Here is a 144,179-nt window from a genome sequence, read left to right as displayed (position 1 = left end):
TCTCTTTATGAATATACTTGAGGGTGTACTCCAGCAAAATAAGAGAGTAAAACAAGAAACAGGAAGACTCAGGGTCCAGGAAATAACAAGTTCAACCCAGGAGGTTAAAATTCCAGAGTAAAAGCTGTTCAGCACAGTGATAGAGGAATCACTCCAGCCTGGAGCAAGACAACAGAGGCCTCCAGAGAATAAAAATCAAGGAAAAGGGTGGATTCTATAGATATGACACTATTATTGGTTAGTTAGAAGAACTTAAGCTTGTAATTCAGGCAGACAATGCAAGAAGAAAAGAAAGGCAGTTAAAAACTCCAGTAAAAACTAAAATCTGAACAAAAAATAAAATGTAATCAGAATTCTCTAGTTAGATATGCAATGAAAATATTTACATATTCATAATATTAAAAATTTTATTATTGATTTTTAACTTTTGGATCAACATATAGGCAAAGCATGAAAATTAATTATGGTTATAGCTATGAATGTATTAGCCTTAAAAATGCAAAGGAAAAACTACAGATGACAAGCTGAGAGGTGTAAGTGAAGAAGAAATGTAAATAAAAAAGAATATATTCAAAAGAATATATATAGTGTTACAAGATGCTAGCCATAGTTGATAGAACAAGAAATAAAGAGGTGATCAAAGTATTTAAAATTACAAAGATAGTTAAGGAAGGAACTAAAAATAGTGCTGTAACTATAGTGGGAGAGTGTCACTGAATTCCATCTTCATCTGTTATAGCAAGAAGCCATTAGATAAGGTCTAAATTTAATAAATCAAGAAGTGATTAAAAGGTATCAAGTAGATGTGCTGGTAAAATATGACAGATTGAATACATGTGTTAGCTTCTACTACCTCCTGAAATCCCACTACAAATACACTAAAGGAAGCTTTTTTTTTTTTAATCATGGAATTTTTTATATTTAGTATTTTTCAGTTAATTGCAATCATTGTTTTTTGGGTTTTTTTTTTTTTTTGAGGAAAATTGGCCCTGTGCTAACATCTGTTGTCAATCTTCCTCTTTTTCTTTTTTCTCCCCAAAGCCCCAGTTCATAGTTGTGTACCATAGTTGTAGAGTTGTAGCTCTTCTATGTGGGACACCACCTCAGCATGGCTCGATGAGCAGTGAGTAGGTCTGCGCCCAGGATCCGAGCCAGCAATCCCCGGGCCACTGAAGCAGAAAGCGCAAACTTAACTACTACATCACCAGGCCAGCCCCTAAAGGAAGCTTTAAGGCATCAACTCACGAAGAAAAAGAAATTTTAATGTTCTAAAATCAATTGTGGTGATGAATGTTCAATTCTGTGACTATGCTAAAGCCATTGAATTATACACTTTAAATGGATGAATTGTGTGGCATATGAATTATATCTCAATAAATTTGATTTTTTTTTTGTGAGGAAGATTAGCCCTGAACTAACATCCCATGCCAATCCTCCTCTTTTTGCTGAGGAAGATTGGCCATGGGCTAACATCTGTGCCCATTTTCCTCTGCTTTATATGGGACACTGCCACAGCATGGCTCCACAAGCAGTGAGTAGGGTCCGCACCTGGGATCCGAACCTGCAAACCCCAGGCCGCTGAAGCAGAGTGTGCGAACTTAACTGCTACACCACTGGGCTGGCCCCAATAAATTTGATTTTAAAACAAGAGAATGGGAGATGAGAAAATAAAATTTGAGAAATCAGACAGCAGATGGATGAGTGATAAATAATCTAGGGATCTCTCTCAAAAAAAAAAATGTATTCAAAGAACATAGTGGAGAAAGCCTCAATAAAACAATTTACACTATGGATGGCTCAAAAGATTTGGGAATCAGCCATACCAGGTACCTCTGGAAGTGGGAGTGAGAGGGGGAAAAAAAAATAGAAAATTGACAAAGAATCAGTTAAACCCTCGGATGCACTCCTCCGTGCTGTACAATGGAGTTTTCGTCCTCATACTAATGTAAACACAGAATACTGAGCTACCCAAAATATGTATAACTCTGTATTGGAAGGATAGGGGATGGGACGCGTGCATTTGGTGTGGTGGGAGCCAGGGTAAGTGATACGACAGAAAGTTAAAGCCTCATCTTTTTTTAATAGGAAGTCAATAGTGAATGCCTAAAACTGAGTAATCAAGAATAGTTAGAGATATGGAGGAAAATATCACACTAATTGAAAGTGGTTGCCTCTGGGAAGTGAGAAAGTGGTGGGGGATGGGGAAAGAGGATAGCCAAGAGACCGCTTTTCTTGGAAGTATTTATCGTCCTCCTCTTTTTATGCAGCTTTATTGAGATATAATTTATATAACTTAAAGTTCTTCCGTTTAAAGTGCACAATTCAATGGATTTTAGTATATTTACAGAGTTATGCAACCATTATCACAATCTAATTTTAGATTATTTTCATCATCCCAAAAAGAAACTTACACTGTTGTTTTAGTAACAAGCCTTGTAGAACTATTTCACTCATTAAACCATGATAAAATAAAATAAAATAAAAACCAAATTTAAAAAGGAAAGAAAGCAACAATAAGGAGTGGTTTCCTCTAGAAATCAGGACTTGTGGGTGGCCATGGCATGAGAGATGGGAGCTTTCCATTGTCAGCCTTTCTGTAACACTGTCTGCTTTTTTATTTTAACTATGTACAGATGTTGGTTTTATATCATTTTCTTTAAAAATTATAGCAATTTCTTAAGCACGAACTTAATGGAAAGTGAAAGATTAAATTTGAGGCAGCGATTGTAAAAGCCTGCAGAAGCCCTTTAAAGTTAGAATTGTTGTCCTTCCACCGTCACAGCCAGAAGGGAGGAACAGCAGGAAGGGACAGCACCATGTGAGTGATTTGGGGACTGCGGCTGGGCAGCGTAACCCCTGCGGGAGGGGTGGCTGCGAATGGGAAGATGGGGCTGTCCCCACAAGAGATGTGCTTCTCGGAGATCCCTGGGGCACCCGGGCCAGGATGAGCGAGTCTTTGGTGAGGAGCAGGCGAGGACCACGCCTCAGACCACATGAATGTGCACGTGTCCAACATCAGAGACCGAGGCCAGGCTGTGATGGGGATAGGCAAGCATCAATGACCGAGGAGGAAAGGAAACATGGCATCTGTCATCTCAGCTACAATCTCCTCTCCCCAAAGAGCAGTTTTCATTCCTCTTGGGACTGGGTCCTTTTTAAGTTTTGCATTTTCCTTCACTTGTAAAAAAAAAAAAAAATGACCCCAAGTTGGACTGACTTTTTAAATGCCAAGGAATGGTGCTGGCCGCATAAGCATTGTTCTCGCCTCTGCCTTAAGCTCTGTTTCTCATCTGGCTGCGGAGAGAAGTGGCCATTACTCTGCCAGCAAACTGTCTCTGGGAAGAAAGGAATGGAAAATGTGAAGAAATTTCCTTCCAAACTCCCAAAGAATCCTCGTTTCAGCTTAACCAATGAGAACTAGCTGCACAACGAACCACATTGGAAAAAAAGAAAAATAGGGTCATAATTCCTCAGGGCCTGATGGCATCTTGAGTTTATAGCAAGATCTCTCTTCCTGGACCCCAAAAATGTTGCCATGTGGAGGGAAGGCTTCCCAAATGGGACTGGAGAGGTGAATCTCCTGGGTGAGGACCCATGTTGCAGGGCCTTGATGGGAATATGGGACTAGCCACCCTGAAAACTGAGAAATTTCAAGACTTGGACTTGAGGCTGGAGGGGGTAAACTGTTCTCAACCTTCAAAATGTGACCAAGCCTGCCTAGTCATGACCATCTCTCACTTGTCCCTGAGTGTAAAGCCCACTACCCACTGTTCCCAGGCTGTCAGAGGGGCAGCCTTTGGGAACTCTGTGGGCCTACAACACATATGCCCCAGCAAAGCTTATTTCACTGATTTTTTTTTTTAACCAGGACACCTGGGTGAGAGCCCTGGTATGAGAATGGGACATAGGACAGGTAAGTTTTGATGGGGAGGAAAGGAAAACAGCCAATAGGAGACCTTACTAGGAGGGCAGCCCTGATAAGGAGATGTGGGTGCTGGCTTTGGGCAATACTAAGTGGAACAAAGAGCAAGAAGGAAAATGGAGCATAAGTGATACAATGCAATAAATAAATGATAGGAAAAATAAGAGGAAAGTAAAATGATGCAATGATTTAGAGTTTATTTTTCCTTTAAATTTCATTTCGATTGACAGCCATTTTATCTTAAATATGTTACTTGAAAATAAGAAAATTTATATGCAATGCAAGTATGCAACTGAAGTACTGAACACAAGTTTCAGAACATTCTTTGTATATAATTGTACCCAGCTGAGCCTCTTCTTCTAAATGGAGCCTGAAATATGAATTTCTCTCTTCTTTCCTCTTTAGGTGGTAAAGACACATAGTGCAGAAGTTTTGGGATCAGCCATGCCTGGGCTGAAGTCCTGATTCTGCCATTCATTGGCTATGTGACCTTAGGAAAGTCACTCCACCTCTCTGAGCACCAGCGTCTCCATCTGACTCATGGTAGTAGTAATAAGACCTAAAACTTTATCATTTTCTATGTACCCATGTTTTACACTCTCTACATATATCAACTCTTTTCATCTTCATAACAAACTTTCATGTATATTGTTATAAGGTGAATTGTGTCCCCCAAAAATTCGTATGTTGGAGTCCTACTCCCAGTACCTCAAAATGTGACCTTATTTGGAAATAGAGTCATTGTCAATGTAATTAGTTAAAATGAAGTCATACTGGAGTAGGATAGGCCCCTAATCCAATATGGCTGATGTCCTTATAAAAAGGGGAAGTTTGGACACAGTGACATGCACACAGGGAGGATGCCGTGTAAAGATTGGCCTTACACTGCCACGAGCAGAGGAGCTACTGAAAGCTAGAAAAGATGCCTGGAACAGATCCTTCCCTAGTACTTTCAGAGGGAGCATGGCCCTGCTGACACCTTGATCTCAGACTTCTAGTTTACAGAATTGTGAGACAAAAATTTCTGTTTAAGCCACTCAGTTTGTGGTACTTTGTTACAGCAGCCCTAATACTCTAACAAATATGTACTATAATTACATTTCTACTTTACAGACGAGAAAACCAAAATGCAAGAGCTGAAGTTCACACATTAAGTAGCTGAGCTGGGATTTGAACTCAATCAAAACCTTTACCCTAACCTCTACATTATCACAGAAGTGGTATTTAACTCCAGAGGATTGTCATAAAGACCAAGTGAGATAATTCATATAAAACATTTAGCTCTGTGACTAGCACATATTAAGTGCTCAACAAATTTAGTTATCATTGTTTACTATGATTGCTCTGTGTCCAGAATTTACATTTAATACTCATCACAAATTCCTCACTTTAGATATCATTCTCCCCATATTATAGATAAAGAAACTAAGACTCAGAATTAGTGACTTGACTGAGATTTCAAAACCAGTTGTCTTGCCCCAACAACCATACTAAACCACTTCTATTTTCTAATTATCAATCTCCATCTAACTCTATTCCAGAAAAGAATTTCAATAAGCCTTTGTTGGAAAAATTCCAGCCAAGCTCACTGATCGGATCATGGTGATTCTTTTGGAGAATTATGATGAGACAGGTCAAGATAGCTCCACCCTTAAGCTGAAATGGGTCTGGCAGGCCTTGAAGCTGCTTGAGTCTCTGCAGGCCTAAGTAATAGTTTACATGGATTAGACAAGAACCAGGGATGGCGAGAGGACCCTACCACAGGATATAAACTAAAACCCATTATACCACTAAAAATAAACTGCTAGACTTGAGCAAGAGATAAATCCCTTCATTACAGGCCTTGATGAAAAAGTTCTTAAATGAGACCCAAAAGGCATAAACCATAAAGGAAAAGATTAATAAATGTGACAATTAGAATTAAGCAGAGTAAACAGTAACAAACAGAAAAGCCTAGGAGATACATTTGCAATGAGTATAACCAACAGAGAACGGGTAGCCAGAAAATAATTTTAAAAATCCTGATTTTTAGGAGTTTTAAAATAAGATAAACAGGATAAACAGCCTATCAGGAAAAACTGGGCCGAGACTCTGAGGTATCTGCCAGAACTATAAGATACAGGAAGGTTTGCATTTCACATTATGTGACCCAAGAAATGAGGCAAGTGTGCCTGCTCTTCAATCCAGCTACAGAAGCTCCTGTGTGCTCCAGGAGACATGAACCAGAATGTTCTCTGCAGTATTATCTGTAATAGTAAAAAATAAAAACAACATAGATGAATAAATAAATGGTATCATTCATAAAAATGAACTAGAGCTAGTGGTAGCATTGTGGGTAAATCTCATAACACATAATATTGAGTGAAAAAAACAAGTTGTAGAAGGATACATGTAGGACTATGCCATTTCTATAAAGTTTATAAACATGCAAAATAATGCTATGTATGGTTTAGAGCTAAAATTGTATGTAATAAATCTGTGAACATATGCAGGAGCATGATAAACACCAACCTTAGAACCAGAGAGAGGGGCAGGTAATGGGATGCAAAGGGAACAGAGGAAGTTTCTTTTTTTTTCTTTTTTTTTTTTTAATTTTTTATTTATTTATTTTTCCCCCAAAGCCCCAGTAGATAGTTGTATGCCATAGCTGCACATCCTTCTAGTTGCTGTATGTGGGACGCAGCCTCAGCATGGCCGGAGAAGCAGCGCATCGGTGCGCTCCTGGGATCTGGATCCAGGCCGCCAGTAGCGGAGCACGCGCATTTAACTGCTAAGCCATGGGGCTGGCCCCAGAGGAAGTTTCCAATGCATTTTTTTTTACTTCTTAAGCTAGATTATGCACACATGGGTGTCGGTTAAATTATTCTCTAAACTTTTAGTAAGTCTGATATATTTCACAATAAAAAAATAATGGGAAAACCTTTCTAGTAAGAGTCCTACAGCAGTAACATCAGCAAGGTGGCCAAATAAGAAGTCCCTTGCTCTTATCTCCCCTCAATAACAACAATTTGGCATCCATCCATAGATAAAAGACATATGGGATCCAGCACCATATGCCAATGGACCCAAGAGGAGTCTTGTCCACTCATGTGTCAGGTAGTAGAAATACAGACCTTGGTCCTGGCTTTGAACCCTACAGTGGCCTGTGAACTGGCTCTAGCCCTTCTCAGCTGGGGTCCAGAAGTCTCTGGAGAATACTGTCTTAGACAATCACCCACAAACAAGAGCCCTCCAGGAAGTCCAGGAGTCCAGCAGAGAAGTTCCAGTACACTTGTGGAGCAAGAAAAATAGAAGTTTGGACATACTGGAAAGATCTATCAGTAAAGACTGGCGGAGGTGACTGCTACTTTAAATGCAAAGACAGCAACACAAGACTTCAAAGAACATTAAAAAACAAGGATACATGACACCACCAAAGGATCACAATAATCTTCAAGTAAACAACCCCAAAGACATGGAGCTCTCCAATTTACCCAAAAAAGATTCCAAAATGGCTGTTTTAAGAAAACTCAATGACCTAGAAGAAAACACAGAAAGACAATTCAACAAAATCAGGCAAACAATACACAAACAAAATGAGAAGTTTAACAAAGAGATAGAAATAATTTGAAAGAACCAAACAGAAATTCTAGAGCTGAAGAATAACAATAAATGAAACGAAAAATACAATAGAGAGCATCAACATCAGAATGGATCAAATAGAAGAAAATATCTGTGAATTAGAAGACAAGAACTTTGAAATTATCCAGAAGAGAACAAAGAAAAAAGAGTGAAAAAAACCATATGTGATCTATGGGCCACCATCAAAAGAAACAATGTGCAAATTATTGGAGTCCCAGAAGAAGAGAGGGAGAGAAGGGTGGAAAGCTTATTCAAAGAAATAATGGCCAAGAACTTCCCAAATCTGGTGAGAGATTTGGACATCCAAGTTCATAAAGCTAACAGGTCCCCAAACAAATTCAACATAAAGATATATTTTCCAAGATCTATTATAATAAAACTGTCAAAATCAAAGACAAAGAGAGAATCTTAAAAGCAGCAAGAGAAAAGAAGCTTGTAACTTACAAAGGAATCCTCATAAGTTTATCAGCAAATTTCTCATCAGAAACCTTACAGGCCAAGAGAGAGTGGGACAATATATTCAAAGTGCTGAAAGAAATAAACTGCCAACCAGGAATACTCTATCTGGCAAAGTTGTCCTTCAGAAACGAAGGAGAGATAAAGACTTTCCCAGACAAACAAAAGCTGAGGGAGTTCATCACCACAAGAACTGCCTTAGAGAAATGCTGGAAAGAGTTCTTCAAGCTGAAATGAAAGGATGCTAATTGGCAACATGAAAACATTCTCCAGGATAGATCATATGATAGGTCATGAAACAAGTCTTAGCAAATTTAAGAAGACTGAAATCATTCCAAGTGGTATGTGGATAGAAAAGTCGGGCCACAACACTATGAAACTTGAAATCAATAACAGAAAAAAACTGAGAAACTCACAAATATTTGGAAATTAAACAACACACTCCTGAACAACTAAAGGGTCAAAGATGTGATAAAAAAAATATCTTGAAACAAACAGAAATATAACATAGCAAAACTAATGGGATGCAGTGAAAGTAGCTCTAGAGGAAGTTTATAGTGATAAATACCTACATTAAGAAAAGAGAAAGATCTCAAATAAACAATCTAACTTGACACCTCAAGGAACTAGAAAAAGAACAAACTAAGCCCAAAGAGCAGAAGAAAGGAAATAACAAAGATCAGAGCAGAAATAAATGAACTAGAGGCCAGAAAAACAATAGAAAAGATTAGTGGAAAGAAGGGCTGGCTTTTTGAGAAGATAAACAAAACTGACAAACCATTAGCTAGACTAACTAAGAAAAAAGAGAGAAGACTCAAATAAATAAAATCATCAATGAAAGAGGAGACATTACAACCAATACCTCAGAAATACAAAGATCATAAGAAACTACTATGAACAATTATATGCCAACAAATTGGGTAACCTAGAAGAAATGGATAAATTCCTAAATACCAAGACTGAATCGTGAAGAAATAGGAAATATGAACAGGCCAATAATGACTAAGGAGATTGAATCAGTAATCAAAAACCTCACAACAAAGAAAAGCCAAGGACCAGATGGTTTCTCTGTGAATCCTACTAAACATTTAAAAAAGAATTAATGCCAATCTTTCTCAAATTCTTCCAAAAAATTCAAGAGAGAGAAATACTCTTGAGCTCATTTTATGAGGTCAGCATTACTCTGATATCAAAGCCAGATAAGGACACTACAAGAAAAGAAAACTACAGGCCATAAGCCTTGATGAATATAGATGCAAAAATTCTTAACAAAATACTAGCAAACCAAATCCAACAGCACATTAAAAGGACTAAACACATGATCAAGTGGGATTTATCCTGAGATGCAAGGATGGTTCAACATGCACAAATCAATAAATGTGCTACACCACATTAAAAGAATGAAGGATAAAAAGCATATGATCATCTCAATACATGCATAAAAAGCATTTGTCAAAATATAACATACTTTCATGATAAAAACTCAACAAATTGGGTATAGAAGGAATATATCTCAACATAGTAAAGGTCAAATATGACAACCCCACAGCCTACATCATACTCAACAGTGAAAGGTTGAAAGCTTTTCCTCTAAGATCAGGAACAAGACAAGGATGCCAACTCTCATCACTCGCATTCAACATAGAACTGGAAGTCCTAGCCAGAGCAATTAGTCAAGAAAAAGAAATAAATCAGAAAGGAATAAGTAAAATTGTCTCTGCAGATGATATGATCTTATACATAGAAAATCCTAAAAATTCCACCAAAAAACGATTAGAACTAATCAATAAATTCGGTAAAGTTACGGGACACAAAATCAAAACACAGAAGTCAATTGCATTTCTATATACTAACAATGAAATATATGAAAAGGAAATTTTTTTTAAAAATCCCATTCACAATAGCATAAACAACAATAAAATACTGAGGAATAAATTTAACCAAAGAGGTGAACGATCTGTAAAATGAAAACTATAAGACTTTGATGAAAGAAATTGATGAAGTCACAAATACATGAAAAGATATTTTATGTTCGTGTATCAGAAGAATTGATATCGTTAAAATGTTCTTACTATCCAAAGCCAGATATAGATTAAGTGCAATCCCTATGGCATTTTTCACAGAAATAGAAAAAATAATCCTAAAATTTGTGTGGAACCACAAAAGACTCTGAAGAGTACAAGCAATCTTGAGAAAGAAGAACAAAGCTGGAGGCATCACACTCCCTGATTTCAAACTACATTACAATACTATAGTAATCAAAACAGTGTGGTACTGGCATAAAAAGAGACACATAGAACAATGGAAGAGAATCAAGATCCCAGAAATAAACCCTCACATATATGGTCAAATAATATTTGACAATGGAGCCAAGAATACTCAATGGGAGAAGGATAGTCTTTTCAAGGAATGGTGCTGGGAAAAGTGAATAATCACATGCAGAAAAATAAAATTGGACCCCTATCTTATACCACTCACAAAAATTAACTCAAAATGGATCAAAGACTTAAACACAAGACCTGAAACCATAAAACTCCTACATAAAACATAGGGAAAAGCTCCTTGACACTGGTCTTAGCAACAATTTTTGGATATGACATCAAAAGCACAAGCAACAACAGCAGAAATAAATAAGTGGAACTACATCAAACTAAAAAGCTTCTGCACAGGATAAGAAACAATCAACAAAATGAAAAAGCAACCTACAGAATGGAGGAAAATATTTGAAAATAATATACCTGATGAGGAGTTAATATCCAAAATATATATGTAACTCATACAACTCATAGCAACAAACAAACAAACAATCCCATTAAAAAATGGGCTGAGGAACTGAATAGACATTTTTCCAAAGAAGACAGATGGCCAACATGTACATGAAAAGATGCTCAAGCAATAATTCCTGACTTCCAACAAACCTCAGCCCCCTGCCCTGGCTGAGGCTCCCTCCCCGATGCCCCCCTCACCCAGGGTCCGCAGCCCCACCCCACAGCTGAGCTGGCCCAAGCTGAGGAGTTGCTGGAGCTGTACCAGGCCCTGGTGGAAGGGCAGGAAGGCACCGGGGCCCTGGTGCTCAAGATCCAGAAGCTGAAGGAACAGATGAGACACCAAGAGAGCCCAAGAGGAGACACCTAAGCTTTCCCACCACTTCCCACTTCACCCTCCAACACCGGAAATACTGTGCACCAGCCCCCCTGAGCCGTTCCATCAGAAACATCCCAGCGTCTCCCAGGCCACAAAATAAAACGGAAGACACCTCAAAGGGCCAGAAATTGGAAAGGAGTGGGGAGCCAGAGCCTTTGCAGTCTTTTTAGTCACATCCTCCACTTTGACCCCTCCCACTGACCTCTACCCCCACTAGTAGGGCACACAGTCCTTACAGGAATATACCCTGGATCATGCCCTAAAATAATCTCACCCCAAATCCAGTAAGGGGATGGAGAGCTTGCAGGCACCAAAAAAAAAAAAAAAAAAAAAAAATGATGCTCAATATCGCTAATCATCAGGGAAATGCAAATCAAAACCACAACAAGATATCACCTCACACCTGTTAGAATGGCTGTCACCAAAAGACAAGAGACAACACGCGTTGGTGAGGATGTGGAGTAAAGGGAACCCTTGTGCACTGTTGGTGGGAATGTAAACCAGTACAGCCACTATGGAAAACAGTGTGGAGGTTCCTCAAAAAATTAAAAATAGAACTATCATATGATCCAGCAATTCCACTTCTGGGTATATACCTAAATGAAATGAAATCAGAATCTTGAAGAGATATCTGCACTCCCACGTTCATTGTAGCACGATTCACAATAGCCAAGACATGGAAACAACCTAAGCATCAGTCTACAAATGAATGCATAAAGAAGATGTGGTTCATATATACATAGACTATTATTCAAGAGAGAACAAGAAAGAAGGAAATCCTGCCATTTGCTAAACATGGATGGACCCTGAGGGCATTATGCTAAGTGAAATAATTGAGACAGAGAAAGATAAATCCTGCATGATATCACTTACATGTGGCATCTAAAAAAGCCAAACTCATAAGAACAGAGAGTAGAAAGGTGCCAGGGGCTGGAGGGTGAGGGAAATGGGGAGATGTCGGTCAAAAGGTACAAACTTCCAGTTATAAGACGAAGAAGTTCTGAGGATCTAATGTATAGCATGTGACCATAGTTAACAGTACTGTATTATATACTTGAAAGTTGCTGAGAGAGTAGATCTTAATGTGCTCACCACAGAAAAGAAATAATAATGTGTGGTGATGGAGATGTTAACTAACCATACCTACTGTGGTAATCATTTCACAATATGTAAGTATATTAAACCATCATGTTTGCACTGTAAACTTACACAATTTTATTGTCCATTATATCTCAATAAAGGTAGGAAAAAAAGAACTCCCAGGTCAGAGGCCCAGTGGGATCCTGGGGAAAGAATGTTAAGTAAACAGCAAGTGGGAACCTTTTCCTGTAGCAGGGCTATAGGCCCTGCCCTGTGCAGAAAGCTGAAGAGGGTGATGAAAAGTATAAGACCCAAATGGCTTGTGAGCTAATGGAGAAGAATAAAATCAGTGGCAACACCAGGCAGGAGTGAAGTGACGGCCGTGAGGCCACATCAATACATGGCAGTTGGCTGCCCAGACCACCAGCCCGCTGGCCCAGCGCCAAGGGGGACTTTTGGCCCCAGAGAAGTGAACACAACTTGTCCCTTTGCTACAAGACTCTTGCAGCCATCTGAGCCATCCCTCTTCCCTCATCACCCACCTCCGCATACCTTTTCTTGTTGGTTAAATTTTAAGCTTTTTTTATTTTTAACTATGAAACATTTCAAACATACAGAAAAGTACAGATAATACTACAGTGGACATCCATGCCTACCCTAGACCTTCCAGATATTAGCACTATTTGCATTTTTGTTTGAGATATACTTCGTAATATACCAACATAGATGGAGCGAAATCTTCAGACTCTGACCCCATGTATTCCTCTTCCGTCCCACTCCAGTGGCAGCCACTATCCTAACACTGGTATTTATCACTCCCATGCATACTGCGGGGTCTGTAAACATGTAATATTGTTTTGCATTTTTAATGTATATAAAACAGTGATTTTCAGACTTTTCTACCACACTCAATGTAAGAAATGCATTTTACATTTGGACCCTGTAAACATGCATATGCACACCCATGTGTGTATGTATAGACAGATACCTGTGTGTGTATGTAATCTAAAATAAAACTTTTATGAAAATACTTACTGTTTAACTATTTCCAGAACATTCTGATATGTTCTTTCTATTCTAATTTTATTTTGTAATGCTGGCAGCAATCCACTAAACTGATTTCACGACTTACACATGGGTCTTAACCAACAGTTTGAAAAAAAATTAGTATTCCATTGTAATATCATCTTACAGCTTATTTTTACACCTCTAATATTTCTTGAGAGTTAATCATTTTGACACAATGAGATCTAGTTCATTCATTTGTACCTAGGCATGTTATTCAAAACTTCATCTATTCTCCTATTCATAGACAATTAGATTGATTCTCTATTTTCACCATTCCAAAGTGTCCTGCAGTGAATCTTATACATAAATACAAAAGTTTCTCTAGGATACATAGTTGGGGGTGAAATTGCTTAAGTCAAAGCTTGAACCTCTTTAACTGTAATAGATACTGTTAAATTTTCCCAGAAATTGGTATATGAATTTACATTGCCACCAGCACAATTAAAGAGTTTCCATTTCCCCACATTCTAACCACCACCTAGTGTTATCAGATTTTGCATTATTTTTGTCAATCTGATGGTGTGAAATGATTTCTTATTTTATTTTGCATTCCCCTCATTAATAACAAAGTATGCTTCTTTTCATGTCATCACCCCCCACTCAATCTTCTTTTCTATGAATTACCAATTTTATTGCCTGTACTTTTGTTAGTAATTTTCAAGAGTTTTTGTATATTCTGCACACTATTCTTTATTAGCTATATATGCGGCAAATATCTTCTCATTTTCATGTAGTCGAATCTATCAAACTTTCCTCTTTAACTTCTTTGCCTATTTTCCCTTATTTAAAAATATTTTCTATACTTGAAGTTATAAAGATATTTTTCTATACTTTCTTCTTAAAATCTTAAAGTTTTCTATTCTACATTTATATCTTAATCCAGCTGTGTGTTGTGTGTGTGTGTATCACAAGGCAGGGATCCTATTTTATCTTTTTCCATACTTTATTGTCCAAGACCAATTTATTAAACACTCTGTTCTTTCCCTGCTGCTTTGTAATGCTACTTCTGTCATGAGCCAAATTCCTAATACAGTCATGCATCACTTAACGACAGGGAGACAGTCAGAGAAATGTATTGTTATGCAATTTCATCATTGTGTGAACATCATAGGGTGTACTTACACAAACCTAGATGGTATAGCCTACTACACATCTAGGCTGTACGGTACTAATCTTATGGGAGCACTGTCATATATATGGTCCGTTGTTGACCTATATGTCATCATGCAGCACATAACTGTATACATAAGTCTGTTTCTACTGTCTCTATTCCATCCCATTGGTAGATTTCTCTATCCCTATGCCAATATCACATTGTTTAAATTATTGCAGCTTTGTATAAATTTTTGAAATCTGGTAGGGCAAATTTCTCATCATCATCATCATAATTATGATGCTGATTAAGATTCTTGGGATATTTTTGGCCTTCTTTTTTTGGTTTGAATTTTTGGACCTATTTTGTCAAGTTTTGTGAAAAACTCTCTTGGAAATTTTTATTGGAATTGAATTAACTTAAATTAATATGGACAAAAATTGACATCTTTTATGATATCAAGTCTTTCTATATGTGAACATGATATTTTTATCTCCAACTTCTTAGGTTTTATTTTATGTATTTCAATAAATTGTTTTGATTTTTTTCCAGAATAGTCTTGCACTCTTTTATAATATTTATTTCTAAGAGTTCATAGTTTTTTGTTGTTGTTGTTGTTATTGTAAGAAGTATTTTTAATTAAATTTTCTAAATTTTGCTACTGATGATTTTGTATGTTGATCTTGTTTCCAGTAACCTTTCTAAACTGTTGTTGTTTCTTATATTTTGCCTATAGATTCTCTTAGATGTTCCATCTTGGCCATCATATAATCTCAAATAATGAATGTTTTCTTTTCCCCTTTCCAATCTCTTTCTTTTTTCTATGACCACAACAATCCCAACCCAGTTCCAAGTACTAACAACAGAGTAGACTCTACTATGTCTATAGCAATACTTGGTGGAGAATGAGCAGTCAAAGGAAGCAAACTTAACATTGATTCATTACGTTGATGGTGGCTGATCATCAGATATGTCCAGTATCCAAGTTCTCTACCATGTGTTTTTGAACTGTACAATTATACAATTTAGAAAAAAAAACGTCTATCTTCTATCTCATGACTCCTTTCAGATTCCCCATTCATTCTCTCCCACTGTATGATCTTATGGGGCTGCTCACAGGAATCCTACTGGTCAAGTATTTCCATTTCTTTTCAATATTGTGTCATTATAATAGAAAGATTATTTTGGTGTCCTAGACAGCCAAGTTTAGTGTCTGCATTCTTATCCTCATGATAATCCTAATGCTAGCTGGTGTGTTTTACAGGAGTGTATAAACCATGCTAAGCTTCAGTGAGTTGAAATATGCAAGGACAAAATGTGGGCCTCTCATTTTCTCTTTCCAACATCTGGCTTTTGGAGTGTTTTTTGTACCTTGGAGCTTTTTGGGGGAAAAGTGAGGATGCTATTGGGTTTTGTTATTTTGTTGGTTGGTTGGTTGGCTGATGCCAACCTGTTTTCCTTAGTTTAAATAAGTTTCCTCTTATTAAATAAGTTTCCTCGGTTTAACATGTAAGTCTACTTATTTTTAAATCTGAACATGAACACAAACATGTTTTATTATCAGTGTTACTCCCATTCTTTTTCATAATATGTTATTCTTTCATTGTGGCTTCTATTTTTTCTTTTTATCTATGTAATCATTTAAACATTCCATATTTATGGTTTCTTTTAGATTGTTTTTCTATGATCTCAAGTTTGGGGTTGCTGACCCTCTTGCTTCTTGTGTCTGCAAATTCTTGTTCATGGGGATCTTTCCATGGGGTGTTTTGTAATTTTTTACTGAGAACTCATCTTCAACTGAGCTTAATTTTTCAATGGAAATTTCCTATGACCAGAGTAATTTTCCGTCTGCTTCTGTACATGTCCTAGCAGTAACATAACCAGGACCACTCTTTATGTGCATTTCTTAATTTGGGAAGTCCATAACTCATGGACAGTATACATTCTGTGTCTAAAACCTCTCAAAGTGTAAGCTTGGAGATTCATTTTTCACAAAAGGCTTTGATTTTTTTCATCCAGAACCCAGGCAGAGGCAAACTTTCTTGGCATCTTCCTGATTCAATGGCTAGATTTTTTTTCTAGTCCTCCTTTCACGGAGAGTTCAGCCCTGCAATCGCCCTGCTTTTTTACTTTCTTGTTTAGGCCCCTGCATGGCACTGGCCCATGGCCTTAACGCTCATCTCTGCATGGCCCTACCCCAGCCTAATAAGAACACAGACAGACACACCCACACCCTGCTTGCTTCGGCGCCACTCACCACTTCCGGCTATGTTTTTCCATTCCCTCTTTAGTTTCAGCAACTGGACTACTTTGGTTTTTGTTTTATCCTGTGTTTCTATGTGTTTGTAATAGGAAGGGTTCCACATTAGTCCACTCTTCCTGAGTCCCCTTTTTCTTCACAGAGGCCCTCGAAACCAACCAGGCCTTAAAACCTCTTGCAGAAGCCAGAAGCAGATGCCTGTGGGGTCTGGGGTAAATCCTGCCTGCAGAAAGCATCTCTTGAATTTGGCCAGAATCTATTTGGGAAGAAGAGACTGGGCTTGTCTGATTACTGACTGGACAATTTCTGCTTAACAACCACCTTTCTGTTCTTGTGCTGGAACGAAATCGGAATGCTTCTTCCCTGCCAATTTCAGAGAGTGAGATCATCCTTACAAAGTCCTTGGGGAGACATTAAGTCAGAAATCTTTTACAAAAGAAATGCATGTGGCATGTGAGACTTGATGAAGGATTCTCTCCTTGAGAAACAGACCCAATGAGGTCTCTTTGTTGTTGTTGTTGTTGTTATTGTTGCTTTGTGAAGGAGGCTTCCCAGATTTTTGTTTTTATTTTTTAAAGAAAAATAGCAATAAGCCAGGGAGCTTGGCCCTTTATGGAGGGAACACATACCTTCTTGGGTCAGCAGCCTGAAGGATCACAGCTGAGCACTCTGACAGTGTTCAAAATTGTCTCTTTCAAACAGGATTGGTGTGGTAAGTCAAGAGAAAAGTCAACAAGTATCTCAGGAAAGGAGAGTCATGGAAAACAGAGCCCAGATTTTAAAGTCCATGAGAAGACAAACTCCTTACAAACATTCCAAGTGACGAGTTTCTTCTACATAGACACAAATGTTTATAGCCCAGTGGGCAGCATGCCTATACACCCAGGCTTGAGAATAATCAACCCAAGACTAAATGTGTAGAAATCTCCTTAATAGAATTCCTGGCCTTAGACTTACTGACGTCTTCCTTCCATGGTATTTCCTCACTCCTGTTCTTTAAAGCTCAATACCCTTCTTAGACTCAGAACTGGTTTCAAGGAAAAGTTTGAGCAACCCATCAACCGCACATTAGTGTAAATTTAACGCAATGTATTATCCATCCAGAGATGTTGTCTCTTGAGAATTACAATCTTAGTGAGATAAAGATTTGCCTGAAATTATATGGCACAGAGTTGGGACTCAAACAAGACCCTCCAACTCCAAATCCCAAGCTCTTTCCAAAGCTCACGCCTGTGCCTTAGGAAGAGCAGGCTGGGGCCTCTTCTCTGGGCCATGAGGCCCGGCCAGGCCTGTGATCTTGACCTTTCTCTACCTAAGTGCTCAGCAGCTCTGGGCAGGCATTGGGGATGAACATGCCCAGGTTCTATTCCTACCATTTCAGCCTCAGAATACACATCCCCACCAGTCAGATCTGTCTGCTGGGGTCATTAAGAAAATAGGAATGATGAGAAAACTCACTTATTTTCTCTTAGGGAGTTCTACCTCATGGTGAAGTATCTTTGGGGAGCCATTAGCTAATTCCTTGCTACCCTTTAGGGAGATTTCAGCATCTCAGAGAAATAACCAAAGGAATTTTCCTGAAACAATTTCATTCACATCAATCCAGAGCCTAATGTACTAAAATCTTTTGAGAGTGTCAATCTTATTAAGAGCCTCTTATAAAAAGTTGCTGGAACACCATCCACAATTTCTGCTGAAGGGTGTGTCTGTGGGCCCATGTTCATAACACATGGCCCCACACCCTGGCCAGAGATGACTGAAACATGAGTAGAGACCTAGCCCAGAAGAAACCAACACATTGGTTAGGCTGAGCCAGTCAGATTCTCCCTTACGACAGAGAGGCCCAGAGGGTAAGGTGGAGGTAGGCACTGGATCTGTAATTCGAGACCAGGCCACAGTTGTGCCATGGTGAGCTAAATCAAATGCAAAATGCAGTCAGATGCCTGTAGACCTTAGAAGGGGGAGCTGCACCCTCAACCTGAAGTCAGCCAGAGCCAGCAAGCAAACCTTATGAAGATTCATGTGCTTTGCACTGCACCCAGATACCACGTTGGAACAGAGGAGGGAGGGAGGATAAATCCTGAAAGACAAGTAAGTACCCCACAAAGGCAAGAGACCTCATAACGACGATGCATTTAGTGTTGAATTCTGTGGCAGAAGCACTTGTGAAGGGAGAGAGAGTGGACAAATGCATAAAGAGTGGCCCTCATGGTGAGAGAAATAGGGATCATAAAACATGAAAAAGTCCTCCTAGCTGCTACCTCTCCTCTTATTTTTCTCTACGTGTTTCTGATTTCCCTCCTTACAGCAGCTTTTTCTAAACTTCTTACCCTACCCTTCACTTCTTCACTTTCGGGTGGAGATCTCCCTGCTCTGTCAGTAAAAAGATCAAAACACTCAAGAGGAGGTCTGCTGATGCCCCTCCTCACTCCTCCACAAACTCCCTGTTTCATCACCCACCCATCCCTTCTTCCTTATCTGTTACAAAGGAAACTCCTCCTTTACAAAGCTGAGTCTTCCAGTCTTGTGTTGATCCTGAGGCCTGGGACCCCTCCATCCATCAACCACTCTCTCTTTTGCATCTTCAATCTCTCCCACTCTCATAGAACCTTCCTGTCTGCCCATGAATGTGCCCCAGGGTCTCCAACCCTTAAATCTCTTTCCTCAACCCCAGTATTCCCTCCAGCTACTGCCCTACTTCCCTCATTCTCTTCATAGCCAAATTTTTTGAAGGAGTAGTCTATACTTCCTCAAGTCTCATTCCCACTCAACTCACTATGGCCATCATTTTTGGGAAATGGCTCTGGGGAAACGGAGAGTTCTCAATTGCAAAATTTTATGTGCTGGTTCCAGTCTTCCTCTTGCAACATCTAGCGCTGCCGACCATCCCCTCTCTATTGGTCACGGTCCAAACAGGATACAGAAGGCACACACAAGCTTGGTTGCTTTTCCCAAACCATCCTCTATACATCTCTATAAACAATCCCTTTATTCACAAGGAATGGTGCGGTATACCACGGCCAGTAACAGAGAAAAGAGCTATCAGAACAAGAGTGAGCGAGCTGTGGAGACGGCCTCCCAACAGGAGCAGGGGCCTGTGGTGGAGGCTGAGATCTGGAATATACACTCCAATTCACTCTCCTCCTTCCCTCCAACCTCCTGCCACTGCTCCCCAACAGCTTGAACCCAACCAGAGTCCAGAAGGCAAGAGAATCCATGGCTGCAGTGTGACAGGCGCTCCTCCCAGGGCTCAGGGCACAGTCAAAAGATGGGAGTGGAGGATCTGGGGAGGGGGACAGAAGGACCCAGTACTCCCTCTTCCTCCTCCTGACTCTCTTCTCTCTTGGTTTCTGTCTTCTAATGATCTAACCATGTTTTGTCAGTCTCTTGACTGGTCTCTCTTCATCCATCAACCTCTTAAATGTCTTATCCTAGACCCTATGCCCTATTCTTTTTTCTCTTCATCTCTCTTGCTCCTTTAGCAATTTCATTTCCCCTAAGGCATCCATTATGACCTCCAAGGTGGCAATGACCCAGGTCTGCGTCTTCAACTCTGACCTCTCACTGACCTCTCATTGAACTCTAACCCCACTAGTCATCACCATACAATTTCCCACAGAAAAATTTACGTTCCTCAAACACAACACACCCAAAACAAAACTCACTCTCTTCTCCCTCTGACTCTTGTCCATGTTCCCCCCTTCATTAACCGCAGGCACCTTTGGCTTCTTCCTTTCCTTTACAGTCTTGCTACTCAAAGGAGGTCCAAACCCTGCAGTATGGACGTCCCCTGGGAGCCCATTAGAAACGCAGCATCTCAGGCCCCATCCAGACCTCCTGAATCAGAATCTGCCTTTCAACAAGATTCCCAGGTGGCCCATATACACAGTAAAATTTAGAAGTGCTCGTTTAGCATACATCACAACCATTCCCCTTTCCGTTTAACATGGTGTTAACATGCACCAGACTTAGAGGCTTAACATTAAAACAGAAAGAAGTAAACTCTGCAGCAAACAGGAATTCTGTAGAATTCCCCTCTACCTCCCATTCACTGCTTTGGACCTTGTCTTAGAGGAGGTTGCCTTAAGGAGGCTGGTGTGCTTAAAGAAGTGAACAAACATGCACTTCTACACGCATGCACACACCCACATCCACATGCACACACATAGGCAGGCACATGCACTCGCACACATACATGCATACACATAGGTACTCACATACACTCATACACGCACATGAGTGTATGAGTTTTAAGAAATCCTTACCTGTCCCCTCAATCCTTCTTGCCTACATCTCTGGATAACTCTGAAAGGCACCCAGATTACCCTCTTTGTAAGGAAATGAGAGAGAAAGACAATTTTGAGTATTCAAAATGAGAAGCCGATCTGTCTGAAAAAGTCCCGGCTGACATTTGCCACAGGCACCATGTAGGATACATAACACCCAGTTCAATCTTGTCGGGATTTTTATCTCTCTGAGCTTCAGTTTCCTCATCTATAAAATGGGGAGATAATAGTAACTCCCTTATAATGTTTCTGTAAGGATTAAAAGAGGCAAAATATATAAAATATGCCCTCCAAATGGACGGTGATCAAATATTTATTGAATGAAGAAAAGAAGTTATTTAACATATTGGAGCCTTAGTTTACTCAAATGTAAAATGAAGAACATGATACCAAGGTCACTAAATGTAGGTTCCCCAGCTCCTCTCCATCATACCCTCCCACAGTCCCCACACACGCTCACACACATGCACGAACATGCACTTCTGCATGCATGCACACACCCACAGCCACGTGCACACGCATAGGCAGGCACATGCACTCACACACATACATGCATACATATGTGTACTCTCATACACGCACGTATATATGTGTGTACACATAAAACAGCCAGGAGGAACTCTGGCCACTTTCCCCTGATGTCTCCTCTGTGGCCTCCTGCTCTCTGGATTCATTCACGTGGACGACTGCAGAGCCTCTACCGGCCTACCCACCACTCTCCCGGCCTCCTCCAGCCCTCCTCCCACAGCAGGCACAGTGATCATTCTAAAATACGAGCCTTATGGTTTCACTCCTGCTAAAAACCCTCACACTGTAACCAGGCCAAACTCACTCCACATTCCTGAACACACTGTGCAGTTTCATCCCTCTTGGCCTTCATACACATTGTGTCTCTCTATCAAAACTCCTCTTCTCCAAGAAACTAATTCCTATTTGTCAAGATTCAGCTCAAGCATGGCCTCCTCTGGTTTTCCCTGATGCCTCTCGCCGGAGGTGGCCCCTCCTTGAGGCTCTGAGCACCTACAGCAGGGGATGCAAACCTCTGATGTCACCCTGTCCTTCTCCCCTTAGCTGTGTGGGCTCCTCCAGGCGAGGACCTGCCATAATCTGACTGTGTTTTCAGTGTCCACCACCCCAAAGCCTGGAGCACAGTGGGTGGTTATAAAAGCTGGTTATAAATGCTGGTTAGGGGAGAATGTGAGGAACACTGCTCCCCCATCCCAGCCCACCTGTCAGAACCACCTACAGTCACAGGATCCCCACCACTCACAGGAGACACAAGTTCCACCAGAAAGACCACAGTGCCTCCTATTCCCAGTGGCAACCAAGGCACTGGGATACTTTAGGCCTTCTCCTGTGAGTTGGAACTGCAGAACTGAGGACAAAGCCTTGCAAGAGGCTCACTCCTCTGTCTGCGCCACCCCCAGCAGACTGCCTTATCCAGCACCTGGGCAGAGCCCGGGCAGTGGAGGCTCCCCAGCAATGGCCAAGCTCCTCCCTGCAGTCCTCACACACATTTCCCTTCGATTTCCTTCAACACAGAAAAACAACTGCCCTTTCCAAAAGGCAGAAATGTTGGGAAGGAGGAGCTTGCTTGCCCAGAAATAAAGATCCAGATTCCCTTTCTGCGGTTGCAGAGATTTCTCTAGACTGGGCATCACACCCCAGGCCAACCCAGGAGAGCGAGTCAGACCAGATGCCCTGCAAGTGCCAGCACTACAGGGACCCATGAGTGAAACGGACAAGGAAGTGTGAAATGAGCAGAGAGGGAATGTGAGTGAAAGCAAGGTCGACCCACATCACCGTGGCCTGCAGGAAGAGGCTGCAGTCCTATCCATCACCCTCCTCTAGAACAGGTTCTGTCTATGCAAATGCCATAGATATCAACATCAAATTTATATTTCCTTAGGGAAAGCCTGCCATGGACAGCACTGTGCAAGGAGCTTGGGGAGGCTCAAAATATAAGACCCGACCGGGCCTCTGCCCTCAAATATCGGTGAGCTCTACCCTGGCCTGGGTATCAGGTGGGTCTGAAGGAATTGGATAAGAGTTTGCCCCCCGGAGAAGCTTACATCTCATCAGAGGCTGGGCATAAGGCCCACACGAGGGAATTAAAGAACTCCACGACGCCAGATGTAACCAGGAGCTAAACCGCGTGGCAGAGACATTAGCTGCTGTAAAACTTCAAAGAAGAAAGGGAAAGAGCTGAGTGCCCCGGGAACCTCTGTTCTGTGCTACCGAGGTTGCAATTTAGGACGGAACACAGCAGGTGTCGGACCTTGACAGGCGGAGACTGGAGCCAATGAAAAAGGCAAGATGTGGATGCTGCAGCGGAAGGAAGTGACGTCAGCGGAAATGCAAGGGAGGGTCTGGGAAGTTGTGTAAACGCCACTTGAAACCGGTTGTCCTGTGTTTGTGAGAAGAGGAGGCGGCAAAGATGTCAGAGCGATAAGTTTTGAACAAACACTATCCACCCATCTTTGACCTGTCAAGGATTCTCAGGCTCCAACTCCCCGAAGACCAGCACCACGTGGTGCGGTGATGGCCCGCCTTCCACCTGAGGTATGAGACCTGCGGAGAATACAGCTACAAGGGCAAGAAATTCAACGTGTGCAAAGAGACGGTGCAGGACGAGGCCTCCTTGACCCTGCCCATCTTCCGCTTCTACATCAAGTGCACACACTGCCTGGCTGAGATCACCATCAAGACAGACGCGGAAAACACGGACTACGCCGTGGAGGACGGAGCTACAGGGAACTTCCACGCCGAGAAGCTCCTGGAGGAGGAGAAGAGGGTGCGGGAGGACGAGGAGCTGAACCTCCCCATGAAGGTGCTGGAGAACCAAACCTAGGACTCCAAGTGAGAGATGGAGATTCTGGAGAACCTGCAGGAGCTCAAAGACCTGAACCAGCGGCAGGCCCACGGGGACTTGGAGGCCAGGCTGCGGCTGCGCCGCCTGTGAGGAGGAACGGCGGGGAGGAGGAGGACGAGAGGGAGACGGCGGCCTTGGAGGAAGAAGCTAGGAAGCGAAGACTGCTGGAGACTCCGAATCAGAGGAGGATGCTGCTGCTTCCAGCGGCCTCCAGCCCAACTCCACCGCATCCTGGACGAGGCCCCAAAGGCCAGGAGGAAGATGGAGAGCTGGGAGCGGAGCGTGGGCACCCTTGGCGGCAGGCCCCAGTCGTCAGGTCTGGTCTGGTGAAGAAAACGGACCCGGATCGCAGCACCTGGCAGGGCCAGGCTGCACCCACCCCAGGCGCTGTGAAGAACAGGAAGGCAGCTGACCCTGCACCCCTGGACACCGGGCACTCCCTCCCTCAGCCAGCTGGGTGCATAGTTGGACAGCGAGGACAACAGCAGCAGCAGCTGCTGAGGTCCCCGCCCCTGCCCAAGCCCTTCCCCAGGTCAAAGGTTACACGTTCAGCTCCAGCTGGTGGTCCGGAGGCCTTGGCACCAACCAGAGCCAGGACCAGACAAGCATGAACATCCTCCAAGGCTGGTGGAGCCAGTGAGGGTTTTGGCTGAGGGACTTGGTTTCTCTCCTGTCCCCACACCCACCAGCCCTCTGGGACCTCGGGCTACTCAGCTCAGGCTGTCCTCTGCCTGGCACCAAGTTCAAGGCTGTGACATCCCTGGAGCAGCTCTCAGCTTCTGGCAAGGCTTTGCGGTTCCCTCTTGCACAGTCGTTGAGATATCAGCCATGTTGTGGGCATGTCGGTGAGCCCACCCACCCCCAGTTGGCTCCGTCCCTTCCTACCACAAAAGCGTCTGGAACCAGTAAAAGGAACCCACCAAAAAAAAAAAAAGGAGAGCTGTGTGGACAGGAATTCTAGTCAGGAAGATTCATAAAGGGGCGCCTGGAAGGATGGATAGGTGAGGTAGGGAGGGCATTTCAGAGGGGGAACAGCACATGCAAAGGCACAGAGTATGATTTGTCATGGTGCATCTGTAGCAAAGACATGGATTTCTGCTTGTTACGTTGGGACAGCTTATTTCTACTGATGATTCAATTTGAAATCAGCCCTGCCAGGACTCCATGTGGCATAGGAGCCTGGATGGGTTAAGTCATCTTCCTTGCCCGGACGTGTAAACAAACCACAGAGCAAAGCCAAACCACGGGGAGCTAGTCAGACAAGGAGAGGTGAGGCAGCCTTGAGAACCAGCGCTCTCTCCTTCTTAAAAGTCCAAGGAGAAAACCTGGTCCTTCCAGTCTGTCTGCAGCTTCACCATCTGTGCTTAGAAACACGGAAATCGATGCTAGTGGGAAAGATAGCTACAGAGAAGAGGGGGAAAACTGCTCAGAGTTGTCAGCTTATTTATCCACCTCCTAGCCTTTGATGGATTTGACTGATTGATCAAAGTTCCCTGAAAGATGAAATATCCTGAACCAAAAGAGAACTCTGTGGTGGGCAGCTTCGAAAATGGCTCCCAGTGACCCCCACCTCCTGGTGTTTGTGCCCCTCCCCTTGAGTGTGGGCTGGACCTAGTGACATACTTCTAATTAGGAGAATATAGTCAAAAAGTGATGGGATTTCACTTCTGAGATCAGATTGTAAGGCTGACTTCAGTCTTGCTCACACTTTTTCTCTCTCTGGCTCCTCTAGCTTGCTCACTGTGGTGAAGCCAGCCACCATATTGTGAGGTGCCGTCTGGAGAGGCCCACCTGGCAAAGAACTGAGGGTGACCTCTGGCCAACAACAGCCATCGACCAGCTGAATCCTGCCAACAACCACTGAGTTCACTTGGAAGAGGGTCCTACCCAGTTGAGCTTAGAGATGACCGTGGCCCCAGCTGAGACCTTGACTGCAGCTCATGAGACCCTGAGCCCGAGGACCCAGTCAGCCATTCCCGACCCACAGAAACTGTGAGTCAATAAATCTTGTTTGTTTTGAGCCACTAAGTTTTGGGGTTATTTGATACACAACAATAGATAACAAATACACTCTCCAATCAGGCTTTCGAGGGTAATAAATGAGATCATGTGTGTGCCTGAGCAGATGCCCATGGCTGATACAACCAGAAATGTCCCCCAAATCTTTTCACCCATCCTCACTGTGAATTAGCATGTCTCCCAGTTTAATACACCGTTTTCAGATTGTTCAACTTGAGAATTGCTTTGTGTGTGTAGAAATGCTGAGTGAAGCAGAAATTTTACATTATGCCAGACTTTCCTATGTAGGCAGACACTGCAAGTCCCTTCAGAGAAAATCTTTCTTCTCATAGGAGTCAGCGGACCATCTTTTTGCAGAGAGTAGGCACCCACAGTCAGGTTCAGGTAATATTCAACATAGCTAACAACAGGCGTGGGCGTGAGAGCTGACCATCATACCCCGGGTAAGCCCCTGGTCCTGAGGAAGGGGTCTGCCAGAACTCCAGGAGGCATGACAAGGCTTTCCTCTCTCTGACATCAGGTGGTAGGCAGCTTTCTGGAAAAAGGCAGCACTGTGTGCCAAAGGAGAGCCCAGCTGCTTGGCTCAAACCTGGCAATATGGACAGGATGGTCTTCGAAGAGCGAATCAGGAAAGGACACCAAGGGCTCCAAGGAGGAGCTACCAGGAGGAAAAGAGGAAGGAGTTGTTTGTTTGCTTGTTGGTTGGTTGGTTGATTGGTTGGAGGTGGGGGTAGTGGGCTGGCCTGAAGGAGCCAAAGGTCATAGACGGGCCTGGGGCTGAGGCTGAAACCTGTTCAGACCCTCCTATCCCCATGTGGTGTGGAGCTGTGGACCCTCCCGTCCTGGGGCCATGTAAAGCTTTGCGGCCGGGGACGGCTTTTGAATATGATCTCAGAGGACTAAAACTTCAAGCCCAGTATGGGACTCCCTGCATTCGGTTCTCAGTACACACTGTCGAGGTGAGATGACCAAATTAAAATGTCCAGCGTCTGAATCAACGGGTCTTGAAATCATGAGAGTTCAAAACTGAAGATATAGATTTTGTTTGTTTGTTTGTTTGCTGAGGGAGATTCACCCTGAGTTTACATCTGTGCCAATGTTCCTCTGTTTTGTATGTGGGTCACCACCACAGCGTGGCCATTGATGAGTGGTGTAGGTCCGTGCCCGGGAACTGAACCCGGGCTCGGGTGGAGTGCAATGAACTTAACCACTAGGCCACAGGGCTGGCCCTGATACAGATTTTTTTATTGTGGTAGGATATATGTAACACAAAAGTTACCACTTTAACCATTTTTAAGTGATCAGTTCAGTGTCATTAAGTACATTCACATTGTTGTGCAACCATTACCACCATCCATCTCCAGAACTCTTTTCATCTTGCAAAATGGAAACTTTGTACGCCTTAAGCAATAACTCCCCATTTCTCCTCCCCACAGCCCTTGGTAACCTCTATTCTACTTTCTGTCTGTATGAATTTGCTTGTTCTAGGATCCTCATGTAAGTGGAATCATACAATGTTTGTCCTTTCGTGTCTGGCTTATTTCACTTAGCATAATGCCTTCAAGGTTCATCCATGTTGTAGCATGTATTAGAACTTCATTTCTTTCTAAGATATACTACTATACCATTGTACATATACCTCACATTCTGTTTATCCATTTATCTGTTGATGGACATTTGGGTTGTTTCCACCTTTTGGCTATCCTGAATAATGCTGCTGTGAACATGGGTGTACAAATATCTGTTTGAGTCCCTGCTTTTAATTCTTTTGGATATATACTTAGACATAGAATTGCTGGATCATATGGTAATACTATATTTAACTTTTTAAGGAACTGCCACACTGTTTTCCACAACAGCTGCACCATTTTGCATTCCCATCAGCAATGCACAAGGGTTCCAATTTCTGCACATCCTCACCAACAATTGTTTTCTGCATTTGTTTTTCATTGCAGCCGTCCTAATGGGTGTGAGGTAGGATCTCATTGTGTATTTGCATTGCCTGATGATTAGTGATGTTTAGGATGGTTTCATGAGCTTGTTGGCCATTCATAAAGAAGATATGGATTTTTGAATTGTCAGCAGATAGGTGCTAAAGTCATGGGTAGCACCCGCTGCTGCTTTTCCATCCAGTGTTCATCTTGTCCTTCTTTCTTATTAATACTCCCAGTTCTGTTCGGGGCTGCATGGTGCCCAGCTAGATTATTCACTTCCCATGCCACTCGTATAGCGAGGGGAGGCTGTGGGACCTGGTTTTGAAATAGCAGTGCTGGGGAGACTCCTGAGACAGCTTTGGTGAATGTAGCAGACTCAGTCAGCATCCTCCTTTTGCTTTTTGCCCCTTTCACTTCCCCTTCCTGGGATGTAGATGTGATGCCTAAAGATGTGGCAGCCATCTTGCACCCTAGGGAAAAGAGCCACATACTAAGGCTGGCAAAGCAAGTCTATAAAGGGAGCCCAGGAAGCCCTGGACTGACAGCCTGCCCCCAAACTCCCTGTTACACGGGAGAGATGAGCCTCTCACTTATATCAGCCACCATTTGTTGGGTTTCTGTTATAGGCAGCCAAACATAATGCTAACTGACGTATCATAGGAGTGGATTTGCTCAGGTAAGTATATGGAGTGGGAAGAGAAAAGAATAAAAGAGAGTAGCACCCTGGGAAATGTTGAGCGATAACAGGAGGCAGCAGAGGAGTCATTCAGTGCATAAGTGAGTAAATGAGTGTGGGAAACATGAAGTTATGATAGCAAATCAATGAAGGAAAGACAGCATTCAAGAGACAACGTCAACGTGCTAGAAGCTGAAGAAACATCCAGGGAGGGAAGCACTGGAAAACACAAGTTCAACAAAAATGAGGCCCCAGGTCTCAGAGGAGTGTTGGGGGAGAGCCATATTGCCTGCACTGAGGCGTGAATTGATGGGAGGAGGGAGGCAGAGAGTGTGAGGAACGGGGAGGAGATGGGGGCTAACAAGGAGTGTATGGCAAAGTGGGGTCTGAGGAGGTATTTTTACAGATGAGAAACACTTGAAATGCTGAGGGCCGGAGCCAGAAGAGAGGCAGAGGTTGACAATTTAGAAGAGAAGGCATGAGGCTGTCTCCTTCTCTCGGTCAGTAATAGAATCCTCTAGCTTTTAACTGCGCAGGTGGCCACCCGAATACAGTCCATGTTTTCCAGCCCCTCATACAGTTAGATTTGGTCATCTGTATTTGGACAAATGCTATATCAGAAAATCTAGGTGTGAATTTTCTCGGTTATTTCCTTAAAGACACTTGCTATGGACACATTCTTTCCCTTCCTGCTGGGAAACTGCAGCAGCTACTCTGGACCCAGAGAGGGATGCCACCTGCAGAGGTTGGCAGAGTTGGCTCACTGGCCTGGGTTCATGGAGGACCTTGTAGAGTGGAGCCCTCCACCTGCCCAAACTGCCCACCTACCTTTTGACCAGATGTGAGGGAGCAAAAACTCTTCTATCTTATTCAAGCTGCAACGTGTCAGGAATTCTTTGTCATAGCAGCCCAGCTTATCTGATACATATGGGAGTCAGAACAGCAGTGCTGAAAACCCCCAGTCCATGAGTAAATAAGGCAATGTATAAACAGATTAAAATTTTGTTTATAAATTTAAATGTATTCAATTTAAAGATTTCCTTTTATTTTGAGATTACACCCTTCCTAAATTGTATTTATATTCAAATATACTTCCTCTTAAGCAGATCGAAGGTTGCGTGGGGCCCAGGCTGGGAGGAACGGATTGACTGCAAAGGAGCCTGAGGAAACTTTTTAGAATGAGGAAGCCATTCCATATCTTGATTATAGAAATGAGTATACGATTGTTTAGAATTATCAAAATTCCTCAATTTTAAAATGGATGAATTGTGTGTAAATAACATTGTGATAAAAAAATAATTAAATTGAAAAAGTGCTCCTTCTTTTATAAAAATTATAAGGAGAGTAAAAATTGGTTGTCATTTTTCAAGGCCTATTTTGTAAAGTAAAAGTAGCAACTTATGTGGATCCACAAATTTTTCCAAAATTCTCAGAGCTGAGAAACTGACAAGTCTGAGAGCTATTGTATTCATTATCTATAGCTGTGTAATAAATTACTCCAAAATCTATCAGTTTAAAATAATAAACATGTATAATATCACAGTTCCTGTGAGTCAGGAATCTGTTCAGGCTTTGCTGGGTCCTCTGGCTCAAGGTCTCTCCAGAGGCTGCAATCAAGGAGTTGGCTGCATTCTCATCTGAAGGCTCAACAGGGAGGGTTCACTTCCAAGCTAACTCACATGATTCTTGGCAGGATTCATTTCCTCACAGGCTGTTGGACTGAGGAAATCAGTTCCTTGCAGGCTGTTGGCCCAAGGCCTCCTTCAGTTCCTTGCTTCATGGGCCTCTCCATAAGAAAGCTCACAACGTGGCAACCAGCTTCCAGCACAGTAAGCAAGTGAAGGAGCAAGAGAGGGCAAGCAGGAAGGAACCAGACTCTTTTTAGAAGCTGCCTTCTGCAGCCATCAATGTGAATAGGAGAGAGCCGGGTTTGGCCAGGCGGGGAGCCTTCTCCAGTGTGACGGGAGAGAAGGAGAGGCCGGGAGCCGCCACTCCTACCTGCATAATGTCGATGGGAAGCTGAGGGGGGTGGACTGCTGGTTCTGTTTTCTCCCCACCTTAGGGCAGCTGCCAAGAATGGGGTGCAGGTGGTAGGGTAGGAGGTTTGAGGAGAATGGAGAACTTTAAAATAGCTGGTGTGGGGAACAGGGGCAGACATGAGCACAGAAACACACGGGGTGCTCTAGCTGGGACCTGAGCCTGGAGAGTTTTTAAGCTCTGAATAAGCCTTACTCCAAGGCTCCAAGTAGTTCACATCCGTAAGGAGGAGTCAATACCTAAATCCACCCCAAGGCAAACTTGCCCTTTTCTGAGAAAACCACCTTAAGTGCAACGAATGCCCACACGTGTTCCCCGAGGAGAACTGTGCGGCCACCAGGAACTGGAATGTAGATGCCCTGGGCAGATGTGAGCTTCCCCTGATGCTGAGGGACTGACTCTCGACATCCTCCATGCATGGGTAAGGCTCATGTGTGCCGCTGGTGCGCTGCAGCTCTGTGACGCCCATCCTGTGGTGGCAGGGCTGCCCCTGAGGGTGGGGCTGCTGTCTCTCTCTGGAACTGGACAAACAACCCTGCAGTCAGACATCCTAGGAAAGGCAGATCCCAACACGGGAAATAAGAGGACCAGAGCCCCGGGCTGCGGTGAAAAGGCATTTCCTCTCCTCTCTGGGCCTGGGGACAAAGTAAAGTTTGTCCCAAAGGTGAATTCAAGTCCCCACCCTCTCTCCAGCTTGAAGGCCTGGGTGTAGGGAGGGTAAATAGGGCCCTCTCTTTTGGGGAGAGGTGATGGCAGTTAGAACTCTGCAGGGGGACCCATGCTCACCAAGGATGGGCCTGTGGCCCCAAGAGCCATCACATCCGGGAAGTGGACACTCAGGACACTCCACATCTCACTGCCCTCTTTGTCTGAGCCTGAGTGTTGTGCCTGTTTGTCCAAGCCTCCAGCACGGTCCTGTTCCAAATGTCAGCCTGATCTCAGCCGCATTGTGGGGCATGAAGAGAAAAGTTTACCTGCCCCTTTGGGTGCAATAGCAGAAAGGAGAGCAGTGTCCCTTTTTCCAGGCCAGGGCAGCCACGTGCTGACATGACGCAGAAGCCAAAGCCAGGACCACACATGACCCTCCCTTATAAGACAGCGTGTTGGGTGAGGGTCGGGGAGCTGAGGCATGCAGGGGTTGGGGTGGAGGTGAGGGCCCTGCCTGGACAGTGGCTGTGAAATGGACTGAAACATGGGTTTATACTCGCAGGGACCTGCTGAGAGTCACACGAACTGGTCACACAATAGCCAGCCGGTCAGGCATTTTGGGGGTCAAGGCTGAGGCACGGTCCACTCTTTTGCACCTGCAGTTGGGTGGCTGGGACTCCCGGCCCCCATCTCCTAGCCCAGGGCCTTTCAGATCAGCTCTCAGCCAGACCTCAGATAAGCTGCTCCCTCCAAACCCAACGAGCTGACCACCTGAGAAGCTGCACATTTCCCTTCTCTCCCCCAGGGCTGTTACTCATGGAGCAAGAAGCAGGCATTAAATGAGACCTAGAGTTCCAAAGCTATCTTGACACCCAGGAATTCAGAATTGTTTTGAATAACCAGATCCAACTTCCAAATCAAGGCAAAATCCCACTCACCTTTGACCCTCGTTTTAGCTACAGCCAGAGACAAAGTTGCCCTGATCACCCCCCAGCCCAGACCCTGAGGCAGACAGCATGCTTACCTTGGGGACATCAACACTCTTTCCTGTGCTATGGACTGAGAAACCTCCGAGCCTCGCTGACCTCAGTTCTAGTCCTTGTGCCAAAAAGGGGTTGCAGCCAAAAAGAAGAGAGGCATGAGAGAACGAATTTTAAGGAGAAAGATATTTACAGATACATTCATTTTCTTGCTTTCAACACCTGAGCTATAAAACCCTGGAAAGTTGCAATTTGCAAGCAAATGTCAGACACGCAAACTTCTGGCTGAGGAGCGCAGTTGTGTCAGCTTCCTGAATTCTCTTCTCAAAACCAGCTCTGTGGGGATTTAAAATGGTTTGCACGAGAGGGGCTTTAGCCACCAAAAAGTAGGAAAGAGAGAGGGCATGAGGCTTTGCACAACTGTAGGAGAGCTTTTTGTGTGCAAATCCAGCACCTTATTTAACACACCCACCTAGGGTGCTCATCCCTCAGCCAGGAAGCCCACTTCCCGGCTGCTCCTTCTTACACAAGAAGCCAGGACTCCAGGCCCAGCTCTCCCAGGCAACAGCCGTTTCCTGGATCCCGTTAAGGAGGCACAAAGAAACCACAGAAATCTAGAGGACAGGGGAAAACACAGTTTTCAGTCTAGGGGCTGATGCCCTCCAGACACGGGCTCCTTTACTCTTGCCCTGACCCTGGGTGGGAGGCAGGATGGCCGCATCTTGCAGGTGAATATTTATCTCTGTGTGCAGAGCACTGTTGGGAATTTTCCCAGCAAGTGAGAAAAGGGAGCTGGTCCAAAGCAATGCCGTGCTTGCCCTGTCACTGTGACGTATTGTGACCCCCCAAAAATAGTTTGGTCCCTGCCATCACCGCCCCTTAGGTGTCTCCAAACGCCCCCTTGTGGTCACTGCCCGCCCCTGCAGCTTTTGTTGCTCGGTCACCATTCCGGGTCATGCCAGCCACACCCAGGAGTGCAGGAGACAAAAAGATATGGCAAGGCTGAAGGCCCTTGTCACCCGTTGCAAAGGCAGGTCTGAGTCAACTGCAGTATCTTGCTCTTGGCCGGGTGTGTCTGGGGCTCCAGGAACAGGTGGAGGTGGTGGCCAGGTGGGAGGAGCTGCGAGGAGACCTCTGCCCCTCCTCTCCATAACCTAAGTTCCAGAACAGCTGTGCCTGCAAAGCCCAGAAAAGTGCCTGAAGCACAGTGGCTGCTCACCAAGTATTTCTGGAAGCGGGAGGGAGGGGACGCCGAGGTGGGTGAGATCAGGGAGCTGAGCAAAGTCTCCGGGGCTACCCGCTCAGTGCCCCCGAGTCAGCGGCGCGAGATGCTCCCCAGAGTGGCTATTCGGTTCTGCTCCAAATGGGCTCTGGACACATCACACCCTCAGCCTCCCAGAGCAACCACGCCCCGTTATTACAGGCGCGGTGCGCCCCTCAGAGAAAGAAAGAAAAATAAAGAGGGATAAAGGGCCTTGCCGTGTGGCCACATTTCTTTTCTTCCTCCCGACTCCCGCGGGATTTTGCCCGTTTGGACTTAAACAGACTAAGGAGGCACTGCCCCCTTGTGGTCTCTGCCCGTCACAGCAGCTGTTTTAATTCTGGGCACCATTCCGTTTTCCCTAAGAGATTTTTATTCTGTACAACTTTGCCGCTCTGTCCATTTGAAGTGACCCTCTGCTTCCTCCCGGTCACCCCCACCTGGGGGTAGGCACAAGAGGGTCACCATATCGGCATAAAATAGCATTTTTCTGGTTCAGCCCCACTTGCAGAATTGTGAGTACTGTGGATCGCCACAAGTTCCAACCGATTAGTTCAAAAAATCCCAGGGAGTCTGGGCCACTTTGTGGCATTCGCCATTTTCTCTTGCCACCGTAACCCTTTCTCTGCCCCTTGCTCTCCCTCTCTTCCCAGTACTCTCAGTTCTGAGCTCCAGTATGGCCCCTGGCCCTGGCCCTCACAGATAAAGCTGTGCTGCCCTGATGCCTCCAGCTCCGCCTTACTCGAAGCTGCCCTCTCCCTCTGACGGTAAGAGACTGTCCTTAGAGCAAGCTGGCGCCATCCTCAGACGCCCTCCTTCCTTAGGGCTCCCTTGCAGTAGCCTGGTCAGTATTATTCCATGGCCCTCCCCCAAGGTTCTCAAATTAGACTCTCAAAACTAAAAACCCTGCTGTATTTGCAAAGTGCCTTTTTTTCTCACGTTTTAAACCAACAGTTCTCTCAGATATTATTATTGATAGAGAAAGTGTTAATTGGTTATAAAGGAAAAAAAGCAGAGAATGGGGACATCTGGATCCCAGCCCTAATGGTCATCGGGCAGCTCTGTGACCCTGGAGGTCTCTGTGCCTGTTAAGAGCAGGTGGTGAGCATAGAAGCCTAGAAGGTAGGACTTGTGGTGTTCGTGGGGGAAGAAGAAACTAGAAAAGGAGACCGTGGAGCAAAGGATGAGAGAGTGGACATCGTGGCGTGTTGTCTCGGCCTCCCCCACTCCAGGAACTGAGCCCTGTAGGATCTCAAGGGTCTTGGAGATACTTTGGGGTGACCAGAGAAGAGCTCATGGAGGCCAGGCATGGCCCCGAGGAGAGTGCACAACAGGTGTAGTGAATAGCCAACCCAGACCTGGCAGAAGACATGAATGGATTTGTTCCCAAACTCATAAGCAAAACTCCTAAGGACTTTCAGAAATGCCTGCGTCATTGGGGTGATGGGGACACCGAGGTCTTGTCATTGTGAGGGGCCCTGAAGTTTGGGGTAATGAAGCTAACAGGTGGACCCCAGATTGGCTGCTCCTGGGGATACCCAGGGCACATAATTGGGGTTCGTGTGGATCACTGGAGTCCTGGTGCTATGCATGCGTACATCAGGCACTTTTGGCACCTTTGGAATAGAACCGGTTTATTCATTAGGGAAACCCTGGAAGGGGCGTCCGTAGAAACGTCTGCTGCATGTGGTTGAATACAGACCCTCAGTGCTCCTGCTGGCTTTGGAGACCCCAGAGGGCAGTGATGAGGCAACAACTGAAGAGACCCTCATGCGCTGCTCGGAGCCTCTGGGCAGGTCTAGAGATGTGTTCAGATGTTCATGAGGGAGAAAAATGCAAACAGCTTCACCCAAGCTTGCACAGCTTCCTGATCACTCCATGTTCCTAGGAAAAGGATGCCTGAAAGCACTCTTTCGGTTCCTTACCTCAGACCCTTAGTTTCTAGGACTGAGGCTTCCTGGAGACGGCAGGGGACAGACAGTGTCAGGTGTGCCAGAACCTGGGGCTCTCTGGAGATGTGGGCATGTAAGCTGGATCCAGCGATTCCTGAGGCCAGATCTACCCCTGCCTTTCCGGTTACATGATCCAATAAATCCCCTTTTGTGTTTCAGTTCAAGAGAATAGGGCTCTTGTTACACATTACCACATGAGTCCTCTTACAATATGGGAGCTTGTTAAGACTTCGCAAATGATTGGATATGGGCTAACAAGAGGGCAACATCTCAGGGAATGGCCATCTGAAGCGTGGTGATTGGGAGGGCTGCAGTGCTGTTAAGAGGGAGAAGTTAGCTGGTGGAGTACAAGTTTCATCAGGCACGTGAGCTGAATTAATACGGCAGCCTATACTTCTGAACCCTCAGTGTAGGCTGGTCCGATAGACTTTGGATCCATGAAAAGCCTGTTTTACGTTTTCATAGCAGCCTAATCTCTCTTCCCATCACTAACCACCTCTCACCCCTGTACTTCAAGATATCAGTACTTAACACTTAATTTTGAAGTGTATTGGGTGCCTGAAAACAACCCCACACAATAATAAAATGCTACCCAAGTCCAAATGGCATGAACTAACGACACACAAAGAGAAGAGGCCCTGTGGATTGAGGATTATTAAATATGAAGTATGTTTGTCAGGAAAAACCTCTGTTTATAAAAACAGTAGAAGGGCCGCCATGGTAACCCTGCTTGGTTTGCTCTGCAGCCCAGGAAGGCCTCCCAGCCCAATTCCCACCTCCTTTTTCACTGCTAGGCTACATTTTTAAAAAACATCTCCAGCCAAAATTCCATGATCTGCCTGCTTGGTTTCCAGGCTCAGAAAATATCATTTAAAAAGTGCTGGGGAGCCAGTTGAAACCACTGCCAAAGCTTCTAAATGAAAGCTCATTTCTCACACACACACTCTCACACACAAAGACACATCTTGTTTGCCAACTACAGTATGCTTTTCCTTTTCTATGTAACCCAAGTTTCCTTGGGCCCTTCAGGCCTGCAGAGCCAATGAAATAGCTCACATATGACCAGCAGTAACCCACATTTGCTCGGGGGTTTTTTCCCACCTGTTCACAGAGGCCTTCAGCCTCCTAAGAAGTGCTTCCTAGTATTTTCGGGGGTGGACTTAGATGTGTCCCTGAACGAATCCACCGTGCTCTCCCTGGAAGTCGGGGTTCTTGGTGGCATGCAGTGGAGCTGCGGGGAACCCTCACTTTCCTTTGTGTTGTGCTCAATAAATGCACCCCAAACCAGGCTGCCGGGCCCACTGTCTTCTTGTCTTATTGACATATTTAGTGGAAGATGCCCCTGCCATCCAAAGACCCCAGCCACATGTCCAAGGGCTTGTCTGAGTGGTGGCACCTGGCTCTTCTCAGGATTACCCTCCCCTCCTGGGGCCAAGGTCAAAGTCGTCCTGTCCAATCCACAGGAGGCCGCTCAGGCCCTCACCCAGATAGGCTTCTGGGGGGCCCAGCCCACCCATTCAGACATGTCCCAACATGTCTGACCCCACTTATACCCAAGCCGGGACCCCTGATCCATCAGACAAGAGACCATCAGAGACTGCAGCAGTGACGCATCCCCTCCCTCTCGATCCGCCGGGCTGAGGCGGGTGATCCGGGCCCAAGCACTGGGGGAAAGGATTGCTCTACTCCAAGAGAGAAGTAAATTGACATCAGATTATTTTCCGACAGCTTTTCCCACTTCTTAACATTTGCCACATTGCATTCTACATTCCAATTTTCAAAAGGACAGGAGAATTAAAAATATAAAAGAAAGATGTGAAATTAACTGAAATCAAGAACTTTATTATTTTCAAGGGTATAAAGCATGAGAATTATGGCAAGCATCAATATGGCTTTTACCTGAAATATTCTCCTTGAGATACCAGAGAAACCAGACTTGCAGAGATACAATGATGTTGCAACAAATCAAGTTAAAGTTATCTATTAAGTTTGGTCAAGTTTTGGATTTCTCTCTCTTTTTTTTTAGCTTGGCTTGCTATAGTCTTGCTTACTTTTTAAAGTTTTTAAATAATGCAGGATAAACAATACCATCTCTCTCAATTACCTACTTCCCATTCACATTCCTGACAAGTTTTACCTTCCATATGTTACATATATTACGTATGTTACATATATTACAGGATTAAAAGTCCTTTTATATACATTCTCTCAGGTAGTATGTTTAAGAGCTTCAAGGCCCCAATTCATATATTTTTTTCAGTCTCAACTCAGGCTCCAATTCACACATTTCCAACTCAAGCCAGGGTAGGTGGGAGCCAAAAGTGACTTTTGGAGAAGGGCAAATTGGCTTATCCTGGTGTGTTTCAGTCCAAGTATCACACCAAGAAAATGGTGCCTCTGCTTAGCTCTAGAACCACCTGAGGAGTAGGAAGAGAGAAACTAAACAACTTTTTGTATAACTCAGGCCTTTTATATCATTGCTTTCTTCGAAGTGTTGTAAATATTTGAACAACTATATTAACAATTTGATACCAATTCCAATGTGGGGGGGGGTTTCCCCAGACTACCAAGCAACTAACTCAATTCTGACACCATCTACCCAGAGATAGCATCAGATCCCACAGGCGAAGGGCTCAGTCCTACAAGACTGCCCCCACTTCAGATGCCAATCATAAGCCCAGCTCGTTACCTGTGCATCTGACCGACTGGCTATAAATCAGAGGTTCCCATGACCCCTCTTTGGGTTCGATTAATTTGCTACAATGGCTCACAGAACTCAGGAAACCCATTTACTCACTAGATCACCAGTTTATTACAAAGGTTATTAAAGGATATCAGTCAACAGCCAGATGAAGAGACACATAAGGCAAGGTATGTGGGAAGGGGCGCGGAGCTTCCATGCCCTCTCCAGGAGCGCCACTGCACCTCTACGTGTTCACCAACCCAGAAGCTCTCTGAACCCTGTCTTTCTGGATTTTTATAAAGGCTTCATCACATAGCCATGATTGATTAAATCATTAGCCATTGGTGATTGATTCAACCTCCAGCCCCTCTCCACTTTCTGGAAATGAGGGGGTGGGACTGAGAGTTCCAACCCTCTAATCACAAGGTTGGTTCCCCTGGCAACCAGCCCCCATCCTTAGGTGACCAAGGGGCTTTCCAAAAATTCTCTTCATTAACAGAACAAACACACCTTTTTGATGCTCATCGCTTAGGAAATTCTAAAGCTTTAAGGAGCATTGTGCCAGAAACTGGAGAAAGACCAAATATATATTTCTTGTTATAAATCACAAGCTACTTTTGCTCTTATTATTTCACTCAGATTCAAATCTGCAGGGGCACACAGTGCTCCCTCCCATACCATGATCCAAACGATAGACTTAGGTAGGTCAGCCCATGAATATAAAGAGATCAATGGTTACTGAACACTGCAATGAACGTCTTCCCCTGCAGGAACACAGAGCCATGGTTCACACATGCTCGTGCCTGAGGGTGTACAATTGATACTGGCTCAACACAAGGTTGACATAAGGGAAGCCATATTGTAGAGAAGAAACAATGTTGTAACTTTGAATGACCTCTGACTAACTAACCCAGCTGGGTCTGCACCCTCCAGGAGATCTACCTGCTCTGTAGATTTTATGATCCCTGCTTGTGCATGTACCTTCCAGCTGTGATAAGATGATAACTTTGTTCTATTGAGTTCCTTGTTTCCTTAGGAATGTGATGACCCCTGGACAGAGAGTCTACCTGGTGTGGCCACTCCTAGTCTGTAACACCAGAAGGTCAACATTCCTAACCGCCTCCCCTGTAACCCATGGGCCTTTATAACTGCTGTAAGATTCTGTGCCCCCCTTAAGATGGTTCTTTTGGACATTAGTCAGCCATCTTCCCTCTTGCTAGCAAGCTGTAATAAAATGCCCTTTCTCTGCCACCATCTTGCCTCTTGACGATTGGCTTTTGTCTCATAGCGAGCAGATCATGCCCTTTTGTGTGGTAACACAATGGACCCTATGAAGCTATGACACGTAAAGACGATGTTTTTCAAAATGTGGACCTCTGCCACCTATATCCAGATCATCTTTGGTAATTGTTAAAAATACAAATTCCTGGGCCACAACTCCACCCACTGAATCATAGTCTCTGCTATTGACCTGAGAATCTGCACTTTTTAATAGGCTCTTCAGGCACATTAAAATTTGAGAGCTGCTTCCCCAAGGCCTAAAAGGAGACATGTCTCTAAGGGAGACATGCTCGTCTCTTTTTGTAAAATTGTACTCTGCAAGAAAACAGTAATGACCAGTATACCAATGAGGTCCTTTAGGAGTTAGAGTTGTGTAGATTTAAGCCTCAAATTCACATCACCTGATGGCACAAAACCTCAAGCCATGAATGCAGAAACCAATTCTGGACTGGCAGAGTCTTAGGCATCTCACAGAAATAAATGCAAATCCTCCCTGAAGGAAGGCATCTTCAACTTGGGCCTCAAAGAATTCCAAAAAATGATTCTCCAAGGAGCTCACAGTCTAAACGACCAAAGTACACAAAGAGAAAAGGCACCAGGAGTGAACGTCAGCAGAAATGACAGACAATCCAGATGTTGGAAATATCAAGTACAGACTTAAAAATAACTCTGCATATCATGTTTAAAGAAGTAAAAGACAAGGTTGAAAATAGCTTCAAGGAAGAAAAAATAAATAGTGACCAAAGTTGAAAAATAACCAAAAAGAACTTCTAAGCAAAATATGTATATATAATAATTGAAATTTAAAAGCCAGTGGATTGACTGCAATCAGGCACAAAGGAACTTTCTGGGGAGACGGAAATCTTCTACAACTGGATCGTGGTGATTGTTGCACAACTCTTGTGATATTGTGATTTATAATAAGAAATATATATTTGGTCTCCGTCCCTGTTTCTGGCTCACAGCTCCTAAAACCCTTGGAATTTCCTAAGTGATGAGAGCAACAAAGATGTCTTTTGTTATGTTATGTAATGACTTTCGGAAAGCACCTAAAGATGGGGCTGGTTGCCAGAAGATTCAACCATGTGATTAGAGGGCTGGAACTTTCAGTCCACCCCACTGACCTCTGGGGAGGGGAAAGGGCTTCAGGTTGAATCAATTGCCAATGGCCAATGATTTAATCAATCATGCCTATGTAATGAAGCTCCATAAAAACCCAAAAGGGGGGCCAGCCCAGTGGCATAGTGGTTAAGTTCGAACGCTCCACTTCGGCAGCCTGGGGTTTCCAGGTTTGGATCCTGGGCGCGGACCTATGCACCACTCATCAAGCCATGCTGTGGTGGCATCCCACATATAAAATAGAGGAAGATGGGCACAGATGTTAGCTCAGGGCCAATCTTCCTCAGCAAAAAAAAAAAAAAAAGAGAGAGAGAGAGAGAAGGATTGGCAACAGATGTTAGCTCAGGGCTAAACTTCCTCACCAAAAAAAAAACCCAAAAGGACTGGGTTAGGAGAGCCAAAAAGACTGGGTTGGTGAATATGTGGAGACTTGGGGGGAGTGGTATACCTGGAGAGGGCATGGAAGCTCCGCACCCTTGCCCACACCTTGCCCTATGCATCTCTTCCATCTAGCTGTTCCTGAGTTGTATCCTTTTATAATAAATTGGCAAGCCGGTAAGAAAAATGTTTTCTGAGTTCTGTGGGCCACTCTAGTAAATTAACCAAACCCAAGAAGGAGGCCATGGGAATCTGTGATTTATGGCCAGTCAGAAGTACAGGCAACAGCCTGTACTTCAGACTAGTGTCTGAAGGGTGGGAGGAGGGCAGTCTTGTAGGACTGAACCCCTAACCTCTGGAATCTGATGCTTTCTCTGGATAGATAGTGTCAGAATTGAGTTGAAATCTCAGATACTCTGCTGGTGTCCTGAGAATTGCTTGTTGGTGGTGTGGGGGAACCCCCCCACACACATTGTAATTGGTACCAGAACTAATTTAACTCTTTAATGAAGACAAACAGAGAGATGTGCTCAAACCATGTACATAGACTGGAAGATTCAATATTGTAAAACTGTCAATTCTCCCCATATCCATCTATAAAATTAATGTAATCCCAATAAAAATCTCAGCAGTTGTGTTTCTGCAATTTGACAAGTTGTTTCTAAAATTTCTGTATAAATGCAAAAGGGAAAGAAAAACCAAGCCATTCTTCGGGGGAAGAGGAGAGGAGAGTTGCCCTATCAGATATCAAGACTTTCTATAAAGCTAAATAATGTAGATAATGTTGAATTGGTACAGAGACCAATGGGTATAGCCCATGGAAACAGGTCCACGCATATGAACTCTTGATATAAGAGGTGGCACTGCAGAGAAATTGGGAAAGAATGAGTTTTTTGATAAATAGTGCAGGGAAATAGGGCAGCCACATAAAAAGAAAAAGGTAAAATGAATCCCTATCTCACACCAAGCTCAAAATCAATTCCAGGTAGACTAAAAGTCCAAGGATGAAAGGCAAAGCTATAAGGGTCTTAGAAGATAATATAGGAGACTATGTTTATGACCTAGGAAGAAAGATTTATTGAGCAATTCACACAAAAGCACTAATCATAAATGGAAAAAATTGATAAATTTGAGTATGTTAAAGTTAAGAATTTCTATATTATACCAAAAAGAAAATGAAAAGACAAGTCACAAAGGGGGGAAGATATTTGCAATACACATAACAAAGAACCAGAATCCAGAATATGTAAAGAATTCCAACAACTTAAACAGTAAAAAATAGATCATTTTCAAAATAGATCAGTTTCAAAAACTGATTTTAAAAAGACTTGTTCGGACATTTCACAAAAAGAAGGGGGTCTATAAGCATAGGAAAAAATGCTCAACTCATTAATGATCACATAAATACAAATTAAAATCATAATGAGATACAAAGGCATATCCACTATTTGGCAAAAATTAAAAAGCCTTACAATACCTGTTGAATTGAAACTCTCATCATTACATGGTAGAGTCTTTGTCTCTAGCAATGCTTTTTTTCTTTCTTTCTTTTATTGTGGTAAAATATATATAATATAAAGTTTGCCATTTTAACCATTTTTAAGTGTATAATTCAGTGGCATTAATTACATTCACAATGTTGTGCAGCCATCATCACTATTTTTTAAAATTTTCATCACCCCAAATGGAAACTCTGTACCCATTAAGCAATAACTACCCATTCCTCCTTCCCCCAGTCCCAGTTAACCTCTAATCTACTTTCTGTCTCTATGTTTGAAATTATTCCATTGTCTTCTGGTTTCCATTATTGCCGTTGGGAAATTGGCTGTAAGTCTAAATGTTGACTCTATGCGTACTCTTATCTCTCTCACTGCTTTTAAGATCTCTTTGACTTTTATGTTCTTCAGTTTCAAAACAATGTGTCTAAGAAAGGAATTTCTTTAAATCTGCTTGAGTTTTATTGGGCACCATAAATTCCAAGATTTGCCTATAATCTAGTTGGGAAAATTCTCTGAAAAGAAGGCTTGACTTTTAGCTTCTGATTTTCTATCACTCTCTATAGCAAATGCTGCATTCTGGGTTAACTCTTCAGACCTATTTTTCAGTTCACCAATTCTCTCTTCAATTGGGTCAAATCTGTTTATCCATTCTAATTTCAATTATTGTATTTCATTTTTATTTATTTAATATTTTATTTTATACTTCTGAAATCTGTCTTGTCATTCTTTATTTCATTCTTATTCCTTTGTCATACATTTGATTCCCCCATTGCTTCTGATACTTCCAATTTCTGCAGTCTTTACAAATTTGATTCTGTCATTTGTTATTTTTTCTCTCACTTATGATGGCATGTTTCTGATTTTGGATTTTGAGCTTGTTTCTTGGAATTCTTGTGGGATTGCTTTGAGGCTTGTTTTTAAAGTACATACCTCCAGAAAAGATTTGGGTTTGCTTCTGCCAGGTGCCTGGAGGCTCCATCAACTCAGGATTACTGTAAAATAAACTCTCAGATTGAGGCTTTTTAGAACATATAGGTAGGGCAAACATCTACACAAAACCTGCAGGGGGACTAGCTGTGGTAAGGAATTCCCATGGAGTTCTCATGGGAGACTTATCCCTTATCCACCACAGCCAAGGTTGAGCACTGCATTTTTCCTCACCATAACCCTCTCTGACATGCTTTATTTCCTGGTTTACTCTTTTTGCCAAGAACATTACTTTCCATTTTGCTGACTTCCCACCTTTCTCCAGCCCATGGCTTTGTCTGCTGTCCCCCATATGCAGCCAATTAAAACGGAAAGATCTAGCCTGTGAGAGATTAACAGAGGTCCCCCTCCAGTGTAGCCATCAGCTTCAGTACTTGTTACTTCTCTAACTAGTGTGTTCTTTCTTGCTTCTCAGAGTTCCTTTTTTTCTTGACAACTCACCTACATAAAGAATTCTTTTCTTTCGCATTTTTATCCAGCATTAAATTTTCTGTCCCGGAAAGTTCCTCAGGTTATCTAGTCTACTATATTGCCAGAAATTCCTGCTGCCACCTTTTTAACACATGTGGGTCCCTAGTTTATGTACAAGAATGGAGAAGGTAGGGAGGGGTCTCAACTGTGCTAAAAGGGAGAGAAACAAAAAGTTCTGGCAAAGAATCACAACTACCTGGGTGCAGACTGAGGGCAAAGGGAACACCAAATGGGTAATAGAAGAGAAAATGTATGTATTTGTATATGTGTATGTGCATGTATATATTTATATAAACTATGGGCTCTTGACTGGTTGTACAAATGAGGGCTTAGTAGCAATGCATATTGTCTTTCCTTGATATGTACACATTAATATAATCAATCAACTTTTTGATCATTAAATTCACTGTTCATGAGTTCATGAGTTTTGTCATCTCTAAGAAGGTACAAGAATAGTACTGATCCGAGTTATTCTGAGGATGAAATGGTATGTGTGCCAGCTGCCCTTCCAGTTATTCCACTTAAGACTACATCAGACTTTTATATCCAGGGGAATTGTGATTAAGGAAGAGGAATGATCACTCCAGATGTTCAGATGGAGTAATTTGTGAAACTTATCTGCTCTTCTTTGGAAGAGGGCGAATGCCTCTATTTCAACAGGGATAGCTGCTGCATGTCAGGTAGAATCATGATATTCTTTTTGTTCTTCTTTGAAAATTTAAATATGGATACAAGGGTGAGTATAGATGCTGTGTATTCCAAAGGGTGAACTGTGCCAGACAATGTCTGTTGAATATTCTGTACTATCCCCACCCTTCTGAGTTCTCCCTTCTACTGGATACTTATCCAGAGAGATCCAATTAGATTTCACCAATGAGAGCCATTTGTACACAATTTGGAAAACAGAAGTAGAAATAAGTATTCTCCAGTGCTAACTGCAAAGAGGCTAATGGGCATTAGACAGCTAACATAGGATTTGCCAATAGCTTCCAAGTGTCTTTCTGACAATCACGCACCCAGGTTCTGTAGGCAGCTGAGATCACCAACAGGAGCTCCCTACAATTCCTACACTGGCAGGTTTCACAGTGGCCTCCCTGACCTGCATTTCCCAGGCCTTCTTATGGCCATGTAAGCCCAACTCCCCATATTAAATCCTTTCCTACTGGAAATACCAGTAGTGATGTATGATTTGTTGACCAAACTCTAACTCAGCAAGTAAAGGCACTGAAAGAAAAAATAAGGAAAAAAATGCTATTCAATGTATAACTTAGGTCAGCAAGTATTTTATTAAGCAACTATTACGGCAAAGTCATTGTGCTTAGGCACCGAGAAATACGTGTGTTGTTTAAGCAGAGTCCATTTGTCCATAGGTCCTTCTCATATGATCTATGTACCTAGTGTACCCAGTACACTGAACAGCACAAGGTAAGACTGGAAAAGCAAGAGATAGCTGTTCAATTTTGTGAAGGGATTATCCATTTAAATAACGATCCAAGTTTTGAAGCATCCTATTTGGGCACAAGCCAAGCCATGGGAGATTCTTTAATTTAAAAATAATAACATTAAAAATCAGCCCTATCTTCTGATAGGGTGATTGGCAACACTCGCAGAGCTGTCTTTACTTAGTTTCAGCATTTTGAGTCCAAAGGAGTTGAGGATCACTAATTTAGGAACATCACACTTTTGGGAAGGTCAAGTGAGGAGACCCAATGTGTGTACATGTCACCTAGTGTTTCTCTCTTCTAGGGAACTCCAGTCCCTGTCCTTTATTCCTGTGTAGTCACACGGGAAGAACCAGGAATTTGCAAATAAATTTATACAAATCTGTCTCTGCGGAGAAAACAACTCAAAGCACTTAAGTTACTACTGCTGTGTTGGTAAAGTCAATTCTGCCTTCAGAGGCCAGAATATTTTCCCACTTCACTTAAAGCATCAAAAAAAAAGAAAAAGACTACATATACGAAGAAGTTTCAAAATTAACTTGTTTCTTTCAAACAAAGAAATGCGTTGAACTTTAGTAACAACACACGAGTCCAAGTTAATAACCAAGAACATAAGATAGAAATCCTACAAAGATTTCCCATAGTTCCTAAGTTTCTACAGAGCAGCAGTAAAAGTAAATTCAACATTGGGTTTACATTTTATTCAAAGGATAAATACAAAATTAAGAAAGCAAGAAATAAAATTCAAAGCAAATGTGCTTGATAATTCAAAACAATTCTACATACAAAGTAAATACAAAAAAACTACAAAAGCCCCCATAAATCAAACTGGCTAGAAACATTCAAGTCTAAGAGAAAGTTGAATTTAATGCAATTTCGCTTGCCTAGCAACTGAAAGCCTTCATTGTCTCAGATATTTTGCATCCCATTAGGAGCATTAATTGAAGACAAAGTTTTCTAATGAGTCCATCTCACACTGAACTTGCCATAGCAAAACAGCCATGACTGATGACGCCACACTGGCTTTCCCACTGAGGACAACAGTGTCACCTAAAAGTGGCTGTCGGTAGAAACAAATTGTAGTGATCCTGACACATCTAGAACTTTGCAGCCTGGATGTTGTATGACCATCTAAAATTAATGAGTATAAACCTTTGGGTCTCACAAATCTAAGAATGTATTAGTTAAGAACCAAGGGATCATTTGCCCTTTAGGTATAATTGATCTCGAATTCTCAGTGAGTATTATACGACACGCTTTGGGAATTCTGGCAGTTTTCCTTCTGAGACCTCACATATTTATCTTCATTTTAAAACCTACAAAGGCAAAAATTAACCCCCAAAGATGCCCAGGGTGTGCAACAGCTGTGAGGTCCATAATATATCTTATTTGGTGGCTCTGGTTTTTGGATTGTTGGATGCTTCTAAATCACTTGTTACACTGCATAAATTAAAGGCATATGAAAACATGCTAATTGCCTTCATCCTAACAGGCGTAAAGTCTTTGTAAAATTTTATATAAACACATAGAGAGCCAGACCGATAAATGAATGGGGAGGAAATATCTATAATTCTATCCAGAGAGCATTTCTCCAATTGTTTACAAGCTCCATTTTTGATTCCATATTTTCAATTATTCATTCATACTTCATATTCAAAAATCTCTTGAAATATGAAAAGAAAAATATGGTTACATAACAGCATTCTCTATGAGAAAATACATAAGTGAACCTTGAAACTTGAAGCAATGAATCATGTTAATATGAAGTTCACAAATATGCCTTTTCAACCTTGGAAATAATCTCTTGTATACATGCTAACCAAAAAGAGAATAATGAATTTACCTTATTACATATATACTTCCTGGGAAGGGGTTAGCTTGTTAAATGACCTATAACCTGGCAACTTCTCTATATATTATTATGATTAGTTTATAGCTCCAGGATGCTTGTTAAGCTAATAAAGTTCCTACAACATTTTTGAAAATGAGGGAGAACTATTTACCTGCAGATTAATGAGAGAAACTTAATAAAGATTTCTTTCCCTTGTCCAAAAAAATTAAAGAAGTTATTTTTCCTTAAATGCCATTCCAATGAAAAGTACCCTCTTAATTTTGGGGGAAATTATTTCTTGGCCTTTAATAAGCACTCAGTAAATACTTACTGATAGCCAACTGAAGAGAATTTAAAGAAAACTGTTCACTAGGAGTAAAGCTGAATTTTATGTCAAAAACGCAGCCTGTAGGAAAAATGATCACACTAGGCTTTGCTGCAGAGCAACAGAGAGAGAAAAAGAGAGATGAGAGGCTGGGCTCAATTATACAGGTAGGCAAAACAGCACGTCTATTCATTCAAACCTCCCTCGCATAACTCTGCACTTGCTCACAGCAAGTGCTGTGAGCAGCAGGGATAGATTTCAGCTTGCTGTTTATAAAAGGATCCTATAAAAGGAATCTTTGTTCTATAATTAACAGATTGCTAGATACTACAGAAACTTTAGATTTGGAGTACATGCTGTCTTGCTACTCACCTATCTTAACATCTTTCTTCTGCAACTATCAGTTCACTTAAAGTTGTTGATCACCGTATACCCTGGAAATTGGCTAGAAACAACACATTCTCACAAAAAATTTTAAAAGACTTGAGAAAGTATAATATCTATGAATATGACATCAGAAAAAAGAGAGCCTTTGTTGTATCTAATGATCCTTCCTAAAATAACTGGGAAGTTGGAGACGTGGCTTTTGATTATATTTATACAATCATTCCTTCTTTTTAAAAGCATCAGTAATGAATAAACTTTTAGCATCAGAAATGTTTACTTAACAACTAAAGTAAACACTGGCTACATTCTTAGTACAATACAATCTTCAACACAACTACAAACATGTATACACTTCAAATATTGGCAAATTGCTTCAAAATGCAATTCTCAGCAAGTTTTTGGTAATTTATTCACAGTTCAGGATTAGAGTCACTGGACTTACAAGACATGAGGAAGAAATGACCAATTGGCTCAGTAAACTAAACATTCATTTTAAAGAACAGAAAACAAACAAAGCAAGGATGATTCTAAAATTTCCAGTTCACAAGAAATATAATTTAAACAAATACCAAAAGTTTTATTTAAGCAAAAAAAAAATTCAACTGTAGAACATTTAAAAAGCTAACAGGATCAAGTGTGCATGTTCCGCTGCGGCGGCCCGGGGTTCGCCGGTTCGGATCCCGGGTGCGCACCGATGCACCGCTTGTTAGGCCATGCTGTGGCGGCATCCCATATAAAGTGGAGGAAGATGGGCATGGATGTTAGCCCAGGGCCAGTCTTCCTCAGCAAAAAAGAGGAGGATTGGCATTGGATGTTAGCTCAGGGCTGGTCCTCCTCACAAAAAAAAAGCTAACAGGATCATTTCTATATTCATTCTGAAAACTAGTAAGAAAAGTAATTCAAGAATTCCCTAAAATGTTCTCATTAGTCATTATTTATGGTATCTTCCATAACATTGATATCAAGCTATTACAGCCTTAAAAGTTAATATGGTATAACTTTATAGTCTTGCTAGTTAATTATGATTTTTATTTTAATCCTGGATATTATTGGTTCAAAACTAATGTTATCCAGTCCTATCGGTTGTCATGTCAGAGATCTGAAGATATGGTTAAATTCATCAAGCTAGGGAAATACTGATGTATTAACAATCTTTAAGTATTGTGGAGAAAAAAACTGATTTAAGTGTTACCACTTCTAAACTTGAGACTCTAACACTAAAAACAAAGAAAGCAATCTGAAATATGTTTTCATGGGTAAAACACTCTATCTGGAATTCTGGTATACAAAATCTACTAATACGTGGATATAAGACTAAAATATCTTTACCATTCCCTTCAATTTCTTTGGCCTTCACAAATTCAATGTGAGCTATGAATTTTTTTCAATAAATACTTTTCAATGACATTGTGCTTTTTAGAAAAATCACTAAGTTATAGCACACAATAAATAGTTAACATTAGTCTTTCCCTTTTATTGCTATAGTATATCCTAATTTTTAAAAAAGATATGAGAAAAAACTCGCCCCAAAGGACTTCTTAAAATGTATGTTAAAGCAAACATTTCAGCTGATTTTCCTTCTTTGACGAGTTAATAGAAATAAGCGTCAAAGGAATATCACCAAGGAGCTAAAAAAAGGCTTCTTTCCTCCTGTCCTCAAAATTAACTCAGGCCAAGAGACCTGTATTTAAAAGGATAAGACAATACCATCTCAGCAACAACTTTCCAAGAAAGCTAAGAGAGAAAATCTGTATCAGCTCTCTTAACCAACAACCCATCTGCACATCACCCTGTGTCAGTTCCCTCTGAGGAGTACTGACGCTTGACTGTTTCTCACCTTTGCATTTAATGACTGCTCTTCCTTAGAGGACCACAGATATATGGATGTATAGCCTGTGATAACAGCTTACTCTACAAAATGAATTTCACCTCTTATAAACATGTTAGACCATTACTTAAGTGAACAAGTCCACTCACAATACTTAACCACTCAGCTGAACTCCATTTTCCACTCTCTCACTCTGTGCCTTCCAATGATCCTAGTCTTCACTAGTGCTGAGTCCACCTGGGCACAAGTACACTTTGCTGTAAACGAGATGTATTTTTCAGTTCCTCGCACAGTTACTTGCCCATAACTGGTTGTTGACATAGTTATAACAAACTAAAAACAGTTAACATTAGTTCTCCTCCTATCATTTATTCCTATGGCACAGGTGATTAAAAAAAGATAGAAAAGCTGGCTGACTCCAAAGTAACAATCATTTACTAGGCCATGTGTTAGATGTTACACATGACTCCCGGCCTAAAAAGGGCTCATGGCCTGGGGTAAGGAACTCCAAGTTACATACAAGGGAATTTAAACTTTAAATGCTCTACAAGAAATAACTTTTTATATAAAGGACTCCTTTTGTAGAATATCTTTCTTGAAAAATCAGATTTTCTTATCCTATATTATATTGGTTTTAACTGGGCATGCACGCTCATTAGTGATTTGCCTCATTACAGTATCTTTTTTGTGTTCATAATTACTTATAAAAGCATTTAAAAACCACTACATTAAATAGGGTAGGGAGCAAGAAGAAGGGAAAGGGAGGAGAAACCATGTTTGTTTGGAAAATATCACTTCTTTGTTCTTAATTTCAACTCTTGATATTCAGTTTAGAACTTACCCTAGCTTGAAGAATGTGTGTGTGTATGTATGTGTGTGTGTGTCTGAGAGAGAAAAACAGAGAGTTTGTGAAAACTAATGATTGATTTCACATATTAGTTTTCACTTAGAATGCTGACTCAAACTTTAGACCACTGAGAAATGCTACAAACCCATGTAAATCATGTGCATAAAATGCTAATACAAAAAACATAAGAACTGACACTATTCACATACTAAAACTAGCAGGCCTACACAAAATAATCTTAGAAACAATTCAAATAGATATATATAGCTCTAGTAGCTATATGTACATGATGTAATTACTAACCCTATTTCATTTTTAAAAACAATCAGGTTTCTAGTCTCTATCTATGCGAGTCCTTCCAAATTACCTCAAAATATGCCAATTCTTTCTCTAACCCTAATATACAAGCAGACTTCTATGTTTCTCTTGCAGCAATAGCTATTAGAAAATCTTAACCTCAACAAGTTCAAACACAGAAAAAGGAAAAGACTAAGCTTTCTTAAATAATTATGCTAAATTTCGTACCTTCACAATTTAAAAGTGAAAACTCTTGAAAGAAAAGGAGTTAACCAAAACATAAACACGCTGTCCTATAACCCCAAAGATTTGGCCAAAAGAGCTCCAAGAAGAAATTACTACTCACAATTTTTTGCATGTCAAACGAATACTCTACTCTAAATATTTTAATCTAAATTGTGAATTTCCCTTTCTCACACTAACCAGCTGAAGGCACCTCAATATCACTTTATTTATTTATATCTTCTTCCTTCCTAAACATGTTTCAGGGGTAGAACACAGAAAATACAGAGAGAAAAATACCTAGGAAATAACTCTAAATTTGATGCAATCCTTCACTAGTATCAGTGAAAGCATGTAGCTTTTCCTAAGTCTAGCCCACCATACACATTTAGAGTCAAATGATTAGTCAAAAGACTTGTAAATCTTCCAAACAACCGCAAAGAGCTTCCAAACTGGCTGTACTACCAGTACGGAAGGTACTGGTTTTATATAACAAGGCAGTGAAGGAAAGTTAAAATTAACTTCAGGAAATTCCTCTTTGGGACAAAGTTGAAGAGAATTCTGAATATATCAGTACTGACTTAATCTGAGACACTTGATAGCAACTCTGTGGTGATTTCAAAGAACAAGATAAAATACGTCATTCAGCAGCCATTAAAAAAAACCACAGATACAAGGAAATAAAAACCAATTTTAGGAGAAAAAAACAAGGAGTAGGATATCCAACATGTATGTATCTCATCTTCAAAGTTAAAGTCATATTGTCAGTTGTCCAAAGCAGCTCAAATTTAAAGTTTGTGCTATGAAACTGTGCAAATATTTTCTTTTAAGGGCTGGAGAGAACCAATGCACTACTAGACTTCTTAGCCTCCTAAGTTACCTCGACCTACAGATAAGAGGCAACAAGTTTGAGAGACTAACTTAGATAGAAATCCCACCAAGAAAAGTTTTCAGTTTTTAAGTTTTACAGTTTGATTTAAAAACAAATTTCAAAATAAATCACAGCATCTTCTCTTTATGTATAACTTAGCAAAACCTTAATTAAACGTCCAAATATTAGCATATATTACCGCTGTCATTGGGGTGAAGGAATAGAAGCGTGGTAAAACAAACGCCAATTATTTTAAAAACAACATACAACCCTCTCGGATTGAAGTAGAGGGCCCAGAAATCCAACACTCAGCATCCTTTAAAGAAAATGAGAGCTAAATCTCTTTCTAATACCGATTCCAATATAGATTCCATTATTCAAACTCCTCCACAAATTACTGGAAAAACATGAGTAATTTCACAAAAATCACAAATTGAGTAGAATAATTATAACTGATATATAAATAAGGATTTACTAAAAAAGGCTTAAAGGGGTGATATTTTAAATCAAGGTTTTAAATATAAAAGGTGTCTTGTGTTGCTTCATCGCCCAGAGTTTCAGATGCTCCTTATTCTACAGTTACAGATTTGGCAAGGTTCCGGGGGAAATCAACCTGCAAAAAAAGAGCAAGATTTGAGAGATTATACAGACTGGGGAGAAAAGAAGAGCTGCTATAAGCAAATTATTTTTGTTTATAAAAACAGAAAACAACATGTTCATTAAACATCTTTATTATAGACTACAAAGAATTAACATTAGAAAATATAGTCAAATAACATATTTTGAAAAGACTTGAAATCACGAAAAAGAATTCTGAAGGAGCCAGTTCAGCACAGGAAGAGCTCCTGTGGTCCTCCATAGAGGTGGCAGCCCTCTCAGAGGACAGTAGAAATCTATAAGAGCAGGATGTTTTGGTTGTCACAATGACTAGGGGACCGGCGATGCTAAAAGTCCTGCAGTGTGTGGGACAGACAATCCTAAACAAAGAACTGCCAACAGCTACTCCATTAAGAAACATAGAAAACAAGTGGAAATTCTCCAAGGAGGTAATCTCAACCATGGAGGTAACCTCCAAGGTGCCTTTAAGTTCTATGGATAAGAAAATGTTATGGTGTAACTTACAAGTTGAGCCATGCAAATATAACAGTGACAGATACAGGTATCTAATGGATGTCTCAAATGCTTTTGCTAAAAACAGGAGGAAAACTATCAGAATGAACCTGGGTAAAAAGCCAGCCCAAGATATCTGCAGTGGTCCATCACTTACATCGTAGCCTCTCAGCACAGCAAGGTGGAAAGCCAGCAACTGTAAGGGGATCACACTGAGAATGCCCTGCAAGCAGTCCACTGAGTGGGGCACCTTGATTGTTCTTTTTGTGTTCTTAATGGTCTCGGTATCTTCCTTATCACAAATCACTACTGGCCGTCCCTGGGGAAGAAAATCACACACACAATCACTGGTGAACAAAGGCAGGGCTGTAGCCTGTGAAATGTGCAAATTTTGCACTGCACTATTCGCATGCGGCCTCAATGACAGACTTATTTAAACTCACAGTCCTATGGGGTATGGATCTTACCTACAGTTGAGGAAACTGAAGCTTCGTGGGATCCAGTAATTTGTTTAAACTCACACAACTGAGAAATACCAGGGTTAGTACTTGAGTCCAGATCTGCCTGCCTTCAAAGCCCAAGTTCATAAGCACCATGTTGTGACTAGGGATTAATAATGTCTTTGGGGATTTATATATAAAGCCAAATGACCTGAAGAAAACTCAGTTAAGCAGAGCACCCATAATATTAAGGTAAAATCTAGTTCCTCCTGAAATATTCATCTCAGAATATTAAATTAAAAGGGAGCAGCATACACTAGTTGAAGAGGACAGGATTTGGAGAATAAGACCTCAGTTTTGGTCTTGGTTCTGCCTATTATGAGATCTACGAGCTGGGTCCTGTCAATACTCTTGAATATCTCAGATTCATCACATGTAAACCTAAACATGTTTTGTAAGCCACCTACTGGGCACTGGTCTATCACTTTAAATGTCATAAAATTCAAATAAGCTTTAGTGACCCAACTCTTAGATTGCCAACGTGTGTCCTCCCAGCAGCCCAACTTACCTGTCTAGCAACCACCTGCTGAAGAGCATTCTGACACTTCGCATAAGTGTGATCTCTCATGATGATCATGATGACAGGCATCAACTTATCTACCAAAGCCAGAGGGCCGTGTTTCAACTCACCAGCGAGGATGCCTTCAGAGTGCATGTAAGTGATTTCTTTGATTTTCTAATAGGAAAGTACTAGATTAGTCTTCAGTCTGTTTTTCAAAGACTCATTCTTAAGTAAATATCACACAAAACATCTGATATCTGAAGTCACTATCGATTTATCCAAAAGTATTCAAGGATCACTGATCTGTAAATATAGCTAACACATTAATAGATCATTATTTCCATAATATCAACAAGTAATTGGAAGTTTTAAAACTCCACAAAGACATTTTAAAGATTTTGGATTATCAGGAATGTACACGTGTTTCTTTGTAACTGTTCTATTTGCTTCATTTTTACCCTCAATTAAATCTCACACCTAGAGAACTTAATCTTTATTTTATTCATATTTGGACAACAAATTAACCCAAGTTACTTGCTAACCCCGAGTTATGCTAAAATGTACTCTTCTTAATTTCACTTTTGAATTAAGTATTTTGTTACACTTTCTCAAGGTAAACAAATCAGAATGCATAAATGCAAAGGCACTTTCAAAAGTTCCACCTATTTCTTTCACTCAGTCTCAAAGTATGACTATGTGCCAGGTCTGTAAGTCAACAGACTGAAATTATAAGTGAGAAGACTTACCAGTGCCCCTTCAAGACAAGTAGCATAATGATAGCCACGTCCCATTATCAAGACCGACTTCTGATGATAAAGTTCAGTTGCCAGTTTCTGAATTTCATCATCCATGCTCAGTACTTCCTTAATCAAATCTGTTAAAAAGTAACATTAGCAAAATCTATGAAAAAAGGACAATAAACTGAACTGATATAATAATAATAATATATTGGTAGCAACCAACAAAAGATCAGTGTTTCTATTCTTCCGTGATGTCACTGAGGGATTTTTAAATACACAAGTGCAAAAATAGGAAGATTTTATTGACTAAATAGCTACAACTTTAAGGATAAGAGAATTTTACCCATTACCCAGTCCCTTAGACAACAAAAGAATAATAATCTGAGTATCTTCATACCAGGCAGCCGCTTCAATCCAAGCATGATCTCTTTGCGTCTCTCTTGCATGGAGATCCTGTCATCACACATCATAAGGGCGAACATCACAAGGGATACAAACTGGCTGGTGTAAGCCTGAAATACCACAAAAAAGCAGAATTAGTTACAGTTGCATTTTAAGTACTTGGAATTTTTAATTTTAAAAAAAGATGAAAATAAAAAATTCCCATTGGTTTTATAAGTATATATTGTCCATTTTTAAAAAACAGCGTTAGTAACAGCAAACTGAACCAGTTTTTAGGAAATCTATCACGATTCTCCTTTTCTGAATTTGAACAAATGGCTTAACCTTTATTTCCAGGTACAAAATAAAAGTTCCTTATAAGACATGGATGCTTATGAAGTCCCTAATACCACAGAGAAAGGAAGAGAAACATGCCAAAGGAAGGCGAGAAGAGAGTGAATGCGCAGGCGCATAACCAAAATAAGTTTTTGAGGTAAGTCAAAAGCGAGAGTTTGAAGGACTCTTTGAGGTATTTTCCCTGGTTTTCTTGGATTTTTTTTAAAATTACTTTTTGATTTTTCACCTTCACCTACTGCCTGTTCCTCACTTCTACCTCTTTTTCTTAAGTTTGGCTAAAAATTTTTTAAAAGTTCAACTGCAGAAAAGTAAATTAAAATAAGAACAATCCTCAGTCTTACTAAAAGGAATAATTACACTAATAACATTTGTGAATACTGCCTTCTGGTCTATACTATGTTTTTCTTTCTTTATATTGTTAAGAAAACTAATTATTAGTAGGTACAATTTTATAACTTGCTTTTATTCTTAATTAACATTACAAGCACTTTCCCAAGACAGAATGCTTTCTCTGTTTACTACTGTGTAATAACCTTGAGCAGTTTTTTTCATCTCCTTAGGCCTCAGGTAGCCCGTCTGTTAAAGGGACACAATAGTTACAAGATTATCATAAGAATTAAATGAGACAAATATAAAGCATTCAGCATAATGCTTGACATACAGGCTCAAAACAAACTTTTTTACTGATGATAGCTTGAACCAAAAGACATTTATTTCCCTAGGCTACAGAATTGTGAATATTTTAAAACTTGCAGTCACACTGCCAAGACTGTTTTCATTCCCATTAGCTGTAGGTGAATGTGAGATATGCCTGTTTTGCCACATTCTTTGCAATACTGAGAATTATCCTTTTAACAAATTTTTACCATTTGGCCACTGGACAATAGACTCTCACTACGACTTTACCACACATATCTTGAATCTGAAAAATTACAATTTTTTTTCACATTTGTTCGCCATTTATGTTTTCTCTTTTGAGAATTAACTTCATTGCTCTTCACTTGGCTTTGACTTGGGTTTTTTTTTTTTAGTTGGTCTTAAGAAGGTCTGTGTTGTTATGGTTCCAATACTTTTTACCAGTTTGGGTTAACCTTTTATGATGGTGTTTATTGACTTCTTTTTAACTTTTATGTAGTACTTTTAAGCTTACATAGTCGTGCCATCCTAACAGTTAAGTATTATTAAATTTTCCTAACTTTATTCTTTTCATTGTCCTTTTTTGATTTTTTTCTTTATATTTTCCTTCTTAGTCTATGTGAAATTAATTTCAGTGCAAGGTGTTAACTTCTGTTTTTATAAACAGCCGATTTTCCCTCCATTTCACCCCATCCTTTCTCTCTTGATTTGTGATATTCCCTGTAGTCTTAAGTTCTGTGATGTACCAAAGTTACATCATAGGACTATTGATTCTGTCCTACAGATCTGTCATTTCTTTACAAAACAATCTTCTCATCCAGAAATATGGTATTTCCATCAATTTGTGCTAGGAATTTAAAACTCTATAAAGTTATATAGTTTTCATCTATTAAACAAATATTTATGGAACATCTTACATATTTCTTGGTAAAGTTATTTTTCAGTATTTTTTATAGCTATTGAAAAAGACTCCTCCCTCAAACACACACTCCCATATCTTTTCTAAGTAGCCATCAACAGTTTATAGAAAAAATTTTTTTGTATATGTTTTATATGAAGCACCTTATATGAATTCTTATTCATTCTATGAAGTCTTTTACTTGATATTCTTAAGCTCTGTAAGTAGTCAGTCATATAAGTTGCAAAGAAGGAGAATTTTGTTTCCTCCTTTCCTGCTGTTTTACTTATTTTTTTTTATTAAACTAGATAGAACTTCTAGGATAGGGAGAGCAAATATGTCTTATACAGAGCCAATTCTAACCGACTGATAGTCACATGTTGAGAAAGATTCTAAGGCCACATTTTTTTCTTCTCAGTAATACAGATAAAATCCTAGAAAGGTTCCAGAAAGAACAGCTAAGGCCCACCAAGATGAAGGTCCTAAAACTTCCTGTTTTGCAGTTCATTCATTCATTTTTCTCTATTATTTGCCTCCTTCTGCTTTATTGTGTTTCCTTTTTCTAACTTTTTGAATTAAATACTTAGTTCATTTTCTTTTTGAAGATAAAGCATTTAATGCTATTAATTTACCTCTAATTACCACGTTGGCCACACTCTCTAAACTTTTACCCATATTGCTCATTATTTTTTCTAGTAAAAATCTTTTTTTAATGGTAGTTCTGATGTCTTTTTAACTCAACAGTTATTTAGAGTAACGTTTTCATGTTTCAGGCATTTGAGGTTTTTATTTATATTTCTATTAGTAAACCACTAGGATTATTGTGGTGTCATTACCTACAATGTTATGTATAATTTTAACTTTAGGAAATTTATTCTGTTTTTTTTGTGTGTGTGGATAATATGCTGAATTTCTATTACTCTTCTCTGGATAAGCGATCACTTCATTAGTGAATATTTTCCTGTCATAATGTGGATAATGAGCCTCCTGCATAATAAAATCACAGTCTGCTAATGCTCCTCACCTTCCCAGTAGTTAAATGAGACTCTCTATTTATTCTTGCTAGACCTCCCAGCTACCAGCTGCTCTTACATTCCTCCACAGTGACTTGTCCTGTGCGCCTATGTCTTCCACTGTCAGACTGGGGTTTTTTTTCCCATAGCACTAAAGTGGATTTGCAAGTCCCCTGCCTCCAGTCTAATGAGCACATCTGCATTCTAAATTCTAGATCCTCCCAGTCTACCTCTTTTTACTTTTCAATAAACCAATTAGTCACAAAATATACTATCAGGATGGAGGGAGAGATCGAATATCTTGGACCCCTAGGATACCTAAACTGTTTCTAATCAGACAGAATATCTGATCAGAATATTCCAGAATAATCAGACTGAACTGAATATTCCAGTTCCTCCAGCCCAGAACTAAAAATGTTAGTCTACAGAGTAATGTTTCTTTGTTTGGACTTAAAACATCTCAACACTGGCTTTTAAGTACAAATATTAAACAGAGTAACTTTAATGTATGCATTTTACCACTGCATTCCTACTATAGCTTAATTTCCAATTTAATGTTTTTCATTTCAACAACACAGACCAGGAAACCAATTATAAGAAAAACAAGCTATACCTCACATTTAGAATTTACTGAGGTTTGAAAGAATTTACCAGGAAAATGTTGGCTCTGAACTTTTAAACTTGGTTTTACTTTTCATTCAGCCAAAAATAAAGTTATATTGGTTTATTTTTAAAAATCAACAAAAGTCTGTACTGTGGTGAAATTCTAAACACTTGCAATAACATACAAAAATTGCTGAGCCTGCGCAGTTATAACCATCAATTCCTAGAGAAATATCAAATTGTCTATGGTCTGATGAGAAAGTTAGTAACTTTTCTCTAACCTTGACAGTTTTTCAGGCAAAGTTGGGAATTCATAATTAAGATTATAGAATGACTGTGCTAGCTCCATCACAGGGCCCAGGGATCAAGGATGAACTTCTTTCATCACCCATTAATATATTAACTTATATTTGCCATTCAGAAATAACCTATGACTAAACATCCCAAAACTTTTAAATAACTCCAAGCCCAGAAGGTCTAAGGCAGTTGAACAAAACAAAATTACTTTAGAATCTAAGAAAAATTAAAATAAGACTAAATTGCCACACTTACTAAAATTTTTAAGGGAATCATCTTTTAAACAAATTAAAGTATGTACTATATAAAAAGATGCTTATTTTCTTATGCAAGATGTAACCATTGGGGGAAACTGGGTGAAGAGTGCATGGACTTCTCTGTACTATCTTTGCAACATCCTATAAATCTACAGTTATTTCAAAATAAAATGCCAAAAAACTGAGGGAGGGGCGGGGGGAGGGGCTTGCAAAAAAAAAAGAACTACCAATACAAATAACAACATGAATAAGTGTCAAAAACCTCATGTTAAATGGAAGAAGCTAGACACAAAAGACGTGCATTATACAATTTCATTTATAAGAAATTTCTAGAAAATGACATAACATAGAAAGAGAAAACAATAGTAGCTGCCTGAGGCTGAGGCTGAGGGGTAGGAGTGGAGATTGACTGTAAAAGAGCACAAAGGAACTTTTTCAGGTGATTAAGTCTTCTAAAACTGGATTGTGGTGATAGTCACACAGCCAAATTTACTAAAACTATACACTTAGAACTGGTGACTGTTATGGTATGAAAATTACACCTCAATAAAGCTGTAGAAAAAAGGTTAATGGTAGAATCCAGGTGATGGATATATGGTTAACGTAAAATTCTTTTAACTCAGCTGTATGTTTGAAAATTATCATAACAAAATGTTGAGGAAAATTAAACTTTTCATGAACAACAGAATTAGAAATCAAAAAAATTGTATCTCCCCTGGCAGCTCATGGTTCAAGAAAGATTTAATAAAAATGCAAGTCAATAGCATCCATTCAGTGGTACAATCCCATATCCCACATATGCCACGTTGAAGCCCTTGTTTCACAATGTGCTGTGAATAAAGGGACCCTGGGATTCCAATCCCCAATCAAAGCTGTCTGTCTGGACACTGTTCCAAAAATCCACAAGCTGCTGCTGAGGGCGGCTGGTTATTTCTTCAGGCATAGAATGAAGACTCAAGCCCAAACATCTTACATGTTTTAATCACCACATGGAGGAAATTCAGGTTTCAGCTTTCTGTAAATTATAGCGTTAGCAATATCAAAGTAACCAAGAAATAAAAACCTCCCTCAGAGTTATGTTTACATAAGAATCACAAATTTTCCACAAAAAAAATTCTCCATGAGGTTCTTTAAAAGGAAAAAAAATTCAAATGTGGTTATGTACATGTTAACATCATCTCCCACACACTTTTAAACTCAAACCCACCAATACCTAAGCATCTTCTTAGACAATCAGCAAGAAATATTAGATTTAAGCAGAAGAATAGACAAGAAACAAAATTTTGAAGTCATAAAGAGTAATATATTCATGGAGAGAGAATACCTTTTACTTCCATACAACTTTCTAAGATTCCTATTTTTATTAGTAGTGCTAAACTTATGCATACTCTGATTTCAAAGAGGAACGTACAATCATGCGCCATATAATGACGTTTCAGTCAACAACAGACCACATATAGGTGGTCCCATAAGATTAGCACCATAGAGCCTAGGTGTGTAGTGGGCTATACCATCTAGGTTTGTATAAGTACACTCTATGATGTTTGCACATTGATGAAATTGCCTAATGACACATTTCTCAGAACGTATCCCTGTCGTTACGCAATGCACGAATATAGTCTCACTAGGCATTAAAAAAAAAAAACGAAGTTGCTTTTAAATCTCCACAGATGTAGTATCCAAAGAGAAACAGATATTGTCACATAATACTCATTTTTATTTTTTTAAATCATCAGATTTTATACCAAAGGTATACTCCTCCTTACAAACTTTCAAAGGTAGTATGTATATTTTGACATATTTATTAGAAAATATGAATATGTAAATAAAAGTGTAAAAAATTGTTAGAATTATACTGGATGTTTCTGATTTGTTATTTTCTTAATTCCCTACCATACTTAATAAAGAAGGGGACTTTATACTTACCATGTATCCCACTGCACCTGGCAGGAGGACTATAAGTGATGAAGGAGGGTAGCCAGCAGAGGCCTTTTCAAAATGGACTTATGTTATATACATTTGTCCCTTTTAAACTCTTAAGCAGGCGTGAGAAAGGGGAGGACAAGTGTTTTACCTGTTATTGACCCTTAAGTCTTATAATAATTATAATGATCAGTAAACCATATGAGTTCTATAAGTGCTAACAAATGAAACATAAGATACGAATTAGTCTGTTTCACCAACACTATGATTAAATAATCACATGAGAACTAAGTCAAGAATTTACCTTTGTACTGGCCACGCCAACCTCAGGCCCAGCATTAATGTGAACGCCACAATCTGTCTCCCTTGATATGGAACTGCCGACCGTGTTTGTGATTCCCACTGTTAAAGCTCCTCTCTCTTTACAGTACCGAAGACCCATCAGGGTATCTGCTGTCTCACCTGTATAAAAAGGAAGCAAAAGTAACACAGAGAGCAGTCAACATATGCTGTTTCTTAGATGCGAAAACAAAAAACTGACTACACTTTCAACAACATCTGACTTTCAAAACTGACTACACTTTCAACAAAATTTTAAATAAAATTTAAAACATGCACTTAAAATAATAAATTTGTAAAACTTTTAATAATAGGATCCTACGTTACTTTCTCTTTGAAAATTCAGCTGAGTGTAAAACGTTAATTTTACTAATTCATAAAGAATTATGTAATATCAAAATAAATCTGTATTTGTCAAGTCATCTGAAATACCAGTTTATCTTTAAATATCAAGTTTTGCCAACACATGCTATAATTATTAGAAAGAAGGACTTTCCTTTCCTTCAATTCTTTTAAATTAGCATACCTGACTGACTAATGAAAAAGCAAACATCATCTCGAAAAACCGGCGTGTTTCTATCCAGGAAATCACTGGCCAGCTCCACCATAACAGGCAACTCAGTCAGCTCTTCGAGAACTTGACGCGTCTGCAGAGAAAAGATGACTTGGTCATACAACTTTACTTCAAATACTCTTTCTCACTAGACTTCTTTGGACTCAATGTATAGTTTTCATTTTTTCAGATTATAAAAACAATACATGCGCATTGTTAGAAAATACAAACATTACAGATTAAAGCACAAAAAATAAAATGATCAAAATCCTACCACCTAGGAGATAAGCACTGTTAACATTTTAGTACAAGTCTCTTTAGACACTTATCAATGCATGTATTCTTATAAGCAAATACACACACACAAATGTTTTGAGAAGTGGAAAAAGCACTGTTCTGAGTTAGCTTGTGTGTTATCTCCATCTTCTCAATTCCTAATCTTTGTATGACAATTCATATAATACCAAGTCCCTCAGAGATTTCAAATGAGACAAAAACATATGTATAAACACGCAGTGAAATTCAACACTTCAAAAATACTATGTATTCATAAATAGTACCATTTCCAAAGAAAAAGTCAATACGCTCTAGAAATCTTGTTTTTAAGAAAGCTCACGGGCCGGCCCGGTGGCTTAGCGGTTAAGTGCACGCACTCCGCTGCTGGCAGCCCGGGTTCGGATCCCGGGCGTGCACCGACGCACCGCTTCTCCGGCCATGCTGAGGCCGCGTCCCACATACAGCAACTAGAAGGATGTGCAGCTATGACATACAACTATCTGCTGGGGCTTTGGGGGAAATAATAAATAAATAAAATCTTTAAAAAAAAAAAAAGAAAGCTCACTATTTTCAAACTTTGTAGTATGGAAGGTGGAGTAGGGGGTACTTTGCTTCTGTTCAAAGGGCATCTTAACATTCATTTTACTAAATTTCCATTCTAATTAAATTTCTTTTACTCTAAACATCAGAAAATTAAAAACAACAGAAAAATTAACTTTTAGGCAGCAAAAATTTTAGGCCCTGCAGATGCGTATATTTAGTTGTTTTAATAATTACTGTGGAGACCACCTACTTCTTTAGGCAAGTAGCCCCACCCATCTCTTACCCCTTCTCTGCATTCCTCCTTCACAGCAGTGAAGAATTGTAAAGGTTTCCTTACTTCACGTCCCTTTAACTTTCTCGCCTACAAATGTAAACTGAATAGTTTTGTTCTATAACTTTGATTTTAGGACTTTTTAACAATGGTATATAACGTCACGTACAGAAAGTCTTCAAAGATAAAACATCTGTATTTTTGACTAACCTTGTCCAATGATGTATTTTATTTAGTAATTATACATAAATAAGTTACTGACGCTAAAATGCTAAATGTTTTCCCTCAAATAAATGTAAATCAAACTTCCTCTCCAGTTTACAATATAAATGTTACGCTAGAATTACATTCTCCAAAATAAAAAGAGAAAGATACAAATCTGGCAACTTACCAGATATTTAAAAATAATATGCCCCAAAAAAGAAATCTCAAGATATATATGTGCTAATGAATGGATTGTTCTTTCAGTAGAAGCAGCTCTTTATAAATAGACAGAATGACATTTTTTCATCATAAGAGACTAATTCAATGTTATAAATTCCATTGCATGCCACTGTAAAAACCTGGAGACAGCTAACATTTTGAAAAGCAAGCTATACTTAGAATGTTTTGGTTGACTGTTATTATTCAGGATACAGAGCATGTACTAAAAAAAACAGTTATGCAAAGGTATTGTTGTGTTTTTGACCTCACCAAAAAAAAACAAAAACAAAAACCTAGATAGAATAAAATTGATGACACTACTTCGTATGATAAACTGCAAAGAGATTTCTAACATTTGTCAACTATAGCCATCTCAGCATCCACCAAAAAAAAAAAAAAAAAAAAACCCTTACATCTTCTCAAATTTTAGAATTAGAGAATTCTAACACAGCATATAATTTCTGCTCCAAAATTCAGGCTTAGCATTAGATGAAACATTTAATAATAGATGGCTCATTCAACAATAGATCTAAGACACCACTACCTTAGCCACTCCCTTAATTTACACTAATGTCATTAATGCATTCTTTTTTCTTCCATGCTCAAAACAATCACTTTCTTACAACCCTTCCTTTCAATCCTACATAGACTTTCCTTTTTAGGACTATGTAAGGGAGAGAGGAGAAGTAGAGTGCTTTAGAGAAGAGCAAAGCCTGTTGAGATGAAAGGGCTGGGTTACCAAGTTAGTTTCACTCACTAAATGACCAGCTCCCACAAGTATAGATAATAAATATTTATGCCCCAGCAAATAAAAAATTACTATGTCATGAACTTTGGGAATCAATCCTAAAAGTAGAAACTGAGCATATAAGGGTCTTCTGTACTTATGGGAGTCAATATCAACAGCACATAAATTGTCTTTTTATAAGGAAACTACACGTGGATCTGATTTATTGGACTAAAAGACCATTATATTCCTATGCTTCTGCACTGACAACCAACAAGAGTCTTGGATAAAGAATTTCAGCTTCCAAAATAACAATTTAAAGAACAAAGTCTGACAAAAAGCAGACTTCCTTTCTTTGCAGAAATGTGCCTACTAAGTAAAATCCTGTACAGATTCACACGGCACCAGCCCTCTGTCTGGGGCATGTGAACTGATAAGCGAAACCCAATGACTGCTCTTACACAAGTAGGCATGCACTCCAGACTACAAGGCCAGGATGGTGTAAACCTTTTCCCACTCTTTGCCTCTCATGAAGTCAGTTGAAGATGGCCCACCTATATAACGAAGGACCTTTCTAAAGCAGATCTATTATTGCTAAATAATTCCAAGCAGCTACGAAAGTTTCTTCCCCCAACTTTCTTGATTTTTGTCATCGCAACATGCAAAGATAATGTGATGTTTTAACAAGAGATAGTTTCACATGTGTGTTACGGGAGGTACTATTTGTCTGCAGATATCTTCTAATACTTAACACAATTAAAATTTTAAGAAGCCACTTACTGCTACACCAGCATGATAACTTGTTCCACAAGCAATAAGAATCAAACGCCGACACCTCTGGATCTCCTTAATGTGATCCTTCAAACCTCCCAAATTCACTGAAATAAAAATTTGTGTAAATAATTATCTTGGAAAGAACCATATGAAATAGGCAATCGCTTTTCATGAGTGTCCACTGCCAATCAGGGAAACAACACTGTTTTAAAGAATTCATATTCCTCTCAGGAAGCAGAGTTCTCTATAGTTTTGAAAAGTAAATTAAGTCAACTTAACGGGCCCCCCAAACTTGTAACTAACCTTACTTGCCTCCCTACATACCCACACAACTACAGTATTTATCACACTCTACCTTGTTTGGTCATTTTTACATTCCTCTCTTTAGATCAAAAGTTATCTTAAAGGCAAAACTATAGGAACACAGACAACAGATCAGTAGATGCTCATGGCTGGAGGCGGGGAAGTGGCTGACTAGAAAGGGGCACAAGGAGATTTTTAAGGTGATAGAACCGTGCTATATCTTGATTGTTGTAGAGTTTAGGATTATGACCATGTTGTGGAAGTTTGTCAAAACTCACTGAATTATACATTAACAATGATGAATTTTATTATATCTAATTATAACTCAATAAGCCTGCTTGGAAAAAAGAATCATTTAGTTATGTTCATTTCCCCTACGGCACCTAGAACAGTGCTCTGAACACAACATAAACCTACTCTCCTCTCAGTCTTTCCCATCTCAGTAAATGCCATCCCCATTCATCTAACATTGGAGTCACCCTTGATTGCTCCTATCCCTCCTCCACATCCACTCCACAAGCAAGTCCTGTGAGCTCCACCTTCAAATTGTACCTCTAATGCCATCACCTAGCCCAACATCTCTCCCCTGGACAAGAGCAATGTTCTCCTAACTCTTCTCTCTTCTATTCTCCACCTCCTGGAGCCTGTTCTACACACACATTCAGAATGATCTTTTAGAGTGATTCTTTAAAAACATAAATCTGAGGCCAGCCCAGTGGCACAGCAGTTAAGTGCGCACGGTCTGCTTCGGCGGCCCAGGGTTTGAAGGTTCGGATCCTGGGCGCGCACCAATGCACTGCTTGTCAAGCTATGCTGTGGCCGCGTCCCATATAAAGTAGAGGAAGATGGGCACAGATGTTAGCCCAGGGCCGGTCTTCCTCAGCAAAAAAGAGGAGGATTAGCATTGGATGTTAGCTCAGGGCTGATCTTCCTCACAAATAAATAAATAAATAAATAAAAACATAAATCTGATCTCAAAATGAGCCTGTCCTCTTTCTTTTTCTGTCTCTATAACTATGTATATGTTCTACTAAGGGTACCTTGTCTATGGATCCTTCTTCACAAGGCTAGTTTTCTACCTGTGAGAAATTTTCATTCAATATTCATTCAATTATTCAACTAATATTTCTTGAGTACTCACACAAGTGAAGATACTGTCCAAGGTACTGTGTGGCTACCAGGAGTCTCTACTCAGTTCGAAATCTGGCTGAGGAGAGAGATGTGCACACCCTTGGGCAGCATCCTCCTGCATCTGTGCCACCATCCAGTCCGTCTACTCTGCCCCTGCTCTTTGTCTCGCCAACTTTTTTCCACCTCAACTGGTTACAACACGGAACCAAGGTATATGTTTTGCTTTTATCTTTTTCAATAATTTTATGTTCTTTTTAAATTTCAATACTGAGAGGGCATATTATATTTCTCTATTTTAAAAAATTAGTAAAGTAGACAATAAAACAACAAAAAAAATCTTGACTGGCTTCCCCAATAACTTAGAAAAACATCTAAACCCCTTATTATGGCCTTCCAGTCCCCACCTGCCCTGTCTCCTGCTGAACTCTGACCTATCTCCCAGCACTTCTCCTCTCACCCGAGCCACTCCAGCCACACCGGCCTTCTCGCAGTTCCTGCGCTAGACCAAGCCTGTTCACGTGCCTCTGCCTATAGTGTTTTCCCACAGACCTCAGCACATACTGAAAAGGTTTGGGAAGAAAGGAAACAAGAGTATGAGGTTGGGTTAGGGTCATGCAAAGGCAAATCAGTTTGGAGATGACTCAGTACAAAATCAGACTATCAGAGAGACTTGTATTTCAGAGGATGACCAAAAATGACAGGGAAGTAAGATGGTGAGATTAGCTGGTCACAAGGATTTCCCTAAAACTGTCCTAGAAAATTCCCTGCTGCCTGCTTGGGGTAGTTCTGGAAGGAGTGGCCCAAGGTCTGAACTGATGATGCTTTCAGGAGCAGCCTACTTCTGATAAGGTAGGCCACAGCCATGGAAGCAGCAAGAGAGCCTGGAGGATGGAGGCGGAGATGGAGCATACTCGGGACACCACTGAACAAAGGAGGTTAGACCGGCTCCCTAAATGACAAGTGATGTGACCTTTGGCAAGATACACAAACCGACAGAGCTTCAATTTCCTTATCTTAACAACAAAAAATGTTAATAGCTATCCTGTTTATAACATAGAACTTTTATGAGGAACACATAGATAAAACTGCTTTTTAAAAATCATGACTTTTCAAAGTTTGTCTCATTCTGTTCTCTTATAAATCAAATCTTTTTCCTGATCTTATTTCTATAAATACCATAAACGGTATTTACTGCTACTCTCCTAGTTCTTTCAGCTCTACCATCTTCAAGAACACCCTCCCCTAAAACAGGCAGATGCAGGTCCTGGCTTAGACGGCTCTGTTTCTCTCCTGGTCCCCACTTCCCTCCCCTTCCCCACTGCTCTACCCGAGATGGGACAACATCCTTACTGGCAACTGCATCCCAGCCTCTCGCTACTCCGATGCAGTAAAGCTTTGATCATCCCTGGCTCCTAAGTCTCTCGTAAGTCTCCTAATAGCTCTGCAATTTCTTACAAAAGGAGGGACCCCTCAACCAACCCCCCATTATAATCTAATCAAGGCACTCCTTGGCAGTTCCACTCACCTTCTTTCCTAGACTTACTGCTCTTTACTCATCTTCAAGTACTAAAAGTGGCAGACAAATGGACTACATTATTATTCCACAAATAGCTTTCTGATGGTTTTTCCACTATCTCCCCTTAGCTAATGTGTTCTATCCAACTGCAATGCTCCCAGCTCATCTTCACCTATTTAAATCTTCCAATTCCTTTAAAGCCACACCTGCCTACTTCATGAAGCCTTCCCTGGCCCCAAAGCCCCTGCCCACAAACAGATTCATTCTCTCCTTTCTCTAAATTCAACATTAAACTTTAAACATTTCAACATAAAATGTGTTTCTAATGCCATTTATCATATTCTATCTTTCGTTAAGTAGTTAATTATATATTCATCCCCCCTTCTAGATTATAAGAACCTCAAGGAGGAGAATAAATCAGATATAACTTTCCTGTGGTCCCCGATATGTTCAGTATGGTGCTCTATGCATAGATGTTCAATTCATAATTCAGCCTTCAACAAGAGAGAAAGAGTCTGATGCTGCTCAGAAAAGAAAAATCTATAAAGACAGCATTTATTCAGAGAAATCGTTCTCTGTCAATTAGCAGGACATGGCATGAAGGAGAAGACATTTAATAATGTGCATATGACACACAGATTCAGGAAAAGATTTTTGCACACCTGCTATTATTTCTCAAAAACCAGTTCCTAATGCTAAGAAGCTTAGCCCAAAGCTTGTTCGTTAAACTGTTTATTAAACTGGTCATGATGAATGAGTAGTGCTCTGAAAATCTGATTTGCAATAAACAGTTTAGGGACAGCTTATGACCACAGACCATCGATCTCAAACTCATCTCAACAAGGTACACAATCTCCTGCCTCACAAAGTCTAGAGAGAAGTTCCAGAAATAAGACCAAGTTGCACTCTCAACTCTACCTTAAACACACAGGAACGGTACACGTTATCCCATAAGGCATCAGGCAAACACCTGGAACACCTCTGGGGAAGATCAGACCTTTACTCATTTATAAACTGAGAGGGAAAACGGAGGCTGAGTAGATACATGTAAGCTTCCCAATAAGGGGACCAGTCTCATTCTTCTTAGAAAGTACAGTGTGGGGCTGGCCCCGTGGCTTAGCGGTTAAGTGCGCGCGCTCTGCTGCTGGCGGCCCGGGTTCGGATCCCGGGCGCGCACCGATGCACCGCTTCTCCGGCCATGCTGAGGCCACGTCCCACATACAGCAACTAGAACGATGTGCGGCTATGACATACAACTATCTACTGGGGCTTTGGGGGAAAAATAAATAAATAAAATTATTAAAAAAAAAAAAGAAAGTACAGTGTCTAGGACAGTCCCTGGTACACAGCAGGTACCCAACAAAGGTTTGTTGAACTAAAAAGAAGTTAAACATGTGTTTAATGGTACACTGAAGGACTTCTTCTCCCCAGGAAAATCCCCCTAATACTCCCATAACTGACAATAATTTTCAAATGTGACTTTCTAGTCATTTTTTATATTTTTTATAACCATTATATTGAGATACGTCACATATCATAATATTCACCCTTTTTAAAGTGTATGATTCAGTGGTTTTTAGTATATTCAAAGTTGTGCAGCCATCACCACTATCTAATTTTAGAACATTGTCATCACCCCAAAAAGAAACCCCAGGGGCCGGCCTGGTGGCATAATGGTTAAGTTCACACACTCCGCTTCAGCAGCCCGGGATTCACGGGTTCAGATCCCGAGTGCGGACCTACACGCCGCTCATCAAGCCATGCTGTGGCAGGTGTCCCACATATAAAATGGAGGAAGACGAGCACGGATGTTACCCCAGGGCCAATCTTCCTCAGAAAAAAGAGGAGGATTGGCAACAGACATTAGCTCAGGGCTAATCTTCCTCACCAAAAAGAAGAAACCGCATATCCTTTAGCAGTCACTCTCCCATTCCCCTCTCCCCTCAGCTCCTGGCAACCATTAGTTGTTATTCCCTTTTTTTTATTGTGATAAAATCAATTTAAAATTTTAACTATGTTTAAGTGTACAATTCAGTGGCATTAAGCATATTCATATTGTTGTGCAACCATCACCACCATACATCTCCAGAACTTTTCCATCACCCCAAACTGAAACTCTGTACCTATTAAATAACAACTCTCCATTCCCCCAACTCTCCCCAGTCCCTGGTAACCACTAATCTACCTACTGTCTCTATGAATCTGACTATTCTACATACAGCTCACATGAGTGGAATCATACACTGAAGGACCTTTAAAAGATGACTGGGCTCCACTGACGGCTGGCAGCTATCGTTGTTCTACAAGGCTACAAAGAACAATGAACTTTCAGGCTGTCAATGCCAGCTCCCACAGGAGACTCTGAAATAACAGAGTAATTAATATGTAATTACCAGTATAGTCATCAAAGTTGACTCTTCCTCTCATGGTGTTCACAACTGACTCTGGCTGCTCAAAAATTTCCTTCTGCATAAATGAACTGAAGTTGCCTAAAGTAACATAAATTATATCATTAGAACAAAAATTAACAAACCAAAGAATAAGAAATTTGTACACAACTAAAGATCTATCTTCTTGAACATAACCTTAGTAATTTAAACGAAAACAAAAGGTCATGTGATAGAGAACAATATTCATATATGACATTTTAGCCTATGTGAAGAAAATGAGCAAGTAAAGAGGAAAAAATCACTTTTATTAACTTCATACCTAAAATATGCAATTACAGCAAAACAGGGGAGTGTGACAAGCTTAAGTTTTGGAGTCAGAACAGACCTAGGTTCAACTCATGGCTCTATCCTTTATTAGCTAAGGGGTTCTGAGGAAATTCCTTAGTCTGTAAAATAAGAACAGCAGCTATTTCACAGCATTGTAGGGTAGATTAGTATAGTAAAGACTTGACATATAGCAGGTACGCAATAAATGTTAGCTTGTATTCCCACTACAACCCCATCAGAAAGGAGGAGAATAAAAACCATAATCACAGTAATCATAATAGTTAATAGCAGCAAACATTATGTAGGGCTCACTAAGTGTGTCAGGCACTGTTCTAAGGACTTTAGATATTTTAGCTCTCTTAAGCCTCAAAACAACCTTAATGAGATAGGTCCTATTATCCTCATTTTATACATGAGAAAACTGAAGCACGGAGAGAATAAGAGAGGAATAAATAACAGAACACAAACTATGTTCATAAAGTATCTTAAAAATATCGAGTACTATTTAAATAATCTCTTAATGTTAGAAACAACAAACCATGAATTAGTTTGAAGGAGAACTACTGTAAAACCACCAGATACTTTCTCCAAAGACTCATCCCTTTTCCTGGGGTTATCCCTTCACTAATCATGTGGAAGATTTCACTCAGCTTTGTTATCAGGTTCCTACACTAAGAGAGGAAGTACAATGTATCCTTTCCATTAAGGACACCAAGCTAAGATGACAAAAACTTTCACCCTTCATGATCTGCTGGAGTTCCATCTGGAGGGTTTGCACAGCTCGTCCAGGGTGATCTCCGGCAGTTCGTTTAATTCGATGGATAGAAAGACGGCCATCCACCACCGCTGCGACATCATCATCTTCAAGAAAGATGACGCGATTGGTGTGTTCTATGACAGCACTATAAAACATTCAAGGAGATATTACAACCAATAATCAAGGATGATTATTACAAATAAAATATCATTAGGACACAAGGACCAAACGTAAATACAAACTCTATCACCCTGCAATATCTCTGATAACTTTCTGGTTATCAATGCCATTCCCTACAACGGTGTGAGGGGGCATGGCACACTGTAGATAATGAACAAAAGGATCTCTGTGCAGCAACCTAAACCGAATTAGATTAGATCAGAAAGTATGGCTATTTCCTTCTCGTTCTATCTATCACCAAGTCCTCCAATTTTAACATCTAAATGTTTCTCAAAGCTTCTCTCTGTCTGCCACCACAAACCAGTTCAAGCTACCATCAGCTCTCGGCTGGACTACTGCAGCAACCTCCTAACTTATCCAACTACATTCCCTCTAATCTCCCTCCATCCATTCTCCATTTCTGCCAAAATGGATATCAAAAGGCAACTCTAATCAGGATTCCTCCTCTACCCAACAAACCACTTGATGGCTTCCCTTTGGCTCTCAGGAAAACAACAAAATGCCTTATCGTGACCCCTACCTCCTTCTCTAGCCTCACCTCCCACTAAACTTCCTCTCTCTATTCCAGCCACACTCACACCCATCCCAAGCTCTCACAGGCTGATCCATCTGCAGAGAATGAAGGTTCTTCCCTCTACCTCTTTACCTAATTAACTCCTACTATTCCTTAATTTTCAGTTCAAGTATTATTCTCTTAAAGAAATTTACCCATAGGAGGGCAAGTCACTCTGTTACAGGCATTCTGTAGCTCTTGTCACAGCTGGAATTCTACACTTTGTGACTAATTAAAATCTGTCTCCTCCATTAAGGAAGAGCTCCTTAAGGACACATAATATTTTTATTTTTACTCACCATTATCTCCTGAGCCCAGCACATAGCTTTGCTAGAGTGTTCAATATGAACGTATGAGTGAATGACAATTTCCAGTTTATTTAAGCCATAACTGTCAACTCTATAACAAACCTACTTAATGACAGCAATGATACATCTCAGCACTAACTACACACCTACCAAAACTAGAAAACAGTGATGCTTATTTTCCCACTGAGATAATACACTCCCTACAGTCCTAAACTGCATCATTTTTCATTTTTAGATCTCCTTCCTCTCAGGCACAAGGAATGACTCAAATACTTCTTGGCAATTTGAGTGATTCCATTTTATCCTCATTACTATTAGTATTTCATTTATAAATGCATCTATGCATCCCACTGTATTTTTCTCTCAAAATGTCTTAGTCTAGGGTCGGCCCAGTGGCATAGTGGTTAAGTTCACGTGCTCCGCTTTGGCGGCCTGGGGTTCGCAGGTTCAGATCCGGGTGTGGACCTACACACCATTCATCAAACCATGCTGTGGCAGCGTCCCACAATCAAAATAGAGGAAGACTGGCACAGATGCTAGCTCAGAGGCAATCTTCCTCTAGCAAAAAGAGGAAGATTGGCAACAGATGTTAGCTCAGGAACAACAGATATTAGCTCAGGGCCAATCTTCCTGACCGAAAAAAAGGGGCCAGCCCGGTAGCACAAGTGGTTAAGTGCACGTGCTCCGCTGCGGCGGCCCGGGGTTCGCCAGTTCGGATCCCGGGCGTGCACCGACGCACTGCTTGGGCAAGCCATGCTGTGGCGGCATCCCATATAAAGTGGAGGAAGATGGGCATGGATGTTAGCCCAGGGCCGGTCTTCCTCAGCAAAAAAAGACGAGGATTGGCAGATGTTAGCTCGGGGCCGATCTTCCTCCCAAAAAAAAAGTCTTAGTCTAGTACTATTTCCTTTATAAAAGTGTTTATGCTGCAAATTACTTCTGAATTACAAAGATAAGTGTCCACACTGAACTAAAATTACAATGGTTTAGCAACTATAATAGGTGGAATACTACGCTATTCCACTCTCCAATCTAAAATATCTCCTCCCTACAAAACCTGGATAAGCCTCCAAAAAGAAGAAGAAAAATAATAGAAGAGCTCAGAATAAATAGACTGGAACAAGTCTCAAGGACGAGTATCTGTTCTTGGTAAACTGACATATGTGCTTTGAATTGAGAGAAGAAGTGTTCTTAGAACCACATCTCCAGAAAGGTCACCTACACTTCCCTAATTAACAAAGTCGCCTACACAGCATGACTAGATTTATACAAAATGACTTCTTGGTTTCCTGTAGCATGAGAAGTTTTACTAAAAATTCCCTTTTCATCAACTAAAGGAAGCTCACCTTGCATCAGAAGCAAAGTAATACTCCACTGCTTTTTCTTCAACAGGGAAAAGGCAAGTTGTGCTGTCCACACGAGAGAGATTGCAGCTTCCTTTCTTGTCTTTCCCTAGAGAACAGCACTAACACCAATCAGCAAACATGTAGGAAACCACGGCCGATATATAAATATACATAATTTTCTACAAAATCAACAAAAAACCATAGCAACTCAAAATAATGTCAGCAATTTTAAAATGCCAGGTAGATCACCTTATTTCCATGCATTAAGCCAACAAGAACAACAGACAAAAGGTGTGGAATGAAATAGCAACTATCAAAGAAAGCGTGGCAGGTAACAGTGCTGTTATAAATTTTTAATGTAATATTTCTTTTCCAGGTAAAAGGCAAATAATTCATTAATATCACTAACTCTTTTTTTGAATCAAAAGTATGTATAGCTTAATCTTAATTTAACTTTATACAAAACTTGATGGAATTAATACATGAGTTCGTATACCTAAACTTATCATAAAAATTACATTAAAAATATCAAAATTACACAATGAAAAACAAAATGAAGGCTAGTGGTGTAGTAATTATTATTATCTCATAAACAATACTTCTCTAGATTTTAACAGTAAGTCAGCATAACAAATCAAGTTGTAGTCCACACTAATTCTGATTTAAAAACCAAACAAAGTACTTATAACTTTCTAACCATGATATATCATATGTGGCACCTACTGCTAAGGACTGGAAATATAAACTCAGAACCTCTCCTTTCTTAAAATTGGGTTTTCTTACATTTCTTTTAAGTCAGGAAAAAGTATGATCCTTTTGCAATGATAATATCTTTTTAATTCTAGCACTTTAGAATTCTGGCATCTCTACTTAATTTGTCAAGTCATTGATGAAGAATTTTTTTTTCTTTTTGCTCATTCACAACTAAAGTCAAAACCGGAGAGTATACTGAAGTTTGACAAATTAGCCAAATATAGAAAAAAATCTATTAATTGAAGACTTCATAGAGACAAAAAAGCACCTTTCTCCAGGATCGGAAAATAGTAGACCTTATAACCTATGGACACAATGGCCACAGAATACCATAAATATATTTGTAAAAACTCATGTCTATCCTCTAAAATGCATGTCTATAAAGACTTGGTAATAATTATTCTCAGAAACATACAAAGTTCTTGACAATCCATGATTATTTGGTGTGTGTTAGGCATGAAAACAAAACAGCTCTTCCCATCCAAATTCAACAGCAGAAAAGATACCACACTTTAAGAAATAAGTATAAGATGACATCCTAGAAAAGATAACACTATACAGAGATAAAACAGATCAGTGTTTGCCAGGGGCTAAGAATGGCGACAAGGGTTGACTACAAAGGGGCACTAGAGGGAAATTTCTAGGGGATGGAATTGTCCTGTGTCTTGATTGTGGTGGTGGTTACACAACTGTGTGCATTTGACAGAACTCATGAAACCGTACATCAAAAGGAGTGAACTTTACTCTACGTAAAAACGTGAATTTCAAAACAAGTAAAAGGAGAGCCCAGCACCTACACTTTTTAAATAAATACAACTAGCTTTGGTTATAAAATATTCTAATGGAGTTGAGTTTTACTATATTCTTTCTCCTAATATTGGTTATTTCATTCTTCAAGTAACAGGTATATTTAATTACACTATTTAGAAGAATCTGAGGTATCATTGCCTATTTAAATGAAGAAAACATTACTATGCACTTGACATCTATATGATTCTTACAATCTATAAGATGTCTTCCCATATATTGATTATCTCATCTGATTTAAGTGGAATACAATTACTATCATTCCACTTTATTTGGTCAGTGGTTATACCTGGAGAAAATAGCAAAAGTCTGAAAGCCAGGCCAGTGTTCTCCCCTTTACACAGCCTCTTCAATAAGAGGCTATAGTATTCAAACTAAACTCTGCTGAGCCACACTTTATCTACCTACTAGGGGCTAAGAAACAAGGGTTCCTAAAACACAACCCCTGATCTCAAAAAGATCCGTCTCCTGATAAATTTTTCTTCCTGCATCTTAAGACCTTAGCCAGTGTTTTTCCACTGTTTCTAAAAGCAGCCTAAGACAATGTACAAGGTAACATACAGATAACGTACACACGAGCAGAATTATTAACAGAAATATGGAACTCTGGATCCAAAATCTGTACTCTCCCTAGTAGACTAGTTTTCCTTCTGAAAAGGGAGGGAGGGGAGGAGGAAGATAAGAAATTCCAACATCTCAGGATTGAAAGTTAATTTGAAGAAATAACTTTCTGCTCTAGATAAAATAGTGAAAGCAGCCACTATCTAACAATGAACAGGTTCAGAGTACTTTGCTAAATTTTTTTCAAGAAACCAAGAATTAATTATACATTAATAATATGGGTTTCAATTTCCTGAATTTATCACTCCCTGTCTTTTACATGGAAAGTTTTTGGTAATAAGTAAATGGAAAGAGCACACTGGGGTTTTTTTCCTAATTATATCAGTAAAATGATTTAGAGTTTATATAGCTGAAAGTCTTATAAAAAAATAAACTTAGAGCATAAATTTAAAAAGCACAATAATTCCTAATTCAAAGCCAATCAAGATATTGAATGTAAATCTAAAAGTAAAATGTCATGCATAAAATAAAAACCATTTAAACACATTTCAGTTAAAAGTTAGGCTAAATTATTCAAATAACTACCACTGAGTTCAATCTATAATAGCCTAGCACAAAATGCTCTTTTCCTAATCTTAGCATCTTATTGATAACAATGTATCCTACATGATTTTAATTTAAAACAAAGAAAAAAAATTTTACAATTTCAACCATTTTCTCAAATTTCAGAGATTTTAAAGAAACAAATTATTAAAAGCAGTTTTCTAAATGCCAAAAGCAGACAGACAAAATACACTCTGCAAATTAGAAAAATATCAAAATATATTTCCCCATAAAATAAGCACATTTTTAGAGGCCCAGCACATTCATTCACTCCAAGAACAAAGAATTAGTAAAGAATGAACAAAAGAGGAAAAGATTCCTCCCCATCCATGCAGAGTGCATTTCCCACCTCTTTCTCCCTGTGATCCCCACCGTGTGAATTTTGATCCAAAATGAGTCCTAGCTAAGGATATACAACAGAAAAAAATTCTACTCGTCAGAGAAATCACAAAAACAAATCCTTTTCACGTCTAGACAGAACTATACACATGAGTGGATCTGACCAAAGGGGCATTTATTTCAATTTAAGGAAAACAATTCTTTACATCTACCGCACACAATTGACACACTTCCCCATGGCCTGATGCAGGAATAGTTTTTACCTGTTCTGTAGAGTATTGGAATGTGATCAGTAGAGAGTTTATGCTCACTTCGAACACCAATCAACAGAGGGCTGCCTCGTCTGTTAGTATAAAATTAAACAGAATTAAACCATTTTTATAAATAACGCACTAATGATATAAAACTTAAATTTGATGAAGGAACACTCTTCAACCAATGTTTAAATATCCCTCCAAGCTCAACTTCAGATATAACAAAAGAATGACATAAACAGAATTTTTAAAAAATATTCAGTAACAGAGGTCGGCAAACTATGACCTAGAGGCCAGGTTTGTCTGTTTTTACTGGAACTCAGCCACGCCCATTCTTTTACATGCTTCCTTACGGCTGCTTTCACACTACAACAGCAAAACTGAGAAGCTGCCACAAAGGCCACATGGCCCAGAAAGCCTAAGATATTTACTATCTGGCCCATTACAGAAAAAGTTTGCCAACTCCTGTTCTATAACAATGCATTTGAAATTTCTCTCCATTTAAATGGCATCTTTCTTTCAATATATGAACAATATATAAACATTTATCACCTTCTCTTTAGTAACTTTGCCTTCATATTAAAAATAGCTCTCTCTTACCAAATCTTAGGGCTTCTCACTACTCTAAAAAGGACTTCATGATTAGGCTTAAATATCCTAGCAAAAGTAGTGATGGTACAATTATCTAGGACTCTGTCTAGAATACATAATTCCAAAAAATATGGATGAAGTGGAATGCTTTGAGCCTGAAATTAGGGAATATTCATTATCCAAATTCATAAAGTAACAACGGTGCCCCACTATAGACAAAAGGCCAAGTATAAATGCCAAAATGTATAAGCTTTATTAAGAGATTCTGTTAAATGGAAGAGTGGTAAAACAACAGACAATAAGGAGCATATGAAAATAAATATACTCACACGAATATTTCTAAGAAAGGGCAGAGGAGCCTTTACAGTGAAGGGTCATTTAGAGTGTACAGTGAATAAACTTATAATTCAAAAGTTTCAAAATACATATAATTATTAGTCATTATTAAATTTGTATAAATATATACCTTGTACCAACTGCTTGGCCAGGAAAATGAACACTTTTAAAGACAAGTGCAAAAGCACCTTCCTATGGAGAAAAAAAACTCATTAGCAATATATATTATAATCAATTATCAAATGTGAAATGTCTAAAACATACTGGCTTCAGCACAGAAATTTTCTGTTCACACAACTGCTCTTTTGCACTAGTTTATAAACAAGTCTAAATTTTAGGTAGACAATCCTGAGCTTTGGGGTATCCAAGACCTACTTTTTAACCAAGCCCACTCTTAAAATAGGCTCAATAGATAATAGCTCCAAAACAGACCATTTTAAAAGTCACCTTTGGACACGCTACCAACATTCCTCGATAGACACATCATATTTCCCATACTATGCATTAGTAAGGGAAGGACAGAATTAGAAAAGATCCCAAGCTCAATATCCAAAACTGGCCCAGTAATTTTACAACACTGTTAACTTCCATTCTTTTTGACCTTGATATTGGAGATATGAATACATACACAATCACAATTATTAACAGGCACACCATACCACCCCCTCAACCCAACCTCCTCAGGGACAGGACCTAAGGAAATCAAGAATGAATGAAGATGGAACAGGAGGTAGGAGAGGGAAGGAATCACCATAGAACACAAACTGGGTTATACAATAAGTAGAAACAGGAAAAGGCTGGAAAGGCACACTACTCTGCCTTGAGTATAAGGAAGGAACAGGCCTCTATTTTCTCCATCTTCCTGACTCCTCCTTTTGCTGCGGATGGCATAAGATTTGGGTGGAAGTGGGAGGTGAGGGTTGGACCTTCACGGGAAAGTAGAGGGCTTTTAAACGAGAAAGCTCGAGTTATGAGTAGGGAATGGGGATGGAAATCACCACGCATTTGGACTTTTGTGGATCTTTGATATCTTTAGTCTTTAATTAGGGCAATTGGGATGCGATCAAAAAGAATACCACTTTTCTCTTGGGCTGGGAAATACTTTTCTACAGAGGTACAAGGCCAAGGAAAAGTCCCCATAATGAAAAATAAGGAGTTGACTATATTGGCCCAGACACATACAGACATTATCCTAGAATAAAGAGTGTGCATTTCACTGAAGCTACCCTTATGCTATGTTATCGACTGGGAAGAACACTTGAGTGAGCAGGAAGCAAGAAAGTGATGAATCCTCGACTCTGTGTATTGTGTACAGGTTTGTGTGTGATAAGTACAGGTTTGTGTGTGTGTGTGTGCATAGTTTTTGGACAAACTGTTTGATTTTGGATTATTTTTAAATCCCATGACACTAAACTATAGTGAAAGAAGTAGAATTTTAAGTGTGCATGGGAAGGAAGGGGTCAATTAGCCAAACAAGAGTCTCTGAAAATGATTCAAGTTGAATAGTTATATATACTATAAATAAAAGCCAGAAGTACTTAAGAAATTAGCATAGGCCTTATCAAACTTAATTTAAAGAGATTATGGTGATTAATGTTGGCAATAATTATCTTTAAAAGTGTGGTTTAATACCAGTTGTTGGATAACTCTCTCCACCAAGGTAGTAAAACTGGTATCTTGACTTTCCCGATTGTCATACATGTACTTAACAAGCTTGGCAATTGTCTCTGTGTCTGTTTCAGATTCAAAGTCATAGCCTTTGCTTTCCTGTAATTAGAAAGAAAAAAAAATTGACACATTTAAGGACATATTTATAATATCCAAATCTTTTCTACAGAATTTTTTCCTCGAAAATCTCACTAACCAACTTCTAATCTTTTTTGCACCATTATAGCCCATTACCCACTGTTCAAAACTAAGGTCACCATCTAATTATAGTGAACCCAAAATACTGAGGTATTCTGTGTAATTGAACACGCACTTATAATTATATAAATCTATACATGCCACATGTGAATAAATTTTAAATAATTAAAATATAAAGAAATATTAATTCCATAATGAATATAACAATTCTCTCTTTAATGATGATATTGCACTGTCCAATACAATAGCCATTAGCTATATGTGGCTATTTAAATTTAAATTGATTAAAGTGACATAAAATTTCAAATTTAGTTCCTCGGTCATACTAGCTCAACAGCCACATGTGGATAGTGGCTATTATATTGGACAGCACAGATAGAGCAGGTTTCCATCACTGCAGAAAGTTCAACTGGACAGCCCTGAGAAGGCACTCATGAAGGTAATCATCACAACCACTACTATATAGCTATTTAGGGAATACAACCTTCACTTAATCTGCCCTGATTCTTCTTATAGATTCTAGAATCTTTTAAAAATGACAAACAAGGACTTTCACAATTAAAAAACATTCCCCCAAAATTCCAAATTTTATTTGAGCTTTTGGATCACTTATAATAAAGCCAAATAATTATTTCCTTTTCATATAGGAAACAAAAATGTTCCACTATCAACAAAGTGAAGTCCAATAAACCACATACCCTTGTAACTGTCTTAAGAATTACCTGATCATACCCAGGTAGTATTTATTGCACACCCCAACAAACAACCTCACTGCTCTCGTTAGAAGTATTCTCAATTTTTTTTTTTTTTGGTGAGGAAGATTGGCCCTGAGCTAACATCCATTGCCAATCTTCCTCTTTTTGTTGAGGAAGATTAGCCCTGAGCTAACATCCGTGCCCATCTTCCTCTATTTTTTGTATATGGGACACTGCCACAGCGTGGCTTGACGAGTGGTGCGTAGGTCCGCGCCTGAGACCCGAACCCACAAACCCCGGGCTGCTTAAGCAAAGCATGCAAACTTAACCACTATGCTACCGGGCCGGCCCCAAGACTAGTGTCTTTTTACTTACCAAAAACTTTTTCAAGTCTTTGTAGTTGGTGATGATTCCATTGTGAATAACAATAAATTCTAAAAGAGATAAAAGTATTGACGACAAAAAATTATAGGTCTAGTAAACACTTTAAATGGCCATTACTGTTAGCAGATTTTTCTCAAGCCAAAAAATTTGTCATATGTTATATTTCCAGGTGTAATCTACTTTTCATTACCAAATTATCCTCAGGTAGATCAGCAGCACAGGCAATGTGGCTTAACGGAAGCATAAAATGCTACGGAGGTGGATATAGTGGGGAACTACGATAAACTGGGGTCAATTTCAGTTCTGGCTAAACTACTAACCCAATGTCACCACGTGAAAGAGCAAGTTTACGGGGCCTGTTTCCTTATTTGCAAAATGAGAGGGCTGAACTAAATACTATTATTCTCACTTCTTTGTTCATTCATTCTTATGCATAAAACATTCCTAAATTTAAAAAGAAAATCTTTCAAACTAAAACAATTATGTGATTTACACTAAATGAGTTTAAGAACTAAAGTTAAAGAAGTTAATAAGAAAAACCAGACAGTTATTCAGTTCTATAGTTAAATTTATTTATCTGAGGTCCAGACAATTACTAAAATGTCAGATAAATGAATGTTAAAATAACATTCCAAGATCAAATACATATGATAGTGGGATAAATTTCATCTTTTTTAATTAAATAACTTTGAAAAATGTAAGACTGGATAATCAAGAGTTGACAATACTATTTTAGCCACCAACAGTGTATGTAAAGACTATTAATGTAGATCTATTATTTAAATTTCATGTAAGTCAGGAAAGAAATTACCACTAAATTCAATTTTATATTATCAAAAATGTTTTTAATATATTTAAAGATCTGACATTTTGGTCTGACATTAAATGAGCCTGAATTGAATGCACTACAAACCAAATAAAAAAATAAACATTTTTATTAGATTTTTAAGAAAGAAAAGATGATATCACAAAATAATACTACAAAAATAAATCTAAAAAAAAATGTTTAATGTGAGAACACAGAGAATCATAAATAGCTGATAGCTGATATAAAGTCTTAAATTAAAGCCAAATTCTCAAAATGTAATCTAGATATAAGTTTTCAGGAATCTTTTATAAAGGCCTTGTGAGTATTAAAAGTTTGGGTGGTTGTTAGCATTCTAATCTGATTCAACAATAATTATGTGAAGCACAATAAATCTAAAAAGGTAGCTTCTGAATTAAATTATAAAATCTGATCTCAAAAGGAATATATATATACACACATACATATATACATACATATGTATTTCCTTGTTTTTAAAAATGGAAAAGACTCTAAAAAAATCTGTTAAATGGTTATCTGCAGAAAGAGAATAAGGAAGAGGAAATAAGATACAAACTGGACTTATTGTAATATGCTTTTTTTAGAGGTGTGACCTCAGACCTATGCCAATATTTTAAACAGTTAAATAAAATTAATGTTTAAAGAAAATCAATCCCTAAAACTCAAGATAAAATAAAACATTAACATAATGCTGTATCCAGCTGGTAGCACAAGCACACAGAAAAGGATTATTCCAAGAGACTCTAAAACACAGTAATTTGATTATACATCCCTAGAGAGATATACCTTAAGGACAAAAAAAAAAATTAACAAAAAATAGTAAACATCCTTGTTATGGTAGTGTTGGTATTACAATTCTGTTTTATATATATCATGTGATAAATTAAATAAGTATGCTGCTGGTGTTAAGAATTTAAGTTTTTAGGTGTGATTAAAAGTAAATACATAGATCAATGAGGTTAAGTAAAAACCTTACAGCCTTGGATTTGAATTGGAAGTGTTAGTGTGAAATTATGCTGTGTTTTATCTTTAAATGTATACGTGTGTGCACGCATACACACAGAGGTACACATATTTCCTAACTCTGCCCACTGAAAATGCCTAGGTGCAATGAGCATTTCTAGGACCTGGTTTATAATCTTTAAATATCATTTCTACCAAAAGGAACTAGGGCTCCTTAGAGAAACAGCTGATTTTGATTCCAGGTCTGGGGCAGGATTAGATGAACCTGGAACATCTTGGTCTACCAGAAAATTAACAAAGACTATTGAGCCTATTGGGGTCACATCAAAAGCACTCAGAAGCTAACATGAAAAAGCTCCCAATGACCAAAGACAGGAAAATTTGTGCATTAATATAGAAAATTACTTCAGTGTTTTTAAACAAATAAGATATTTTAAATCCATGACTTTATAATAAAAATTAAAAAAAGGAACTCGTTGTTCTTAGAACATTAGAACCACTTCATTTTAGAAAAATGGTAAATAAAGGGGGGGAAAAAATCAAACATTTATCCTGCCTTTCCTATATAATCTGTACCTCGAGGTAACCAAGCAGTTGATGTGGGGAAGTTTCTCTTTATAAAAGTATTTGAGATAATAAATGAAGAAGGAATGGTAGTATTAGACTATCACCATTCTACAACCCCTAAAGAAATAACTAATCTTGGCAATGATCATCAATGGCCGCTAAAAGTACAAAAAGAAAACTATCCAAATATTATACACCTCTAGACGTTAACAAACATCATAGCAATTTATAATAAACAGAAGGGACAGAGAAACATGTTAAATGACACCCGGGATGCAAGCAATTAGCCAGATCTAGACTGTAGGAAACTCCGTAGGACAAACAAGAGTAAACTGCAAAGTAAAAGGAGAGAAAGGGGGAAGTCTCTTAAGAGACTTAAGAGACACATCAATCTACTAAGTCCTTATCTTTTAGAGATACACACTTATATAGCCACAAATTAAACGCTTTGATATCTAACTAGATATCATATGTCTGTGATATATCTATCTATACGATATCTACTGGCTTCCAAAATAATCTTCGTGGGGGAGTAGAGATAAACACAACTGATCGTGTACTGATAAACATTAAAGTTGGGTGATGGATATATCAGGTTCTGTATTCTCTCTACTTCTGAATATATATGAAATTTTACAGGTTAAAATAATGAAAACATAAGAGCCTTCATTCTTCTCCCATTACTGGCCCTCTACAATCATTCCAAAGCACGGAAAATCTGTCCATACCATTATTTTTATCAGAGCGCTGGGGATGGCTATTGACAGGACTGGGTTCGCCATGTGTTGCCCAACGAGTATGAGCTATTCCAAGGTGTACGTCAAATTCTATATCCAAATCTATATCCTGTTGTTCTGAAGAAGATATAACGAAAAATTCCAATATTAAATCATGTGGTAAAGGTAATGCTATAAGCTATATTTAAATATAATTATTACAGTGCTGCTCACCTGGAATACACAATTATCAAAACTGAAGATCAGGCATATTCAAAATAGTAATTAAAAGACTTAGAGAAGTTAACGCAGCCGAAATATTTAGGGCAAATGGTTCCAATAACAAACAACTAAAAAAATGTATACAAAGAGATAAAGCAAATGTAAAAAATGTTAACATTTGATAAAGCTAGATGACATATTATAGGTGATTAATATACTATTCTTTCAACTTTTCTGGAGGCTTAAAAATTTTCAAACTCAAAAGTTAAGGACAAAAAGAGTTAATGTGATTTTTAAAAATCTATATTTAATCCTTGCCTTGAAAAACATCAGTATCATTTTAATTAGACATGTAAAAATAAATTCATTTTCTCAAAGTCACACAATCTTATGATTGCAATTTCTTTGGTCCCCAGTAAATGTAAACATATCTCACAATATAAACTGCAATTATGGAGAGCTTCCAAAATCAAAGACTAGGTCTTTCAGAGCAACACTATGAAAGTGTGGGGTTATAGGCTGATGGTCCCTTATCTTGAAAAGCAGCTTTCTAATTCCTTTTCCCTATGAGCTATCTCTTCTTGCTTCTTTCAGGAAAAAAATGGACGGTTCTAGTTACATACTAGTAATGTCCCCCCTTCTAATTTCCTAAATATAAAATTCCTTTGGCTAAGAAACCAGCTAACAAAGCTTGTCAGAATTAGGTCTAAATTAAGAACAAACCGCTCGGAAATCTGAATAGGAAAGTCCATGCACTTTAGCACACGGTCTTTGTGGGTTTTATACTGGCTAATCAGAGGTCATTCTAAAACACAAATCTGATTAGGAAACAAGGTTAAAATCCTTGAATAGACTTACATTGCTTAAAAAAGTGGCTTGTATCCCTACCTGCACATATGAATCATCCTAAACCCACTCACAGGGATCCGCAAGAAGACCCTGAAATTCTAACATACAACAAGAGAACCATTTTCTCAAGATAAAGCTCCCACACCTTTTTATGGCATACAAGGTCCTTCACCATCTGGCCCCCACCTACCTTTCCATCTGCATCTCCCACCCCACTCCAATTACTCCTCAAAGCTCTCAACCCACCTTTTAACAGCTAACATTTACTGAGAACTCACTTCATGCTAGGTTGTAAAGACTTCTCACCACACTATCCCCACCACTGTGACCCACATGACCATCATCTCTCACCTGGACTACTTCAACAGAATCCTAACTGCTCCCCCTGTGTCCAATCTTCCCTCTGTACAATCTAGTCTTTGCACACCAACCAAAGGGATCCTTTCAAAACAGAAGTTTTATCATGTCACTCCCCTAAACAAGATTTTTCAATGGTTTCCCAGGACATGCATAGTAAAATCCATCATCCTTAAGACCCTACATGACCTAGCCCTCAGCCACCTCTCTAGCTTCATCTCCTGCCACTCTCCCCCTCACTTCCTGTGCTCTGGCCCCAGTGACTTTCAGCTGAAAGCAGGCCAAGCCCACGTGGGGTCTTTGTACTTGGTGTTCCCTCTGCCTAGAATTCCCTTTTTTAGACAATCACATGGTCTCTGCTCAAAGGTCACCTCTCCCATACTTTTCCTTCGCTAATCACTACCTAACATTATATATTTGTTTGTTATCTGGCCATCTCACTAAACACTAAGTTCCATCAGGGCAGAGGGTTTGCCTATCTTGTTCTCTGTTTTGTCCTCAGGGCCTAGAATAATGGCTGGTATATAATAGGTACTCAATAAGTACTCATTTTGTTATTGAATCCTCACAGTACTCTGTGAGGTGGGTACTAACGTCTCCCATTTTACAGATAAAGAAATTGAGGCTCAAAGAAGTCACAGAACTTGTAGGTTTAATAGCTAATAGGAAGTAGAGCTAGGATTTAAACCCAAATCTGTGACTCCAGAGCCTAAGATTAAAACCACAATGGATACTCTGCTGTACTATTACATTTGTGATGTTGTCAACCTGGCTTCCATCAGAATTTGAGTTCTACAAAAGCAGTAGATTGCCTTATTATCTTTGAATCCTAAGCACTAAAATCTCTATAGGGCAGATACTCAAATTTTTATTGGATGGCTCAATCAATGAATGGATAAAATCATCAATGTATTCTTCCCTAGCTTACCTGTGTTCTAAATAATTAACATTACCTGATAAATGACCTCCAGAAAAGTAAAAGATTAGTGTTAATCACTATTTAACAGGCTAATGCAAGCAATGAAAATATCTGACTAGTTTTTTAGGCTAACTATAATTAAAGCAGTATCTCTCCCCACATGCTGGCAAGCAATATTGGAGAAAGTAATCTGTAAATTGAATCATTTCAAATTCATGGTAATTACCATACCCATTTCACTGCTGCAAAAGGAATATTATCTAACGTCTAATAAGAAAAACAATCATTGTTATGACAATAAGGACATTCCTCACAACAAATATTTCATACATTTTATAAATTAAATCATGACAGGCCAGCCCCGTGGCTTAGCGGTTAAGTGCGCGCACTCCACTACTGGCGGCTCGGGGTCAGATCCCAGGCGTGCACCGACACACTGCTTCTCCGGCCATGCTGAGGCCACGTCCCATACACAGCAACTAGAAGGATGTGCAACTATGACATACAACTATCTACTGGGGCTTTGGAGGAAAAAAAAGGAGGAGGATTGGCAATAGATGTTGGCTCAGAGCCAGTCTTCCTCAGCAAAAAGAGGAGGATTAGCATGGATGTTAGCTCAGGGCTGATCTTCCTCAAGAAAGAAAGAAAGAAAGAAAAGAAAAAAAGAAAGAGGAGAAAGAGAGAAAGAGGAGAGAGAGAAAGAAAGAAAATCATGACTTCCAATCCTTGACTCTTCCTTATTCAATCTGTTACCTCTGTTCTAAAGCCCTTTGTTGAACCTTAAGTCTAGATAACCCCCACACTCAGTTTTCTCTTCTCCTCCAACCACCTAAGCCAACAAGCAACACTGAAGAAAGTCACAAAATTCTATAAATTGAGTCCATCTCAAATCTGTGGTAATTACCAAACCTATTTCACTGCTGCCTTTTAAGGAACATGGATCCATGCTCCTTATTCATTAAGCTGACAGCTCACTCAATTCCCCAAGCACTCATGACGTCTTTTCTACTCTCCTTATGCCTCAGTCCTACCTATAGCCCCTCAATTTCCACTTCACTCAGCTCTTTCCCCTCACCTCATAACTCTGTTTTACTTAGCTTTTCTTTTACCTTTGACTCCTATAAAGGCTAACTCCCTACTTGTGCCTTGACATTTCAGAGCTATAATACCTCAATAACTTCCTTATTTGATCTTCTATCTTCCCACCACCTTCATACCCAAGGCTTCTTACCCTTCTGCATACCTTTTCTCCTTCTCTCTCTCTTTTTTTCCATTAGTTCAAACATTTAAATTTCCTGGCAATAATACTCAAATACCTATGCCCAGAGATAACAAAAGTTAACGTACAGCCATTTGTGTTTTACATCTTTTTTAAGATATAAACTGCAAGAAAATCTTTAATTTTTGTCACTCTCTAGAACAGTAGCCCTGCCTTTGCCCCAAACTTCACTGCCTTTACTGCCGACACCATCTAACGACAGTACCTACTCCTCTATATTTGAATTTCCTCATTCATCTGCAAAATGAAAATGATAATTTTCCCTACTTCATGGGTTATAATGAGGAATAAATGAGTTAACACATGCAAAGCACTTACAAGAGTGCCTGGAACCCAGAAAGCAATCAATAAATGTTAGAGCTGCCAATAACCTCTTATTCTACCAATCTAATGGCCTTTTATTTTCTGAGATGTCTTCCTTCCCTTTTGTCTTAACAGGTCAAACATATTGAAACTTGCTGGGAATAATAAAATAAACATTACAAACATCCAAATATCCATACCCAGAGCTAACAAATGCTAACATCTAACCATTTGTGCTTTAGATCTTTTTTAAAATCTAAAATGTAAAAAATGCAGTTGATACCTCCTTTACACCCTGCCCTATCCCATTCCTCCCAGAGGATTCTCAAGTTGATGTACAGCTTTCCCACCTGTACCATTAAACTTCTATTATGCGAGCGTGTGTCCATAAATGATAGTATTCTTCTGCGTTTTTTAAACGGTCCTATACTTTACATATCCTTCTGCAGGTTGCTTTTTTCACTCAACATTAGGTTCCCGGGATTTATCTATGTCCCCACATGCAGAACCAGATCCAGTGCACTCCCTTCACAAGCTACACATGGTCATTCACTAGCATTACAACTACTTTTCCTATTCCCTTACTGGTAGACATTTAAGTTGTTTCTAAATTTTGCTGCAATCAATCTTGTTGTTATGTCTCCTCGTCCACGGTGTTTTTTCAAATATATGCCCAAGAGTGAAAGTGCTTGGTCATAGGCATACAGGCATCTCCCCTTTAGATATTGCTAGATTGTTCTTCACAGTGATTTATCAGTTACAAATTCACCAGCAATGTCCATAAATTCTCATTTCTCCACTACTTCCTGACTTTCTGGCAGGAAAGGAGGAGGTATGTTTCAATATGCTGACATTCCAACATGGTGATTCTAGTCATAATCTACCTTTCTAGCCTCCCACACCTGTCTACCAATAACGTAGATAAAAAGGACTACCTACCACTCCATCAACAAACTTGCCTTCCCTCTTCTTATCTTTACCCTAGCAATTCCACTCTGAAGATTCTTCCTTCTCACCTTCACTGCCCAAATATAATCAGTAGCCATTCCCTATATATGCCAAGTCTCCCCAACTTGTGGGAACTCTCTCTCCCCTGAATTACAGCAATTTATTTATTCTCTCCTATAGAATCTCCTATACTCAGCCTCATATACAGGACGTAGTATATGAAGTAGACAGAGTACTTATACTATAGTTTTTGAAGTATAATTATTTGGGTGCCTGCTTTATCCCTAGCTAATCTTACCCACAATATACACAAAATAAGTATTGATTTAATTTTTTAAACAACTATTACAAAGCTAAATATTTGGTTTATATGAAAAAAAATGACTAAATCTATCATTTTCCTCTTCTACTTGCACTCCTTTGACAATGATTATGATGGTATCCGTTTGAGCAAGTACATAAAAAAACTCTTGTTTCCTGGTTTTTGTGGGGAGTTTTTAAAATGTTTTTTCAATCAATCTACTTCAAAGTTTTTGTTTTGTTTTCAAGTTTCTTATGAAAAAATAAAATGTATAAGCATAACGTTATGAGCTAAATACTGAGAAGTATATCCTCCTTAATGGAGCATGTATCTCTGGGCAACTACTTTATGCCAAGGAAATAAGAAAATCGTGAGGAAAAACATGATACTTACCTGATTATATCAGACCTACTAAAGGGTGCAACATCCAGACTTACTATACATCTAAACTAGGCATTTAATCCAAAGTGAAGACAACAACCAAGTGAAGATACATGAATAAGGGCACCACTAAAAATGCCTTTCTCCTAGGAACGGCCCTTCCTCAGGAATTGTGGCTACTTCATTTGAGGATACTGAGCTTGCTCTGAACACAATGCACCTAAATAATTTCCTTCCCTAGTTAATATGATCACTTTTGAAGCTCAAGTACATTTTAAACAGTACAGACAGTACAAAACTACTTTTCTTCTTGCTCTTCAACTTTAAGTAGCACTATCTTAAAATGGGCCCCAAAATATGAGAGAGAAGGTGATTTAGTGGCAAAGGGAAAGGGAAGAGAAGGGGAGGGGGACACAAACCAAACTAAGTACATTACTGTGAACTTCTTCATCCAGTGCTTTCACTTTCCCTTTCTTCTTTATGAGCTGGATTTTGCAGGCATTGGCTTCCCAATCTTTGTCATTGCCTCCATCAAATCCCACACCTAAATCATTAAGAGGTAGAAAAGCAAGATTTAGAAACTGGCTATTACTTAAAATATCATTGTGAGGCAAAATTTTTAATTAAAAAATACTTTCATCCAATTAATTCATTTATTTATCAATTCAACATTTACTGAAAGCCTACCATGTGTCAAGAACCATGACAGTTCCTAGAGAGAAAATGAAAATAACTCAGTTCCTGTCCTCAAATTCCTAATAGTCTACTGAGAAGACAGACAAGGAAAAAATGATTGTGGTTTAGGTTATAATAAAAGTACTACAGGTTACAACTGGAGTACAATGGAGAAAGGCAGAAGATGGGCACCTAACTCAGAAAGGGGATAAAAAGAGAATGTCAGGGAACACATCTCTTGAGAACCTACTTAAGCTCCTAAGGAATTTGGAAAGGGTGCCCTGAAGGTATTGGAAAAGCAGTGAGTAGTTTCAAGTAGAGAAATCACACGGCAAAAACGTTTAGAAAACTCTCTTTGAAAACAGTATAGAGGATAGACTGGAGGGGGAGAAAGAAGAAGAAACCAGCTATCAGAAGTTATAGCCATAGCAAAGCACAAATGAGGAGGGCCTGAACTAAACAGTGGTAATGAAGACAGAGATAAGTGATACTGAGAAGTAGAACTGACTGCAAGTAAAGTGAGAAAGCAGAAGTCTGGGATACCTCCTAGGCCAAAACTTGTTGAATGATTATTGATAAAAGGAACACAGAAAGAAAAGAGTGTGGAGTGGGGTGAGAACTGGAGTGTATTCAGTTCAATTCTGCACATGCAAAGTTTACAATATAGTGGAGAAATTTATCAGAGAGAGATTTCTAGGAGGCAGTGGGAAATACACATGTGCAGCTTCGGAAATACATCCAGATTGTAAGTCACCAACACATAGGAGGTTGATGAAGTCAGAGCTCACCCATCAAGATACAAAGTAAGAAAAGTGGGCCTAGGAAAGTATCTTAGAGAACATTAATGTTTAAGCAATAGGTGAAAGAAAAGGAGCCCCAAAGCAGACAGAAAAGAAATAATCAGTATGTTAGGAAGAGAACGAGAAGACGTGTTGTCAGAGAAGCTAAGAAAGGAGAGAATTTTAAGAACAAAGGGGTTGAGGAACTGACTTTCCATTATCTGAAGAAAGTCATGGAACATAAATGCCCATTATATCTGGCAATGGTAAGTGTACAGAAAAGAGTTAACACAGTAGGTCTGATACTGCTATCCTTAGAAAGGCCTGCTTGTAAAGTTGGCCCTTGGCTGGCATCTGGGAACTTGGATTTCAGGAGGGTTCCCACTAGCCTAACTGATTACGAAAATGGCTCACTGCACCTGAACTGTTGGTGCAAACAATGTGGCTTATGCTGAACATCTGCTTCCTTTTTAGGAGTCTGGAGTTTTGGTACATGTTAGGCAGAGGATGTCTACGTGACCAGCCCCCCGTAAAAGCCTCTGGCACTGAGTTGCTAATGAGCTTCCTGGTACACAACATTTCACACATGTTGTCACAACTTGCCAGGGAAATTAAGTGCATCCTATGTGACTGCAATGGGAGAGAACTCTTAGAAGCTCGTGCCTGGTTTCCTCCAGACTTCACCCCACGCAATTTTTCCCTTTGCTGATTTTGCACTGTATTCTTTGGTTATAATAAATCATGTAATAAATATATGCTGAATCTTCCTAGGAAATCACTGAACCTGAGTGTGGCCTGGGGGACCCCTGACACAGTTAAGGGAAGGAGCTAGAGTAGAACAAAGTTGACAAAAAGTTATTTTTATTTGCTTTGTCATTTATTTAAGACAGAAGAATCTTAGGCAAGTTTATATGCCAAAAGCTTAGAATCCAGAGAGAAAAAGAAATAAAAGTTACAGGAAAGAAAAAAAGATAATTTATAGAGTTAGGCCTTCAAGAACTTTGTTCTATAATGAAAATGCTCCAGGTGATTTATGTTTTTATAGTAACATTATTAACAAAAGAAGAAGATACCCATAAGAAGCAATACTCTACATAAAAGGTAATACTGTTGAGGGGCCTGCCCCGTGGCTTAGCGGTTAAGCGCGAGCGCTCCACTACTGGCAGCCCGGTTCGGATCCCAGGCGCCCATGGACGCACCGCTTGTCAGGCCATGCTGAGGCGGCGTCCCACATAAAGTGGAGGAAGATGGGCACAGATGTTAGCACAGGGCCAGTCTTCCTCAGCAAAAAGAGGAGGATTGGCACGCATGTTAGCTCAGGGCTGATCTTCCTCACGAAAGAAAAAAAAAGGTAATACTGTTGAAATTACATGAACCAACCCTTTAAACATGATAAAATACAAAAATTCTTCAAATTAGATTGGTGGTTACCAGAGGGGAAGGGTGGAGGGAGGAAGGTGAAAGGGGTGACAGGGCACATGTGTTCAGGGATGGATGGTAATTAGTCTTTGGGTGGTGAATGTGATGTAGTCTACACAGAAATTGAAATATAATGATATACACCTGAAATTTATATAATGTTATAAACCAATGTTACCTCAATAAAAATAATTAAATAATTTAAAAAAATTCTCCAGATTTCAGATTTACCTGAAACAACAAAATAGACATTACTAAAGAATCCAGTCACCTAAAACAAACACAAAACCTCTCTATTTAGATTCAAGAATTATGCAAAACCCATAATATTTTTTAAAAGGAAATACCAGCAGAATCATATCCTCTGTACTCCAGTCTCTGAAGGCCTTTGATTAGGGTCTCCAAGATTTCTCGTCTTGTGCGAGGAACATGGTAGTTTAAGTAAGCAAATATTCCTGCAAATAAACAAATATTTAAGAGAAAATTGTGTCTAAATAATCAAAATTAATATGAAAAAATCCTCATTTGCATAATTATATCTAAGATATGCAAAAATGTGAAGCTAGAGTCCATCTTTAAAAAAGAAAGAAATCCTCATTTCAAACTGTTTAAAGGCAGTGAAACTTTTTCAAAAGGGAATTTCTCACAAGTATTAAAGATTGAAGTAAATATGTCAAAATAAATGTCTAGTCTTTTCAAATAAGTTTATAAGGCTGGTTCACTTATCTTCCATCACTGCCATTTTGTCAAGTGAAATCTAATTTCTAAAAACTAATCAATCAACAAATTTGTGATTTATGTCCTAAATACTGAGCATATGTTTGAAGAGAAACATTTTCTGAAATAAGTATTTTAAGCAACATAAGGGCCCTGCAAAACTATACAGATGGAATAATTTTCCTACTTCCAATGACCACGCTATCAATAACATTTAGGAATAAATAACTTATAAGTATCAATGATGTGAAAAATACTTACAACCTAAATAATCTAATAATAGGGAAAAATGGACTAAAAATATATACAATCATCTTAAGAGAAAATGGCTTGAATCACTTGTTCACAGATCCTAGCAAAAGACAACTATGAGACATGTTAACAACTTGTGAATTCACAGAAAATGAGCAATCATTTGGAGAAGCAAAACTAGAAATAAAAGGACTAGTACAGTGTGAACTGAGCCAGGAAAGCAAAGTGGTAGTAGAACACAGGTAGAGAAAATCCACATTTTAGGAATAGCAGCATGGAAATCATCTGAGGTTTTCCATGACGGTGCTTTGCCCAGGATGGGTACAGCTTAAATATAGAAAAACTGAAGACCAAAATACAAAGAAATATAAGTTCAAGTTGCTTATTTATGAAAGAACTCTCCTTTTTCTTACTATATTATACTATAATGCCACTGATTCATAAGAGGATTAAATTAATTCTGTGGGGTGACTAGTCCACTTCCATTTGAAAAGGTCTCTTTATTTCTATAAAGAGCTTGATCCTATCAAAGCATTTCAGCATACAAAAATACCACATTGCTAATATTCAACAAAAAAGCCATCATAACGTGTATGATCACCATGATCAGTACGGCGTAATCTTTTTCAAATAAACTATCACGCCCTTCCAAAAAAATAAATACATGTTTTAAAACTAAAATCCAAAACAACCTGAAACAATTGTTTGAACATTCCCAAAGACTTATAGAAATCCTATATTTCATTCATATTCAAAAACAAAAACCTTACAGTTGTAAAGATTTTTTAAGTTATTATGTTGTACAGCATCTCACTTTCACAGAACCACAACCCTACATGAGTCCAGCGTTTTGTTATTACTGCTGTTCCTTCGTAATATATCTGTAATACGAACAAACTAAACCACTAACCAACTGTAAATCAAACTTCTATGTGTTCTACACTTTTTTCCCCCATGGGTAACTGACCTTAGTTTTCTGTGTGCATTTAATCTTTACCAATCAGTCCCAAATAAGTATTTTTATTAGATCATTAAAGGACAATACATAGAATATAAATCTTTTCCCAAAATACTTTAATATAAATGTGCTAAAGAATATTGATTCTCAACTAGTCTACTCCCCACCACTGTGACTAGCACCAGCTAAATCTGCTAAAGAAGGACACAACCTAGCTCATTTCAAGGTTATTAACTAATAAAATATATTACACTGTCAAGAACTGCTTGCAGTCTGAGGTGCTCTGGAAAGTCCTGAAGAGGAAGTTCAGAGCTGCCAAATCCCAATAATGCAGTATATCCACAAAAATTCACTATTAAATCACCTTTTTTTAAAAAATGTTAATTCTGCTGTTAAAAGTAATACATTTGGGGAATTAAAGATTAAATACAATAATCAAATATCAATTTAAAAAACTTAAATGCTGACATAAAACCAACTGTTTTTAAGACAAGTTATAGACCCAATACATTTTTCAAAAGAAAATTCAGTGATGCAATATTAAATTCACTGTTTTCAATACATGTAACTTAAAAGCATTCAACTTTGATATTATTTCTAACTTCAATCTCCTTGGTTTAACATTGTGTGAATCTTGAGATCTCGAGTACAATTGCATAGAAAAAGGAATCTTCTAAACCAATACTCATCTCCAAACAAAATTACAAGATTCTATTTTATAAACTAATAAAATTCACACTAAACATTTGTTAGCTCATAAAAAAGTATTCTCACATTGAAGAAACTCTGCGAATTTTTTTAACTCATGTGTCCCCAAAGTTTTCCACTAGACCACCCTGCCTCAGCTTCCTCTTCTGTGCAATGAACAAGTTTTACTGAGAGATGGGAAAACAGGTTTCACAGCAAGTCCAACAAGTTATCAATTGGTAGTGGCTGCAGAGAATACCATTGAAAAGGATTCAGTGGCCCCACTTCCTAAAGAGGAAGGAAAGCCGTGAATGATTAGCAACATCTATTACATGGGGAGTGACAGCACAAGGGCCACATACGTCCTACCTGATGTTTGAGCACACTTACCATCCCTTCCAACTTGAGGTTCATGATTTCTGAGGGTTCTTCTCTGATTGCTTTAGAGACATTCCTGATGAATTTGACACTTTAATACGTCTACAGACTGCACTTGTCTCCTGAGCCTCATTTCTTTTTTACAACACTTACATGATTTTGTTCTGTGTATCATTGTATTTACCAAATTAAAACTGGAAACCTGGTGAAAGGCTTTATTATTTTCGAAGTATATTGTTAAGAACTAAAAGCAAAGTAACATATAAAATATGAGGACATTTTTCTACCAAACCACATTATTGCACCTAAGAAAATAACACTCTAATATCACCTAATACAATGTTCATATTCAAATTTTTTCTATTATCAAAAAAAGGTCTTTTACAGCTGATATGTTCACTCTAGGATACAATAAAGGATCATATCTCATATTTGACTGTTATGTCTCATAAGTCTCTTTGAATCCAGAATGGTCTCCCCAACTGCCCTGTTTTCCCCAAGACATTGACTTACTGACAAGCTGGGGCCAAGCCTTGTTGAATGTCTCACCTTCTGGCTGTGTCTAATTGCTTCCACATAGTGTGATCTAACCAGTTCCTCTATTCCTTGTTATTTCCTGTAAACTGGAAGATAGATCTAAAGACTTGATTGAGTTAGGTTAAAAACAGAGGGCAAGAATTATTAACAAGCATGTATTTTATATTGTCTGTTGGTCCCTACTACTAGTGATGCTATGATTCATCACTGGCTTAAGGTAAAGGGCAACTTAGCCTACAATGTTCTGAAAGCATCTTCAGAATACTTTCTAGGGCTTTAGATATTGACAGCATTGATTTTATGACATTCATATTTTCTTTCTTTGTGGTCCATATAATAATGGTGCATTTCCCAAACAGTGGCATCTTAGATTCAATGAAATACCATATATCAAATTCCATTTCAAAACCTGCCTTTTCCTTGAGAGAGGAAGTAATGATTACCAATAATCATTACTGTCATTTTTGGGTTCACTATTGGAACAAAGAAAATGAGAAGAGTAGGAATAGAGGAAAAAGCAGGAGCAATATTTCTCCTTATATAACTAAGCAGGAACTGAAAGGAAGAAAAGGATGACACACGTAAGAGAAATTTTCTAAGATCAAAGTAATAGAGCTGGGAGAAGGAAGAAAGAGGATTAACCTAAGTCATCCCTGGTTAGGAAAGTGGGAGATAAAGAGGTTGAATCTGTCCATTTTACACACCAACCCCTTGAAAGCACTGTTGGCCCAAGACAGTCCACCTGTTGAGATTAGTGGATTATCTGTAATCATGGGATAGCTGGGAAAATATAATGCCAAATAACCAGCCAATCAAGTATGTAGGAGATGTTTACAAGGGAGGCACTCATAACTCAAAATGGTGCTTATTTGAATAAAAATCACTAGATTGATCCCTATTTCGGGTCTTTGACTTGTCTTATCAAACCTCCCAATAAACAGTTCTGCTTAAAGTAACTACAGAAGCCTAAAGATCAATTCTCCACCACTCTTCAGTAATTGCTCCAATAGCACACACAGTAGTTGTATGGAGCACAGGAAATTTTCTACTCCCAAATCAGCATGTGCTTCCAAAGTGTAAGTTTTCTTATTAATGGAATATACTTGGAATAAATACCTCCCTAACTGGAGCAGATGCTTGCACCTATAGGCACAATTCTCAGAAAAAGGCAACTTAAAAGTCAATGACATAAAAGCACTTATGAGCACCTTAACAAAATATTCAGACACAACCTGGATCACGGACTTGACACACCTGGTTGAAAGCAATCTAGTTGTAAGTAAATGAAACCTTATTGAAATGAAAACAATGCAATTTAGCTGACTAATCAAATCATTAAATTTCCTATGCCTAGTTGAATTTATGTTCTGATGAATAAGAAATTTTACATTTACATATTTTTTCACTTGACAACTTCAATATTTTGAGACTCTGGACACTGTGATTTATCAGTGTTAAGTGTTCAGATTCATTCTCTAAATTTTATAATTTTTGAATCAAAATCCATCTACAATGCCACTGAAGTTTCATTTTTAAAATTTTTCTGGGCCGGCTCCGTGGCATGGCCACGGTTAAGTGCGCACACTCGGCTGCTGGCGGCCCAGGTTCGGATCCCGGGCGCGCACCGACGCACCTCTTGTCAGGCCATGCTGTGGCGGTGTCCCACGTAAAAGTGGAGGAAGATCGGCACGGATGTTAGCTCAGGGCCAGTCTTCCTCGGCAAAAAGAGGAGGATTGGCATGGATGTTAGCTCAGGGCCGACCTTCCTCACAAAAGGCAAAAAAACAAAATAAAATTTTTCTTACAGTTACAAATTAATTCATTATCATTGTTAAACTTTCAAATTACAGGGGCCAGCCTGGTGGCACAGCAGTTAAGTTTGCGTGCTCCGCTGCAGCGGCCCAGGTTCAAAGGTTCGGATCCCGGGCATGGACCGACACACTGCTTGTCAAGCCGTGCGGTGGTAGCATCCCATATAAAGTAGAGGAAGATGGGCGCGGTTGTTAGCCCAGGACCAAGCTTCCTCAGCAAAAAGAAGAGGATTCACAACGAATGTTAGCTCAGGGCTAATCTTCCTCACAAAAAAAAAAAAAAATTCAGGGCCGGCCCCATGGCTTAGCGGTTAAGTGTGCGTGCTCCGCTACTGGCGGCCCGGGTTCAGATCCCGGGCTTGCACTGACGCACCGCTTCTCCGGCCATGCTGAGGCTGCGTCCCACACACAGCAACTAGAAGGATGTGCAACTATGACATACAACTATCTGCTGGGGCTTTGGGGAAAAAAAAAAGGAGGAGGACTGGCAACAGATGTTAGCTCAGAGCTGGTCTTCCTTGGCAAAAAGAGGAGGATTAGCACGGATGTTAGCTCAGGGCTGATCTTCCTCACAAAAAAAAAAAAAATTCAAATTACACAAATGCTACAGAATGAATTGTGAAAATCTCCTCTTTCTACCTCCATACAGGGGAGACAACCACCATTAATCCCATATACCCATTGTCCCAAGCCTTCAACTAGGAATTTTTCTACATATACGGACCTAGATGCATGTGATGACACTATAGTTATTGTTCAGTAATTTTTTCGCTTACTTAAGATGTTGGAGATCTTTCTATGTCAGTACAACACATGTACCCTATTCTATTTAATGGCTGCCTCCTAGTCCATAAAAGAGTTATCATATTTTACCTAACCATTCCCCTATAGACTGAGGTTTTTCTAACTCTTTGTAATTACAAACAATGATGCAATTAAACTTATACACATCAACTAGATATTTGTCACAAAACATAGTCAATACTATAGTGGAGGCACATTCTAAAGGTAAGATTCCTTTAGAAGATTAAATATTAATTAAGGTAAATTTTCTACACTTCTAAAAAACACAAAGAAAACATTACATAGAGTGACACAATGAGGAATTTCAATTATTTGTGTGTTTCTTAATTGTTTAAAATCTTTTTCCTATTTATAAAATGCTGGTTCAAGTGTCCCCTACTTTGTCGTAAATACATGTTGCCACTGGAAGGAGCTCCAACACACTTCTCTCTTGCACATTTAACATTCTGGAACTTAAAGCACTGTTTAAACCCTGACACCTCTAATTATACACTCCCTCACAGTCTACCTATGTCATCATCTTTCCTCAGAAAAAGCATGCACTTCCTGCTCACAAAGCTTCAAACATTCCCTCTCACCCCCTTCTCTCTGATCAATCACATCAGACCACAATTTTTCATCATCCTGACAAGCCAGCAGTTCTAGGCGCATTATGCTCTCACTCCTGTGTCCCTGAGCACCCCTACAGCGAAGTCCATCCATTTCAGGTCATTCATCCATTTCAGGTCCACTTTCATATGGGTCCTCCCACCTGCTGACCAATCCTATTAATCATTGCTCGTCTAACTTTCAAACTTCCCCAGATATTACTCTGAAGTCTAGAATCTAGACTACTCTCAAATCTCCATTTCTCTCTTCCCAGCTTCTTTCTCATTTTTCATAGATTCTCACTTTACAGAATTGAAGTCTTTATCTTAACAGTAAAATAACCTATATACCCTCTTATCCTTCCTTATTAGCTCAAAACAGAGAAACATTCCACCTACTACTCCCTGAACCAGCCTCTCCTATTTGTAACTCTTGATAAGTGATTCCTCAACTTTGTAAATACTTTGTTAATATCAAAGTATTTTAAGGATCCTACACAAAGGGGGTTGAATTTTTATTATCCAATGATCCAGAACAACTTTTATTCAATTTACAGATGATGCTTAAGGTATGAATCAACCAATGGACATCCTGTAACAACTTCACAGCTTACAGATCAGGAACCGCAGCTCTAGAACTCAACTTTTCACCTCTATCAGGCACCTCAGTTCCATGATACTCTCTACTTTGTTGGTATACTTGCCCTCCTCCTCAACACAAACTCAGGTCCTTCTGCCTTCATACATGCAAGTTGTCTAACAATTTCTTCATAGCCAAATGCAATTAACTTCTCTCTGCAGTACTAAACATGAATGACCTTTTTCTACATTTGCAGACTCTGCCCAAGGCAGTATACTACTTTGGAACTCTTCTGTCTCTAACCACTGTTTTTATGGCCGCTTTTCCTGGCACTTCTACTTCTTCTTTCAAACCCGCTGGCAGTAGTTCTCAATTTATTTCTAACTCTGTGTATTGTTGGGTAATATATGCCATCAATGATATCTCTCACAGTGTACTAGTTCTCTACAAGCTAGCACTATTCCTCAACATAAAAGTCCTGCCTTATTATCAGAACATTCCTAACCTAATCGGTCTCTGGATTTCTATGCACTCCACTTGGTCTCTAACATGGCAACAAACAAGGATTGTGTATTATCACCCACACCTGTTGCATGTGTATTCGGTTTCTGCCAATCAGGAAGCAATTCACTGAAGGCAATTCCTTTGTTTTAGTCATCTGTCCAAAGGGCACAGTGCAAAGTATAAAGCCATCATTTCATTTTCTAGGTACCTGAAATGTACAGTCAAAAATTCCCAAATCACAGTAAGAGGACACTATTTTGCAGGATGCTAAATAGGGATGAGGTGAAAGAAAGGTTCCATAATTAAAGATCTAAGAAATACTGGGTTAAACAAAGTTAACAGAAGAGGTTTATCTGCAGAACTTCCTAGAACCTTTAATCTTGCTAATTGTGAATCTCCAAAAGCAGAATTTCCCAAACTTGTGTGTTATAAAACTCTTTCCCATCTTCTACTGCTCATTACCAGCACTTATGAACTTCTCCCGTTCCAGGGAACACAATTGAGAAAATGCTTATCGAGCAATTAATTATCTTCTTTCACAACTACTTTATATCCAGTATGATTTCTAAGAATATGTTAATCGTACTGGTTTTATGATTCATCCAAGCAGCCAGTCTCAGCATCCCTCAATTACCCCCAAAGTCATTAGACAATATAATTACAAAACTTTTTAAGGATTCATTTCAGGATACTTTTAAACTGCAAGCTGTCTCACTGCTTTTAACTATGACTTCATTTGCAAAAAATCCATTTATATACACCATCGATCAGAAGGGTATAAGCCCACATTTATTTAAAAAAAAAAGCAAAATATGCTAAAAGGTGTGGGTAGCTTAAGTGACTTTTTTTTTTTAAAGATTTTATTTTTTTCCCCCCAAAGCCCCAGTAGATAGTTGTATGTCATAGCTGCACATCCTTCTAGTTGCTGTACATGGGACTCGGCCTCAGCATGGCCAGAGAAGTGGTGCCTCAGTGCGCGCCCGGGATCCGAACCCGGGCCACCAGCAGCGGAGCTCACGCACTTAACCGCCAAGCCACGGGGCCGGCCCTAGCTTAAGTGACTTGACACCAGCTCACCAAAGCCAAACGTGAAACAGATAAAGGACAAACTTTATTCCAAAGAACCAAGAATAAGAAGAAGATAAAATAAATTTGAAAAATAGACATACTATTCTTCTCTGGAAGATTCACAACGTTTATTAGCACATTAAAGGTTCCAAGAAGTCCTCCAATAAAAAAAGCCAGTTCAACACTGTTTAACCTGTTGCTCCTCAAATTTACTTGACCATAGAATCTTTTTTTTTCCTAATTAACATTTATTAACATCCCAATACAACCTGGCAAACATTATAACAGTTTCATCACTATATCCGATTGGAAAAAAGCATATCACAGAATTATTAGCCCTCATTCTTCTGCTTCAACATTTTGCAATGTTGCAACAAAATAATCTTTTAGAAAAACTTCAATAGGCAGCAGGTAATCAGAAGGTAAACTTCTAACTTTTCCCATCTAATCCCATTCTCACTCAACTTCTCTGCCTCGAAACTTTCAATGATTAAGATGTGGGAGGAAAATAAAGACAAACTTGTCTTCTCAACAGTTAACTTTCAGAGTTTACATACGAAAGGAAATATATTCTGGACCCTACTCCTGGAACCATGCAAAACTCTGGTCTGGGTTAAAAACAGGACCTTACAAATGCCTCAAATACCAATTCTTTATTTATTGGTTGTAACCTGTTTCCTCAGCAGTACAAACTGTGGAATGGGGATGTTGGCTATGTGAAAACTCCCAATGTTTAGTCTCCACCCTAAAAGCCTCACCCTTATCATCGGTAGTCGCATACCTCACCACTCAGGAACAGTTAATTACCAAATAAAGCACGCTGGGGATTAACCAGTTTGCAAATTCACTACTTCACAGCTGCAAACTAAATTATGTGTTTTGCACAACTGCTCTACTAACTAGACATAGCAAAAGTATTACTGATTCTAAAGTCAGCTCTGCTCTAATAATTTCAGCAAGCTATTTATAGGTGTTTCTGTTTTTGTGTTTTTTTTTAATCTACTCTAAATTTAAACCTGCTCCTCATTTTCAGAAGCTGAAATTAGCATAAAGTTAAATACAGGAAAAATATACACTAATGAGATAAGCCACTCCTGCTCAGTTCTTCTTACAAAAGGCTAAAAGAATAAGTTTTCCAGACAGCTCTAATTCTATCACAATCATACTTCCCTGAAAAAAGTGTTCTTTCTTCCATGGGTAAGGTCAGTTGTAAATTTCAATAAGAACGGTAAGAATACAATTCTTTTTACTGACAATGACCAAGTTAATACCAATTTTAGAGCATATCAGTCATTTCAGATATAATTCTGACGACAATCCCTTTTAACTGACACTTTTAGGTAATATTAAAACGAGTTAATCTCAAAACATGGAATAAAAGCTCCCAAACTTTACGTCTTAACTGTTCTAGGTAAAACATTTGTTAAACGTTAGACAAATATTGTTCTTAGGTTAAGTGTTTTAAATGAGTGTATATGCAAGTGAGAAATGATGTATGATCTACCGCCACGGTCACTTCCGGACTTCTCCCACCAGGGGTCAGGTCTAAACCCATTCGCCAAGTTATTGATTAGCAATGGTTTCTGTTGAGACGGGGGTGGCAGGAAGTAAGATCATGTGTAATGCCATTGTCGTAGCTATAGCTATAGTTCTGTTTTCTATTGGGCCTGCCCGAAAGAAAGCAACTAAAAATAAATATTTTAAAAAGGTAAATCCTAGAAGAATGCAAGATAAGTTCAAAGAGACCTCACCTGATGTTCCACAGGTTGCCTCCCTCACCTGGTGGACTCTTGAAGACACTCCCCTCCACACCTCACTTCCCTCTATTCTTTTCCAATACAGACATTTCTCTTCCCTCTTGGTTCTCTCTCCACGCAAAGCCGCAGCCTTGGGCTACCCAGATCCCCTCTAGGGCCCGCTCTCCTCTCAGGTGCCCGCCTAGGTCCACTACACCCCCTCCGACTCGCAGAGGCCGGCCCCTGGCCCCAGCACCCTCAACCACTGCGGGACGCCCCCCACCCATCACCCAGACTTCGCACCCTCCACACTCCCGCTCCAGCCCCCCGCCTCCGGCCTAGGCGGCGTCCTCAGCACATCCCAGCACCGCCTCGCAACACGCCCCCCGCCCGCGGCCCCCTTACCGCACATGATGCAGGCAGCGCGGTCAACAGGACGAGCGGCGAGCGGCTGGCGAGGTCGGGAGCGTACACACGAGCCCGCGGGCCGATCGGCGGACCTACGGGACAGCGAATAGCCGACACGACTCCCTCGGGGATGCGACGGCTGAAGCAACCACAGCCTTCTCGGCCTCCCGGGCTCGACAGCAACTGCCGCCGGGCCCCGCCCCTCGGCGCGCACCGCGCCGCCGCCGCCACCGCCCGCAGGTCTCATTGGGCCGTGGCCGCGCCGCTCACGCGCAGATCCCGCCTCCCCGCGCCGCCCCGCCCCAAGCCCACGCAGGCGCTGGCCTGCTGGCAGCGGAGACGTGGCACCGGCTCGTGGCCGCATCCGCCTGAGGTTCCTGGAGCCGCCCTGGCACCCCGGCGCGCAGCGGGAGAGACCGCGCCGCGGCGGAGGAAGAAACTCGGTGGCTGGCAGGGAATGACGGAAGAATAAGGAAAGAGGAGGAGGGAATTGTTAGCAAAGCAAATAGCGTTGGGGGGCGCGCCTAGTGCAGTCCAGGGCCCCAGGCGTCGGTACCCCACGAAGCGGGGAAAGGGGAGGAGGAAAACAGGAGACCTAAAAAGGGGATCCTGGGGGACAAACAAACAACTCAGGGTGGAAAAGGGGCATAAGGCTGAAGAAAAATTGCACAAAGAATTGAGTGAGGTGAGGGGAAAGAGGTCCCAAAATTCTCACTGCAAAGCGCCATTCAGGTTCGGCCAGTCTTTCTGGTGACAGGCAATTCAGTTCCCGACTTAAGCTCTGTTTAATATGCTTGGCTTCTAAAAGCCCTCTGCACCCCATTCCCACCCCCATCCGTTGCCTCCCTAACCCTCAGTTTTTTGCAGAGGGGGAGGGGTGGGTTGTAAGGCTCAAGTATCCAACATTATGCGCCTGCCTTTGAGAAACTTGGCTGGCCCGGATTTCTGATGGCCCACCCGAGATGACCGTAGGAAGTGCCTAGATTTGATAGCCTGACGTTTGACTCATAAACGATTAATTCTATGAATTAATGCACCATGCCTGCCAAGAGAGACTTAATCAGAGAGAGATGATGTTTCTGAGAATTTATTACCTGAGCATTTGCTTTAGGAAGATTTAAATGGTATCTTTAGTCAAATGTAGATGTTTATCATAACTCTATTAATGGCTCTAAACTAGAATCAAAGCAAAACTTGCATGGCATACAGAAAACGGCATGGACTTCTGACCCCAGATGTCTGGTCTTACCTCACACTACTGCTCTCTTCCTACCTCACCTTCTAGCCCTTTACACTCCAACAATGCTAAACAGTTTCCCAGCTGGGCCAACATTCTCAAATCTTTTGCACACATTGGTTACTCTTTGTGGAATCCCCACCCCATCTCTCCTGAATTGCCACCTCTTGGGGAAAACCTATTTTGTCTCCCCAGACAGACTTAAGGATATGCATTAACCTCTCATTCTTTGATCTGCCCCTTTTAAACAATATGCTTCGATATTTTATGATGTTTTGTGTATTTTCCTACTAGGCTATAAGTTTCTTGAGGCTAGAACAAGTCTTTGCATACCAAACACCTAGTATAAACCCTAGCACAAAGTAAGGGATCAAAGATGTTTCGAATGAGTAAAAAAAGCCATATGTTCTTAGGAGAATTGACTTTCTATGGCTGGTTATATGATCAAGTAAGCAAAGGGCTTTTCAGTTTTTCTTAGAGTGAAAAAAATGCCTTTTTATCACTGGCCTCAAAGAGAGGCAGGAAAGTGTCACATTTAACTAGTCAAAGTATTTCTCACCCGAAAGCCCTTTAATATTTCAGGCCTTTCAACAGGTCCCTAAATCACCCAGAGCAAAGTTAAAGAACAGTGAGCTGTTAACAGACAACACATTTCTTAATTCAAGAGGCAAAAGGCTCTGGGGATGTACATCTTAGCCTCATCTAAGAGGTTCTGGTAAGACCTCAGTGATATTGCCAAGGAGTCAAGGTATGATTCCAATGTTTGAACACCACCTTTGTGCAGTGTCAGCAAACCTGTCGATGCCACAAAGAGAATGCCAGCAGTACCACCCAAGTCCTCATGCTCAAAGTAATAATCTGTTGAACCCCTTGCTTTCTTCTGCTGCTTGTTACTCCACCATGACTATCAATTTGTCTTATCCATCTCCATTCTACAGCTATTTTGGAAGGGGCTTACGCACAAGTTGAGAGGAAGAAAGTTTGAAGGCCAATATTTTCCCAACCCAACCATGAGCAACCTCACTAACCCACTGCAACAAAGAGCCCTTTGTAACCATGTGCCAGTCAAGACACTGATACAGAAGAACTTTGACCCCTATCTATAAGGAGCTTTGCCTTAGCTGGACCTTTGGGAATAAGGGCTGGAGGAGAAAATAAATGATCTGTGAAGGACAGGGGACATCTGGGTCTACTTACACATCTGAGGAAATGGAAAGGATTTTCTCTCCTGATAAAAGTTCTGAACTAACTGAAAAAAAAAAAAAAAGTAGTGATGGTAAGAGGATGTCATTCTTCATCACCTCTTTTGTAAGTCCATTTCCCTGTTCACAAAATCAGTCCTGTCAAATCTGATGGCTCTCAGCCCCCTCTTGGCCTTGCAGCCTGATGGAAGGCCATCAGGGCTTCCAGTTGCCATTTCTAAAGAAACGTAGAATCATAATTGAAATAGCTTTATCAGATTTTTCAGTGTCCCCACATTTGTGATTTTTTGTTATCGCTTATCTGAATTCCAAAAATAAACAGCAATAAAATTATTAAAATAAAAAAGGTCTGGGTACAAACTTCCACTTATAAATAAGTCCTAGGGATGTAATGTACAGGATGGTGGCTACAGTTAATAATACTGTATTGTATATTTGAAAGTTACTAAGAGAGTAGATCTTAAAAGTTTTCATCACAAGAAAAAAAATTTGTAACTGCGTAGTGATAGATGTTAACTAGACTTATTGTGGTGATCATTTTGCAATATATATGTCTATCAAGTCATTATGTTATACATCTGAAACTAATATATGTCAGTTATATCTCAATAAAAAAGACCTGTGCAAAACAAGAAGGTGGGAGTGGGAGGAGTTGGTCCCACTTTTTAGGGAGTTTGTGGAGAAATGTACCACAGTGGACAGAGAAGATGGTGGCAAGTATCAAAGGAAAAAGAAGCAGGTGGAGCCAGTAAGGCCTCTGAGAAGAAAGAAATGAGCACAAGAACAAAAGGCACCAGTCAAGGCCTCAGAAAGACTCCTTAAATGAATCCCTTTGCTTCCACCACTACCCCAATTCATCCTATACACCTTCACACCAGAGTGACCTTTCAAAAACATAAATCTGATCCTGTTTCTCCCTGCTTCCAATTCAGTGAGTACCCTTTACCTGCAGGATTAAGTCCAGACTCCTATGCACACACACGGTTATTCAGGAACTCATTCCTGCCAGTTTTATCAGCATCATCACCCACCACTCTATTCAAGTATCTTATGGGCTAGCTATACTAACTACTGCCAGTTCCCTAAAAAAGAATGCCATCTCAAACTTTTGCATCTTTGCATTTGCCTCTTTTTGAAAGGAAACATTAAAAAGGGAACCAGTTGTTAAATAATCAGGTCTTGACTATAGAGTACTAGATAGTCACTCACAAAATGGGATTATAAGGGGACCCTCGTCCAAAATTACCTCTACACCTTACCTATCACCTTGCCTAAACTTTACCTGTATGCATGTATTTAATGCAGAACACATCCCCCTCCCCAGGAGACCTACATTAAGTCATTATCACCTATTAACACTTTAGAATGAAACTATTTATAGGATTACTTTTCATTTGGATACCAAGTGTGAAAAGGTCACCAAGGAAATGCAAGTTTAATGGGGCTAAAGATAATTCTGAAATCAAAAGCAAGGCAGACCTGGACAGATTACTTTGGTTGATGACACTGGGCAAGAAAGGGAAAATATAAGGGCATGTGGAATTGAGTATTGGGAGGGAGAGGGGGTCAAGATATGGAAAAAGGAAACAGAAATAAGTTGGTGATGAAAGCAAACTTTACCCACTGTAATGGTTAATTCTATGTGTCAACTTGGCTGAGCCACAGATATTTGGTCAAACATTATTCTAGAAGTTTCTGTGACAGTGCTTTTGGATGAGATTAACATTTACAACGGTGGGCTTTGAGTAAAGCACATTGCCTTCCATAATGCAGGTGGGCCTCATTCAATCAGCTGAAGGCCTAAAAAGAACAAAAGACTGACCTCCCCAGAGCAAGAATGAATTTGCCAGTAGAACTGGACTTGGACCACAACACCAGCTCTTCCCTGTGTCTGCAACCTGACAGCCCACCCAACAGATTTTGGACTCACCAGCCTCCATGACTGCATGAGCCAATTGCTCAAAATAGATCTCAATCTCAATCTCTCTCTCTCTCTCTCTCTCTCTCTATCCTATTATACACACACACACACACACGTATGTATACATATATACACACGCATATACACATATGTATACATACACATATATATGCACGCATATATACACATATGTATACACATATATACGTATGTATGTACACACGTATATATGTGTACACATAGATATATATACTATTAGTTTTGTTTCTCTGAAGAACGCTAATACATCCACCTAATGTTGATTTTATTGATTTCCTCAATGTTGAATATATGTATTTGTTTTAAATTTCTAGAGGATAGAGCTTTCAATTACAAGTAATAGAAATCCACTCAAACTAGCTGAAGAAGGGGAGTTATTAGCTAATGTAATTGGAAAAGACAGGGATCCAAACAGCTTCAGGCATGTCTATATCCAGGGACACAAACAATGTTGTCATAACTCTGATTCTCTGACCTCATGGACAAGGAAATGACCTTCAAACAGCTCTACAATGACATGTTTACAGCTCACAGTCCAAGAGGACAGAGGCTTTTCCTCCACCCTCACGTTTTCTATTCTAGGCACTGATTCTGATGGGTCCAGTGTGAGTCATATGCCCCCCTCCTGTGGCAAAGAGGGCAGGACACTGTGATTGGACAGTTCCACCACATACAGTAAGCAAAAGATAGCAGTTCTTCAAAGAAAGAGGAAGGTGTTGCTAAAAGAATGAAGAAGGGACACCAAAAGATGTCCACTACATCAGGTAAACATGACCTTGATTGCCCCACCAAGAAACCTCAGGCTTGAGAACAGACGATGCTGACTCCAACTGGAATTAACACTCTCCAATACGCCTCCCCTAAGTGGCTCCAAATTTTCCCAGTAGCAGAACCTGGGGCAGAGTTTTCTAGCTCGGATTGAAAGAAACTCATTCTACTGCCAACAAATTGTCAACAAACTGGAAACCATGAGATTAACTGGTCCTATCCACTACTTCTGTCCCATAGGGTATGACTGGAGCTAGAATAGAGATGGACTGTTCATGGAGCTGCCTAGAGCTGAAAGATCACTAGAAATGTAAGGTAACAGAAAAAATACTACTTTCTAAAGTTTCTTTCAGGGAATACAGAAGTCATGTCTACATAGCCTGCAAGCACCCTGTGGAGTCATCATAGATAACTCTGTTGTGGGGAAATGGGGTATAAGGCTGAGGTTTCTCAAAGGGAGGTAAATTTCCACTGGACTAGAGACCAGCTAGCTTTATATTGCTGCATAAAAAATGGACACACATGCACTGCTTTGGCCCATGATAGTCTGGAGCAAACAAAAGATGGAAAAGATTTTTGCCCACTAGAAAGTAGCACCTATGAAGACAAAGAATGCTTCTCTCCTTCCTCAGGTAGGAATACTCAGGAGCGGTATGTGGGTCCAATTCCCTTAATGCAAAATAGTATAGTAGCAATGTGCATAGGGTCTGCAACCAGAATGCCAGGGCTCATGTCCCTGGCTTTTCCACTTAAGTTGTATGGCAACAGAATATGTACTTCTCCTCCCTGTGCCTCATGGGGACAATAATAGTTACCGTTCTCATAGGATTAAATGACTTCATAAATATAAGGTGCTTAGAATAGTGTTTGTTACATAGTGAATGCTCAACGAAAGTTTCCTATTTTTATGTATTTTGCTCTTTATCATTCTGTGTAGGGCTTCATCCTAATTTTGGTTAGTAAAAAATCCTCCAAGTGCTTGGTTTACTCTTGGCCAATAATCTTAGTTTCAAATACCGAATGAAACATCCCTTATTTATAAAGTGTTTTGAATACTTCATGTAAAAAGATCTTATACATTTTGGGTGGCTAATTGAATGATTACTTTCTTTCTTTGGGACTATCTCCGAGGAATTTAAGTATAATTTAAATATTCAAGTGGCAGGCCCGGTGGCATAGCGGTTAAGTTCACATGCTCCGCTTCAGTGGCCTGGGGTTTGCAGGTTCGGATCCCGGGCATGGACCTACGCACCACTTGTCAAGCCATGCTGTGGTGGCGTCCCATATAAAGTAGAGGAAGATGGGCACGGATGTTAGCTCAGAACCAAGCTTCCTCAGTAGAAAGAGGAGGATTGGCAATAGATGTTAGCTCAGGGCTAATCTTCCTCACAAAAAATAAAAAATATATATGCAAAAATGAAAACTACTACCTGATTAAACTATACCTTCTAAATTAATCTTTGATTGAAAAAGTGGCTCAATTAATTAAAAATGTTAATTTATTTTCATTTTAAGATTGACATTTGGCACTGCCATAAATTTAAAAAGCAGTAAAATTATTTACCAAGTCCTCCATGATGTACCAGGCTGTCTGTTAGAAGGCAATAAGCTTCAAGTGACAGAATACCCAACAACAGTAGTTATTAACAAGAAAACCTTTTATCTCACAAGATACTTTGAAAATGGATGGTTCCTCGGCTGGCTCAAAGATCAATAATGTCCTCAAGGATCCAGGACCTTTTTTTCCTTCCTCTTGGCCATTCTCGGTGGACTGGCTTTTCAGGATTACAAGTTGACTGGCACAACCTTGGACATCGAGTCTTCATACTACAGTTTACCAAGCAGGAAGAAAAGGAATGAATAGAACAAGAGCCTTAATTGATTGATTAACATTCTCTTTCTCTCCCTCTATCAGGGAAGAAAATCTTTCCAGAACTCGTCAATAGACTCTTACAGCTCATTGGCCAGAGCTCGGTCATATGTCCACACCTAGACTAATGATTGGCAAAGAGAAAAGGAGTTGAAATGACTGATTTAGACTAGTTATAATTTATCCCCTGGGATTGAGATGGGACCTACTTCCCTGGGCATATTGCAACCAAATGATAACAGAGAGGTCCTCTCTCAGTAATAAGCAGGGGTGTAAGCTGGGAGTTTCTGCAGCACTTTCCACACTGCCCACTGCCTACTTCTGCATCATTTCCAGCTAAGCACTTCCACTTCACACTCAAGCCATACTTAGCTTCTTGCAGTTCCCAAATATACTTCATGGTTTCCAGATTCTGATTACATTGCTCTGTATGCCTAGAATATTCTTCCCCACCTTTCATCATTCTTCATGGCTGCTCCCTTTCATAGAAAATCTTTCCAATACCTTGGCCTCACAGTTCTATGATTTCCTTTCTTCCAATAATCTAATCCACCACCCACCTCAGCCACTTATTTAATGGCCATACCCAAGACTTGCCATTAACTGCATCTACTCCACAATCTCAATTCCTGTAGCTTCAGCTAAAAGATGAGTTAATGTGCCTAGCTTATAAAGCCACCCAGAGTCTAACCTGAATTCATCTATAATAGCTCAGGGAACAAATTTTCCAACCCCACTGTCTGGTTCTATGAACCAAAAGAAGAAAATAAAAACTTCAATTCCCTGCATTCACAACTGCTGGAGTTCTTCTGGTTTCTATCCCTAACTTAATCTCTGTACTTTTGGGGACCAGAATTCCAGAGATGCAATGTACTTATCTTTCCTTTGCTAATATTGTCTGTAAACCGTTGTCTCTGAATTACCACAGGAAAATGAGAGAGAAGGATAACATGCTATTTGGGCTATCTGAAAAAGCAGTACCCCCTAGTAGAAAGATAACTGTCCAAATTTCTGGCATGGCACAGATTATAGATCTCTGAGTCAGAAGAAGCCAGTAGAAGAAGGACCAAAGTACTTTCTCATCTTTTTTTCAGAGAGGTTCTGCTTCATAAGGTAAAGCCTGAGCATGCTAAGCCAGTTTTTCTCAATTCACCCTGCTCTATCTTATAGTCGATGGAAATTCTGTCTACATTCTGGAACTTGGTTCTTTATCAGTTCTCAGCATTACGATTTTTCTTTTCTTGGTCTTTTAGTGAGAAGTTATGTGCTACTACGTTGGGGGCTCCTAGCCAGATACCATTTTTAAACCAGAATTGTTTAGTTGTTTCTTTTTAAACAAGGTAAAAATTCAGTAAAAACACTTTCAAACATCTCACAAAAAGCTAAGCCATTTTAGAATATTTTAAAAAGAATTCTCCCTATTAACTTCTGCATTTAAAAGTAAATAAATTAGATGGAGGAAAATGTATTTTAACCTGCTTCACGCATTATGCAAAGAGGGAACCATGAGATATGAAGAACAAAAATAAAAATATCCCTGGATAAAATCCACGTGTACACAAGATGACTCAGGATGTTATAAATAACTCATATGAGGTAAAGCAAAATGCAATATTTATGTATCATTCTCTGAACAAAGAGCATATTTTATTAATCCTCAAGTTCCTTAGCAGATTAATAATAAAAGCTTGGTATATATTATCAACAAGTCCAATTGCTGGGCCCAAAGAAAACTCAAATTATTTTAAGGTGAGTCTGCTTCTTTTCCATCTGATTCATCATCCATAACCTATAAACAAAAAACAAAGAGAATTTAAGAATTAAGAAAAGGATTAGAAATTGCTATTTCCTGATTTTAATATTACTTGCTTACCTGAAATACTCTACTCTATAACAATGTACGTCAATCCAATAAGAATAAATCTATCAATAGCCCCCAAACCACGAAGTATGCATCATAACTTGGTATCCTAACAACATAAAAACAAGGGGAATATTAGCAAATTAATTAAAGCACTGGTCTCTTTTCCTTGTCCCAAAAGAGGTTTCCAATGGCAGAGTCTCAGCTAGACAGAGAAGACTATAATGATTAACTGGTATTTCCTAGCCATAAGACTAATATAATTGACTTTTCTTGTTTTTTTAAAAAGCATCTTATTTACTTAAATATATTCTGGGGGGCTATACCAAACTGTTATTGTAAAATTATATATTAGAAAAGTGAATCTCTAAAAAAAGAAACAAAATATCATACTAGCAACTAACTATTTTGGTCCTACTCAGATAAAAATTCATTTTAAACCTTAGAAAAACAGGAAGACTTTCATTTCTAATAAGTGAAGAAAAATACTATCTTTTCATGAGTTAATATATTTACTCAGATAATAAAGATCAACGCCTTCAGAGAAGAAAAGAGCTATATAAGCCTAAGAATTTTTTTTCTCTTCACCACATCTACTACAATTAAATGCTAATTCAAGTTTATAATCTGACTGCCAATTCATCACCCCACCCTGGACAAGTGAATAAAAATACTCCTTTGTCAATCTACCAAAGAGTCAACTAACGTAATTTTTTTAAAAGGCATATAAAGGATAATGGAACAAAAATAAGTTTAAAAAAAAAAATCTAAATGAACCTGGTTCTGATCTGAGACAATCAATGGAAAAACAATTCTCTCATAGTTTCTCTTTTGGATTGAGTAAAAATGGATATATTTACTTCCAAGGAATTGATATTTTATATTCAATCTCAGCAACACCCAATCCAAAGAATTTTGTCAATCAACTCCTATTTTAGGCAGAATATTCCTAAATTTGGAATATTTCCAAACACTTATTTAATACAAACTATGTATAGAACATGTATAACACATAGGGCTAAGTGGTGCAGAACACAAAGACCTAGATACGGTTACAGGCTTCTCAAGGAACTTACCCATAAACATAAGGCTGAAACAGACACACAGACAGAGGCTTTGGACCAAAGCAGAGCTCAATTCCAAGCGGAGGACTGATAAGGACTTCAAAGAGGAGATGGCATGTATTGTACCAAAAGGACAGATTTTAATACTACCCAGAAATGAGAAATTCTTAAAGGAGCTGAGAAGAGATGCCCTCTCCTTAAAGGCACAGAATTACCTAAAGAGTTTTTTCAAATTTCTAATTTCCACAAACTCTCCCTCCTTGAGAATCTCTCTCCATAAGGCCATGCCTCTTGGTTGAGAATCCCTGCAGTGAGGGTAACTATTACTGATGAGAAGGTGCTTTGCTTTATTCCTTAGGTATCTTGGGGCAGAAAAATTTTGACATCAGGTGATAGGTAAAGCTCCATAACTCTACTCAGTACTGTTTTACTGTATAACAAAGAACGATTTCTCGATGAGCTTCTTGCCTGCATGTTTAAGAACAAGAAGTGGATAAATGTAAGAACAAGAAGTGGATAAATAGATGTAGTGGAGCTATTCTACTAAAGACTTCTAAATCTCATCTATAAAACTCCACGATGTTTTGAATCCCCTTTTCATAATTTTTCTACAACCAAAGCAGCAGTATGCCCTCCGAGTCTCAATTTCCTATATACAAAATGGAAAACTTAGTAACACTACTCGTAGTGCTACTACTTAATATGCTGTGTTGTTAGAAGATTAAATGAGGTAGTATTTTTTAAAAATGCCTGGCACATAGCAGGTATTCATAACACTAAAGTTAATTCTAAAATAAGGAGTCGTCAAGTCTGATAACAATCACAACACAATCTTCCAGCCCTTGAAGAAAATGTCAGGTCATGAATTTCTTTTTTTTTCAAATATTTATTTTAATATTAAATCTGAACTGTCATACAATATTGGCATACCTGTTCTACGCCTTCTACTTCTGGAATATAAAATTGCAGCATGTTCTGAATTCCATTTTTCAGAGTAATGATTGAACTGGGGCAGCTGGTACAAGAACCTTGGAGTTTCAGCTGTACAATGCCATCTTCAAAGCCTTTATAGATTACATCTCCTCCATCTTCCTGCACAGTTGGCCTGTGATCACGGAATATTTGTGATATATTTAAAAGAACAGAAGTTTTTGTTGAAAAAATTTAACACAACTTAGAGCTTAGATTTTATATTGGTAAAATTCACAAAGTTAGAGCTATTTTTACAACAGAGAACAATTAACTGTGGCTAGTTGCATTTGTAATTTTCTTTTTACTTTCAGATAAAATGCCAAAATTCATTCATACAAATATTTGCTCTACTTATTACATCTTAATCTTGCTTATTAATAACCTTTTTCAGCATTTAAGATTTCAAATTTCCTTTTTTTTTTTTTTTTGCTGAGGAAGATTAGCCCTGAGCTAACATATGCTGCCAATGTTCCTCTTTTTCTATGTGAGCTGCCACCACAGCATGGCAACTGAGAGACGAGTAGCACAGGTCCACGCCTAGGAACCGAACCGAGGCTGCTGAAGCAGAACACACCAAACTTAACCACTAGGCCACTGGGCCAAGCCCAAGATTTCAAATTTCCTAATAATTATAGTGATTACCTAAGATATACTCATTCACTTCTTTTGGGTGAACAGAGGGAGACTGACACATGCTGGCTTCTTTTTTTCTCAGGTTAACTTTTCATTAAAATATACCATTATTACAGAAAAATCCATAAATCATGTATGATCAATTTGATGAATTTTCACAACATGAACACACATTTGTCCCAGATCAAGAAACAGAACTAGTACCCCAGAAGTCCCTCTTGTGCTTCCTTCTGATTATTCCTCCCAACCAAAGGTAACCATTATCGTAATTGCTACCACCATTGATTAGTTTTGCCTGTTTTTTAACTTTATAATTTATAAATATAAATTCCATTTAGAAAAAATAGTATTTATTCTTTGGTATCTGGCTTCTTTTGCTCTTTGTGAGATTCATCCACATTGTTGCATGTAGTAATAGTTCATTGAATTTCATGCTGCACAGTATTCCATTAAGTGAATATGCCAGAATTTATCCATTCTATTGTTGATGGACATTTGAGTTAGTATGAGTCTTTGGCTTTTACAAATAGTGTAGCTATGAAGATTCTTGCAAATGTCTTTTGGTATACATACACCTTACTACTGGGAATATACCTGAGAGTGGAATTGCTGGATCAAGAATATGTTCAGATTTAGTAGATATGGTACTGCCAAATAGTTTTCCAAAGTTATATAAACTTACATTCCCACCAGCAGTAAATGAGAGTTCTTGTTGCTCCTCACCAACAATTGGTGTTGTCAGTCTTAATGATTTTAACCATTCTAATGGATTGGCAGTATATATTTCATTGCAGTTTTAATTTGAACATTCATAATGACTAATGAGGTTGAGCAATTTTTCATATTTAGTGGCCATTTGGTTATTGTCTTTTGTGAATTCCTGCTCCAGTGCTTTTATGAAGAGACTGCTCCAGTCTCTATTTGATTGTTTATCTTTTTCTTAATAATTTGTAGGTGTTTTAAAATATAATCTGTCATATATGTATTATAAATATCTTCTACTTTGTGCTTTTTTTTTTTTTTTAAGGAAGATTCTCCCTGAGCTAACATCTGCTGCCAATCTTCCTCTTTTTGCTTGAGGAAGATTCACCCTGAGCTAACATCCGTTGCCAATCTTCCTCTATTTTGTATGTGGGTCGCCACCATAGCATGGCCACTGACAAGTGGTGTAGGTCCGCACCTGGGAACTGAACCTGGGCCACTGAAGCGGAGCGCATTGAACTTAACCACTAGCCACCAGAGCTGGCCCTACTTTGTGCTTTGCTTCTTCCCTGTAACTGGTGTTTTTTGATGAAGAGGAAGTCATAATTTTATTGTAGTCCAATTTATATATGTTTTCCTTGATTCTTCTTGTTTCCTGTTGAAAAAAATATTTGCCTACCCAAAGGTCATGCAGATATTCTATTTTAAATTTTCTTTGTGATTTCTTTGTTGGCCATGGATCTTTTTGAAGAATACTGTTTAGTTTCCAAATATATGAATATTTTTTAGTTACCTATTAGTAATTGACGTCTAGCTTAATCCCACTGTAGAAAACAATATTCTCAAGATTTCAATCCTTGAAATTTGTTCCGAGTTGCTTTATGATTCAGAATATGGTCTATTTTAGTAAATGTTCCATGTAAACTTGAAAAGAATAAATATTTTGTTCTTGTTGGGAGCAATGTTCTATACATATTAATTAGTCAAGTTTGTTAATCATGTGTATAAAACTCCCACATCTTAACTCATCATTTTATTTACTTGCTTTATTTGTTATTGAGAGAGACATGTTAGTCTCCCACTATGAGTTTAAAATTAGTATATATTCCTGATAGAAATTACCCTTTTATTATTAGGCAAGATTTCTCTTTATTGCTAGTAATGTCTTGAGCTATAAAACACATTTTGTCTGATGTCTGTACAACTACATCAGCTTTCTCTTATTCATTCTTTTCATGCTATATATTTCTCCATCTTTTTACTTTCAATCTTTGTGTCCTTATATTTAAGATATACTTCTCATATAAGCAGCATATAAATGGTTTTATTTTTTTATAACCACTCTGACAACCTTATTTTTTGTTAATCAACCTATGTACATTAAAATATAACTACTAACATATTTGGGTTTATATTACCATCTTATTACTTTGCATTATTTTGGATCAAGTATTTTTTTATTATTTCATTTTTCTCTTCTATTGGCTTGTTGGTTATAGGTCTTTTACTATTCATTTGGTGTTTACCCTACAAGATGCCTACTTGGTTTCTCAGGATCTAATATAAATTAGTACTTTTATCAATTCCCAGCTAATGCAAGACTATAGAACACTTCCTCTTAAACTCACCATCTGTTATATTTTTCTCATGCATTTTAATTCTAGATATATTAAAAACCCTACAGGACATCTGTAAGACCTTTTTTGTCATGTACTATAGTCTCTCATGCTTTTTCCTGTATTTTCCATTCTCTTTTCTGTGCTTCAATCTGGATATTTTCTATTGACCTATATTCCAGTATACTAATCTTCTCTTCAACGGTGTCTAATGTGATGTTCAACTAATCTAATGAGTTCTTGAGTTCAGTTATTATATTTTTTAGTTCCAGAATTACTATTTATTTTTTTATAGATTCCAGTTATTTCATGAAATTCTTCATCTTGTTTTCTATTTTCTTGAACATGTTAATCAGAGGTATTTTAAAGGCCATATGTGATAACTCTAATATCTAGGTTACCCATGGATCTGTTTTATTTTCTCTTGGTCCAGTTTCTAGGTATACCTATAATTTGTGACTGAATCATGGGCAATGTGTATGAAAAACTGAAGTGACCTGGGATTATAATACATCAGAAAAGATTCATCCTATCTTCTGGCAGCAGTTCAATCCACTGTGGAATTAAGGTCACTCAATACTGGACTACAGTTTTATAAAGGCTTGGTCTACCTACGGTTTGCCCCCATTTCAAGGTTATAGTCCTCAGTCCCAACTGAGAGCCTGGATGTTTCTTGAGGCCCCACCGTCCTTGACAGATCCTAAATTCCAAGTTTTGTCACCCCTAGCACCATAAAACTACCAAAACTCTATTCAGCTTTCCAACTGCTTTTTGTTTGACTCCTTAGTCAGTTCCCCTACACAGCTAAGAATAAGCAAGTACCTTGTGGGGAGAACCTCTGTAATGTAAGGCTTACTTTTTAACTTCTCTTCTTTCTGGGATCTTGACCCTTTAAGTTAAAGCTTCATTGATAACCCAGAATTTTAATTTTTGTCTTCCCATCTCAACAAATTTGCTAAAAGCTAAATGGTTTGTGATTCTTAGCAGCTACCCTCTGCACAGCTTCTCATACTCTAGCCTCACACCAAGAATCAGCAAATGCCCCAAGGGAAGCCTCAATGTGCTTCGCTCCCCCACAGGATCTTGTTTGCTTTGGCAGCTATCTAATGCCTTCAAACAAATATTTTTTTACTGTATTTTATCTAGCCTTTCCGCGAGCTCTCAGCAGGACCACTGGTCTGTTACAAGCAAAAATGGAAGGCTGCGGTTCCCTACTCATTTAAATTTATTCTTTATGGGCAACAGCCTGAAAACAGGTAATCCTTCCCGCCTCACAATCCTCCCAACACCAAGTCACTTTTTCTCTCTAAGAAATTTGGTATTATAACAATATCAAACCTAAATGGTGACTGTGAAAGATAAATTCTTTCATTGGCTATGTTTACATCGGTTGAGTATTCTAAAATTTTGAGTGACTATAGAGAAGGTAGAGGCTTTAAATTCAACTGTCATGGTTACCTATCGTGGTTTACATTAACTTATACTTATTTTGGAACTCTACTATAATCTCATACACAACCAAAACTATACTGCTATAATGAAAATTGTCTCTGCAATATATCTGATCTCAGGTAGAAAGATGAGTACATACCGTATTCTAGTATCTAACAATTCCTTAATCATTGCCACAACTTCATCATCTTCTTCAGATCCTAAAAACAATTACAAATAAAACATATCAACAGCAAAAATTTTATATCCATGCAAGCACAAGTTTTAAAACATGATGATTTTAACTTAATGTCTCATTAAAAAAATAAAAGCATAGAACATGTAACTTGGTATGGTGATATAAGTGATTTTCGGGAAATGGAAAGATCATTCAATTCTCTGAAGAAAAATTAAGGAACACTGATCAACTCAACATTTGATGATAAAGGCGAGTATACTGAAATAACTTGATCTACTAATGATGTTAAGGTTTGAATTCTTTGGCCAATAAATTTGTAAACTTTCATCAGTCTCAAGGATTGAAAAGTAGCAGAGAAAACATATTGTCTGGATTTTCATGGAAACTTTGACACAAAAGGCACACCTATTTTGTAAGTTAAGCTACATTTTCAATTTCTCATTTTAGTGGTTTTCAAAAAGGACAATCATACTAAATAGAGATGTAAGCCTTATGGAAATTTCCAAAAAGTCCTACAAATCTGAGCAAAAAGTTGGTTTTTTCATTTTGTTTCATTTTTGTTTTTCCTTTACTCTGTAAGGTTATATACTGATGTTCACCAATGCCTTTTTTGGGGTTTTACATTTTTTTTTTTGAAACATTTATTTACCTTTGGGAAAACTATAAATGCAGATAATTCAAATTACATTATAACAAACACTCGAGTTCTGGCAACAATGTAACAATTCTTAACATTAAATTATATTAACTTTGAGTCTTTTTTTAAAAAAAAGAAATAAAATATAATAAAGCTAAAATTCTCTTACATCAGCAAACCTAAGTTCCATTCCCCACCATCAATTCCATAGGCAACAACTATCATGAGTTTAGTGTATATCCTTCTAGTACATGTTTACATTTACACAGATGAGATCACACTATATACACTGTTCTATACCTTATTTTTTCCTATTTGCTATATCTTAAAAGTCTTTCCATATCTGCATACACAGATATGCCTCAATTTTTAAAATAGATGCATACGAATGTTTGTATGGATTTGTCTTCATTTAGCTAGTTTCTTAATTATTTCAGTTTTTTCCAACTTGCTTTTTTTTTTTTTTAATTTTATTTATTTATTTTTTCCCCCAAAGCCCCAGTAGATAGCTGCATGCCACAGATGCACATCCTTCCAGTTGCCGCACGTGGGACGCGGCCTCAGCACGGCCGGAGAAGCGGCGCATCTGTGTGCGCCCAGGATCCGAACTCGGGCCGCCAGCATTGGAGCGCGTGCACTTAACCGCTAAGCCATAGGGCCGGCCCTAACTTGCTGCTATTTCTAACAATCCTGCAGCATACACACTTGTGCAAAGTATGGATCAGTGTACTTTTCCAAATATATCTACAAGATAAATTCCTAGTGGTGGGATATCTGAGTCAACAAGCTTGTGTATTTTTTAATTTTGGTAGATGTAGTCAAATGGCTCTCAAAACATTATATAAATTGTACATATATTATATATATCCATCAAGAACACATATAACTGTTTCACTTATTATTTAAAATTTGCATAAATGGTATATAAGTAAGAGTATGTAAATAAACGTACTCTTTAATTTTCTTATCACTTAATATTTTCTTTTGTATCTTTTCACTTTGATATCTCCCAACCTAGTTCATTCCTTTTAACTGCTGATATATTTTTAAAATATTTCAATGAACATGCTTCCACGTGTTGTCTTGTGTACATTTATAAGACTCATTTAGAGTATATACCTAGAAGTGGAACTGTATCATCTAAAGGTGATTACTGAAATGTATAAAGATATAAGAAAGTTGAAATTCTTATAACCGCTAAATTGTATGTAAATCAGAACAACTTTCAATACAGCATTTCTGCTTTTACAAATGTACTCTAAAGAAACGCTCCACATATGCACAAAGAGACTTGTACAAGGATGCCCACTGCAACAATGTTTTAATAGAAATTAGCACAAATAATTTGTTGAACATAAGTAAAGGAATAAATTAACTGTGGTTTATTCATATAATGGAATACTACTCAGCACTTAAAATAAATAGAGCAGAACTACATTTTTTCAAAATATTATGCTCAGTGAAAAAAAAGAAAAGCTGCATATAACACAAGTTATTTAAAGTTTAAGAAAAAAACCAATACTATATATTCCCTGTAGAGACTTATATGTGTAGTAAAAGTTTAAAAACAAACCAAGTTTACATACATCTCTGAAAAAGGAAAGAGGATGGAGGTTGTGGGGCTTTGGCTGTGTCTTTAACATTTTATTTAAATATGGGTCTAAAATAATTATGGCAAAAATTTAACATTTGCTAAATCTGAGAAGAGGGCAAATTGGTGACCATATTATTTTCTGTATGTTTGAAAATTTTTACAATTGAAAAATTTAGTTTTGTATAATAGATTCAATTTATACAGAAGTTTTCTAAAAATGATGGGTACAGCTAGTATATATGAAGTTTAGTTCCCTCTGGAATTGGTTCCAGAGCTAAATATAGTACAATGATAAAAGTCTGTATTCCTATGACTTCTGAAATCAAGACAAATGTGAAGACAGTTGAAAAGTTTTAAAAAAAAGAAAAGATAAATATTAATCACCCAACACATTACCTGCTTCTCCTGAAGATGTTTCCTCAGTAACTAAGGGTAAGCCAGATGCAAAGAAATCCATGATTGTTGCATAAATATCTGGTTTCAGTAAATTCCAGTCTAACTCTTCACTTTCCTGTAAATATTTGAAGAAAAATGGTACATTTCCACCCAAAAGCATAGACAAACACAAAACAGTACTTTGTCTCTTTTAAGAATCTTTTCCTATACACTATGCAACAGCACCCATTTCTGTAGAATACATGTCAGTTCCAGTTCTTAAAGGATCTGGCTTAAAATGAATTTCAGAAGACACCATCTTAGAACACTTCTCATTCATTCATTCATTCATCAAACTTGTTTTAAGTGTGCTGTTATGTACCATGCTCTGTACAGGAGATACCAAAATGATTAAAAGATACTTTTTCATGAAGTGAAGAGAGTTAAAATACTGAATGGATTCTCTGTGTTTAAAGAGGATGATAGGGGCCGGCCCCATGGTATAGCAGTTAAGTGAACGAGCTCCGCTGCTGGCGGCCCGGGGTTCAGATCCCCGGCACGCACCAATGCACTGCTTGTCAGGCTATGCTGTGGCGGCATCCCATATAAAGTGGAGGAAGATGGGCACAGATGTTAGCCCAGGGCCAGTCTTCCTCAGCAAAAAGAGGAGGATTGGCATAGATGTTAGCTCAGGGCTGATCTTCCTCACAAAAACAAAATAAATAAATAAAGAGGATGATAAAGAGATTCCCCATTCTTTTAAATAAAATAGGGTATAATTACTTGATCATATATACAGGATATCCCACAACCATTCAAAAAATTCAACTTACATATATTACTTAAGAGTATTGAAGAAATCCAATGATGCAACTGTAGAACCAAAACATATATGTCTTATCTATGGCTACTGCGCTAGGGCACTTGTGGACTATCCATGGGACCAGTATCCTTAAGAAAGAATCCATAACTATTTCACCTCTATATCTGGCCAACTAGTTGATTCCATAAACAAAGATAGGATTCTTAAATACCTATATAGTATTAACATTTAAGAAATAGAAGGGCAGCATGTTTTGTTTTAGTTTTTTAAAGGACAGCTCTTTAGGAGGAAAAACTATTGGATGCAGTCTATTTAGACTCCCAGGAGACTGTTAACCAGGGTCTCTGCTTAAATACAATTAAAAATTGAGTCTACAAGCATAGAAGGGACTATTTTTGTCACGGATTAAGAACCAATTTAGAGACAGTACACAGAAGGTAAGATAAACGGGCACTGCTATGGATATAAGAGCAAAACTAGTGAGATGCCTTGTGATTGGGAACGGGAACTAGTCCTAGGTAACATTTTAATAAATTATTTGGAAGATGGATCAGAGGACTACCTCAGATCTTCAGTAAATAGTGGGCTCTACTGAGTAGGGAAATTTTGGTAATAAAAAAATATTCTGAAGTTGTCTGAACAAGAAAAAAAGGCAGCATATAAGCTGCAAACACACTTATACATCTAGCAAAAAAACGTAAATGATGCATAAAGCCTCTGAATTATCAATTACAAATCAGAAAGGGAAACAGCTGATCCTGAAGATATCAGGTAAACAGAATAGTCCATTAAAAGGAAGGTAATTGAAAGAAAAATCAAATCTACTATTCTACCTATTAAATATCAATGTGTGCCCTAAGTTGGAATATTATTTATTGGTCATGTCATTTCATTAAGAAAAAATAGTGGAGCTGGAGAAATTTCAAAAAGGGTAACTAATTTATGAAGGGAAAGGGAAATAAAAGATGACTTACCAAAATCAAATCAAAAACAAAAAAACCCTATAAGATATAATCGAGTTTTCATCAAAAAAAATTTTTTATATAGTATAATACAGGCTGTATGCAAAAAAAATTTTAAAAACTTGTTAAAATAAATACATAATGTCCCATTTGTAAAATGAAGACAAGAATTACTAGTTTTAAGAATTACATAATATATGTAAGGCACTAGTACCTTATCAGACATGTTGGAGATATCAAATAAATGCTGGTCCTTTTTTCTCCCTCAAAAAACATCAAAGAAATAAAACTGAAGAATAACAAAGATAGATTAGATGTCTATAAACTGGTAAAGACTGGTGATTCGTTAACACAGATTTGCACACCATAATCCTACATTTGGGGGAAACAACTGCAAGCCTGAAAATTCAATTTAGGAAATTTTATATCATTGTTTCCTTCTACAAAAATTTCTGTGAGGGCATACTACGTGCTAGGCATTGTCAGGTGAACTTAAAAAGATGGACATTCCTTATCTTCATGGAGTTTACATTCTAATGCAGGAAAAATAAGTAATAAAAAAAACAAAAAAATATGATCAAGTGATAAGTGTAATAAAGAAAATAAACAGGGTAATGAGCCCCTGGAAGGAGTGCTACTTTCCCTAATACAGTCAAGAATTTAGAACACATAACATGGGGCCGGCCCCGTGGCTTAGTGGTTAAGTACGCATGCTCCGATACTGGCAGCCCGGGTTTGGAACCCGGGCGAGCACCGACGCACTGCTTGTCAGGCCATGCTGAGGCAGCGTCCCACATAACAGCAACTAGAAGGATGGGCAACTATGACATACAACTATCTACTGGGGCTTTGGGGAGAAAAAGGGAAAAAAAAAAAGGAGGAGGAGGATTGTCAATAGATGTTAGCTCAGGGCTGGTCTTCCTCAGCAAAAAGAGGAGGATTGGCATGGGTGTTAGCTCAGGGCTGATCTTCCTCACAAAAAATAAAAAAATAATAGAACACATAACACTTTAAACAACAGGGAAAAACATTTTACAACTGGGATACTTGCAAGAACCACCATAGCCACTGGGATTGCCACCAAGAAGGAAAATCATAATTCTCCTCTATACATAAATAGCTACAAGAGGATACTGGACCACATGTAACATGTTGCTAACCCAGTATGTCCACTTTTATGGTGCATCAAGAACTCAGAGTAATCCTTTCAAATTGCTTAAGAGGAGTTGAATGAAAACTTTTGATTCTGATGCAAAATTGGCCAAGTGATTAAGTTCAGGGCATATATACCAATTAACAGATTTAAAATACATAGCTCAAATTTAAATAGTTCATTTCTCATTAATCTATTAGACTTAAAAATGAAACAGCCCTGGGGCCGGCCCAGTGGCGCAAGCAGTTAAGTGCGCGTGCTCCAATGCGGCAGCCAGGGGTTCACGGGTTCAGATCCAGGTGCGCACCTACACACTGCTTGGCAAGCCATGCTGTGGCGGCATCCCATATAAAGTGGAGGAAGATGGGCACGGATGTTAGCCCAGGGCCAGTCTTCCTCAGCAAAAACAGAGGAAGATTGGCAGATGTTAGCACAGGGCTGATTTCCTCACCAAAAAAAAAAAAAAAGCAACAGCCTTTTATAGCAGATACCACCTCAGTTGTTGGAATGGGTAGCACATTCAGCTTGATTTTTTGAGGTTAACTAAGTGCTGCAGAACTACACAGTCCACTGCTCTTATCTGTAAAGCTCTGAAGTATTATCCCAGGATGGAAGAATGTGTCAGATGCCATAAGTGCCCACTTTGAAAGGAGATATACATTCAATCATTCTATTGGTCAAATATATAAATATTATTTGATTATTTATTTGCTTTTTTTTCCCCACTCTATCAGTCTAAATTAAGAATTAGTAAAAATAACACTTGGAAGCCCAAATTCTAGTCCTGCCAAAGTTGAGTCTTGGCCCTGTCATAAGGTAGCTATATAATCTTGGACACTGCATTTAACCTTCTGAAGCTCAAGTTTTTCTCTTTTGAAAAATAAAGGATCTGGACTATAGTTAATTTCAACTTGAAAATTCTATTAAATAATTAATTTTACAAATGTAAGAGGCAAACTTAATTTCATATTTTTAATAAGAGTATGTGTGAAATACATTAAGAATGGAAATTCTGGAGAGGAACATTTGACTCAGAAAAAACTAAAAGTACTTCACATCTTATTTTATATAATCCTATGTTTACCTTTGTGACAGTGATGAAATCTGGTCCAAAGAAGACACCTTTTACTCCTTCAATTCTAAATAACTGCCTGTGAAAAAATAAAAGTAAAATGTTTTACTATGGGAAAGTTTACATATATAGAAAAATAGAGAGAAAAGTAAAAGAACCTCCACGTACCCATCACCAGCTTCAACAATTATCAACTCATAGCCAATATTGTTTCATCCTCTTACCCTACAATCCAGCAATCCCACTCTTAGGTATTTACCCAAGAGAAATGTAAACATATGCTCCACAAAGACTTGCACATGCATCTTTATAGCAGCTTTATTTATAATAGCCAAAAAAAAAATTTTAGAAATGTCCATCAATTGGTGAATGATTAAAGAGATTGTGTATACCCAGACAATGTAGTACTAGTTGGCAATAAAGAGGAATGAACTACTGATACACACACAAAAAAGGATGACTCTCAAAAGCATTATGCTAAATGAAAGAAGCCAAATACAAAAGACTATATGGTTCCATTTACATGAAACTCTAGAAAAGGCAAAATTTTGGCGGCATAAAGAAGATCAATAGTTGGGCCGGCCCCGTGGCTTAGCGGTTAAGTGCACGCGCTCCGCTGCTGGCGGCCCCGAGTTCGGATCCCGGGCACGCACCAACGCACCACTTCTCCGGCCATGCTGAGGCCGCATCCCACATACAGCAACTAGAAGGATGTGCAACTATGACATGCAGCTATCTACTGGGGTTTTGGGGGAAAAAAAAGGAGAAGGATTGGCAATAGATGTTAGCTCAGAGCCGGTCTTCCTCAGCAAAAAGAGGAGGATTAGCATGGATGTTAGCTCAGCGCTGATCTTCCTCACAAAAAAAAAAAGAATGTTAAGAAGATCAATAGTTACCAAGATGACAGATGTGTTAACTCATTTCACTATATATGTATATCAAATCATCATATTGTACACCTTAAACTTACTCAATGTTTTATGTCCATTACATCTCAACAAAGCTGGATGAAAATTTTTAAATAACAAGTGATTGCCGTAAAAAAAAATGACCAGGGCAAGGAGGTGAAGAAAGAGGACTGAATGCAAAGGGAAATGAGGGACCTTTTGCCGTGATAAAAATGTTCCATATTTTTATTTTGGTGGTGGTTGCACAATTGTACACATTTATCAAAACTTACTGGGAGTGACGTCAGCATCATGGCGGAGTGAGCTTTCCCGTGAATTCTTCCCCCACAAAATACAACAAAAGTAACAGCCACAGACAAACAACGGAATCCCAGACAGTCAAAAGCTGGAGCGGAGGGATCCACACTGCCGCACATCTGAGAGCGGAACGTGCTGGGCCCCCGGAGGAAGTGGGGAGAGGTAAGGAGAACTCCGCTCCCTCCCCATCAGATCAGCGATCCGGTCCGCGCGGCTCCCAGAGAGGGGGGAGGGGCGGCCCTCGGCGGGAAACTGTGGCTCTTCGGGCGCTCTCAGCCAGTGGGAAACTCCCGCACAGAGGGCTCAGAGGAGCCACAGGGCTACCATCAACATCTGAGCAACCCAGAGAGCGGATAAAGAGGGGCAAACGAGAAGCCTCCCACGTCAGGGACCCAGAGGGCAAAAGAGAGAGCTCCCCCCTCCCCACAACCCGGAGTCTGCAGCTCGACCAGATCTAGCGGTCCGAGGCAGACCAGAATAAATTGGACTGGACCCGTGGATCGCAGTGGGGAAAAGAAACAAAACAAAACAAAACAAAACTGCGGATCGCAGCAGAAAAACTGAGGCAGAGCGCAGGGGGCTTAGACTACACAGCCCCTCACCACCACACAGTGGCGGCAGGTGGAAAGTGCAACCAGAGACTTCCAGGATGAGGAAAATCAAAACCAACACAGGAACCACAATGCAAAAATATATGAAATCACCAGACCAGAAACAAAATGACAAGCAACCAGAAATCAACCCCGAAGACACAGAAATCCATAAACTAAATGACAGAGATTTCAAAATAGCTATCATAAAAACACTCAACGAAATACGAGACAACACAGACAAACAATTAAATGAGATTAGGAGTTTCTTCACAAAAGAGATTGAAATCATAAAGAAAAACCTATCAGGGCTGATGGAGATGAAGAACACAATGGAGGAGATAAAGGAGAATCTGGAATCTTTAAAGAACAGAGCTGACAATATGGAGGAAAGAATTAGTACTTTAGAGGATAGGAATACAGATATACTCCAGATGGAAGAAGAGAGAGAACTAAGACTAAAAAGAAATGAAGAAAGACTCCGAGAAATATCGGACTCTATTAGAAAATGTAACATAAGAATTATAGGTATTCCTGAGGGAGAGGAGAGGGAAAGAGGAACAGAGAGCCTATTCAAGGAAATAATAGCTGAAAATTTCCCAAATCTGGGGAAGGAGCAGGAAATACCAGTAAGCGAAGCCAACAGGACGCCTATATATATTAACAGACAAAGGCCTTCACCACGACACCTAGTGGTAAGGCTAGCCAGGGTCAACGACAAAGAAACAATATTAAGGGCAGCTAGACAAAAACAAAAAATAACGTACAAAGGAACTCCCATCAGGCTCTCAGCGGATTTCTCAACAGAAACTTTTCAGGCTAGAAGAGACTGGAATGATATATTCAAAATACTAAAAGACAAAAACTTTCAGCCAAGAATACTCTATCCAGCAAAAATATCCTTCAAATATGAGGGAGAAATAGTAACTCTCCCAGATAAACAAAAGCTAAGGGAGTTCATGGCCACGAGACCGCCACTACAAGAAATACTCAAGAAGGCCCTCAGGCCTGAAAACAAGAAGAGAAAGGGAACACAAAGCTTGGAGTAAGGAGAAAAGTAGGTAGACAAAATCAGAGAAATAGTAGATCTTTACCGGAATAGGTTAGCAACCACTTAAATACTAAACTCAAAGATCAAAGGAAGAAATTCACCAAAAATAAATTTAACCTCATCACTGTAAACACACAGCCACAACACACGATAGAATAAGGTATAACAAGAGCAACTTAGAAGGGGAAGAGGAAAGTGACTGAATTGACTTAGTATAAGGAAATAGGAGGCTATCAGATAATGGACTATCTCATACAGAAGATTTTTCGCCCAAACCTCAAGGTAACCACTAAACAAATAATCAAATTAAAACCACATATGATAAACAAAGAGAAAACTAGAAGAATCATAAGACAGAACAACCAAACTGAATTGGCAGTCCAAAACAAATGGGACAAGAAACAAAGGAAATGCAAAAGAACCAGAAAATAAGTGACAAAACAGCAACATTCAACCCTCATATTTCAATAATTACCCTAAATGTAAATGGATTGAACTCTCCAATCAAAAGATACAGAGTGGCAGGATGGATTAAAAAGCAAGACCCAACAATATGCTGCCTTCAGGAAACACATCTTAGCACTAAAGACAAGCACAGGCTCAGAGTGAAAGGATGGAAGACAATACTCCAAGCTAATGGCAAACAAAAGAAAGCAGGTGTTGCCATACTCATATCAGACAAAGTAGACTTCAAGATAAAACAGGTTAAGAAAGACAAAGAAGGGAAATATATAATGATAAAAGGGACACTCCATCAAGAAGACATATCACTTATAAATATATATGCACCCAACATAGGAGCACCAATGTACATAAAACAACTATTAACAAACCTAAAAGGAGAAATCAACAACAACACAATAATAGTAGGGGATCTTAACACCCCACTTACAGCAATGGATAGATCATCCAGACAAAAAGTTAATAAAGAAATATTAGACTTAAATGAAAAACTGGACGAGATGGACCTAGTAGACATATACAGAGCACTACACCCAAAAACAGCTGACTACACATTCTTCTCAAGCGCGCATGGAACATTCTCTAGGATAGACCATATGTTGGGAAACAAAGCAAGCCTCAATAAATTTAAAAGGATTGAAACCATAACAAGCATCTTTTCAGACCATAAGGCTATGAAACTGGAAATGAACCAGGAAAAAAAAACTGGGAAAGTGACAAAAATGTGGAGATTAAACAACATGCTACTGAACAACCAATGGATCATTGATGAAATTAAAGGAGAAATCAAAAACTATCTGGAAACAAACGAAAATGATAACATGCCATATCAAACCATATGGGACGCAGCAAAAGCGGTCCTGAGAGGGAAACTCATAGCGATACAAGCCCACCTTAACAAACAAGAAAAAGCCCTAATAGGCAACCTTAAATTACACCTAACAGAACTAGAAAAAGAAGAACAAACAAAGCCCAAAGCCAGCAGAAGGAGAGAAATAATAAAAATCAGAGCAGAAATAAATGATATTGAGACCAAAAAAACAGTAGAAAGGATTAATGAAACAAAGAGTTGGTTCTTCGAGAAGATAAACAAAATAGACAAACCCTTAGCCAGGCTAACTAAGAAAAAAAGAGAAAAGGTTCAAGTAAATAAAATTAGAAATGAAAGAGGAGAAATTACAACGGATACCATGGAAATACAGAGGATTATAAGAGAATACTATGAGAAATTATATGCCAACAAATTGGACAATCTAGAAGAAATGGATAAATTCTTAGACTTATACAACCTCCCAAAATTGAACCAAGAAGAAATGGAGAATCTGAATAGACCAATCACAAGTAAAGAGATTGAAATAGTAATCAAAAACCTCCCAAAAAATAAAAGTCCAGGACCAGATGGCTTCTCCAGTGAATTTTACCAAACATTCAAAGAAGATTTAATACCCATCCTCCTCAAACTATTCCAAAAAATAGAGGAAGATGGAACACTTCCTGAATCATTCTACGAGGCCAACATCACCCTGATACCGAAACCAGACAAAGACAATACAAAGAAAGAAAATTACAGGCCAATATCGCTGATGAACATTGATGCAAAAATCCTCAACAAAATATTGGCAAACCGAATACAACAATATATTAAAAAGATCATACACCATGATCAAGTGGGATTTATACCAGAGACGCAGGGATGGTTCAACATCCGCAAATCAATCAACGTGATACATCACATCAACAAAACAAAGAATAAAAACCACATGATCATCTCAATAGACGCAGAGAAGGCATTTGACAAGATACAACATCCATTTATGATAAAAACTCTCAATAAATTGGGAATAGAAGGAAAGTACCTCAACATAATAAAGGCCATATATGACAAACCCACAGCTAACATCATACTCAACGGGGAAAGACTGAAAGCCATTCCTCTGAGAACAGGAACGAGGCAGGGCTGCCCACTCTCACCACTCCTGTTCAACATAGTGCTGGAGGTTTTGGCCAGAGCAATTAGGCAAGAAAAAGGAATAAAAGGAATCCAAATAGGTAACGAAGAAGTGAAACTCTCACTATTTGCAGATGACATGATTGTATATATAGAAAACCCTAAAGAATCTGTTGGAAAACTGTTAGAAACAATCAACAACTACAGCAAAGTTGCAGGGTACAAAATCAATCTACAAAAATCAGTTGCATTTCTATATGCTAATAATGAACTAACAGAAAGAGAGCTCAAAAAGATAATACCATTTACAATTGCACCAAAAAGAATAAAATACCTAGGAATAAATCTTACCAAGGAGGTGAAGGACCTATACAATGAGAACTACAAGACATTATTGAGGGAAATCTACGATGACATAAAGAAATGGAAAGATATCCCATGCACGTGGATTGGAAGAATAAACATAGTTAAAATGTCTATTTTACCTAAAGCAATCTACAGATTCAATGCAATCCCAATCAGAATCCCAATGACATTCTTCACAGAAATAGAAAAAAGAATACTAAAATTTATATGGGGCAACAAAAGACCCCGAATAGCTAAAGAAATCCTAAAGAAAAAGAACAAAGCAGGAGGCATCACAATTCCTGACTTCAAAACATACTACAAAGCAATAGTAATCAAAACAGCATGGTACTGGTACAAAAACAGACACACAGATCAATGGAACAGAATTGAAAGCCCAGAAATAAAACCACACATATACGGACAGCTAATTTTCGACAAAGGTGCTAAGGACATGCAATGGAGAAAGGAAAGTCTCTTCAATAAATGGTGTTGGGAAAACTGGACATCCACATGCAAAAGAATGAAAGTGGACCATGTGCTATCGCCATACACAAAAATTAACTCAAAATGGATCAAAGACCTGAAGGTGAGACCTGAAACTATAAAACTCATAGAAGAAAATATAGGCAACACACTATTTGACATTGGGTTTAAAGGAATCTTTTCGGATGACATGCCTACCCAGACTAGGGAAACTAAAGAAAAAATAAACAAGTGGGACTTTATCAGACTAAAGAGCTTTTATAAGACAAATGAAATCAGAATCAAGATGAACAAACAACCAACCAGCTGGGAGAGAATATTTGCAAAACATACATCTGACAAGGGGTTGATCTCCATAATATATAAAGAACTCACACAATTGAACAACAAAAAAACAAACAACCCGATCAAAAAATGGGCAGAGGAAATGAACAGACACTTCTCCAAGGAAGATATACAGATGGCCAATAGGCACATGAAAAGATGCTCAACATCACTAATCATCAGGGAAATGCAAATCAAAACAACACTAAGATACCACCTCACGCCCGTTAGAATGGCTATAATCACCAAGACAAAAAACAACAAATGTTGGAGAGGATGTGGAGAAACAGGAACCCTCATACACAGCTGGTGGGAATGCAAATTGGTGCAGCCTCTATGGAAAACGGTATGGAGATTCCTCAAAGAATTAAAAATAGAGATGCCCTATGATCCAGCCATCCCACTACTGGGAATCTATCCAACGCACCTGAAATCAACAATCCAAAGAGGCTTATGCACCCCTATGTTCATTGCAGCATTATTCACCATAGCCAAGAAGTGGAAGCAACCTAAGTGTCCCTCGACTGACGATTGGATTAAGAAAATGTGGTATATATATACAATGGAATACTACTCAGCCATAAAAAAAGACAAAATCGTCCCATTTGCAACAACATGGATGGGCCTGGAGCGTATTATGTTAAGTGAAATAAGCCAGAAAGAGAAAGACAAACACTGTATGATCTCACTCATATGTGGAATATAAACCAACACATGGACAGAGAAAACTGGACTGTGGTTACCCGGGAAGTGGGGGTGGGGGGTGGGGGGTGGGCACAAGGGGTGAAGGGAGTCATATATGGGGTGAAGGACAAACAAAAATGTACAACCCAAAATCTCACAATGTTAGAAACCATTAAAATATCAATAAAAATGTAAAAAAAAAAAAAAAAAAAAAAAAAAAAAAAAAAAAAAAAAAAAAAAAAAAAAAAAAAAAAAACTTACTGAATTGCATACTTAAAATTGGTGAATTTTATTACATGTAAATTATACCTTGGTAAAGCTAATTTTTAGAATCCTTGAGAGAAGAAAGGCCAGATTATAATTTGAAAAGCCCCTACAAGGGATTTTGAAATGCATCTTCTCTCTAATCACTGATGGCTGTACCATACCTAGTATATACTCTAGAGCAGTTTCCTTTTTCCCAACCCTAGGAATCAAAGCTGACATACTCCAAAGAAGGTTATGGTTTTCCTTTTCTTTATCTACCATTACAAGAGTACTATCAAAATTGCTGTTTTGAAATTATTTAGGATTTGTATGAAACAATGTCTTCTGAGTCCTTTACACGATCACTCAATATTAAATTTACAAGTAGTTACAAGGTTCTTGGTTGCAACTTATGATCCAATAAACCCAAGCACAGACCTTTAAGTAGTTCCTTCGATTGGCTCTATACATCTGCACTGTTAGCAAAGCCTTTTTTTCCAAATGAAAGGACCATGCAAAGGAATCAACCTGATCTATAAGCCATGTCATGGGGACTGCTTTAGGAAAGAGTTCACAGGTTCTGTCCTTAAAAGAAGGAAAAAGCTGAAATAGGAGTTTCAAACATTATTATACATGCTTTGCCATTTAAGTTACTTTCCTTGGGACAATTTCAACTTGTCAACGTCCAAAATAAAATATGATACCCAGAACTGAACACAATATCCCAAATATAGTCTGACTTGTTCAAGGTACAAAGACTGTTACCTCTCTTGAGCTGGACACTCTGACTCAAAGTTTGATTGACTTTTTTGAGCGCTGCATCATATCCAACACGAATAACTGAAAGGTCAGATTCTCCTACCCCATAATTGTGCTATTCATTTAAAAAATTTAAATACAAGGCTTCATATTTGTTCCTGTTCAATTTTGTCTTATTTGCTTTAACCTATCATTCCCGTCTCATGAAACTTTTTGAATTTCCCTGAATTTTGCCATCCAACATATAAGCAATTCCTCCCATCTGAAAAACTCATAATTATCTTTATTAACGTTGCTGATAAAAAAAGTATTGAATAAATATGCCAACTACAGAGATACAGAGACCTTTTACATGTCACTAGAGACAGGTTTACACCTGTGAAAGAAATGCTTACATTTGTCTTGTCCAGAAGGATAATAAGAAACATGTCAAATGCCTCCCTGAAGTAAGATACACTACTGTTTATTCATTCATTCAATCAGTTACTCATTCATTCAACAAATATTTGAACACTTGCTGAGTACCAGACACTGTACTAAGCACTAGGGATACAATGATGAGTAAGACAGACTGGTCTCCGTCCTCGTGAAGCTTACATTCTAGCTTAGAGCAAAAACATTCTCTGTCAAAACAACAAAAATAAGATTAATTTTGCTTAACTGAAGAGAATAAATTCTGTGAACCCAAGAAATAGGCTACTTTCAAAAGACTACTTTGAAAAGGGCTTTTGCCAACTGAATATCAGATAGAAATAATCCCCAACCAACCTCTAACTGAATTAATTAGGGCTTTTTCACTTTTACATTTTTAAAAATACACAATATGTGAACTCATACCTCATATAAACATTTCAACCTAGACATGTAAAGTGAAAATGCCTCTTGACCACTCCTCCCAAATGCACTGTTATCAGTTTGGAGTGCATTCTTCCACACCTTTTTGTCAGTGCATTTTTTTTGTTTTGTGGTTTTTGTTTTTATATACATAATAATCATATTATACCCACTTTTCTGCAACTTGCTTTCTTTACTTAACAGTATGTCTTAGAAGTCATTCTATGACAGTAAATATGGGTTCTCCTCATCCTTTTTTACTATTTGCAGACTATAGACAGAGAACGTTTACCTAACTCTTCCTACTGATGAATATTTAGGTTATTTATAACTGGTTACCATTACCAACAAGGCTACAATGAACATCCTTGCACACAGCTTGGGTACATATGCAGGCATTCTCTAAGGTAGTGTTTTTCAAACCCACTAGTAAGTTGTGAAATCAACTATGTAGTGACCAGGACCTTATTAATAAAATAAAACAGAACAGAATAAAATAAAAAGAACAAGAAAGGAAATTTAAGAAGGCATTACACATTGTAAGGGTGAAAACTGTCCCATCAAACATCTGTTTCATACTACACACACATGTATGTGTGTATATGTACATATATATGTGTGTATATTACATATATATGTATATCTGTGTATATACACATATCTGTGTACGTGTGTGTCTGTGCGTGTAGTGGGTCATAATATAAAACACTCCTCCAGTGTGGCTTGCATCAAAAAGTGTGAAAAACAAATGCTCTATAAGGTATATTCTAAGAAGTAGCATGTTAAGGTCAAAGGAAACATGCATTTTTACTAATAAGAAGTTTTAAAAACCATTCCTGACATAAGTATACATCTGCGTCCCCTAAATGAGAATAAAATGGCTGTATGTATAGAATTAGTTATCTAAGCTTTATTTTCCAAATATCCTTGGCAATCAGTATCAGGCTTAGGTTACCAAAAACTTCAATTGTTGCTGACTCTACCATTTCTTATGATAAATAATTTCTCTAGCTGTAAGTTAAAAAGAGGTTCATTCCAACAGTTTCATCATTTGTGCTTTATCATCTGACATACATTTAACATGCATTTATCTAGTAAATTTTAAAACTGTCTTCACTGACTAGTTTTTAAAAAATCATGCCATATCTGATATCTATTATGCCATATCTGATATCTATTATTATTTATAGTTCTGAGTGGAATATTTCAGAAATAACTTCATTTTGAAACATCTAGAAATTTAAGTATCCTTAAGAATAAAATGAGCAAGTTTTCATTGCTTTTTAAAAACAGAGTTTTAAAGATTTAGAATGGAAATTTACCATATTATCATTTTGATGGATTTTTTTTCTTAAGTAAAAATATAAATTCTTATTTAGCCATGCTACAGATCTCTCAAATACAACACTTTTCAGGAGAAGGGTTTCCTAATATCAATTCTTATTTTTCTTTATCTCTTACCTGAAAAGAAAATAAAGTATTCTCTACACTGAAAAAATGCACTGCACATAAAAATGCAATAGCTAGATATTGGCTGCCTTAACACCAAAGTCGGTTATTTATGTTTCTTGGTAAAAGCAAATGAAAAATAGTAATATACCTAGCCAGAGGGGAGCGAAATGCTGCAGCTGGTGTGGGAAAATCCATGGTCCTTGTTTCAAGAACTGGTTTTCCTGGAATAAACTTTAAACTGTTGGGATTTGGGGTATCTTGTGTTTGAATAAACATGTATCTCACTAAAAGAGAAAAAAGAAGAAAGAATGTTATTCCAGAAAAAAGAGTAGTTAACAAGTTTAGGGACTTTGAAGTGCTCATTTTCAGAGAACCAAAAGAAGAAACATTAGAAAAAAGAAAAGGCTTTATTCCTCAAGGTGACAAAATAAGAATTTTTAAAGACAAGAGAGAAATTTACCAATATATTTAGGATAACTGCACTGAATTTTATATGAATATTGACTCTTTAGATAGTTTTGTTACTCAGCAGCTTCTAGCAATATCCTACACTTAAGGAGGAAGGCATAATATAATTCAGGAGTCTTATATGTATTCAATTTGGTGACTTAGTACCAATGGCTATCACAATCATAAATCATCATCACTGAGATATTAATACAGTAAAATGTTACATTCTCTTCTTTCCAAAGTGCTACCACTCTTTTAAAGACAAAAAATTTATAACAACAACTAATATTTATGGTGTGCTTACTTATTACATGCCAGAGACAGGGTCCTTTAATGTGCTATAAATGTATTTAAGCTTTAAGTGTATTTAAGCTTTTAACAACCCTATGAAGAAGATACTATTATTCCCATTTAACAGATGAAGAAATTGAGGCTTAGAGTTAAGTAACTTGCCCAGAGGTACAGAGTTAGTGACATTAAAAATTATCACGTAAGTGGGAATCTATGTGAATTACTTTCTGGAATATTTTTAGATTATCTTTACAGTTTCTTCTCGGGCCATGATTATACTGAGAATGAATTCATTACAGCAATAAAGAAAGAACAGAATCTTTAATTTCCTACCTTGCTATTATGATAACAGCTTGTAGGACAAAAGGATAGTACTGGGGTTTTAACAGCTTTAAAACTATTAAGCAGGCCCTGATTATTTATTATGAAAATAAACATTCTGACCAAAAAAAACAATAATTCTCATCTTAGAACAGTATATTCAGACAGGTTAATTTACTGAGTAATTATCATGTGCTGGGCATGGTGCTAAGCACTCTATGTAAATTACATCATTTAGTCCTTATATCCTGCCAAGGAGGCAGTGTTTTAATCTTATTTTATAAATGAGGAAACTGAAGCTCAAAGTCACTCAGCTAGTTAAGTGATCCAGCCAGGATTCAAGCCCAGCCAATTTTCCAGCACTGACTTGCTTAACCACTGTGCATACTGCCACTCCATACTTATAAGCGCCAAGAATAACAGGAAATGTATTTAAGATCAGTCTTCCTATCTTGTCACAATCCTCATACCACATATCTTAAGAAAGATAGTAAAATATCAAAAATCAACAGTTTTATTTTAAATTAGAAAGAGATTAAATTTGGCAAAACATCTGGTTGGTATAGAAGTGCTTTTCTTAACCATTACAAGAGAAGATTCTAATTTGACAGCTGAGAGTTGTTTTTGCACTTCACCATGTAGTTCCAGCTAACTGATGTTGAGTCATTTCATTGGTGAAGTAGAAATTGAAACTAAATTCCTATACATTTTGCTTAAGTCACTGTCCTATAAAGATATCAGTTGGTGACTTGGCGACCAGGCAAAGCCTAAAAAAGAGAAAAATTAAAAATGATAACCTCCACGTCCAAGTACTCGATTTAAAATATTTATACCTCTAACCAATAAATTCCTCTGAAAATCTGCGTTACAAGAGAATCATTTTTCAGATGGAACATTAAAGAAAGGGCTGCTACCACTTTCTATAAAGACAACAAGGTTCTTTCAACCCTGGTACTGACCAATCATTTCGTGGTCTTTCTTAATAATTTATTGGTAACTAAAATCTCTGCACTCATTAGGTACTCTATCAATATTTGAAGAATTAAATCTGGCTTTATTCTACTCAATTCACTTGTGTAAAACTATACATGCAGAAAGAAAATTTTTTTAAATATTTGAAGGTAAGAACTATAAATGTAAACAAAATTTAAGACAGCATAATCTATATATACTATCTGAAGTAGAAAATATGATAATATATGACATCATTACATAAATTTTCTCTTTTGACAATTAACAAAGCTATTTGAAAAGAATAATCTGACTAGGTATTAACAAAATAATTCCAATTATAGTCTAAATTGGGTTTAATTAGGTTTTTCAAAAATGACTCCCATGTCCATCATCCAGAAAGATGCCCCTAAAAGTGTTATAAAGGTTACAGTAGGATAGAGAGACTGATCTAAAATAATTTTTCCTATTATGCTTGGTACTAATAGGTAACAGATAAATAGGTAGGTATAAGTTCCCCCCAAAATAAAGATTAACAGTGCTTACAGTCCATACCAAAAACTAAAATCAGCGGGTTTCCAATTTGAAAAGCCTAGATGACCAAATAATTCAGTCCACAAAATTTAAAAGTCCAATTAGGGGCTGGCCCCGTGGCTTAGCGGTTAAGTGCGCATGCTCCGCTGCTGGCGGCCCGGGTTCAGATCCCGGGCGTGCACTGACCCACCGCTTGTCCAGCCATGCTGAGGCCGAGTCCCACATACAGCAACTAGAAGGATGTGCACCTGTGACATACAACTATCTACTGGGGCTTTGGGGAGAAAAAGGGGGAAAAAAAAAGGAGGAAGATTGGCAATAGATGTTAGCTCAGGGCCAGTCTCCCTCAGCAAAAAGAGGAGGATTGGCACAATGTTAGCTCAGGGCTGATCTTCCTCACAAAAAATAAATAAATAAATAAATAAATAAATAAATAAATAAATAAATAAATAAATAAATAAAAGTCCAATTAAAGTAGCTTAACATGCTGAGTTACTCCATATTTATGCCTAAATTATTCTATGATTCAAGGAGACAGGCAAGGCACTCCTGTTCTTGCCCCAGTGTACAGGGGAAGTGAGGTCTCTACCCAATCCAACTCATGCCTATAGCCAGAGTCAGTCACCTTCCAGAGTAAGGCCACAGGAGACATTCAAGGTAGTGATGGAAATGGAGATGGGCCAAGAGCTGAATCTAAACTCTTACAGCTTCATAAGCACATATAGATGGGCATTTACACATACACACACACACACACACACACACACACACACTCACTCACACTCTCCTCCCAAGGTTCCCGAACCACATGACAGTGGTCACATTTCAATAATTTTCAAATTCTATCTTCATACCTATTTCCAATATTAAAGAAAATAAAGGTATATAACATCAGAAAGATTGTCAACAAAACCATACTGATTAATTTTGACAAAAAAAGAAAAACTACATTCAAAGTACTATGGTCTAGGGCCGGCCCCATGGCTTAGCAGTTAAGTGCGTGTGCTCCGCTGCTGGCAGCCCGGGTTCAGATCCCGGGCACGCACCGACGCACCGCATCTCCGGCCATGCTGAGGCCGAGTCCCACATACAGCAACTAGAAGCATGTGCAACTACAACATACAACTATCTACTGGGGCTTTGGGGGGAAAAATAAATAATTAAATAAATAAATAAAATTAATTAAAAAAAAAAAGTACTATGGTCTAAGGCCTAGATGAAAGCTAGAAATTTAGTGATTTTAGGGGTATTCTTATCAAAAGAAGGAGGGCAACAGATAGCAACTAGACTTTTGGTGGTGAACACAATCCAGAGGTCGACATACAATGATGTACACCTGAAATTTACATGTTATAAACCAATGTGACCTCAATAAAAAATATATATATATTAATTCTTCCAAAAAAAAAGGGCAAAAGCTTAAAATACATATGATTCTTTGAAACACAAACCCATTTGTAACTTCTTTTCACAATATTTTCATTTCAGAAATCATTTATTGAGCAACTCTATGTTCCAAAAGAATGTGTTACACAAGATACTGAGATTTCATAGATATACTGAACACTGTGCTCAGGATTCTCAAAATTTAATACTAATGATATGTGTAAGCAAATAATTACAGTAAAGTGTGATGGTATGATAGAAATAAATGCTATGTTCTTTTTTATAGCCATCTGAATAGAAAATTCATAAAGTCTCATCTTTTATGACCCACAAATTTCATTCAAGCAGTTTAATTAGCTTCTGAAACACAATTTGCTCTAAAAAAGGTGAAATTCTTACCTGTGTTACATAAGGTTGCAGGTAGTGGGAAAAGTAGTCTTTGTACAAACTGATGCAGAGGCTGTTTCTTAATGGTGTATGTATTCATCATATGACAGAATCTACATTTAAAAACAAATAAAAATGACATTTTAAGACAATATTTTAAGCTCAGTTTCTACTTTTCATACATTAAAAAAACCATAATGACAATAATAACAAAGCCAAATTTTCATTTTCCATCCACATTATTTCCACTTCCTTAGGCAAGCAATATCTACAAACAATTTAAAAACAACAGCTCAAGGGGGAATTTATAGCCTTGATAACTACACAGGACAGTACAATATCCAGTATAAAAAACAGAAATGCATCTACATTAGTGATTTATAACCTGGAGTCCCAGATTCTTAGCTATGCACTAAGGAGGCAAAGAACCAGAAACTGTTTTTCCCTTCTTTTTAAATTTTTAAAAATTAGGTTAATAGAGTCACATGGTTCAAAATTCAAAGGGAGCAAAAGCAAATACAGTGAAAAGTCTCCCTCTTTTTCCGTCTCTACCACCATGTTTCCTGGGAAAGAAATAACCTATACTATTTGTTTTGAAAGGCACTTCAATACTTCAGAAAGTCTATTAGAAAGTGCACTATTCTCCTCCAAACTGCTAAAGAAGCCAACAATTCAGATTGGAAACATATTAAGCCAGTGTTGTAACTTTGGTTATTTCACTCTGATAGAGAAGTGCTGACTGGCTATTTTTTCATGGCTTTGACAAATTAAAAACCAAAGCAGAAGAGAAAAACAAATATTAATGGAAAAAGAAATAAAAGGAGACTTTAGTAGTGAAAAATTTTAGAAATCTGATACATTACTTTAAAATCCAGTTTACTTTAAAATTCTATTGCTAGCCATTACAATTTTCATTTCACAGGAGTCATTAAGGAACTTTAAGCATATATATGACCACTTTTTTAAAAAACATTCCTCTGATTATTTACACCTGCAAACTCACTAAGGGGAGAGAATGTCTTCACTTCATGTGTCCCTAGCAGCTAGCATGACGGCCTCAGTTCCTCATCTCTAAAGTGAAGTTAATACTCACAGCTACCTCATGAAGACTGTTACAAAGATGGATCCAGATAATCCATGTAAAGTGCTTAAAAGAGTGCTAGGCTTAACTGTTCAATAAACGTTAGCTATCACTATTATTATCATTACGGGATAGGCGCCCAATAATTACTTACCAGATGAAGTTCAAGGTTTGGGGAGAAAACATTTTTATCTATAGCTCACTGCCTAAATCTTGAATACCCTGGAATGTGGAAATACACTGCAAGACCAGTATTCTTGTCCCTTCAGCCCAGGGAAAAGGCAGCAGAATGGATAAATATTCTGCCAGAGATGGTTTTAAGTAATAAAAAAAGGTGAGTTAAATTATTCCAGGAAGACATCTACTCAAATATAAGAGGGGGAGACCGGAGGAGACTAACAAAAAATCCTTCTGCAAACTTAACTTTTTTAGGAAATGCATTTAAACTTCAAGAGCAGGGCCGGCCCCGTGGCTTAGCAATTAAGTGCAGATGCTCCGCTACTGGCAGCTCGGTTCAGATCCCGGGCGCGCACTGAGGCACCACTTCTCCGGCCATGCTGAGGCGGAGTCTCACATACAGCAACTAGAAGGATGTGCAACTATGACATACAACTATCTACTGGGGCTTTGGGGAGAAAAAGGGAAAAAAAGCAGGAGGATAGGCAATAGATGTTAGCTCAGGGCCAGTCTTCTTCAGCAAAAAGAGGACTGGCATAGGTGTTAGCTCAGGGCTGATCTTCCTCACAAAAAATAAATACATAAAATTCAAGAGCATCATTAGCACTAAAACTCCTAACACTCACAAAGTCAAACCCCATTTAGGCCCTTTTCTCCTTTTGTTCCAGAAGCACAACCAAGGCACAAAGCCTACTTAAGTCCTAAGTGCTTTTCACCTACCCAAGGTTGACAGATGTCATTGGGAGGCCAAACTCAAAGGCAGGTCTCATGGAAGGAGGAAAACCAAGGGAACAGAGCGGGGTTAGGTGGTGGGGAGGAAATCTAGGTCTGGATTCTCATCAGAGTTGCATCACTTAGAAGCTGTGTGACCTCAAACAGGGCACGTCCCCTTTCTGGCCCACATGGAGAAAATGACACAAGATATTCTCGCCCATTTTTGTAAGACATCTTGATTTTGTGTTTAAACAGCAGAGGAGAGGGACTGGCCAGTGGCACAGCGGTTAAAAGAGTGCCCTTCGTTTAGACACGGGGGGGGGGGGGGGGGGGGGGGTCGCTTGAGGTTGGATCCCCGGTGCCCACTAGCGCATAGCTTATCAAGCCATGCTGTGGCGGCATCCCATATAAAGCAGAGGAAGAAACAGAGGAAAATGGGTAGGGCTGTTAGCCCAGGGCCAACCTTCCTCAGGAAAAAGAGGAGGATTAGCATTGGATATTAGCTCAGGGCTGATCTTCCTCACACAAAAAAAAGGCAGAGGAGGGAATGTAGGTGGTGAAAGGGCTGCAGGGGTCACACAATTTAAAGAGCTCCTCCGTTTGGTCTCTACAGCCGGTTTCTCCGAGCCCCACCACAGGGGTTCAGGCACCAGGTCTCAGAACCTGGTACGAGGCACAGCAAACTCCGCCCGAACCGGGGCCTCACGGACAGCCGCCCACCTCAGGGATAAACCCCTAACTGCTGCGACGGGGGCGGACCCAAAGGCTCGGTCAGAGGCACTTCTCCCCACCCTGTTACAAAAAGGGTGGGCGGGGCGGTGACCGCTCCGCTGGCTAAGCCCAGCGGCACCGCTATACAGTGCTTCGGTCTCGTCACCTACCGCCTGCGCAGCACTGCGGCAACAGCCGCAGTTCCCCACCCCAGCCTGGCCGCCGCCGCCATCTTAGTCCAAGTGCGCAGGCGTGAGACAGGCCTTCCCCTTTCTCCGAGCCGCGGAAGCCCCGCGCAGGCGCAGGCCTGCCGGGAGCTGCGCAGGCCCCGTGAAGAGCGCACCCTACCGACCGTGGGCGGCGCTGCTGTGGATGCGCCTTGCTGTTTGCAACCAGCGTTGTGTAAGCTTGGACGCGGGTGCAGCGACGTAGAAATCCCTGCGATGTTTGCGCGGGGTGGGGGTGGGGGGGTCTTCCGTAACGCACGCAGGTCTCTGTACGCATGCGCAGAGCTGTACATTGCTTTTCCTACTTGCTGGATGCTGCGCTTGCACTGACTGATCGTGTGGTTAGAATGCTGTTCTCCACCCCTAAACCTGCCCTGTTGCCGCTTGTAGGATCCTGCTCATTCTCCAGGCCCAGCTCAGTGACTGCCTCAAAAGAGCCCCTGGAGCATCCTCTCTGAAAGTTCTCGCCTTCCTCCAGCGAGCTGCCTTTCTCCCACGGGCTGATATGGACCAATGTGTCTATGTTGGGCTGCACTTGTGGACTCGGTCATCTTGGACCAAGCCACATCGAGGACTCACCTAGTGCAGGGCTGCCCTTTGCTGTATAAACATGACTATTGACTAGTTTCCAGAGCAAAGTACAAAAGCTCATTAACTACTCTTCCAGAACTTCCCTGGGGTATTCAGCTTTCTCTGGGCCAGCGGTTCTCAAAGTGTGAACTGGAGGCAACAACAACGTGGGAACACGTTGGAAATGCAAATTATCAGGCCCCACCTTAGACCTACTGAATCACAATCTCTGGAGGTGGGGCTTGTTTTAACAAGCCTTCCAGGTGATTCTGATGCAGACTAAAGTTTGAGAACCATTGCTCTAGAAGATATACACAGAGTACTGGTTTCTAGAATGCAAGCAACATACCCGTTACTGGACAGGTTGAGGCCACACCCAAGAGAACCTTGGTGGTTTCTGTGACCTGGAGAGGCATGTAAGAGGCTGGATG

The 144,179-nt window shown here is 39.0% G+C and overlaps 2 protein-coding genes and 1 pseudogene across 6 annotated transcripts; 1 reads left to right on the top strand and 2 right to left on the bottom strand.

The window, feature by feature from the left end:
• The first annotated feature begins 23,367 nt into the window (after positions 1–23,367).
• LOC131412281 (splicing factor YJU2-like) lies at positions 23,368–24,303 on the top strand (annotated as a pseudogene).
• Positions 24,304–48,561: 24,258 nt separating this feature from the next.
• Positions 48,562–103,599, bottom strand: GFPT1 (glutamine--fructose-6-phosphate transaminase 1). The gene is made up of 19 exons (XM_058551048.1): positions 103,429–103,599; positions 92,752–92,859; positions 89,968–90,075; positions 83,985–84,110; positions 80,892–80,950; positions 79,588–79,722; positions 78,086–78,147; positions 77,038–77,117; positions 73,712–73,817; positions 71,306–71,469; positions 70,244–70,339; positions 64,907–65,004; positions 61,860–61,980; positions 61,299–61,456; positions 55,027–55,141; positions 54,636–54,763; positions 53,896–54,063; positions 53,045–53,206; positions 48,562–52,390 (listed from the first exon to the last, which is right to left on the bottom strand). The coding sequence occupies exons 1-19, from the start codon at positions 103,433–103,435 to the stop codon at positions 52,346–52,348; spliced, it is 2,046 nt and encodes a 681-aa protein (XP_058407031.1). The 5' UTR covers positions 103,436–103,599; the 3' UTR covers positions 48,562–52,345.
• An 8,494-nt stretch (positions 103,600–112,093) lies between these two features.
• Positions 112,094–143,210, bottom strand: NFU1 (NFU1 iron-sulfur cluster scaffold). 5 transcript variants are annotated; one of them, XM_058551046.1, is made up of 9 exons: positions 142,247–142,534; positions 140,281–140,381; positions 137,646–137,777; positions 136,097–136,232; positions 125,575–125,641; positions 121,574–121,688; positions 118,908–118,968; positions 114,324–114,498; positions 112,094–112,257 (listed from the first exon to the last, which is right to left on the bottom strand). In XM_058551046.1, the coding sequence occupies exons 4-9, from the start codon at positions 136,222–136,224 to the stop codon at positions 112,213–112,215; spliced, it is 591 nt and encodes a 196-aa protein (XP_058407029.1). In that variant the 5' UTR covers positions 136,225–136,232; positions 137,646–137,777; positions 140,281–140,381; positions 142,247–142,534; the 3' UTR covers positions 112,094–112,212. The 5 variants fall into 5 exon arrangements, with proteins under 5 accessions (XP_058407029.1, XP_058407026.1, XP_058407027.1 ...); XM_058551043.1 differs by lacking the exons at positions 137,646–137,777; positions 142,247–142,534 and adding an exon at positions 143,122–143,210; XM_058551044.1 differs by lacking the exon at positions 137,646–137,777 and having other exon boundaries at positions 142,247–142,537.
• Between the last annotated feature and the right edge of the window lie 969 nt (positions 143,211–144,179).

The sequence above is a fragment of the Diceros bicornis genome, chromosome 12 (assembly GCF_020826845.1).
Source record: "Diceros bicornis minor isolate mBicDic1 chromosome 12, mDicBic1.mat.cur, whole genome shotgun sequence".
In the NCBI taxonomy this organism is placed as follows: Eukaryota; Metazoa; Chordata; class Mammalia; order Perissodactyla; family Rhinocerotidae; genus Diceros; species Diceros bicornis.
This window is presented reverse-complemented; position numbering and strand designations above follow the sequence as displayed.

Excerpts from the sequence above, each read along its gene's own strand:
- GFPT1 (XM_058551048.1), bottom strand. Across the intron at positions 71,470-73,711 it reads TACTTTGCTTCTGATGCAAG|TGCTGTCATAGAACACACCA; the intron begins GTGAGCTTCCTT and ends AATGTTTTATAG. Across the intron at positions 65,005-70,243 it reads CAACTTTGATGACTATACTG|TGAATTTGGGAGGTTTGAAG; the intron begins GTAATTACATAT and ends TTTTTATTTCAG.
- NFU1 (XM_058551043.1), bottom strand. The coding sequence starts at position 143,183 with ATGGCGGCGGCGGCCAGGCTGGGGTGGGGAACTGCGGCTGTTGCCGCA. Across the intron at positions 125,642-136,096 it reads TTTCGCTCCCCTCTGGCTAG|GCAGTTATTTAGAATTGAAG; the intron begins GTATATTACTAT and ends ATTTTTTCACAG. Across the intron at positions 118,969-121,573 it reads AACATCTTCAGGAGAAGCAG|GATCTGAAGAAGATGATGAA; the intron begins GTAATGTGTTGG and ends AATTGTTTTTAG.